Source organism: Corylus avellana, chromosome 9 (assembly GCF_965113065.1).
Source record: "Corylus avellana chromosome 9, dhCorAvel1.hap1.2, whole genome shotgun sequence".
NCBI lineage: Eukaryota > Viridiplantae > Streptophyta > Magnoliopsida > Fagales > Betulaceae > Corylus > Corylus avellana.
The window spans coordinates 18,172,699-18,296,004 of NC_142498.1; the positions used below are offsets into that span (position 1 = coordinate 18,172,699).

Sequence of the window (123,306 nt, forward strand, 5' to 3'; positions counted from 1 at the left end):
ATTCGAGTGTTACATTCCTTGTTATGAAAATTTTGTCATCAAAATTTAAATTATAAATATAGCGGGATGTGTATTTACCTTAATTCTCAAAAGAGTCTTCTCATAGCCATTTTTTGGGCCTAAGTAGTGCTGAGCCCATTGGTACTGAGCTCATCTCACAATGTGATGAGCTTCGCATATGGGCTAAGTTTGGGCCACCCTCACTCAGCATATATCTCTTATTTTCAAAACGACTCTTTGGTGTATAGTATTACGCTCGTTAAAAAGCTCACGTGAAAAAACAATTAAAAAATAAAAACCATGTTCTTAAAGCACAGTGGGTGTATTTTTAAATGTTTAACATGAATAACAAATTATCCCATCATATGCTTAAGAAATTATTCATGTAACACTAATTAATATAAGAATTTGAAAATAAATTACAGTCTCGCTTCTGCATTTCGTTCATTGTATGTCCATGAATTTTATTTTTATGTACATGGTTCATGCAGATGTAGATAAATTATATACAAACGTCATCGATGGACGCCACTTGTGTCTCACACAACCGTTGAACACTGAGAAGTTGAAGGGTCAAACACCGCCGGCAACAAATACTTCCTTCCGCTCGCGCCGTGCGCATTATAGCTCGCGCCACTGACCGAATCCACCAACAGCTCTCCGGCGTAACCCGGATACGCCCCCTTACCGTACACCCCCGGACAAGCCGAAGCGGCCTCGAGAGGCGGCGCGCCAGCCGAGCCCAGGAAATAGCCGTTCCCGAATGGGTTCGTCACGGTTCCGGCTAAAAGACTCGCGATATTTACGATCATGCCATCCAACCCCACGTCCCCGTTGGGTGCGCCCAGGGGTGCGGTCTGTGGTCCGTAGATGGGTTGGTGGAATGGCCACGCGCACTGACCCGGGCACTGAGTCACCGAGTTGCCAACCCAGATGAAAGCCGATTTGAGCTTCGTATCCGACCCGTGAAACCCACAGCTACTCATGCAAAAGCCTTCAACCGCAACGTCTTTGGCTGTCAGAACGAGGGTCAACCCACCGGGTTTCGAGTTGACCCGCCGAGCCAACTCGGAAATCCGGGGTTTCTTTAAAATCTTGCCAATGGAGCAGTTCTCGTCTGAGATTTGTTTCGACAAGACAACGCGGGTTTCTTTCATTCCAGCTTTTTTCATGTAAATTTGGATGGTATTCCACCACTGAGAAACAGAGGGCTTTTGTTCTTTTTGTGGGTTGAGAGAGAGAAGGAAGTCCGAGACGACGGATTTCTGCGCCGGTGAAAATTCTCCGTACCAGAGAAGGGAAACCGGGAGGTCTCCTTCAAGCAAAGCCCCATTATGGTAAGTTAGAGACTGGGGTGGCGGTTGATAAAGAGAATTTAGCTTTCTCGCACATAAACACAAGTCAGTAAAGCTCAAGTGAACAAGAAGAAGAAGAAGAGCGGCTCTTTCTACAAACTGGGAGAACCCCATTTCAGAGATTTCAGACAATTTGAATTTGGCAGTGAAAGAGATTTTGGTGAAGGGAGAAGGGTGAAGAGAGAAGTATATATAGGTGGATGGGTGCATGCACTGAGCTAGTGGAGGTTCATTGCAACTTCGTCTCATAAAACTATAGGGTCACGAGTATTTATCAAAAAGATAAAGGAGGAGACATTTGGCGAGAATCTTTCTTTTAGGATTTACTGTATATATCAAGAAGATTAAGGAGACTTTTAATGGCGGTTGCATTTATATCTCAGCCGGCAGAACATGCATGGAAGTATATATATATATATCTGATCAAGATGAAATATTCGTAGACCACGGGCATATCATATGGGCTGAATCAGCATACTGTCGAACAGATATTAAGTACCATTTAATTATGGCTATCTTCAATCTTAAGCCACTTTAATTGGATAGCTCTAATTGTTTAATTACGTGTGATTTTTGGGCATTAGACGAGCACAATCTCTTACTAATTTGATCCACCTTTCATGAGGAAGTATATTGAGTCCATCAAAGTAAATGGCCCGGTAGCCATGCTTGGTTTCTTGAGCTATTTGCTTGGCTAGGGGTTCTTCCAGTTTTCGAAATTACGGATGCCAATAATTTTGCTTCAACAATGCCTTCTAAACCCATCATGTGACGAATTCATTGTTTCGTATTGCTGCGAGAATTTTGCAGTTTTCTAGGGCCGGGGTTTCTCAAGATATGTGCAGAACTTGAATGTGCATGCCCCTTGCTTTCATCACTTTGTCCACGGCAGAAGTGCACTGAACTGACACACCGTGGGATTCCAAAACTTTAGCTTGCTTTTTTTTTATTTTTTTTATAATATATCGCAGGATCCATTAAAATTTGGTTATTTAAATTTCACAAAAATTAATTAACCACCTTAATATGGAAACTAGTTTATTATAAAACCATTTATGTAGAAATGGCTTTAATTATCAGCATATCGACTTTATATAAGAAGGTATTGTGAGTTACGTTATGGAGATATACACCACTCGTGCAAGTTTAAATTATTGAGATAATCATATATGGGGGAGACCATGTTTGGCGGTATGCGAACAGGGTTTAACTCCATCAACCATGAGACAGGCTGGATGCTCTGCTCGAGCTCATCGGAAGCTGGTGACAGGCATCCAGGGAGTCTTAATGCGCTGCTAATGGAATATTAAATTGCCAGGAAAAATAAAAAATAAAAAACTTGCCATTTTTATATTATTTATAGGTTATCTTCAAATTTGTAAAGATACTTTTGAGATGTGATTCTTCCATATTCGAGTTAATGAGGAAGAGTGGCAGACAGTTGAAACGTTGGAGAGGTTGAAAATGCTTAGACAGTGGCGGAGGGATTGGCCGGGGCCGATGCGACCAAGTTCCCCCCACCGGGGGACACCCTTAATTAGCAAGGAAAATTTATGCTGCCCCCTTCCCCTCAATAAAAATTAAAAAATAAAAAACTTTTTACATTAATTTTTTTTTTTCATTTTTTTGTACCATTATATATCTCTCAAGATGATGCGGAAAAGACTATAGCAGATTCTCTTTTCTAAAATATTATATTCCCATTTTCTCAATTAAAAAGATTTTTTTTTTTTTTTTATTCACTTGTTTTAAGAAAATCTCAATAGTAATTAGTTAGTAACATTGTGTTCATGCTGGGTGCATGTGCCGGGTATTGGATGTACAAGTTTAACTTATTCAATTTAATTTATTGTAAACATGAGCTAAGTTCAAGCTTTGATTCATTTATTTTTTGAATAAACTCTGGCCCGTTCACGAACTGTTTAAAAATTTTATTTATTCCTTATACAAAGTAAGTATAGTGATTCTCTTCTCTCTTTTTTTTTTTTTTCTTTTTTTTTTTTCTGAAAATTCATACTAGTCATTAGTTAATTAATTATTTTTAATTAAGATTTTATCATTTGAGTTAATTAGAAAAATTAACTAAATTTTAAACAATCCAATCTCAATATATATTCATGTTCTGATGTTATATATATTCATTATAGACACCACACACATACATATAGTAACAAGTCTGAACAATAGGTCAGCTTACGTACTCTGGTATTTATATTTTTCTATTCCAATGAACGTGTATTTATAGATATATTCTAGTCTTTCGGCGTAGATGTTGGTATATATTGACTTTGTGTGACACATAATTTTCAAGCTCAAATTAAATAAAGTTGTCTAGCAAGGTTGAATAGAAAAAAATAAAGCTGTCTAGTTGCTTTTTAAAATAAAAGGCAGGTATAGGTGGAACGGCGACATGACATATAGACCAACAATATTCAATGGGTGCACTGTTTGCCTGCACACGGGCTTGTAACTCCATAATTTCATTTGTTTTATAAGGAGAACGTTGTTTAATTCCATTTCTTATTATATGTGAGAGACTTGTTGCGGCTTTAGAAATCTAATTCAACGTACAACTGTAATCTCCATCATGCAGACGAATTGGAGAAACGTTCTCGTGTCTCTCGCGTTTGTATCACCTCGAAGCTTCACGTCCAGACAGGTTTTTGATTCCAAAACCACCAATTACAAATTAGTCATATCAACGCAAGTAGTATTCGATATTGCCCCTTGTCTAACCCCAAAAACAACCTAATTAAAGTCAAAGATATGACCCAACCAAAAACATTATGATGAAAGGCAACGTTCATTCATTAAGAAATGTCATGAAAGAGTGTCAATTTTTTATATGATTTGCGAATATGATACGAAATTATAAATACGATTAAATAGATTGAGGTATAATTGACTTATATTTGTCTAAAATTCATGTTTCGCTACCATCCAAACTTAACAAGTGACAATTATGCTATCAATTATTTATATCCGACTCACGAGCCCAACGTGAATCTAGTATGAAATTAATTGATTATGGCTGAAGTGTCTGACTTGTTTAATTAAATGAGTCGAATTATAATTGATTTATATAATTTTTTACACATGCCTTGATACGATCCGATAAAGTATCTGTGTCTTCTGACCAAAAGATAAAACAAGTCCGCATGCCTAAGAAAAATAAAACTATGCAAAGTGTTTGAAAGAAATTATCTGATTTGATAATAATTCAATTGATTAAGTTTTATATTGCAAATTAATATATTTATAGAAGATAAATACTTGCAAATAAAGTACACATAATCTTAGTAAAGAAAGTAAGTAAAATCCTTGTAAAGAGAGGATTTATAAAATCAAATAATTTTCTTTTCTTTTCTTTTAGCCTTTACGTCCTACATCATACGAACCAGTCACGCAAACATGAATTGTTACTCCTAATGTAACGTGGTGTGAATACTAAATATCAATAGGGACAGGAACAATTACACCACTAATGAAAATGATTTTACGTTTATTGATTTGTTTTTTGCTCTATCAAACATTCAAATGAGAATATACCAATCACAGTCATTAGTCACGGAATTAATATATAAGAGACAGCAATATTCGGGCTACGTGATGAGGTAGTAGAACAATTGCTGAGAAATAATAGACAATTACGCAATAATCCTGCGACCACATTGCAGACAAAAAGAATCAAAGATTGATGTGAAATTTTGTCAAAGCTAGCTCTCATCCATAAACGTGACTCCAATCAAAGATTAAGGTGGGTTGGATTCGTGGGACCTCGTTAACGTAGCTACAAACCACGTCAAAATGTTTACTTCATCATGTCATGTCTGCAAGTATGAAACATTGCAGCTATCTCCAGTGATGAAAAATACCCCCATCAGACACGTTAGTTGTATATATATATCTTTCGCGTATATCGGGAATTCAGGGCATTGTAGGTGGACACACTGCTAAGTATGATGATTTAAATATAAATGTGCGACAATCACAAGTAAGAATCTCGTAATTAAATAAGATAATAGTGCATGCCTCGTGAATGCTTTTGTTTAATTAATTAATGTTTAAGTACTATTCTATTACTCATAAGCTCGTGAATTCAGGTTGAAGATAGGATGACGACAGGTTTTCGATCTAGCTTCTTGTGATCATTTTTTTACTATTACAAAACCTTTGTTGTTTTTTTTTTTTTGCCACCTTCTTTTCTTTTTCTTTTTTTAGTCTAATTAAACAGGGAAAATGGTTATAACTTATAAGGGAGGGTAGATAGAAACGAGAAATATTTGGTGTACTAAATTTTTTATTAAGAGATACATGCTAAGATGATATGAATTAGCTTATTTATTAAAAATTATCAGAACAATTAATAAAAAAATTGGTAAATAAGTTCTATACACCATTTTAGTATTTATTTTTTTTATAAAAAAAATTAGTATCATACATAGTATTTATCTATTCTAAAAGAATAGAAAAATTTGCAGCTGTGTAAAACTTGCCAGTTAAGATTGAATGGACTTGCTTTTCTATGAAACTAAGAAAGTATCCAATGAATAATGACACAAAATTAGGATATTTAATGCCACTAACATTATTCAATCGTGGTATATATCCAGATTAATTTTTTTTACAGCGTTTTCGAGGTAAAAGATTCAGAAACTTGACGACGCCAGACTTGCTATTACCCAATTACTTAAGCCAATGTCTCGTTCATTGCTCCCCACTAAATTATCACATGGTTAAAACTTAAAATATATCTTTTATCTACATATCTTAATCCGCAATAGAAAAAAAATAATAAAAAATAAATCCTCTAATGCTAACATTTAGTTAAACGAAAAATTAGCTTATTGTTATTCATCTAAATAAAAAATATGGGAAACTTCAGTTTAACCCACTAAACTTCTAACCAATTTGACAAAGCTTTCCTCAATTTTTATATCTTTCATTTTTGACTTTTGAACTTTGATTTGCTCTCATTTTGGATCTCTCTATTACTTTTAATGTTAAACTCAAACGGTTTGACTTTTTATGCCTATTATATCTCCACCCAGTCCACTTGAAATTTCGAAAACACCTAAAACTAGAGCACTCACCCCCAGCCCAAAACGATACCGCTTTGGGTATTAAAATTATTATTTTTTCTTAAAAAAAGAAAAAGAAAAAAGTAAATTCAAAATAAAAAATTACAAAAAAAAAACCCCAGCCCAAAACGGTGTCGTTTTGGGCATTAAAATTCTTTATTTTCTTTTTTAAAAAGGCAAAATATTAAAAAAAAAAAAAAAAAAAAACACTAAGAAAAATCGAGGTGGTTCCAGCCACCTCTTGGCCAAAATAGGGTAACCGGAGGGCCAAGGGGTGACTCCGGTCTGGGGGTGGTTCCATGGCCAAGAGGGTGGTCGGACCACCCCCAAAAGGCCAAAAAAAAAAAACACAATGGGTTTTAGGTTGGGTTTGGGCTTTTTGGGGTGGTCCGGCTACCCCCAAAAGCCATTCTCTTTTTGTTTTTGTTTTTGTTTTTTTTTTTTTGCCTTTTTCCGATTTTTCTTAGTTTTTTTTTTTTTTAATAATAATTTAATGCATAAAACGGTGTCGTTTTGAACTAAGTGAGTGTTTGGGGCTCAAAATGGTGTACTTTTAACGTGATAGTATAATAGACATAAAAAATTAAATCGTTTGAGTTTAACGTTATAAACTAACATATGGGTCTACAATGATACAAATTAAAAGTTTGGAAGGCCAAATTAAAGTTTTTCCCTAAAAAAAATATTAGCTTAATCTCTGACCAGCCAGGATGGTTATCATTTGGACTTACAAATGGCCCCAATTTTGTACTCCTGTAAAAACGTACGTACCCCCATTACTTCCAAGTTCCAACTAGGACTGGCTCTGACCCCTTGCTGCACTATACGGGCAGACCCAATAAAGTAAAGTAAAATTTTGTCTTTAGTCCAATGAATTTTCAATAAAAAAAGGTGGGAATTGAATAAATAAATAATAAAAATCTACGTAATTTTATGACTCCTGAGTGTAAAATCAAATTATCTTTCACTTCCTTGATTCAGAGTTGTTGTTTCAGGGCAGTGATAAAGGCTGTCCTTACGTGTTAGCTTTAACGTGTCAGCTTGATCCAGCTGGACTGGTGCTGACTCATCTGATCTCACGGGTTGTGCATGCCTGTCATAGTAGACGGGGCAGGGGCGCGTCATCTCACGGGCTCTCCTCGGATACCCACTGGCTCTGGTGGCCCAAACATGACTGCCAGTTGGATGAGCGCTTCCCAATAAAATACACCCAATTTCATGGTAGCCTCCAGCTGTCCTACTAACGTCTATTTTTCACCCTTTTTCATACAATACCCTTCTCTGCTGTTACCGTACAATAGCAGGAGTTGGGCTACTTTGGGCAATTACCAACTCCTGCCATCTGTTGCCAATCTGTAACGCTTTTTGTATTCTTGCGAGAAAAAGGTTCACTTACTTCCACGTTTGCTTTAGCAAACCACAAAGCCACGGGCTTCTAATGCTTACGCCCCCACGCGCCTTAGGAACTTCTGTACGCCTGGAGCGTGGAATCCAAGTGCGTGGAAGTAGCGTGAGATCTCTTTTCCGAAATAAAGAAAACGCGCTGCGGAGTACCGTTGCCCGTTGCGATCTCTTTTCTTACTCGACAAGTCGCAACCAAACACACACAGTGTATTTACTGTCTATTTCTGAGCAATTTCCTTCGCCTAATTTATTAACAAACCCCTAATTTCTGACCTATAAATAACGACGCCTCTCCCACTATCAAATCCCACTCACAATCGCAAGCTATCTCAGCTTCTATCTCCTCTTCTCTTCACTATTTTTATCCGCTAAAGAAAAAAAAATGGCCTGTTTAGCATCTGAAACTTTCATCAAATTGTTCCTTGTAATCTCTCTGATTCAAGTAGCTTTGGCTACTAGAAAGCTCAATGAGCTCGTGCAAGATCAGCCTCAGCTCTTGCAATACCACAATGGGCCTCTGCTTTCGGGCAAAATTTCCGTAAATCTCATCTGGTACGGCAAGTTCAGGCCATCCCAGAGAGCCATCATCTCCGATTTCATCACCTCTTTGTCACCTTCTTCTACTTCCCAGAACGCCCAACCCTCTGTTGCCACCTGGTGGAAAACCACTGAGAAATACTACCACCTCACCTCCTCCAGGAGACTACACTCGTCTCTTTCGCTCTCCTTGGGAAAGCAAATACTGGACGAGAGCTACTCGTTGGGGAAGTCGCTCACGTCCAAACAAATAGTGGAATTGGCTTCCAAGGGTGACCAGAAGAACGCTATCAACGTCGTTCTTACCGCCTCAGACGTGGCCGTCGAAAAGTTCTGTCTTAGCCGGTGTGGGACTCATGGGTCTGCACCAGGCAAAAACATCGGTCACGTCAAGGGCAAGAACTACAGATTCGCTTACATCTGGGTTGGTAACTCTGAGATCCAGTGCCCGGGGCAATGCGCGTGGCCATTCCACCAGCCAATCTACGGACCCCAGAGCCCACCCCTGGTCGCACCCAACAACGATGTGGGTCTGGACGGAATGACAATCAACCTGGCTAGCCTCTTGGCAGGGACTGCCACGAACCCATTTGGAAACGGCTACTTCCAGGGCCCGGCGGAGGCTCCCCTGGAGGCGGCGTCGGCTTGTCCTGGTGTATATGGCAAAGGGGCTTACCCTGGTTATGCTGGGGACCTTTTGGTGGATCCAACAACTGGTGCTAGCTACAATGCACATGGAAGTAATGGGAGGAAATTCATGCTTCCTGCGTTGTATGATCCTGCAACATCGTCTTGTTCAACTCTGGTCTGATCGGAAAGTGGACAGTGGATTAGTACGGTTAGAGCAATGGCTAGTGGAATGATCAATGTATACTCTATAGAGAGAGAGAGGCAGATAATCTAATTCATTTATTTGTTCATTTGTTTTGGTTTTGCGGATTAATAATGCAAGAGCAAATTACTTCGGTTTGCTTCTTTAAATTTTTGAATCTCTGTGTCTATTTTCAATCGTTGCATGACAACAAAGCTCTATTTCAACAAAGTCAAATTATTTTCTTGTTGCAATTTTTCCATCCCCGGATCTGGTTGCCAAAGTTCCCAACATTCTGGGACCACAAGTATGATGGTCACTTCCACAAATGATTATTATTGCTATACACTGGATTTTCAATAGATATATGGGGTCCCAGAATGTTGGCAATTTTTGGTAAATTCCGTTTGATAAAATGTCGTTTTTTTGTACGCTTATCTCATGCTTTTAAATTCCTTTTATTTTAATTTTTTTCGGTTAGAATGTTGAAAATATTTTTATTTTTAAAAATAAGGTAAAAATCCCAAAAAAAAAAAAAAAAAAAAAAAAAGTGATAAGATTTGTCACCAGCGGCTGTGGGTCAGTTATAGTGTGGCCGTGGGTGAGAGAGTTAAACGCATTTTTTTATTTTTTTTAAAGAAAAAGGGTATTTCAAGTATTTTGGTGAAATTAAAAGAGATTGTGAGATATTGATATTCCAGTGGAAATGAAATTTCTCCATTGAAAATTAATATACAAAGTATTTTTGGGGAATTCCATGAAAAAAGCACGTTAGATCTTGTCTAAATTTAAGTTTTTTTTTTTTTTTTTTTTTTTTTTTTTTGTTGACATGTTCAAATATATTAGGTTTTGTCTAAATCTAATTTTTTTTTTTTTTTTTTTTGACATGTCTGCACAAGAGGGGAGAAGGGAATTCGATCTAGTGACCTCTGTTTCATTAGGCGTGGTCCTAGCCGATTGAACTACATCTTGAGAACACCTAAATCTAAATTGAGCGGTGTTAATTGATTATTGATGACATAAGCACCACCCTTAATTGATTGTATGGTTTTTACTTTGTAGGACATGAAGCGATATGAATAACCTTTTAGTATTATTATTATTATTGTTGTTGTTAATATTATTATTATTATTTAATTAATTTTTATGGTTGCTAATGGATCTATTAATCTTGAATGAGATCTAAAGGCTAAATCAAGTCTCACTTTTTCCTCCGAAGCAGCCGATCTCATCACTCTTTAGCAGCCTCATTCTTTTTTCCAACCACCTCCTTTTCCGAAAGTTGGCTTTTTTTTTCTTTTTTTTTTTCTTCTCTTTTTTTTTTTGAACTTCAAAAGGTTAAAAAAATTCTTGATCAAATGTGTTCGAGGGAGTTTAGGACAAAACAAGATGGTTTTAAGGATGTTATGCTAGTCTTTTTGGTAAAGATTAGGTATAAGACTTTCATCATTTTTATGCAAATGTTTTTTTTATTTGCAAGTATGACTTAGATGAAAAATACATTAAGATATGCATGAACAGGTCGCGCCCACAGTATGCTAGTAGGAGATGGGCGCCCACATTGGGAGCGTTCCTCCACGTGCTTTTGAAAAGCATGTTACAAAGCTAAGCGTTTGTAATACATAACTTGATTATAGAAATTCATAACACCTTTATTTATGTCTTCATTTATGTCTGATAGGCGTTAATGCGTTATGCTTAACAATGAATATGGGTAAGTGGTGGCTCCTCCCCATCAATGGGGGTGAGGCTATAAATAGCCCTCGATTAAATGAGTTAAAGCATCATATCACATTTCAACAATTTGTTTGAGTGTCAAACTCTCTCATAGAGTTTTTTAAGTGGTCTTAGACTGTGGGTTTGTGAGTAATTACTCTAGTAACTCTGGTAGTGTACTCTACTGCCGAGAGGAAAGACAATTTGCTAGAGAATCACATGGAATAACAAAGTTCAGTATAATTGAAGTACTATTTTAATTCCACTGTGCTATCATCCCATTGCAATGGGGGTCTACTATTTTTTTCACCAAAAATACAACTGACTGTCAAGCTTTCTATTGTGATGTTGAGCAACTAGAAACCCAAGCAACTAGAAATAGTTTATCAATATACATGGGAAAAAAAAAATACCTAGCTCATTCAAATGACAAATGGACAGCCTTTTGCAAAGACACTCCAATTTATCATTTGTGGCATTTAAATCCATTAAAGAACCATTTGAAAAAAATAAAAAATAAAAATTGGTTCCTTAGTTAAACGTTTGAATTAAAATGGATGAAAATTGCACTTTGCACATATAACATGCATGTACAAAAGTTTGGGCATCCTTTTTCCCATACGTGGAGTCGTCAATTATGTGAACCCAGTGGCGGAGCCACTTGAGTCTTTGGGGGTGCCACGAGCTTTTAAAAAGATAAATTTTTTTTGTTATTTTCCTACTCAAGTTCCACAAGGCACCCCAAAGAAAAGAAAAAAAAAATATATATCTCCTACTTATGCAAGTTATCACTCAGCACCCTCAAAAAAATTTTAGCTGCACCCCAATATTAATTGTACTCCGCCACTGCATGAATCTAATATCCAAAATCAACATAATTTGGTCATCTTGAGTCCAAAACATGCACGTTTAAATCATGTATGCCATTTATCATCTATTTTAACACCAACAACTAATAGTTTGGAGATTTCGTTAAAAAACTAAAAAAGAGTGAGAGTTTAACAGGGCTTTTCATTTTTTTTTTTGCCCTGTCCAAAAGTGTGTCAGACAAGTTTTGCTCTCTTGTAAAGTATCCCTTGCTAATTAGGATCCGAAACACCAAAAAGAAATGTCATTATTGATTAATATCACCACCAAATTTGCCCAGTACCTAAATATTCACCAAATCTTCTAGTGATCATTATTGATTAACCACTTTATTCCTGAAACTCTCTTTTAGGCTTTGTAACAACTTTATTCCCACCAAATAAAAAAAATAAAAAATAAAAAAACTTTATTCTCAAGTGATCTTAGCTTTAATCATGTCATACACAAATATGATATGAACAAAATCATCCGTCGGAAACGTGTTAAAAAAAAAAAAATTAAAAAAAAAAAAAAAAGGTCAGCCATATATTACTATATTAGGAGGTTCTAACTTCTACGTACCTCGTAGGCTCCTATAAGCCTGGACCACTAGCACACAAGCACTCGATTTCCCCTCAGCTGGCCAACGCCTGTAGTGATACACCATTGACTTATAAAAGTTGGATTCGGCTGAAAGAGAGACTACTCTCCATACATATTCATTAAAAAACCAACGCGTTCTCAAGCTGGCATCTCACTCTCTAATTACTACTTTAATTTAATTTAAACGCCCCTTCCATGCACTTTCTCACCCACTACTTTTGAGCACTACTGCCACTACATATATATATCCACCCTCAATTCTTCTTCTCCACAATCGATCCCAGCTCCTCCTCCAATTCTCATCTTCTCTAGTTGCCATATTACCACTGAGATTTCAATCCTCAAATCTACCATGGCCTCTTTTGTTTCCACACATTTCTTTCTTCAGCTACTCCTCGTCATCTCCTTCTTCCATTTCAGCTCGGCGGCGAGGAGACTGGCGGAATCCGATGACACCCAACAGCCTTTGCTCTTCCAATACCACAGTGGCCCTCTTCTTAATGGCAAAATCGCCATCAATCTTATCTGGTATGGAACATTTAAGCCCTCCCAACGAGCCATCGTCTCTGATTTCATTACCTCCCTCTCTACTCCCACACCCCCAATAGCCCAAGCTTCGGTTGCCACGTGGTGGAAAACCACCGACAAATACTACCACGTCGTCAATTCCAAGAAGCCCTCCGCTCTTGCACTCTCATTGGGTACCCAGATCGTTGATGAGACCTACTCTCTAGGCAAATCACTCTCGAATCAGCAAATAGTTGCGTTGGCATCGAAGGGAGGCCAGAAAAACGCCATTAACGTTGTTCTGACATCCGCTGACGTGGCAGTTGAAGGGTTCTGTATGAGCAAATGCGGGACTCATGGATCTTCAAAGGGTGCATCCGTGGACGGGAAGAGCTACAAGTTCGCTTATATTTGGGTTGGGAATTCGGAGACCCAGTGCCCGGGGCAATGCGCGTGGCCATTCCACCAGCCCATCTACGGGCCTCAGAGCCCACCTTTGATTGCACCCAACAACGACGTGGGTCTGGACGGCATGGTCGTCAACCTGGCTAGCCTTTTGGCTGGGACAGCCACGAACCCATTCGGAAATGGCTACTTCCAGGGTCCAAAGGAGGCGCCACTAGAAGCTGCATCGGCTTGTCCTGGTGTGTACGGGAAGGGGGCTTACCCTGGCTATGCTGGGAACCTCTTGGTGGACCCAACCACTGGCGCCAGCTACAATGCAAATGGTGCACATGGAAGGAAATACTTGCTTCCAGCTCTCTTTGACCCATCTACCCAAACTTGTTCAACTCTGGTCTGAGGGACGACCTTCTAAACGTGCCTACAAGTAACACGTTAATGTATACAATAGATTAGCCACTAGAATTAAGAAATATTAAAATTCTTTGATTTATTTAGTTGTATTACGGTTGAATATTAAGAATACAAAATTCATTCATATCCCATGCTCAGACTTGTGGCTCTTTTTGCATTTATTAGTTATTGCCGTTCATTACTGCAGGGACATGCAGTGGTCTCAAAATTAATAATATTCGAGTCTAAATACGACTAATTTTAGGATGTCTACTTGTATTCTATTTGTGTTTTATTAAGAATGATGTGGCTATTAAAATTACTATTGAGTTTGTGATTGATTATTATTGAGTTTCGATCCAAGAATAATTTTAATAGCCATATTATTCTTAGTAGGATGCAAGTAGAACACAAGTAAGCTATTTAGAATTACTTGTCTAAATACTGATTTACTTCATCAAAACAATTCCGCTGCGCAAAAATGTTGGGAATTTTTTGTAAATTCCGTTTGATAAAAATGTCGCATTTTTGTACGCTTATCTCATGCTTTAAATTCCTTTTATTTTTTTTTGGTTAGAATGTTGAAAATATTTTTATTTAAAAAAATAAGGTAAACATTCCAACCAAAAAAAGGAAAAAAAAAAAAAGTGAAAAGATTTGTCACCAGCGTCCGGCGACTGTGGCCCAGGGCTGTTAAGTGAGCGAAGCGTCTCACGAGCAAGCTCTGGTTCGGCTCGTGCTCGACTTGAATATTAAATGAAGCACTTCATGAACACAAATCCTGGCTCGAATATTAAACGAAGCAAGCTCGGCTCGACTCGGCTAAGCTCGTGAACACCTCGTATAAACTCGAGTGTGTATATATATATATATATAAACTAAGTAATAGATAATTAATTATAAATCTCATAATTATTAAAACCTTAAAATTACATTTATATTTAAGCATTAGAGAATGAAAAATTCTAGACCCTTCGTGATGAAAGAGAGAGAGAGCAATCATTAAAAAGACCTCGATTCAATTAGAGCAGATCCAAATGAAAAGGAAGAAGAATCAAGCAGAAACTATTGAGGGAGATTGCGAAAGGTATAAACTATTGATGAATCAAACAGACCCAAACACTATCACTACATGTCTGGTGAGTGAGAGTGAGAGAGTGGGAAATGGGAGTTCAGGTGGAAAATCCGTTGTGACTGGTGAGGGGGATTGAGAGAGAGACGTTAAAAAAATATTTTTTTATAGGGGGCGTTGTCCCAATGCAGTCTGAATGCAACCTGTTAACTTGTCACACATTGTTAATAAAACATCAATCTCCAAGTTTGCTTATCTATAAAAGGATGCATATCCTCTATCTTTGAAACCAAATGCCTAGCTGTATTGACTCAGGCTCCATACTCGACTAGCCAAGCTAAGCAAATACTCATATGCAAACTAACTTCTTAAGCCATTTAAGAGTACTTGAAGTTAAAAAAAATTTTTAAAACAAAAATATTAAATATAAGAGCCAGCTCGCGAGCTGGCTCGGCTCGACTTATTATTAGCTCGAGCTCGATTTTTTTGGCTCGCCCTTGAGCTCGACTCGAGCTCGAGTAAAATTTAAATGAGCCAAGCTTGAACAAGGGAAGCTCGCTCAAGCTCGGCTCGTTTACACCCCTGCCTGTGGGTTAGTTACCCGTAGTGTGGCCATGGGTGAGAGTTCAACCCTTTTTTTTTTTTTTTTTTTTAAAGAAAAAGGGTATTTCAAGTATTTTGGTGAAATTAAAAGAGATTGAGACATTGACATTCCAGTGGAAATGAAGTTTTCCCATTGAAAATTAATATACAAAGTATTTTTGGTGAATTCCATGAAAAAAAAAAACACGTTAGATTTTGTTTAAAGTTAAGTTTTTTTTTTTTTTTTTTTTTGACATGTTCGAATATGTTAGATTTTGTCTAAATCTAAATTGAGTGGTGTTAATTGATTATTGATGACATAAGCACCACCCTTAATTGATTGTATGGTTTTTACTTTTTAGGACATGAAGCGATATGAATAACCTTTTATTATTATTATTATTGTTGATATTATTATTATTATTATTTAATTAGTTTTTATGGTAGCTAATTGATCTATTAATCTTGAATGAGATCTAAAGGCTAAATCAAATCTCACTTTTTCCTCCAAAGCAGCCGCTCTCATCACATAGCAAGTAAAGTTGGATGATACAAATAGATGTAATCTTATTGGATTCAAGGGCGGAACCTCTCTTCACCTTTAGGTTTATTGGTCCCTCTAAAACTTAATAGATGTCACAAAAATTTGAATATTTTTTTAAAAAACATAATTTTTATCCTCAAAATATTGATTTACTAAGTTTTGTCCCTCCCCTCATAATTTTAATCCTGCTCCCCAATTGGAGCTAAGATGATGTCCATGGTATTGTTTAGTATATCCATAGATAGCCCACAATCCATGCAGCAATTGATTAGCAAGATGCAAGACCTTAATTTGGCGTTTGAGGTAACGAGCAAATGAAGGACTCGGATTGATGCTCGAGTAACGTCCAGACTAAGGTCCATACAATGTTTTGAGTTTAGACATACTCTCGTTTGGAAAGATAACTTCATTGCAGTACATTCTATATGTGTTTATTTGACTGACAATGGAGATGAGTGAATATATCTTGCTGTCTCACTGTGTTAGTCCCATTCGTCATATTTATGACTACTCTATGCCTTCGTTGACCTTTGACTATGTCATGTGATGAAGGTCTTGATATATGCTACTATAGTGTGTTGTGTTGTCTATGACCATGATTGATGCAATGTAAAGGAGCATGCCTGAAAAAGCGATTGGACCAAATTTGAGTTACATGAAGGCGAAGAGAAAACTATTCGATAACACATCATTGAGTGTATTCATTGTCGACGGGTTATGACGATAGCAACATAATCTTGAATACATCATGGTAAAGAAGGGTACGTAGGTTAAGCATTGTTCTAATTTTTTTTTTTTTTTTTTTTTTTAACTTAAAAGGGATATAAAAAAAAAAAAATGCTTGATTAGATGTGTTCAAATGAGTCTAGGGCATACGAGATGGTTTAAAGGATGTTATGCTTGTCTTTCTGGTAAAGATTAGGTATAAGACTCCAGAAACAGAACTGGCAGGGAGTCGATATAGGCCATGGCCCTACCATTTGTTTAGAAAAAAAATTACACAAGGTAAAATCAGTATGCTTTAACTATTTTTCCTAACCATTCACAATTTTGGACCCTTGCCATAGAATCTAAAAAGGCCAATTGGCCCTATAAGTCAAAAGGCTCCTTACCCGTTCAAAAGAAGTTCAATGGCTCCACCTCCCTAGTTGTTGTAATAAGACTTTTGAAAAGCCTTGGCCAACCCACAACCGCATATATACATATATTGCACCCAAGCATTGTGTTACCGTGGAGTAATGGTAGAAAGAAAACTAAAATCTTTTTAAAATCATTGTGGCATTTAAAATTATCAACAAATCAAATTCAATAATGATTATTTTAAATTCAATAGTAATTTTAAATGCTACATTACAATTGAGATGACTCTAAAAAGACTCTAATTCTCTTTATATCATTACTCGCTACCATATACAATAAGGCCTAGATGCAACAATACCCCGTAGGTCACGTGCTTATGTTAGAAATATATCATTGAATTTTGAGCTCAGGCCAAAAAAAAAAAAATTATTTAAGACTGCAAAAGTATCAACTTTGCTTATCTCATGCTTGGTTTATCACAAAAAATTGAAAAAAAAAAAGGAAAAGAAAAAAAGCCGATTATATTTCTGTAGTAAAATGTGTTTATAAAAGAAATTGTTATCATTAAATTGTTATTTGATTACAAATTACAATATTTTTTAATTGCTATAATTGAGAATTATAGTTTAGAGTAATTTTTAGTTCATGAGAAACAACAATATATATATATATATATATATATATATATATATATATATATATATATATATATATAAAGAACAAAAATTGTAGAAAAAAACCCTGAGAACCAATAAATATAAAAAGATTAAGAAAAAAATAGTACACAACTAATTGGTTATTAAAAGTTTAAACAACCAATTTGAGAATTTGACATGTGAAAGCTATTATATTCTATTATTTTTCATGTGATTCTGTTTATTGTTAACCACATATATGTTTTTCTATCCTTTTCAAAGACTCCAATGTGAAATAAATTTATTTGTAGCTGATGAGAAAGCTAAATCTAATACCTGACATGTTCGAAAGAATTTTTTTTTTTTTTTTTTTTTTTTTTAAATGTTGTATAGTATAAAAAGAAATTGCTGTGCGATTTAGTACATATTCAATCATAAATGATTTTCAGAATCTAAAAAACGCGAAGTTCCATTTTGATAAATAATTTTTAGGATCTCAAAAATGCGAAGTTCCATTTTGATAAATGATTTTCATGATCTAAACAACACGAAGTTCCTTTTTGATAAGGGTTTCAGCTTGAAATTGAAATATATTTTATGAAATAATTGTTTTGTCTTTTTTTTTTCTTCTTCTTCTTTTTTACACCGAATTTATGCTAAGTTTATTTTTATATATTAATTTAATCATATTATTTTAATGTATAATCTTAATATATTTCTCATTTATGCTTGGCCTGCTTGACCCTCCCATCAAAGTTTCTGGTTCCGTCCCTATAAGACTCTCATCCTTTTTATGCAAATGTACTTGGTAATTGCTCAGTTTATTTGCAAGTACGAATTAGATGGAAAATACATTAAGATATGAATGAACAGGTAGCGCCCACAATATGCTAGTGGGAGATGGGTGCCCGCATTGGGAGCGTTCCTCCACGTGCCTTTTACCAAGCCAAGCGTTTGTAATACCTAATTTGATTATAGACATCCATAACACCTTCATTTATGTCTGATAGGCGTTATGCTTAACAATGAATATGAGTAAGTGGTGGCTGTTCTCCATCAATGGGGGTGAGGCTATAATTAAACAGCCCTCAATTGAATGAGTCAAGGCATCATATCACATTTCAACAATTTGAGTGAGTGTCAAACTCCCTCATAGAGTTTTTTAAGTGGTCTTAGACTGTGGGTTTGTGAGTATTACTCTAGTAACTCTGGTGGTGTACCCTACTGCCGAGAGGAAAGACAATTTGCTAGAGAATCACATGGAATAACAAAGTTCAGTATAATTGTAGTACTATTTTAATTCCACTGTGCTATCATCCTATTGCAATGGAGGTCTACTACTTTTTGTCACCAAAAATACAACTGATTGTTAAGCTTTCTATTGTGATGTTGAGCAAGCAGAAACCCAAGCAACTAGAAATAGTTTATCAATATACAAGGAAAAAAAAATACCTAGCTCATTCAAATAGACAGCCCTTTTGCAAAGACACTCCAATTTATCATTTGTAACATTTAAATCCCTTAAACAACCATTTGAAAAAAAAAAAATTGGTTCCTCTGTTAAACATTTGAATTAAAATGGGTGAAAATTGTACTTTGTACATATAACATGCATGTGTAAAAGTTTGGACATCTTTTTTCCCATACGTGGAGTTGTCAATTATGTGAATCCAGTGGCAGAGCCACTTGAGGCTTTGGGGGTGCCAAAGCTTTCAAAAGTCTTCTTTTTTTTTTTTTTTTTTTTTTTTTTTTTTTTTTACTGAAGTTCCATACGGCACCCCCAAAAAAGGAAAAAAAAAAAAAAAAATCTCTCCTACTTATTCAAGTTGTCACTCAGCGCCCTCAAAAAAATTTTAGCAGCACCCCTAATATTAATTGTCTAACTGTATGAATCTAACATCCAAAATCAACATAATTTAGGCATCTTGAGTTCAAAACATGCACGTTTAAATCGTTTATGCCATTTCTCATCTATTTTAACACAAACAACTAATAGTTTGGAGATTTCGATAAAAGAATAAAAAAGTGTGAGAGTTTAATAGAGCCTTTTTCGAAAGTGTGTCCGACAAGTTTTTCTCCCTTGTAAAGTATCCCTTGTTAATTAGGATCCGAAAGACCAAAAAGAAATATCATTATTGATTAATATCACTACCAAATTTGCCCAGTGCCTAAATATTCACCAAATCTTGTAGTGATCATTATTGATTAACCACTTTATTCCTGAAACTCTCTTTTAGGTTTTGTAACAACCTTATTCCCACCAATTTTTTTTTTTTTTTTTTTTTTTAAAAAAAAAACTTTATTCTCAAGTGATCTTAGCTTTAATCATGTCATACACTCATATGATATGAACATAAACATCCGTTGGAAACGTGTTTACAAAAATAAATAAATTAAAAAAAAAAGAAAAAAAAAAAGAAGGAAAGATAAAAAGGTCGGCCATATACTAATTAGGAGGTTCTACATACCTCGTAGGCTCGGATCTGGCTTACATGTTGTTATTAAAATAACAGCATGTATGCTGTAGTTGAATCAACGATCAAGATTGAATTTTAAAGTTGACTTATTTTTATAAGCATTTAATAAGAGAGAGAAAATGAAAAAGAGATTTTGAAAAATTTAATCTTGACCATTAATTACACTACAGCATGTAAGCTAAATCCGGCTCCCATATAAGCCTGGACCACAAGCACACAAGCACTCGATTTCCCCTTAGCTGGCCAAAGCCTGTAGGATTCGGCTGAAAGTGAGACTACACGCCACACATATTCATTAAAAAACCAACGCGTTCTCAAGCTGGCATCTCACATTCTCACTCTCTAATTACTGCTTTAATTTAATTTAAATGCCCCTTCCCTGCACTTTCTCACCCACTACTTTTGAGCACTATATATATATATATCCACCCTCAATTCTTCTTCTCCACAATCGATCCCAGCTCCTCCTCCAATTCTCATCTTCTCTAGTTGCGATATTACCACTGAGATTTCAATCCTCAAATCTACTATGGCCTCATTTGTTTCCACACATTTCTTTCTTCAGCTACTCCTCGTCATCTCCTTCTTCCATTTCAGCTCGGCGGCGAGGAGACTGCTGGAATCCGATGACACCCAACAGCCTTTGCTCTTCCAATACCACAGTGGCCCTCTTCTTACCGGCAAAATCGCTATCAATCTTATCTGGTACGGAAAATTTAAGCCCTCCCAACGAGCCATCATCTCAGATTTCATTACCTCCCTCTCTACTTCCACACCCCCGACTGCCCAAACCTCAGTCGCCACGTGGTGGAAAACTACCGACAAATACTACCACCTCATCAATTCTAAAAAGCCCTCCGCCCTTGCACTCTCATTGGCTACTCAGATCGTTGATGAGACCTACTCTTTAGGCAAATCACTCTCGAATCAGCAAATACTTGCCTTGGCATCGAAGGGAGGCCAGAAAAACGCCATTAACGTTGTTCTGACATCCGCTGACGTGGCAGTTGAGGGGTTCTGTATGAGCAAATGCGGGACTCATGGATCTTCAAAGGGTGCATCCGTGGACGGGAAGAGCTACAAGTTCGCTTATATTTGGGTTGGGAATTCGGAGACCCAGTGCCCGGGGCAATGCGCGTGGCCATTCCACCAGCCCATCTACGGACCCCAGAGCCCACCTTTGGTTGCACCCAACAACGACGTGGGTCTGGACGGCATGGTCGTCAACCTGGCAAGCCTTTTGGCTGGGACAGCCACGAACCCATTCGGAAATGGCTACTTCCAGGGTCCAAAGGAGGCGCCACTAGAAGCTGCATCGGCTTGTCCTGGTGTGTACGGGAAGGGGGCTTACCCTGGCTATGCTGGGAACCTCTTGGTGGACCCAACCACTGGCGCCAGCTACAATGCAAATGGTGCACATGGAAGGAAATACTTGCTTCCAGCTCTCTTTGACCCATCAACCCAAACTTGTTCAACTCTGGTCTGAGGGACGACCTTCTAAACGTGCCTACAAGTAACACGTTAATGTATACAATTAATAGATTAGCCACTAGAATTAAGAAATATTAAAATTCTTTGATTTATTTATTTGTATTACGGTTGAATATTAAAAATACAAAATTTATTCATATCCCATGCTCAGACCTGTGGCTCTTTTTTGCATTTATTAGTTATTGCCGTTCATTACTGCAGGGACATGCAGTGGTCTCAAAATTAATAATATTCAAGTTTAAATACGAATGATCGTAAGAGGCTTAGTTGTATTTTATTTGTGTCTTATTAAGAATGATGTGGCTATTAAAATTACCATTGGGCTTGTGATTGATCATTATTGAGTTTTAATCCAAGAGTGATTTTAATAGCTACATTATTCTTAATAGGATATAAGTAGAACACAAATAAGCCATTTAGAAATTAGAATTATTCGTCTAAATACTGATTTACTTTGTCAGAACGAGTTATTCTTTAATTTTAATGGATATCGGGACTTTTTTTTTTTTTTTTTTGCGTTTAGCATTTCTTATTTATTTGTAGGTCTTTTTAATAACTTCAAGACTTCTTTGTTTTTGGGTCTTTTCTAGAAGTTATAGGATTTTTTTTTAAAATTTTTTTTTATCTTTTGTTTTTTTGTTAAAATATATTTAATAGTTGTTCCTTGAGCTGTCCGAACCTAGTAAACATCGATCATTGGCAATAATGTCAAGACATGGGACACGTGTCCAGACGTAAGGCAATCTAGAGACTTTGTGTTTTCTAGGATGTGGGGTGTTGTCCGAACATGGAATTAGACGGTTTGAGCATGAAATCCTAATAATTTCTGGACATGAAATCATCTGGAAGCCGCAATACGGACTCTGCAATTTCTGTCTTTGAAAGGTTAATTGTTTTGCCACTATGAAGTACGAAATTTGAGAGCACTCTAAAGGAGTTAAGAGACCAGTACCAAGATATTGTTGTGTTGATGGCTCTTGGAGTTAAAATCTTACGTAAAATAAGGATATTTTATAGGTGAAAACAACCACAAAACAGTAAGACAACGACTTAGTGAGTATTAAACCCTCGTAAAAATGGTAATAATATGAACCCTCTTTTAATGTAGGTAAAAGTAAAACACTACATGGAGCAATTCATCATATTTGAATCGAGGCTAAAATTATGCTAATACATTACATAATTATAAGTATATATAAAGTGTCATAACTCTGTTCTATATGGCCTATATGTGCACTTAACCATTTCACGATAGGGTTTATGCTTTTCGTAAGACTGATGGCATAATTTTGGTGCTCAGAATTGCACTTAGCAAGTTATTCCCTATTTGTCCAACCAAGTTTAACTTTAAGTGATCCACCCAATTAGTAATGCAAGCGGGGGTGACTCCACTCGTACACGGTTATGCTAATCATGATAGCCACCAAAATCGAGGGTAGAACTCGCACACATGCCCATCAATCTGATCACAAGGTCAAGTCTATGGGGTTGTTTGGCAAACGACACCCCATCCCCAAACACTATTCACTCAATTCCTCAAAAAAAAAAAAATCAACATCAAAGCATTTTCACTTTTATACCACATCATTCACTTTTTATACCATATAATTTACTTTTTATTACTATACAAATAAAAAAATAAATACAAAACAAAACTTTTTTTACTTTACAATACCACTTTTTCACGTTTCTATACCAATTATTTATTTATTTTTTAACAAAAAGATGTGAACTGTATAGTGGTGTTTAACAAACAACCCCATATAACGGGTAGCCACAAGTTCATTTTAACAAAGTTGTTTAACATTTTACTAGTGAGCATGACATACAACTAAAGATTCATATTATCATATACATGTAAACGAGAAGTAACAATCACTCAATCAAAAAGATCTTATCCTTAACTAATCTTAACAGTTATATTGATGAAATTTTTGACAATATCTTAGGAGTTAGTTGGGAAAGCCGAGACACCAGCTTCAATGAATCAATATTGAAGAGGGGATGGGGCAGGTAGAATTCGCGAGTCGAAGAAGGTTAAGTCGGTTTAATTGTAGTGGTTACCTGGGTGATGGGTGTACTGTGAGCAAGCCATGGATTGGTTGACGAGTGGAGAGCATGGACCAATTAATATGCCAGACTTGTTGACCAAGTTATAGCTTGGCCCACGCTCAAATTTATTCAAAAACCCAACGCGTTATCAAGCTGGCATCTCACTTTCTAATTTCTCGTTTTAGACGCCACTTTCTAGCCCCTTCTTTCTAGTTTCTCACCCACAATCCCAATTAAGCGCTCCTCAAGCCAACATGGGTGTGGTTGTTATAGGATTTTGGTATGTTTCTTTTGAAAAAAAATGAAAAAGCAAAAATATTTGGTGTGAGAAATTGAAAAAAATTTGTTTTATAGTAATTTTTTTATTTGAATAATAATAAAAAATATTGAAAAATGTAAAAAGTAAAATAATATTAGAAGAATGAATAGTAACGAATTAAAATCGTTTAACAAACGGGCCATAATCATCCTTTGGAACACATGAATCAATATTTCAACGGAACTAAAAATGAAGAGGGATTCTCAATAGAATAATGCTTGACACACTCATTCCCTTTCTCACTCTAACACATTTTTAGATGGTTTTCACTCCCACTGTTAAATTAAAATCTAATAATAATATATCATAAATCTAATGGTGAAAGTAGGTGCCATGCACCAAAGGGTGTATGAGAGTGAAAATAACAGAGTAAAAGTATGTGTAATATTAAGGAGAACTTTTAAAAAATTTATTATGCCTTCCATAAGAAAACTTTTTTTATAATTTTGCTCCCACATCAAAATTTATGATATTTCTAATCATTTTGTATATTGATATTTAATTTTGACCATCACATGGAGTTATATTACTATATGGGTGTTTATTTATCTATGATTAGTAAATTGAAAAAAAAAAACTTGGGGGCATATAAGTAGATAAACATGCACCATTTAGGACGTTATATCCTTCCTCATATAAGTCTAGACGAGAAGCACTCAATGTTGACCTCTCCCGTCCACAATGGGGCAATGGGCTGTCGAAGTTGTCCTACTCCCCTTAGCTGGCCTAAACCTGGAATTATTATATCCTTTTTAAAGCAGATTTGGCTGAAAGCGAGACTGACTAGCTAGGCCGCGCACAAATTTATTAAAAAAACTAACGCGTTTTAGGGCTCTCATCTCACTCTCTCTATTTACTAATTTAAGGTGCCCCTTTTCATCCCCTTCCACGTAGTTTCTCTCCCACTACTTTTTACCACTATGGGAAAACCTCTTATGCGGTCGGGCTGCAAAAGTTGTCTTTTGCAGCAACCAATACAATGGGTACACATCAGAAAGTTGCACATAATAGAATAGGATCAAAAACATTGAATTTTTTTTCTCTCTCCCACTTTCTCTCCTCTCTTTTCTTTTCTGGTTCATTCATCTTCACCGAAAATATTTTTTCCTCTTCTTCTCTTTCTCTCCCACTTTCTCTTCTTCTCTTCTTCTCTCTTCTTCTTCTTTGGTTCATTCATCTTCACCGAAAATATTTTTTCCTCTTTCTCTCCCACCTTTCACCCACCACATCCACTGAATAGCAAAATCTGTTAGATTTCTTTTAGTAGAACCTCCTGGAATTCGAACAGAGAAATCACAGAAATTCCATCACAGAGAAATCACCCAGAAATTTCAACAAAACCCAGAATCAATTCAAACAGACCAGAATCTTAAGCTTCAAATTCAATCAAAGCAAGAACTTTTCTCTACCCATGGAGTTGGGTTCGGCCGGAGACAGAGATTCTGGTTGCCGGAGATGGTTGAATACTGGTGGCAACCATCTCTCTGTCTCCGGCCGAACCCACGACTGCTCTACTGTGACCCGCATGGGTCACTGTCGTTTCCAACTTTCCACAAAAAAAACCAAAATTTTCTCAAACGGTTTGTTGAACGCCCATCTGATATTTGCAGGAACTGGTTTATTGAATTTATTAGATGTTTGGGTGATTGGGTTCAATGAATTTATTAGATGTACCATGGGAAAGTTTTCTCAAACCAAAAATGGAGAGCAACCCAAAGGTGAAAATGGAGAGAGAGTCGTTTGAAAAGGAGAAGCAAAATGCTGATTGTGTCGAGGATGGTGCCAGCCATGGGTACGGCAAAGTGAAGGTCGTAAATGGCAGGTTGGGTGATGAGTTTTCCAGCTGGGTTCCAGTGGGGGTGGGTTTGGCCCATTGGGTGATGGGTTTTCCGGTCGGGTTCCGGCCGTCCGTGAGGGGAGAGGGAAGAGGAAAGAGAGAAAAAGAGAAAGTGGAAGAGGAAACAGAGAGGAAGAAAGATGAAGAAGACTGAAGAAGAACGCAGAGACTCGAGTGGGATGAAGAAGAAATCCCGTGTTTTCGATCCTATTCCATGAGCTGTGCTTTCCTTACGTGTCACATCTATATTGGGTGCTGCAAAAGGTTGGTTTTACAGACCGACCGCATAGTAGGGGCACTCTTAGCACTATATATATATCCCCCCCACATTTCTTCTTCTCCACAACTCAACTAGCATTCTCATTTCTCAGCTCCTTATTTGCTTTCTCATCTTTTCTATTTGCTCACTCTCGCTCAGATTACAATCCTCAAATCTACCATGGCCTCTTTTGTTTCCACACATTTCTTTCTTCAGCTACTCCTCGTCATCTCCTTCTTCCATTTCAGCTCGGCGGTGAGGAGACTCTTGGAGTCCGATGACACCCAACAGCCTTTGCTCTTCCAATACCACAATGGCCCTCTTCTTTCCGGCAAAATTAATATCAATCTTATCTGGTACGGCAAATTTAAACCCTCCCAACGAGCCATCGTCTCAGATTTCATTACCTCCCTCTCTACTCCCACACCCCCAACAGCCCAAGCTTCGGTTGCCACGTGGTGGAGAACCACCGACAAATACTACCACCTCGCCAATTCCAAAAAGCCCTCCGCTCTTGCACTCTCATTGGGTACCCAGATCGTTGATGAGACCTACTCTCTAGGCAAATCACTCTCGAATCAGCAAATAGTTGCGTTGGCATCGAAGGGAGGCCAGAAAAACGCCATTAACGTTGTTCTGACATCCGCTGACGTGACAGTTGAAGGGTTCTGTATGAGCAAATGCGGGACTCATGGATCTTCAAAGGGTGCATCCGTGGATGGGAAGAGCTACAAGTTCGCTTACATTTGGGTTGGGAATTCGGAGACTCAGTGCCCGGGTCAATGCGCGTGGCCATTCCACCAGCCCATCTACGGGCCCCAGAGCCCACCTTTGGTTGCACCCAACAACGACGTGGGTCTGGACGGTATGGTCATCAACCTGGCTAGCCTTTTGGCTGGGACAGCCACGAACCCATTCGGAAATGGCTACTTCCAGGGTCCAAAGGAGGCGCCACTAGAAGCTGCATCGGCTTGTCCTGGTGTGTACGGGAAGGGAGCATACCCTGGCTATGCTGGGAACCTCTTGGTGGACCCAACCACTGGTGCGAGCTACAACGCAAATGGCGCAAATGGAAGGAAATACTTGCTTCCGGCTCTCTTTGACCCTTCTACCCAAACTTGTTCAACTCTGGTGTAAGAGACGACCTTCTAAACGTGCCTACAAGTAGCACTTCAATGTATACAATAGATTAGATAGTAGAATCAAGCGAGGGATTAATTATTTCATTTATTTGTTTGTATTATGTTTATATAATGAAAATAAAAAAATTTCTTCATAATTTACTATGCTCAAACTTGTGTTTCTGTAAAATTTGTTACTTTTTACCGTCAAAAAAAAAAGCTAAATGAATCCTAAATCTCAAACGTACACTCATAACTAAGAAAAAGCAAAGAAAATATTATTGTTAAAGTTGTATTTATAGTTTTAGAGCAAATTTTGACGTGAGAAATAGTTAATTAATCATACATTACACAATCAAATATGCTGGCCTTTAAGTGTTAAGAATTGAGTCAGTATTTTTCCTTTTAAGAAAAATGAAATTTTGCATAATGGAACTGCTTAAATAAAGAAACCTTCAGAGTGTTGAAGTTTTGAGGTAGGTATATAATTTCATTTCGGAGTGGGTCTGTTCCATTGTTGCTTGGCAGTTGGCCGGCGTAGGTTTGAATTTGAGATAACTTGTGGAAGTCTACCTTCATTTAGGTTTGTTTGAATGTGCGTTTGAGCGCATTTAAAACTCAAAAAATTTATTTGAAGGAAAAAGTATCCGTTTGGTAAAAAAAATTAAAAGCGGTTTTAAGAGTCCAAAAAACCTAAAAATATCAAAAACATACTTTTGGCAAACGCTAAAAAAAAAAACGAAACTTTTTCCCAAAAAAATTTTTTTGACTAAAAAAATCTATTTATCGAACACAATCCAAAACATACTCTTATAATTTAAACTTTTCGAATTAGCCAGTTAGAAAGACCATGGAGTTAGGGCATGCCTCAATAATTGCACCTTCTTTTAGTTCAATGTATTTCCATCATGCAGGGGTGGATCTACAGCCATGGTTGGGACGAATGTCCCCTCAAAATTTTTATAAATTTGCTTAAAATATACCAATTTTATAAATTTGTCCTCTCAAAATAATATTTTTCTCCCCCCCCCCCACCCCACCCCCTGCGAAATAATATTTGTGTCCCCTTTTAATTTTTTTTTTTTTTTTTTTAATACCCCCGCTTTCAACATAAAAAACCTAAAATACCCCATTCATTTGGTTTCCCTTTATATTCTAGTTCGCTTTTAACCAGAAGCTCAATTTGGTTTGGGACTCTGATTGAATATATAAAAAGAAAAGTTAAAATGGTTTGGATTCTTTAAGTGGCTTTTAACTAACAATCAATTACCATTGTTTGGCTCGACTATTAGCATTGTTGTTATTTGGAGCTTCAGGGAATTGTTAGAAAAAAAGAGTATACACTCAAATGTACCATTTTCTTGAACCCTATAAATTGTGTTTAGTTTATTTTGCTAGTTATTTATACTATTGTGTGTTTGTGATACTATGAGATTAAATATAATACTTCTATGATTTTAGTTTATATAAACATGCACAAACACACATGTAAAGAGATTATATGTATCTATGTGCTTTTGTATTTATATGAGTCTATCCATCCCAAAAAAAAAAAAAAATTAATTAATTCGTCTCCTCACACCATAAATCCTAGTTACGCCCCTGTTTCCATGATTCCCCCTTCCCTTTCCCTTTCCTGTTGTAATCTCAGAATTTTATTTTATTTTTTTGCAATTGCAGAGCCAAAAAAATGTTTAAGACCCTTTTGATGTTATTATTTAGAGGCTTTATCTATTGGAAGACCTAACACAATTACCTTAATTGTGCATGCTAACCGGCCTTGGGACCCGTACTCATGCACACCCCACCGACTAACCCGTCATCCGTGCACCATACTCTAGCCACTTGAGCATTAGGCCCCCCATCCCCTTTACCAAAAGTCTCAAACCATGAGCCATAACTTGCACAACAAGGCCGCCCATATTGGTCCATGTGCTAGTGCTCCACGCTTGAACCAATTAATACATGACATGCTCAGAATGTCACCAAACTAAGCACTAAGAACCGACAAACCTTCGCTGGCCTCCCGAGTTGCACCTGCCCCCACCTTTCCGACACTTTCGTGTTGGTGTGTTTTGGCTTTCCGACCTATTCATCTCATCAAAGGCTTCTACCATATGTCCACATCCTGGCTTCAATATTAAGACATATTTGGTTCAAGTGTTGTACAAAGATTTACATTATTTTTTTAGGGTTAAGATTTGATTTAATTTATTATTATTTTTTATATATAAATACATTATTTTTCGCACTAGTATTTGACAATATCGTAGAAGCTGGGATTGTGGGACACCAACACCAATATCTGATGGTTTCTCAATGGTGGGGGCGGTTGCAACTCGCGACTCGATGAAGTTTGGCCGGTGCTTCGTGCTTATTTTGATGACATCCACATTTCATGCATTGGTTCATGTGTGGAGCGGGTGGGCCGACATTAATGGATTTGTTATATGTTGCAATTTTTTAAAAAAAATATATATATTGTAACCCTTCCTTCGTCAATCTTGTGAAGGTTTCTTTTAAAAATTTCAATTTTTTAAATAATTAAGTAGTTCCATTTTTTATTTATTTTTAACGCGTTATCACTTCATTGATATAAGAATAAAATCGGACAAATGTTCTCTGCAATGCCAAAGATACAATTTGAAATATTCACAATCCAAATACTATATATCACACACACAATAGTCACTTGGGCTATTACAAAACAATGTCTATGAAAAGTCACCATCTCAATCAGTTTTTAAATTTACAGCAAATTCTGACGAATCACGTCTTTATTCACTGTCATGCCATTGATTTCCTGTCTTTTTCGTATATGCTACTAGTGCTTTACCAAACGGAATCTCATTCGCCACCTCTACCATGGTGACCATTTTTTTGTATGCATGATAACTCATTTGTCAATGGTCTATGGTTTACTCTCAAAAAGGAAACAGCATAAAACAAAAGACCAACTGGAAACCAACTCCGTTATTCTAAAGGATTCCTGAAAATAAAACCTAAAACTTCACCCCAATTCAAATTTTTAAATAAAAATTACTTTTGACATTAATTATTAACACCTAGAGGCCGTGGTATGTGAAGGTGTAATGTATGATTAGCCAATTGGCATGTAGAAAATTGCTCTGGAACAAATATGACACAAGTTTGCCCAATATTATGGGCAACATTTCGTATTGTCTATGCTCTATGCTTAAATGGTCCTTGTCCATAATTAAGTCATTCAATTTGAAAGCAAGTGTAATTAACCTTGAGAGAGAGAGAGAGATGGAGATGGAGATGCCTAAGTTTACCCCATCCCATGGCAATATGGGTCTGCTCTTTTATGTTGACAAGAATAAAATGATTATCAAGATCTACATATCTTGATGTTGCGCAAGAAGCAACTAGAAATAGTTTTATCAATACATTGTTAGGATTAGTCCCATAAAACTCAATTTATTTCTATGACATTTTGATTATTTTTTAAGATGAACAAGAACATTCGGCATTGTACATTCATTTAATTTGATGAATGTAGAGTCCTATTGTATGTGGTTTAGGTGTGTTAACAATATTAATATACAAAATATCTAAATCACAATTCCACTAATTTATCAAGCCCTTTCGGTTATCTCCTCCCATTAAGATTTTCTATTAAATTTTAATGGATGAAACCGAAATGACAAAAACACCTAAAAAAAAAAAAAAAAAAACCATAAAAAAACCATGGCTAGACCATAGGTTAGTTCAAGGAACTTTCTTTAAGTAAGGGCATAGTTTTTTCTTTTTAATAAATTTTATGAGGGACATAATAGGTATTTTACATGACGTGATGTGTTTGTCATCTAAATTAACAGAAAAACAAAATTTAACAGTAAGGTCTAAATGAATGAGCTTGATTGATTGTGGGGTGTGTTACAACTTTAAAAAATTTGAAAAAACAAATTGCAAAAATATGTGATAATTTGAGAAAATAAATATATTTTTTATATTTGTAATAATGTAACGATATGTAGTAGATTGTTAAGTAGATTGTTAAATCAGTACTTGTAAAAAAAATAAAATCAATGACCAATATTCTAATCTAGCGGAAGCAAAAAGGGAATGAATTTTGTTCTCAATGCACAAAGTAACACACACGTTGATAATAATAAACCAAAATATTATTGATGGAAACGGGACATACAAGTTGTACCTTCGCGAATATATGTCACGTCCCCACATAATATAGCCCATTAGCCCTACTCATACGCAAGTGAAAAAATAAATAAAAAGGGTAGGTCATTTACTAGGGAGGTTGTACATTCCTCGGATCCTCGTATAAGAATAGAGCACAAGTAATCAATTTTGTTATCTAAATTGTCCGCATCCTCGTTGCGCTGTCTAAAAAAAAGTGTTGTATTTATTCCCCATAGCTGGCCAGAACCTGTAGTCAAACACTATTGACTTATAAAAGCAGCTTCTGCTGAACAGATTATTGATTAAAATACAACGCGTTATCAAGCTGGCATCTAACTCTCTACAGACTACACAGCCCCTTCTTCCCTGCACTTTCTCACCCACTGCTTTTGAGCAGTATATAAATATATCCACCCTCAATTCTTCTTCTCCACAATCGATCCAAGCTCCTCATACAATTCTCATCTTCTGTAGTTGCGATATTACCACTGAGATTTCAATCCTCAAATCTACCATGGCCTCTTTTGTTTCCACACATTTCTTTCTTCAGCTACTCCTCGTCATCTCCTTCTTCCATTTCAGCTCGGCGGCGAGGAGACTCTTGGAGTCCGATGAGACCCAACAGCCTTTGCTATTCCAATACCACAATGGCCATCTTCTTACTGGCAAAATCGCCATCAATCTTATCTGGTACGGCAAATTTAAACCCTCCCAACGGGCCATCATCTCAGATTTCATTACCTCCCTCTCTACTTCCACACCCCTCACAGCCCAAACCTCAGTCGCCACGTGGTGGAAAACTACCGACAAATACTACCACCTAATCAATTCCAAGAAGCCCTCCGCTCTTGCACTCTCATTGGGTACCCAGATCGTTGATGAGACCTACTCTCTAGGCACATCACTCTCGAATCAGCAAATAGTTGCGTTGGCATCGAAGGGAGGCCAGAAAAACGCCATTAACGTTGTTCTGACATCCGCTGACGTGGCGGTTGAAGGGTTCTGTATGAGCAAATGCGGGACTCATGGGTCTTCAAAGGGTGCATCAGTGGATGGGAAGAGCTACAAGTTCGCTTACATTTGGGTTGGGAATTCGGAGACCCAGTGCCCGGGGCAATGCGCGTGGCCATTCCACCAGCCCATCTACGGGCCCCAGAGCCCACCATTGGTTGCACCCAACAACGACGTGGGTCTGGACGGCATGGTCGTCAACCTGGCAAGCCTTTTGGCTGGGACAGCCACGAACCCATTCGGAAATGGCTACTTCCAGGGTCCAAAGGAGGCGCCACTAGAAGCTGCATCGGCTTGTCCTGGTGTGTACGGGAAGGGGGCTTACCCTGGCTATGCTGGGAACCTCTTGGTGGACCCAACCACTGGTGCCAGCTACAATGCAAATGGTGCACATGGAAGGAAATACTTGCTTCCAGCTCTCTTTGACCCATCAACCCAAACTTGTTCAACTCTGGTCTGAGGGACGACCTTCTAAACGTGCCTACAAGTAACACGTTAATGTATACAATAGATAGCCAGTAGAATTAGGAAATATTAAAATTCTTTGATTTATTTAGTTGTATTATGGTTATAAAATAAAAATGCAAAGTTATTCATATCTCATGCTCAAACTTGTGGCTCTTTTTTCATTTATTAGTTTTTGCTGTTAGACAGTCCGTGGTCTCAAAATTAATGACATAGATAAATAGTGAGTCAAAAGTCTTAAGTTTAAACTTTAACTTTGTCATTTATCTTTCATTTAATTAAAATATTATACATGTTGAACTTTACTTATTAAAAGAAATTTTAAGCCTAAGTGAAGGAAAATAATATATTTATTTCAAATGAAATGAAGAGTATCCATTTAGTATAAAAAAAAAAATAATAATGTCTTAACATTAAAGTTGAAAGATAATATTTACAATATTATTCGTAAATGAATTGGCGAGCCAATTCCAGTGTCAAACTCGTACAGTTGTGTGCCAAAGGATTGACAGTTTTATATACTTTTGCGTGTGTAATTAATAACTAGTGTAGTAGTGCCATATGAAATATGCAAGCGTATTTCACACTTATTGGCTTATATATTTAAGTTGAGACACTACCGTTGAGCCACCTCCTCTATTATGAGGCGGCCACTTTCATCTTATTTGCCCATCAACTCTGCTCCTAAGACCGTATATATCTTACCATTTTCCATTTGTTAAGCCATTATTATGCCAAACATGGTGAAGTCCTTCCTAGAATAATAAGCTGCATGAATAGAAATCCATTAGGAAATCTGCTTCTTTTTTTTTTTTTTTTTCTTAAAGACATGTCCTTCTATTTTTGAGTTGCCACATAAGATAGTAGTCTCATCCCCATTGAGCACCCTGTTTCCGCCAAAAAAAAAAGCACCCTGTTTTCCACGAGCTTATTAAAACAAAATTATCAAGTCAAAGTATCAAACATCACATACAATACAACCCTTTCTAGGATAGTGGACACACCTGCCGTTCTAAAACCACCTTTTTTTTTTTTCCACGAGCTTATTAAAACAAAATTATCAAGTCAAAGTATCAAACATCACATACAATACAACCCTTTCTAGGATAGTGGACACACCTGCCGTTCTAAAACCACCTTTTTTTTTTTTTAATGGGTTTATTAAAATAACAACAGAAAATTAAGAGGATCTTTCCTACTAACAAGTTGGATATGGACAAGAATCTCATTCTCTCCCTCCATCGCTCCTGTCTCTGTCACTCTGGCGAAATATTTCCGACGACTCGAGAGGAAAGTGGTTGGTTAGGCGTCGGCACCCCCGGGAAGTCTCTCTCTCTCCCTCTTGCTCTCTCTCTCTCTCTCTCTCTCTCTCTCTCCAGTGCTTTGAGCACCATTATCTGATGGCAGTGACAACAAAGACGCACGCCGGCGGGGTTGCCTCCCTCCGGAAACGAAGGTGGTGGTCTCCAATGGGGGTTTTCTTGCTCAATAAACGCCAGTGATTTGACTCCGGCTCCATCTCTCTCAACAGATCCGGTGGTTGGGCTTAAACAACGGCGATATTAATTAAGAAAAAAGTAATGGATACCAATGAAATGAATGAGTTACATATTAGTATGATAAGACCCTCTTCGTTAAAGATTTAGTTAGCCAAAATAACTAGTTGAATATAATTTTTTATAATATTTTTTTTCTACAAAATTAACTAAAATAACATTTTGCTTAAAATAATGCCAGTGCCCTAATCATTTGTCGCCCAGATGAGAATTGTCTGAATGCAACAACCACGATTCAAAAGCCTCTGCGAGGTTGATGGACAGATTAATGGAGCTGAATTATTCGGACAAACCAAAAAAACTATAATTGAATAAATATGATTTTTTTAAAAAAAAAAAATGTTAAGGGTACCAAATCTTTTACCAAGAGAGTTTTACCAAACTATTGTGTAAATAAAGAAAATAGAGAAAGAAAAAATATTTTAAATGAAATAGTAAAACTGTATAAAAAATGATGATTAAAATAGATAAAAAAATTGATGGTATATATATATAAAATGTTATAGTGCAATAAAAAGATTATTTTTTTTCCTATAAAAGTTCTAGGTGACAAGAGACCACAGATCTCAACCATAGTTACTGACATGCTGTGGCCCCACCCACTGATGGAACATGCAGCATCTTACTTTTTTTTTTTTTGAATAAAAGACCAACATGTCTCATGGAGCATGTGACATCTTACTAATTAAGACTTATATGAGCCAAAAATGGCATTTTTATTGTACTATAGCATATATATATTTATTTTTTTTCTCTCTCTCTCTCTTTATGTATATATAAGTCTTAGGTGACAAGAGGCCATAAGTCCCATCTATAGTTGTTGTGGCCCTACCCACTGATGGGACATGTGGCATCTTAACTTATATGGGCCAAAAATCGTATTTTTATTGTACTATATCATATCTCTCTCTATATGCTTAGTTTGTGTGAGACCTTATAGAACTAAATGTAAGCAATTCAACAAATATTTAGTTAAATTTTAAGTAATATATAAATATTTGTATATTTAAAATTTAACTAAATATTTGTTGGATTGCTTACATTTAGTTCTATAAGGTCTTACACAAACTAAGCATCTTGTGTATTCCAATAAGAGGTTGACACATCGGTTTATTTCACCAAATGATTTTTTTTTTTTTTTTTCCAATTCCCCTAATCCACATCTTGAGTGAGGTCTTGCCATTGTCTTGTGCGGCTTTTCTAGTGAAGGAAAGGAGGGTTCTCCCTCTCGGATTTTTTATTTATTTTTGGTTGCTTTTCTCCTTTTTCAATTTCCTACCATACATGGCAGCTCCAACCCCTTCATTCCTGTTGCCAGCCGCCTTCTCTACGTTGCCGTTCAACACCTTCACCGCCCTTATTTGAAAAAAAAAAAAAAAAAAACTTATTTACCAATTTGAAGTGTTTTAAATAGTTTTTGTACTTTTATTTTATTTGAGATAAATACAAAATTAGTCCCAATGATTTGCCTGATTTTCAAATCACTTCCTGTGATTTAAAAAATAATTTATAGGTCCTTAGGGTAGGTTAAAATAACATTTTACTTTATGAACTCAATTTCCGTTAAATGAGTTAACAGAAACCGTTTCATTGTCACCTCACACCCAATAAAAATAAGACACGTGTTCTTTTTTATTTATGCTTTAAAAAATGACAAATAAGTTTTTCCACGTCATTTTGAGGCTCTAGCATACATTCTACGTCAAATTGAATAAACATAATCCCTCTATATCCCCATGTGTCGCCGTCGTCTTCATCTTCCCCACCGATTCACTGTCCATGTCATCGTCTTCATGTCTGATTATGAGAGTTGAAAATCAACAAAAAAAACAAAAACAAAAATTTGATTACCAGCCATCACTCAATTTTTTCCTCCTTTATTTTTTTATTTTTTTCTTTCCTAATACACTCTTTTGTGGTATTCACCATTCGTACTTTGCGTCCGATGTTACTTCAAAATGAAGATATTACTTCAAAATGATACTTGATGTTCATCATCATTGTGCCTACCAATAAACAGCACAATTGTGCTTGCCATAGAACCTAAACAAAAAAAAACAAAAAAACAAAAACAAACAAACAAACAAACAAAAAATGACAGAGAGAGAGGGGGATAGATTGTTTCTGATGTCCAGAAACAATTTTTGAAGATGATTCAATGCCCAAAAACAAATCCAAATTTCCATTGAAAGATTGCCCAAAAATGCACTACTTCAAAAATGCAGATGCCCAAAAATCTCAGAGTGGCTCACATATTGAAGATGCCCAAAATCTTAAAAGTGGAAGTAAAAAAGCTCCAAAGCAAGGTGGCTTAATTATCGTCGTGACATTTCCGGTGATTCTCTGGTGGTGATTTCAGTCATGCTACGAAACCCAACAACTCACCTGGAGATGGATGCAAAAATCGGTGGGGAAGATGAAGACGGCGGCAAGGACAGCAAATTAGTGGGGAAGATGAAGATGACATCGACACAAAAGGATTGTGTTTATTTAATTTGACATGAAGTGTGTGCTGGAGCCTCAAAATGACGTGAAAAGCTTATTTGTCATTTTTTAAAAACATAAATAAAAAAAGAACACGTGCTTTACTTTTATTAAGTGTGGGGTGGCATGAAACAGTTTCTGTTAAGTCATTTAACGGAAAATGAGTTCATAGAGTAAAATGTTATTTTGGCCTACTCTATGGACTTAAAAATTATTTTTTAAATCATAGGAAGTGATTTGTAAATTAGGCCAACCACAATGACAAATTTTACATTTATCCCATTTTATTTAAAAGTAATTAACATTAAAAGTTAATGGTATTAATTAATGGAGTAATTATAGAAGTAAGACTTTAATTCTCTTTTTTATATGTAATTCGATTATAGTTTTAAAAGTAATCCCACTTTTGAAGGATAAGAGAGATAAAAATCCCTATTCTAGCGTTACTCTAATTGGTTTCAATAGTAGCGTATATAACTCAACAATAAGTAAAGCTTCCAATACGCAACTCCCTTTCGTTTTCGCATCGCCCTCTCTCCATGGAACACCACGATCACGAAGACTGCTCCAAATCCCCCCAAACCCCATCCCCGCCCCCCAGCACCAGCACCAGCACTGGAGCTTGCTGCAAATGTGGCGGTCCCACCAGCTTCGCGCCCCCGCCCCAGTGGTCTGAAATCAGCCCGCCCCCAATCTACCGACCCATCCGCTCCCCAGCCTTGAATTTGCCCCCCAACACCCACTCCCAGCAAGCCATAATTCTCGCCCCGGTCCCCCACTCCCAGAAGGTCCCACTCGTCTCCCATCCCTGCCAATTCCAAACCCCAACCAAAATAATCCAATCCCCCGATGACATCCGTCACTTCCACGACTCCGACTCCGGCAAAAACTTTATCGGCTTCGTTGTCGCCCTCTCCGAGTCCATTCGCGGCCACAAGATCTCCGACCCCTGCCACGTGTCCCGGACGATCAACTCCATCGTCTCCATCCTCGAAACCCTAATCCGTTGGATTGACGAAATACCTCCGCTCCAGCAACCCTCTCGCTACGGTAACCTCTCTTACCGAACCTGGCACGAGCGCCTCACCGAGACCAGCGAGTCCTTGATGCTCGAGTTCCTCCCCGCCGATCTCCAATCCGCCACGGTCGAGATCGTCCCGTACTTCGCTGACAGCTTCGGGAACTCGAGCCGTATCGACTACGGTACAGGCCACGAGACCAACTTCGCCGCGTGGTTGTACTGCTTGGCTAGGTTGGGGCTCATCAAAGAGGAGGATTACCAAGCCGCGGTGGCTAGGGTTTTCGTGAAGTATCTAGAACTGATGAGGAAATTGCAATTGGTTTATTGCCTGGAGCCAGCGGGGTCGCACGGGGTTTGGGGCCTCGACGACTATCATTTCCTGCCGTTTATCTTCGGGTCGTCCCAGCTGATCGATCACAAGTATATGAAGCCCAAGTCGATTCATAATCAGGATATACTGGATAATTTTTCGAACGAGTATCTGTACATTGCGTGCATCGCGTTTGTGAAGAAGGTGAAGAAAGGTATGTTCGCGGAGCACTCGCCGTTGTTGGATGATATAAGCGGAGTGGCTAATTGGAACAAAGTGAATAGTGGGTTGCTGAAGATGTATAAGGTGGAGGTCTTGGAGAAGGTCCCTATCATGCAGCATTTTCTGTTTGGCTGGCTTATTAAATGGTATGGCCTTTGCTCCTCTCTATGAAGTACCAGGATAGTGTTTATATGGATAGGTAATTGTGGGCTTTAGCTTCTTTGCTTGGTTGACATATTACAAACTTGATTTTAGTTATTTCAATTCTCTTCTTGTCCTGTTTGTGGTGACTTGTGCTGGACTTTAGTTTGTTTTCAAATTAATATTATTTTGTGGGCATAAATTGATAGAGACATCAATATCAACATATTTGTTTAATTGAGTTCTGTAGATGGTTGTGATGCAATGCATCTAGGTATTAGGAGCAAAAGAAATTATGACAAAGTGACCAGTGGGCTTGAAGGTTCGATATAGAGTTTGGAGATTTTTGAGCTTGAAAGATGGTTCTTATGTTCAACGACTTGGGGTTCCCGTGAGTTGCTTGATGTTGTCGCCTTTTTATCGTAGTTTATTTTCTCCAGAGAGCATTCTTGAACCATATGAGCTATATAGTAGCTAAACATTTCAGGGTCAGACAGTAGCAAGATTGGCTTGGAAAAGAAATCTAAGCAAAAGCTTATGGACTTGGCTAGACTTGTGGCATTACATTTTTAAATAGCTGATTTCTGGAAGCTTATGTGCTGTTGGAGTGTTTGGGGACAAAAGAATAATTAACACTTTTTTTTCTCGTTAAAAGTTTTTTTCATCAAAATGACATTGTATATCTTGGACTCGGGGCTTCATCCCATGATCCTCCAACAGGGCTGTTCCCCATCTTACCCTATCATTAAATCCAATTGTCTTGCATTTAAACTCTTGCATCGCTTCTATCTTCCCCTATAATATTTTGACATTTTCCTCTCATTTACAAGGTCTTCTCCATTTCCTTGTGTTCCCGTCATGTTCTTACTTGCTGCAGTGGCTCTTTTTTTTAGATATATTAGTGTGTTTCAATGACATCATTGAAAAGCAATTAGGGGCAAATTTTTGCTGATCCATTGTGGCTTCTATGATCCTTTTCTAATTATTATTAGGGTGAGTACTTGCCTCCTCAATATTTCTTTTTATAAGTATTTTTTTTGGTCCCTTCCCTAGGGGAATGAGAGATTCAAACTAGTGACCTTCACTTGATGAGACGTAGTCCTTAGCCAATTGAGCTACCCCTTGGGGACAATTTGCCTCTTCAACATTTCCACAAGAAGTGGTATCATGAATATGACAGTCTCTTTACTTGCTATGATGGCCAAGTCAAACATTCTATGAACAACAAGGGTGATCCGAAGATCTGTTGTTAGTTTACTTGTTTTTCACATGGTTGCTTCTTTCTGGTGCATTTTTGAGGGATCTCTAATATTAATGTGAAGTGGACTTACTAAGGATTTGGCATAAGCTAATTCACCCTAACTCCTTATCAAGCTTTTGGTGTTTGTAAGTTAATATAGTCTATCAAATGTTGCGTTCTTTTAGCTATTTGGTGATTGCAAAACCCCACCTCGTATATGAAATTAAGAACTAGTTGATGTCAAAACATTCACAATTTAGAATGTGCTAACTATATCTGCATGATACCCTAAAGGATTAATGACAACTAGAGCTCTTTTTATTTATTTATATGTAGTTTGGATCAACCGGTCTGATGTGATCTTACACATGACAACGCCCTCTCAATCTAAATCCTTAGTGTGGTTAACGCAAATTCCCTTACTCAACCTGCGACATTCATCAGAAAAACCTGTATTCATGACTCACATGGACTTATTGGGTTGGCTCTGATGGCATTTGCAACATGAACCAGGGATGTGATAGCCATATCTGCATGGTACCCAAAATGACTAGGCACAATTGAAACTCATTATTGATTATAAAACCTAGATAGACTTAGTACATGCAAGGCGTACAAGCTTGTCCGTTGCTCTCACAACCAAGATGTCATTGTTTAGGGTATATAACCAAGATCAACATGGTACATGTCTAATGTGAATCTAGTAAACATCTATGCAATGCCCTCACACCATACACTCTGAGGTACTACAATCTCTCCCATTTAAATTCTTACCTCCTTGGCAGAGGGAACTCGTGTTGTGGTACAGTGCCACTGAGCCACGTTGCATCTAAAGATTAGTCATAATTAAGGCTTCTTTAATCACTTATATAGCTTAGACTGACCTTGTACACATTAGATTTTGAACTTAGGCACTCGGCATACGCTCACGTGTGCACGATGCCCTCATATATACAATGTGGGCTACTACAAAATTACTGTGGAAGAACTTAGTACTTTTCTAATATTCATTGGTTTTCGCATGCTGAAGGCCGTCAAATATTTGTTGGCTTTTTATCCAACTATTTTTAACACCTATTTAAAGTTTTATAGATATATGAAACCTATCCTGCACTGAATGATGTCAGTATTTACTGTTGAGAGCAGTATCTGGTTTAATATTCAAATTTGCCTAGAATTTCAGACCTTGTTAAGTGGTATTTATATTTTTGTTGACAACTTAAAGTAATGTGGCCCTCATTAGAAGGGAGCTTTACCGTATGCTTCACAGCATAGTCAGCTTTCCTTTCCAAGACACATTAGAACAAGTTCGTGGAAGGCTTTTTGTTAGCACGTGGGAAACATAAAGCTCTATTTCCATCTCCTTCACATAAGTGCTTGTTCAGCTAATATGAATGCTGATAGACATGCTAAAGATGCCATCCTTGCCAGATGCGTGGCAACCTGTTCTTGGTTGTGTCAAACAAAATTGTTCCTTCATGAGATTTTGCTCTTTTCAGTATTGCATATTGATATTTTTTTGGTCAATGTGCTATATCCTGATTCCCAAACATGTGTATTTATTATATGTTTGTAGTTGATAAATTTCTGCTTATATTTTAGTCACGTCCAAAACTAGTGGAATATCGTTGAAATTCATTTAAGTCATTTGCACTGAGCTCATGTTCTGAGCCAATTCCAGTCAGTTTCTGTTTGCATTGCATTTTTCTTTTTCAACATTTGATGCCAATATTATATGTTTTGGGAGAAAGGGACTAACTTCTGGGGTTTGTCTTCCTGGAAGGCAAAGATGGCGAGGACTTGTTTATGCATGGTTAGTACAAGTACCAAAGGAATTTCACTACACATGAAAAGTTATGACATATGTTTCATTTATTGTTAATGATTAAAGCTCCAGATATGGGATTACCTCATCCTTGGATGCTGGTTGGATGATTTACTAAACTACATTGAACAACTTATACTTGAGCTTTCTGGAACGAAGTGCTAATTAGAAGACTACTGTAAGAGTAAATATGATGGTTGACCTGTTAAAGTAATATTTTTAGCTTTAGTTCTCTTTGTGCATAGTTGCTGGTGTTATTGATATGTTAATTGTTTTTTTAACTATTTACTCATCAAAAAAAAAATTGTTTTTTTAACTATTGTCATTTGTAAGTTTCTTGGTTTTTTTGTCAACAAAAAAAATTTAATCTTTGATGGGAAATGCCTAGATTATGACATGGAAATATTGTGAAGTGTTAATTTTAGCTTTAGATTCATGGTACTCAAGTTCGTTTCTGATTGGTAATTGAAGCTTGTTTTATTTTCAAAGTGAAGGTTACTGCAATTGTTGTTTTCTTTTAAATGATTAATATCTTACTAGTTTTTTTTTTCCATTTTACCTCTCAGGGAGTAGTGTGCTTTATCAGCTTACTGGGACATTTGCTGTGGAACCAAGAAAGTTGTTTCTCACCAGGTTTCATCCAATTTTTAGAGTAGAAAGTTGGCAAATTGGAAATATACCTTTGGTAGCATGAATCAGTTGAGTTTTTTTGCCTTTTTGTTTTCCTCGATGGTTTATTTGTTGCTATATTTCACAGTTAATGGAAGTTTGGTTCCATTTCATTTAATATTTAATATGATAGATATCCTTCTTTCCGTAGATTTCTGTAAGTTAACCTATGGGTGCCTATATATATATAAGTAGGGGGGACGAATGTATATATATAGCCCATCATTCTTAATTTCTCAAAAACATTTTTTTCTTTTAAATTATTTTTAAAAATTTTATAATTGGTCAAAAGGCGATGAGAGCCGTGTTCAACTCCTTATGAATAGTCATGTATAATTTACCTCAAGTTTTGGATTTTTTTCAAGGTAGTTTTTTAGCTCAGTTGCAATCACTCTGATGGGTGTTAAAAACCCGGGAATTGGATTAGGTGTTGTGAAAAAACTATAGCATATCATATGTGGTCCAGATTTAATTCCATTTTTTTTTATGAGAGAGAGAGAAGTTAAATTTGGACCATTAAAAACTACAATTAGTTTTTTTTACAACCAAATTAAAAAAGCCGTATGATATGCATGGCTACCAAATTTCGATATATATATATATATATTGTCGATAATTGATTGAACCTTGCACTAGACAGTAAAATTTTATAGGGTTATGTTATAAGAGTGTATTTCACTCAAAAAGTAGTAAGGTTATTGAAACTATTGCTGCATATTTGTAGATTTGCTCCTTCTCTTTTGGGATTACAAATATTTATGAGAATAGTTAGAGAGCCAAACAAATGAATCAAGAAAATTTTTCAAACTGACGTGGTAAATGTTTTTTAATAAAAAAAAAAATGCAATTCTTTCTTCCTTGTTTACTATTCACGGTCTGTCACATCAGTTTGAAAATTTTTTTGAGTTCATTTGTTTGGTTTTCGAGCACTTCTCAATATTTATACATCTTCGGTGCTCATTGTGATTGATTAAATATTAAAAATTCGGGATTGATACTTGATGCTTTAAAATTTAAGGTAATCTCGTCTTTAGTTCAGTTGTTAGCAGTGAACAATGACGGGTTGCTTTGGTTTTTTTCGTAGATTGCGGGGGCCTTTCAACTTGGGCTTATTCGGTTCGAAATTACATCTACTTTTAGCCCATCTACATGTTCTCTCATGCGTGCGAAATTTGGTTAACTGACTAAGTACTTTTTAGGCCATGCTCTCTCACTCTTTTGGGCTTTTAATATCTAGAATAGGATCCTGCCCAGCCCCAGCAATGCCTTTAATAATTAATTCTTAAGCTAAAAAGAAGAAATCACTTTTTTGGAACTAATTGCGTGGAAAATTTTAAATTATTATTTCTCATCTCATGGGCTGGTGTGACTGTGCTCATCAATCTTTGAATTTTCTTTTTTTTTTTCTCCTATTAATATAAGTTGATCTAAGGGGCTGATAGGCATAGAGTGATATATGATATGAGACTAGAATGAGAGATAAGTATGTAGTATTACTCAGCTTAAGACAAAATATTATCTGATGACTCTCCATTGCAATTAGTCTCTCCTCTTTTGGTGCCAACGTCTTACAAAGCGGGTTATACTTCTTATAATTCAGTCTCTAAAAAAATGATATATTCTTTTAAGTATATGAAGTACATTTTTCTCACTAAGATTATTAAAAAAAAACATGTAAGAAACACATGTTATTATATATATATATATATATATATCGAGAATAATGGGTAGAAAGAAGAGGCGAAGGAGAAGATAAGATGTTTAGGGACGGAAAGATGTATGCATAATGTGGACGAATGAGTTAGATGCCCTGAACGTGTGGCTGGTTTTACAATAATAGATCAAATTTGGGGTAAGATTCGGATAACATTTTGTAACTTGTGTTCATGACATTTATGCTAATAAGAATATTTGAACCCAAAAACCCAAAAAGAAAACGATTATTATTTTATATATTTAAAAGGGAGGTCCAAATGGGAAGAAATTGTGACAGTGGAACTCACAATGACAGCTCTGAGACTATCTGGACCCACATGCTTGGATGCGAGTCTCCATAACCCAAAAAAGGAGGTTGAAACTTTGACTGGGAAGGGATTGCCAACGCATTTACATTGCAAAACAAATCATGCCTCGCTTCCCCTGTGAGGAATGTGGCGTGATTCAACCACCCCTACCTGGTTTATCACCTACAAAATAAGTAAAAAATAATAATAATAAACTACCCCTTGTTTATCCAAAAAGCTGATGGTAAAAGCATAATTACCATGGAGTGAAACTCCTAGGTTCAACTCCTTTACATTACAAAAAAAATAAAAATAAAAAATAAAAAATAAATAAAGGGGTAATTAGTGGTAGGTTGAATATGATTTGTTAACTTATTTAAAAAGTTTTATATGTCGAGGTAATTAGTGACCTCCATATTTCATGAAATGTGGTCCTATATGTCAAAAAAAAAAAAAAAAATTGAACGGAGAATTATTTGTAAGTTATACTTATTATATGAAGTTTTGAGTCATTTTTTAAATTATATGGAGCTTATTGCAAATTAGTGCAATTAAGGAGGATAATTTTTTACATGACGTGCTAACTCGACATAAACTAAACATAAAATTAACCGATTATAATTGATGAGTTTAATTCATTTAATTAAATTAATCGTATTCTTATACTTAAACTTCGATTTTGCAAAAACCTACTGAAACCTAACATAAACAAAAGTGTCACATCTAATCTAATGACATCCACTTTAATTAAATTTCAAGTGCAATTTAATTCAAACCTAACATTAGTGCAATTTAATGTCAAGTGAGAGAGTGGAATTGTTGAAATCCGATCATCACATTTACTTTGAACAAAGTTGACTGTGGTTGGCAAATGGCAACCAACCAAGTACCAAAGTGAATCAACTGTTTAAAGTCGGTCAAGCAATTGGAAGGTGAAGATTGAAGCTGTGGCTATGGCTATGGCTATGGTCAACAGTCTCAACACTTCCCAACTGAACACCACTGTTGAAAAGAGAAACCCAGTGGCCAATCTCAGATGCCTATATTTACAGTCAATCGAGACACCCTTTGCCTTCTTTTACCTCCTCTAAGCCACTTACCCGTGTCGGTGTCTCCCCTGTTTCTCTCTCTCTGTCCAAGGCACACAAAAAAAACAGACATGAAGATATTTACTGCCTCATCAGTCACCCCTACAGCCTCTCTTTCATAAAAGTAAAAAAAAAAAAAAAAAAAAAAAAAAAAATAGTGGATGATACCGACGCTATTAAAAGGTGTCATTAACACAAATTTTGACAGTCTTTGAGTGTCACAATAAAACTCCCCATTATTGTCTTTCTCTGTTCATCTCTCTCTCTCTGAACAAACACTTTTTTTTATAGTTTTAATCTCATACGCATTCGGTTGCTTTTACTCTTTGTTTTTACTCCTGTTTTTTCTCTTGGTGGTGGTGGTTGCGTTGAAGCTTGTGGGTAGGTGGGGTGATGGGTCTATTCGCTTTGTAGCTTTAGTTCCCCCTCCCCCTCCGCCTCTGCTTCACTCTCTTTCCTCTCTTTTCCCCTGCGTTTCAGGCGGATAAACCGGTGAGTCTTTGCATCATCCATATCCTTAAAGGCACAGATTTTTTAGCTGAAAATCTCACTTCTCTTGGGTGTTTGTGTACTTTACATTTTTTTTTTTCCTTCTTCTCCGCCTTTTGTTACCGAGATAGCTGAGCAAAAGAACATGAATTTGAATCTGTGTTTTGCATGCTTGATGTTGCCTGTCTTTCCACCAAAATCTCAAAGTTCGGTACTTTGGAGTGAAGTAGTCGTTACCAGCCTCCGTTCACTGCGGGGTTCTGTTTCTTGGTTCTAAAAAAAAAATAATAATGGAAAATCTAGGATTTAAGTTGATTTTCCCTTATTTTCCCTGGTTTTCTCAGTAACCCGGCAGAGTTTTAGTTCTCCTCTCTCCCTGTGGAGAGGTGTTGACTTTGTCATTTCCATGCAATGACTTGAATTATCTTCATTTTCTGTCTTCCTGCTCCAGGTAGCTCTCTATTTATTACTTTTTATTTGCTATTTTCCCCAATTTGTTCTGATTTTCTGGCCGACTAACTCACCTGGGTGTTGATGGATCTGTAAACTTGCACTATTTCCCAAGAATTTTGATTTTGCTTTTATTGAAAAGAAGTTCTATTTTCCCTTTGAACCGTTTCTCTGGCTGCTATACTGCTATTAATCTTTTAGATTTGTCTTTCTCTCTATTTTTCGAACTGTTCTTCTTGTTGCTTTACTGGTATTAATGTTTTATATTTGTTCCTCTGGTTACTCTTATATAGATTTTACCGCTCTGGGTGTTAATCTGTACGCTTTTTTTTTGTTTGCCCTTTTTGTGAGCGAAACTTGTATATTTACTTTCCTGGGCTTTCATCGATTCTCTTTTTCTTGTTTATTGTTTAGGAAAAAAAAAATTTTGTATCACAAGTTGAAAGGAATCTGATTGCTGGATATGATATGTAAATATTTTACTTCTGCTCATAACTTGTATGCGAGAATCTTGTTTGTTCGATATTCTCCACATGGTTTCATAGAAAATGTCAGAAATAGGGCCTATTTTTGCATCAGAGATTCCCACAAGCCAGACCCAAAATGCCTTTTTTCCATCCGTAATGAAAGGGACTAATTGTTTTGTTTTTTCTATTTGATCTCTTTCTGTTTTTTTGAAGGTGGAGAATAGATGGAAGAGGGAAGAGATTATCGGCCTTGGGACGAATTAATACCTGACACACTCGGGCTAATCTTCAGCAATCTTTCTCTCCAGGAGATACTGACAGTGATTCCCAGGGTTTGCAAATCATGGGGCAAAGTAGTGACCGGACCTTATTGCTGGCAAGAGATAGATATCGAGGAATGGAGCAACCGCCGGCCTGAGCACCTTGATCGGATGCTTCCGATGTTAATCACTAGAAGCCGTGGATCAGTTCGCAAGCTTTGTGTTTCTGGTCTCCACAGCAAAATGATTTTTACCTTTATTGCTGAAAAGTAAGCAAAACTGCACAGTTGATTTTAGAATCACTATACCTTGCAGTTAATTTTTTCCAAAAATCTTTTTTTATAGAGCCATAGTTTGATGTGAGGGTTTTAAGTTTTAACTTGTTCCTTGGTAGAATCAGGACTGCAATTATAATGGTGTTTAGGAATTTTTTTCTAATTGACATTATAATCGTTCTCTTGGTTTTGCAAGTGCTGGATCCCTTCAGACATTAAGGCTGCCTAGAAGTGAGATGAGTGATTCAATGGTGGAACAGATTGCTGGCAGGCTCTCTATGATCACATTCTTGGATGTGAGCTACTGTGGTAAAATTGGTGCTCGAGCATTGGAGGCCATTGGAAAGAATTGCAAATTCCTTGCAGGACTGTGCCGCAACTTGCACCCGTTAGACACGGCTGGCAAGCCCTTACAAGATGATGAGGCATACGCCATTGCCTCCACAATGCCGAAGCTTGAGCATCTTGAGATGGCTTACCATCTTATCAGCACCCCAAGTGTTGTTGAGATACTATCAAGCTGTCCTGAGCTCAAATTTTTGGATTTGAGAGGCTGTTGGGATGTTAAACTTGATGAGAGGATCCTCAAGGAGAGGTTCCCAAAATTAAAGGTTTTGGGGCCACTAGTAGTTGATCACTACGAGCGGAATGACTGGGATGATTGCTCGGATTCGTCGGACGCTTTCGAGTACTTGGCCTGGGAATTTATGGCTGGTGAAATGGGAGATTTTGATGAGGATGATGATGATAGTAGTTACTATGGCATGTGGGATGATGAGGGAAGGCTTGAGGAGCTTGAGCTGAGATTCTATGAAGGAATTGATGAAGATGCAGGACTGTATGATTGGCCTCCTTCTCCATAAGTTATGTTTTCTTTCTTGTGAAATTCTCTGCTTCCTTTTTTCTTTTTTCTATATATATATCTAGAAACTTGCTTTATGCTTCTATTTTGGAACTTGGAGCTTGTATATGTTTCAATGGGAATGAAGAAGTTTGCTTTGTTTTTCTACTCCCATGAGTAGAGAAGTTTTTCTTCACGTGCAAAATTTTATACGATATTTGCATCTTTTACATGTTATTGACTTGTTTCTACTGAAAAATATAACATATAGTTTGTTGCCGAAAGTTGGGCATATGGATTTTTGAAATAGGAAAGATGGCCCGGCATTTGATATTTTTAGTGGATGGGTCCGGTTGGGTCAGGTCATGAGTGCCACCCCACTTTTACGAGCATCTTATTTCCTACTTTCTACAATCCCCATTGATTTTCTAAGAGCAAGCTTGGCATTTCTTGGATAAATGGATAAGGCCCCTTTGATGCTTTAGGGGAAGAAAATTCTCTGTTTTCTTAAAGATAATTGGCTCTGGAGGAGCAGTAAAATGGAATCTTTATAGCTCTGTCTGTGGGCCTTAAGCCGTCTTCTCTCCTCGCATCATGTGGGGGCATAACAAGTTGTATAATAAGTCTTTATGACAATGAAATTTTCAGGGTTTCTGTATCAGCTGCCATGGCTAAAAGACTTGTGTGCTCTGATTTCTTCCATTGAACAATCTCTCCTTTATAAGGCATCGTGTAATAGGCAAATACAAGTGGACTGTGTGTTTTAGAATCGTATTGGCAACAAAGTTTTTCGAGTGACGAAATCTGCTTACTCTTCCAAGCAGTGTTCAGAAAAAAATAATGTTAGCCATAGGTTCGGATGCCTCTTATTTTCTCCCAAAGAGAAAGGGTTAAGGATAAATAAAGAGGATTATGAGAAGGGTTATCTTATTTGAACCCCTGCCCACATAAAAGGCCTTGTAGGTGGGTCATTGGTAAGGCAAAAGAGTCTCTCTTACATACTTTTGTCCAAAAAAAGGGGACGGAAAGTAAAGGTGGGTCTTTGCTCAGACAAGAGAGCTCCTCTCACATACTTCTGTTGAAAGAGAATATGCAAAGATAATAATAGAGGATTGTGAGAGATTTTATTATTTGAGATTATGAGCCCTTACCCGTATAAAAGGCCTCACAAGTGGGTACTTATTGAGGCAAAAGAGCCTCTCTCACATATTTCTATTAAAAAAAAAGGAGTCGAGGTAAATGTGGGTTTTTGCTCAGACAAGAGAGCACATCTCACATACTTCTGTCGAAAGAGAATGGGCAAGGGATAATTACAGAAGATTGTGAGAGATATTTTCTTATCTGAGATTATAAGCCCCTACCCATACAGAAGACGTTACAGGTGGGTACTTATATTCAGGCAAAAGAGCCTCTCTCGCATAATAGAAAAAAATGAGGACAAAAAGTAAATGTGGGTTTCTGCTTTAGACAAGAGAGTACATCTCACATACTTCTATCGAAAGAGATGGAGCACGGTTAATAACAGAAGATTGTGAGAGAGATTTTCTTATTTGAGATTCTGAGCTCTTGCCCGTATAGAATACCTTATAGGTGGGTATTTGCTCAGGCAAAAGAATCACTCTCACATACTTCTATTAAAAAAAATGACAAAAAGCAAAAGTGAGTCTCTATTCAGACAAGAAAGCTCTTCTCACATATTTCTGTCCGAAGAGAAGGGGCAGAGAGTAAGAGAAGACACCCACCCCTATAACAATTGAAAAGCACTCTTTAGTAAATAAGGATTTCCAACTAGCAAATGACAATTGAAAATTTGAAAGGCACTCTTTGGTGAATAAAGATTTCCGTCTAGCAATTTGAATATAGTATATAAGATCAGAATGATAGTTTATATGAGACTCGTTTATTCAAGCGCAAAATTTATTTAAATAAATGAATTTCATATAAGCTTGCTCACGTAATATCGTTCAAATTACTAGCAATGTATACAACAAATTCTAGAAACCCCAATCCCCTTTCAGCAATATGCATACATCTAACTTAAGAGTGGTGCTAGCATCAAGTCCTTTGGTTGTATTTGGACTTTGGAGTGAGAGACAACTCTGATCACAGGATTCAAATAAGAAAACCTACAACCTGTTACACCCAAGAATCACCTGTGCCAAGTTGTACAGGGAATAAGTGGGTCCTACACACATGCTTCTCAGGTTATCTTTTTGAAAAAAATTGAGATGTACGAGTGAGCTGTCATTTTGGTTGCCATGTTAGCACGGCCCCTTTCAACAAGATGATAGATGTAAGTACATATATTGATACATGCTTCACGTCATCAAATACAATCAAAAGTGTGTGCACCCTTTTTCTTTTTAACTTTTCTTTTTTTCGTTTTTTTCTTTTTTTTTTCCTTTTATATATATATATATATATATAACGAAATTTGGACGACAAGATCCTTAACATTAACTTTTGTAAGCATTAAGCTGAAGTTGGGACAAACTTGTGAAAGCTAATGACAAAGGAGATCTTGTGTAATAGCTTTCGGCACTTTCCTCATCCAGAAAATGGGGACTTATCAGGAAAAGGAAAAGATGCTCTGTGAAGTACAATTATGTTCATGAACCCATAGAGTTAATAATTGGATATTTGTACTTAAAAAATCAAAACCAAAAGTAAATTAATATAAGTGTCCAGAATTCGTACTAATCAAAGTCAGCCTGGTCTTGGTTGTGTCGATTATATGGCAGAAATTTGGGTAGTGCTGCTCACTGCACTCGGCTCGAGTAAACAGTATTTATGTTGGGTGAACAGTATGTACGAATTTTTTTTTAAAAAAAAGTTGAAAACAATAAATATTTTTAAATTCATACGCAATGTTTATCTGGTGTAAATATTGTTCTCTCACGCCGAGTGTGTTGAATAGCACTACTTTAGAAATTTAATAATGTTAATGCCAAAAATTAATTAGGAACTACGCACGCTTAATTATCTATATGGGATCTCTGCAAGACAGCCAACTTTTAAAGTGGTACACCGCAAAAGGGGGAGGACGCGGTGGCACCACCTCCGATGCTTAAATCAGTAAAGGTATGAATGTGAAAATGAAAGAGATAGATAGATATTAGAGTAAGGGTAGCAATTTGTATTTGAGTGTCTTGTTTGGATCGTATCAAGACATAGGTATAAGACTATATAAGTCGTTTATAACTTGACCTATTTAATTAAACCAGTTAATCCCCTCAACCCTAACCCTATAATTTTATATCAGGTTCATGTCGGATTCACGGGTTATGTAAAAAAATTGTTAACCATTATATCGCATGTTGAATACGGGTCATGTTAATGCATAGTATAAGACTATATAGTTCACTCATAACTATACCAATTTAATTAAACGGGTTAGACTCCTCAATCTTAACCATTTAATTTCGTGTTGGGTTTATGTTGGATTCGCAGATCGTGCCAAAAATTGTCAACTCCTAAATTAAAGCATGAGAGCATACATGAATTTAGCCTCATACTAACCTTATATATGCTAAGTACCATTTAGGTCGTATCATCATAAGAGAATTGTCGACAAACAGCCATTAATTTGGCCTTTGATCGTGCAAGATTATTTATGTTCCACCTTCCTTTAGTTAAATATAATATATATAAACAAATTTTTAAAATATACTTATATATAAAAGGTATGCAGATGCGATTATTTCTAAAACTGCTATATGCTATACGCATCCGTATATGCAGATAATAATTTTTGCTGTAAATAATAAATAGTTGTGAATAGTGAACGTAAAAGGAGTACTCCTAATATCTATATATGAGATTGTGAGATGTTTTTTTCATTGGTATTATTATTATTATAATATAGTTTTGTTCTCTTATAATTTGCCACCTCACTAAAATATATAAAAGGGAAAAATGCAGTTTACCCTTTGTAATTTTAGTGGTTTTTCAATTTTAACTCCAAAGTTCAAAAATTGACAATCTACCCCCCTGAAATTTCAAAAATTAGCAATTTAAACCTTCCGTTACTAATTTCCGTTAAATTGGATGAAATTTTTTTAAAAAAAACCTGAGGATAATGATGTAATTTCATAGATTTCCGTCAATTTAGAAGGAAAAATTAAATGCAGGGTTTAAATTGCCAATTTTTTAAACTTCAAGGGATAGATTGTCAATTTTTAAACTTCGGGGTTAAAATTAAAAAATTTCTGCAACTTCAAAAAATAAACTGTATTTTTCTCTATATAAAAAACACAAATTTAAATTTAACAATGTGATAATAATTAACACGTCAAGACATGATGATGTGACAAAAAATGAATTAGTGTAGACACATCAATAAATTTTATTTTGTTTTGTAGTGACTCCTTTTGAGTAGGCTTCGTAGTTGTACAATAGTAGAGGCTTTGTGGTCACATGATTGCATGTGATTCATTTATTTGGATCTTGTGACTCACGACTTCAATGGACCATTTTAGATGTGAGTTTGACCCGTGTCTTCATGCCTTGGACGGCTCACCCAATTTGTCCCTTCAAATAAGTGCTACACCTAATCCATCCACAAAATTGAAAATAAATAAATTGTATATGATGAGCAAGAATTTGGAAACTAAACAAAATTCCTTTTAATCCCTTAATGGAGAACCAAGATATTTTTTTTTTTTTTGGATTAATCTAATGAAATATTTATATTAAAACTAAAATTCTAACATTATATAAAAGAAAAAAAAATCAAACAAGATTATTTATACATAAATATTACCTTAATTACTTGTTTCCTTTTGTAATTACTTTGTACTCTATCCTCAATGAGTAGCTCAATCGGCAGTGGACTACGCTTCATGAAACGAAAGTTACTAGTTCGAATTTTCATCCTCCTTCCTTTGTGTGGACATGTCAAAAAAAAAAAAAAAAAAAAAATTACTTTATACTCTACCAATAGAGCTAGATGGGCGCCAACGACTAATGTACGATTTTGGGAGAAAAGTAATAACAAAACATAAAAGAGAATGTCAATTTCTGACCATTTTTGTTTAAGTATTTGAATTGAAGAATCAAGATTTGAACTTTTTAATTTGTAATCTCATAACTAATTTTAGTACCCTCACAATATGTCAGAGAATAAAGAGTGATAGATACGAGTTTTTTTATTTATCCCTTTTTTACATTAAAGTTGTAACAGATGAAAATCGCATGTTTATTTATAGATAGGCCAAAGCCAAGATCCTTATACAATTTATCTAACAATGTTTCTTTTTTATCAAGAGAGACAACTTTTAATGAAATAAAACAAATGTTTACCTTTAATAGTTATTAGTATATTAATTACCTAAAAGTTTTGGAAAAAAAAAAAAAAAAAAACCAGTGTAGTATATGTATATTTCCTTTTCAGTTGGAGGTTTTATATATAATTTGTATAAATATAATTTTGTTTTTCCGTAGTGGGGGACAATCGAAGCCATGGTGGTAGGCTGCGCACTCACGGTGAATTATTAAGACAATTATTACCGTTTGGACCAGCATAGCCTCATATCTTTTTCGTAGTATTTTCAAACTTAACATGTTGATCCATTAATTAACACTAAAATTCAGTGTTAGGAAAACTCTACTAACTGGATCAAGGGAAATTCCTTCGACACAGTTTGAAGGAAAACTCTATATAGATCAATTACTAACATCACTATATATTCCAAAATAGTAATTTTAAGTTCTAGACTCTCATTTTGAATAAAGTTTAAAAATTTTGAGTTGAGTTAAGTGTTAGCTGTATCAAATCAACTTAAAAATAAGAAAAAAGAAGCTGAGAAAAATTGGAAAGATTCCCTTCCCAAACAAGCCCATCATCATTGATTTTTATTTTTATTTTTAGTTTAATATAAGTTTATTTAAATATGAATGAACACTACCACATTAGCCCAATAAAATAAAAGTGATATGAAAATTAAGCATATAGCAATACTTATTCAAAAATTAATTAACTATTCTTTTGTTTCTTATTATATATATATATAAAGCAGAATACATACAATTATAAATAAAAAGAGCAAAGAGAAAAATTAAGAGATTCGAAATCTTCTCATAAATAAATGCTAATTCATGACCAACCAATATTGAAAACCTGTCTATTCCCTTTTTTTTTTTTTTTTTAAGAAACCTGTCTATTCTTGAATTATATGTTGATTTTGCAGCACCGATTGAGGCTATAATCAACAGCCAACTAGATCCTGTCGGTTCTTGATTTTCCAACATGCAAGTAACAAGCTCAAATGGGCTCTCTTATCTTATAAAGCAACTGTCTTATCAAAAGAATATTATATAGTGAGTTGGGGTAAAAGATAAAATTCCTATAAATTTTTTCAGGGTTAATTGCTCTTTATATATATATATATATATATATATAAATTTCCACTTTTTATTTTTTATGAATAAAGACCAGTTTAATATCTCTGTTATATTTCGTCAACCCAAACTAACAGACTGTTATGTGTCATAATATAAACATGCCACGTGTTTTAAAAATAATAATTTAAAAAAAAACTAAACCCTAAAAAAAAAAAAAAAATTTAGATGGCCGACCACCCCCATTTTGGGACAAAATTTTCATCAAATCTGGGTTTTAGGAATTTCCTCAAACTCAATCTATAAAAATGACATGTGTTCTTTTAACATGTGAGATGTACATATTTTTTTAATGATATGGACAAAGTTGAAATAAATTTTACTAAAAACTCATGTGCATCTCAGATGCTAATAAAAAAAAATTGACATACGTCATTTTTATAGATTGAGTAGGACGAAATTCTTCTAACTCAGTTTAGAGAAAAACTTTGTTCTTTTGGCCATTGGAGGTGGCTGAGCCATCCCAACGGCTAGAATGGGTGGCCAAACCACCCTAATGGCCTTTGAAAATACTACCCAAACTTTTTTTTCTTTTTTTTCATACCCATTTTCCTCAACCTGCCAGGCAAAAGAGAGAAGGCGCAACATAAAATGGCTTGCAAAGCCAACTGGGAAGCGACTTTTGACCCCAAAAAAAAAAGGGCGAGTGGATGTTGGAGTTGTGGTTAGGGACTCAAAGGGACTAGTGATAGCGGCTAGGAGTCTTACCTAGTTTGGTAATGTGGAACAAGTTGCTGGAGAGGTTATGGCAGCTTGTTGCACAGCCAGGCTGTGCCAAGACATAGGAGGGCAGACCATCCGCTTAGAGGGAGATGCACTCCCACTAGTGAATGTGATGAATTCGGCTGAGCAAAATTAGAGTCATTTTGGCACCTTGTAGGCTTGTAGCCAACATGCGGATGATCCTACAATCTTTTCCCCGGTGGGCGGTGGCGGTGCTGCCATGTGAATCGAGCTGTAAATAATGCAGCTCACAAATTGGCAAAGGTGGCCATCCATCAAGTCACTAATCATACGGAGGGAAGAAATTATTGACTGTATCCGTGATGTAATTTTGACGGAGCAAATTACTCTATCTCTTGATTGATTAAGGACCTGTTTGTGAGTGCGATTTCAATAAGTGCGATTTTAAAAATTGCGTTTTTGAAATCACAACTTTTTAAAATTATATAGGTATTTGGTAAAACATGTTAAGAACTTTTTTTTATCAATTGAGTGTTTGGATAACATTAGCATATAATTGCAGTTTCATGGCCGAATGGGTAAATATTGCGCCAAATATTATTTTAAGCGAAATCATGATTTTGGTTTAAATTCGCACATTTTCAAATAAACACCCCCTTGTCAGCTAATAGAAATGGCGAATTTTTCCCCGATTTTAAAATTTGCGTTTTTAAAATTGAAATTTCAAACACTCCAAAATTACGATTTGATTTAAAAACCCAGATTATTTTTTTTAAAATGCACTCTCAAACAAACCGTAATACAACTTACACCTTTATCTTTTTTAAAAAAAAATCATTATTGGATTATTTCAATAATAACTTTAAAAATTATGTATTTAAATTTAATGGTAATTTTAAAAATTATGGAAGCGAAAATGGATAATGCATTACTCATAAAATAATGAAATGATTTATGAAAGATCTCACTTTTAGTGAAGAATTAGTACTTCCTAATAAATAATGCTATTATTTACCAAGTTATTATAGTCATAGACGGATCCCTTATCAAACAATTATCTAATGGAGTTTATCCTATTTCTAAAATCTTTCTTCAATTTGAACCACAAAACTCAGAAATCATCCAAAATGAGCGAGCGATCTTGCGGACCCCACCCGGCGGCTCCGATTGGCTATTATCATCAACTGCCACGTGGAAGAAATCCCATGAAGATGAAGGCTAGAAGAAAAGATTCCCCTGAAGCACTGTTCTAGTGTCCTCTCTAGAATTTTGTCCCTATTGCCTGTCTTAGGATTTTAGGAATATATACGCATGTGAGATGTTTCGCGACAGATCAGACATCGATGGTCCTCCATTTTAATTTGCCCAGGCCCCATGGGGAAATAACCGGACCTACCCACTCATACATTAATACATACATCTATTAATCATACATCATCCCCTTTTGCCTTAGGCTCTTAGCCAAGTTTAGGAACAAACAAGGACATGCACATGCATGCCTACAACCAAAAAAAAAGACATGCACATGCATATAAAAAGAACTATTTATACTCCCAGCCCTACCCATCAACTGATTAAAGTGGTTGTTTTTAGTAGAGTTGTCAATTTTTGATAGGTCCTTTATTTTCATTTTTGGTTTTAGTCTCTTTTTTTTTTTAAAAAAAAGATTTTTTATTTTATTTTATTTAAGTAATTTGGTCAGTGAAAAAGATTTGTCATAATTAAAAGTTTAAGATGATATTATTAATTGGATAGTAATTTAAAGAAATTACGTTAACTTATTTCAAATATTTTAAAAGAAATTAATCCACTCGTCAAAGAACAACACGAAATGGTATATGTAGTGCCCGACAAGATTGAGGAGGGGTCCAATAAGATGATTTGAGATGAATAAAGGACATGCTCTAATCATCAATAATCTTTGATAATATGGCAACTAAACTTCCTCTACCAATTAGATTTATGGTGTTAAGAATGTTTTCCTAAACCTAAGCATTTTTGGCATGTTTTGAGAGACTAATAAGTGTCGTGTTTGTTTATATCTTTATTTTTTCTAAAAATAAATACATTAACAAACGACCCAAAATATAAAATGCCCTTCCAAACACAAAATACATTGACAAGCATACACGTTTTAAAAATAAAAAATAAAAAAGTTGCTTTTCTGAAAATGAAATCCCACCTAACCTGGTTCATTGGTCATGGAAACCAGAGGCAAATCAGGGCCAAGGGTGAATGATAAACCTGCACGTGGCATGAATGATATAGAAGGCCTACGGGCTACCGCCTTTCACTAATAATGAATTTCAAGGGCCCGTTTGGGGAATCGTCCTATGCCATGATTGCTTATATTTCCTGTCAAAAACTACCAACCGAAAATGACACAGCGGTAAGGGACCCGGACACCCCCACCACTTTCAAATTGTATACCCAATAATTTACGCCTGTTATATGATTTTCGAACAACTTTATGATGAAATAAAGTTGCCTATGATTATCCTCAGGAAAGAAAAACAAGACACATATGATTGTCATAATTTAACATAATATGCCTTGTGTTATTCGCTTTAACAGTTCTGAATCTGGATTAGGGCATTTTATCTGGAAAGTTGCTTGGAATATTCTGCTTCTGAAGATTTTCCCCATTTCTCACTGGATAAACGTACGTAGATGCTTTTGGACCTACTGAAATTCTTGGCTATCTCCAGAGAAGAACATCCGAAGCTTTCAAAATTTCACAGAGCCACGCACTAGAAAGAATTGGTGGCTCTATGCTGGTTTGGACCAGATGGGCCCAAAAAGGCCTGCCTTTTAGTTGCCAATGTCCAACCTATAAAGGATCAAAGAAAATTCAATTGACAAAAAAATTAAAATTGTGTGGATGTATGTTAAAAAATAAATCCTAACTGCAACGGATGATTGTTGTGATAATATGGGGACGTTTCGAATCACTAGAGAGAATCCCTTTTTCCTGATTTAAGAGTAATTTTAGATGTTTTTTTTTTTGGTCATTTTAAAAATGAGATAGCTTTTAAAATCATAATTTGATCAAAATTTAATAGTGATCAATCACAAGTTTAATGGTAATTTTAAAGGCCACATCATTTTTGAAGGGACAAAAAAAAAAAACACGTAAGAGAGACTTCTAACATTATTCATGATTTAAAGATGTCTTTTATTTTTTTTTCTATTCAATGTGGGATAGGGGCCTGATTTAAGGATATCAGATATCTACTTCTTCCTAATAAAGGAAACCTAATTAGTTCTCAAGAGGTAGCTCAATTAGTTGGGACCATACCTAATAAAGCGGAAGTCATTAGTTTGAATCCTCATTCTCGTCTTTTGCATACATGAAAAAAAAAAAAAAAAAAAAAAAAAAAAACCTATTTCGTCATTGTGAGGCCAGGCTGGGTTGGGACATCCTCGGTCTTCAATTTCAGGAGGTGAAGCACACCCAAAAGTTAAATAGGGCCCCAGTCCGGCCCAGGTAATGGCCAAGCGACAAGTTTTAGGCCCAGGCAGGTCACAATACTGGGGCCGGTATTGCCAATTTTCCAACTCAATTGTTGCATTGTGACTTATAAATTTTTATTTTTAAAAAAAAAAACTCTTGCATTGTAATTGTCCATTAAATACAAATAAAGGGTGGGTAATTCACATGAAAACAACTAGAAATCAGCGTGAACAAATCTAAAACTATTGAGAATTAGTCAAATAAATGACTTGGCCAATTTGATAAACTAAAGCAGCCACAACGGCCGGTTTGCAATGGTAATGTTATAGAAACGGAACTACCTACACAATAACGACAGTAGCAAGCGAAAGGATACTCCACAACCAGGAAAATAGCACTGAAAAAGTAGTACTGAAAAAGGTTGGATTAGAGCCGCCAAAGAGAAACTTAGTCACGATGTCTGGTAAGAGTGATATTTGGCAAGAAAAGCTTGGCGAACACAGAACACCAAAACGGAAAGTACAACCAAATATGGAGTTCTCCAAAAATATATATAGGGTGTGTTTGGCAATGGCCAAACCAAAGCCATTTACCATTCAACATATAATTAATTAAACTCTCAACATTCTTACTTTTTATATCATATCAATCACTTTTTACTATTATTCAAATAAAAAAAATCACTATAACACAAAAAAATTTAACTTTTTTATACCAAATATTATTACTTTTTCTCACATCTATCACTTTTGATTACAGAAACAGGCCATTGCTACAGTAACATGCGAATGCCAAACATAGCTCTAAGGTATGAATAAAATAAAAAAAAAAACAATAAAAGTGGCTGCACGTGTATAACACGCACTAGAGCGGTTGGTGCGGAGCTGTGGACGCCTGTGGTTTTGGAGGAGAGTTTGTATGTGACGGACACTTCTTCATTGCCTGTTTGTACACGAGTTATTGGTGCTTAGGTGTGGTGACCACAAAGTTAAAGAAAAGATAAAAAAGAAAAATACAATTATGCCCCGAGAGTTTTGACCTCTTTCCAAACTTTGTTTTCAAATTTATGAAAACGGAATAAGCTAAAAATAATTGCATAAGAAAGGAGCAATAAATATTGCCTAATAAATAGTGTAAGTGAGCAATACGACGTCAAGACAAAAGGAAACTGTCCTTAGAAGTCATTCCAACTTCCCTTTGAATTTTTAGTAACTTAGACCAATGAAATACTTACAGCTTGACCCGTTTAATATTGGTTTTTGTTTATGAATGCATTTTAAGAGTGTTTATTGTGTTGAATTTAAAAGATATTATGGTGGGACGTAAAAATAAAAAAATTGTTTTTATATTTTCTAAGTGTGTTTTGTGTTTAAATGATTTGTTATAATAGTGTTATGTACTAAACCTTTATCTTATTCTTATCTCACAGCGACAATATGTCAATCAGCATTTAAATTTATTTTTTAATAATGGCAAATAGAACTGTGAAATGAGATTAAAATAATGTTATAATTACGTTCTCATTCTCTTGATTGATGTGACAATACTCATTGTCTACTAATTTATTTTTTCAAAAAAGCTAGTCATTAAATTGTTTACCAAGAGATATGTACCAAGATGCGTGGAGTTTATTAATTAAAATGATCAAAACTTTAATAAAGATAAATGTTACGGATACTGAGTTGATGAATTAATATCATATTAGCTTAATAACATGAATAATGTTATTTAGTAGATTCTTATTATTATAATATTATGATAATGTTGGGGTGAAAATAATGGTAAAATATATAATAATTTTTGACAAATAATCATTGATGTCAGCCGAAGAAAAAGAATATGCCGAATCTGATGCCAGTGTCATTTTGTGAAGGACACGTGGCGTAAAGGATGAGATGTTTCGATAGGTGGGGGTAGGAGAGAGGGAAGGTGGTGCATGAAATGAAAGTGGGTAGGTGGGAGAGTGGCCGACTTGGACCCTCCCGATTTTTCTCAAGTCTCATAAGGAGTGCTGCTTTTGTCAACTACAAGAAATTGATCTTTTCTGGACATTGTCTACTTTTTTGTCCTAAAAGGCTTAAACCACCTCGGACACTCGCCATGTAATGGACCTTTTTCGCTCGGATTCATGGTACCCAACACCAAATACCCAATTAAAGTATATATATATATATATATATATATATATATATATATTTGAGTAAGAAATAATAACTAGTTAAAATCTTACAAGTTGGTAGAGTTTATTGTAGCAAATGTTACGAAATTTTATTCATTCTCACTCTCTCTCTCTCTCACCGCATTTCTACCTCCTTCGCTTCTTCAAGGTCCATCTTGCCGCACCCACCACCCTTCACTCACCTACTACAAACTTCCACGTCTTTAGATTTTCAACCAATGGCGTTGTAGAGTTGGGGAGCCAGGAGGGTGGATGAGGCTGCGGTTGCATTTGAAACTATGAGAGGAAAATGATCGATGGTGTATGATGAAATAATATTTTGATTCATGGGTTTGTGAAATGCGGGCAGCATGAGAATGCATTGCAGGTGTATGATGAAATAATCAAGGGTAGGGTTAAGTCGGAGAATTGCAATAATAGAATAAAAAATAATATTTAAATCAAGTAAATAGAGAATAGAGGGTGTGTTGAAGTTAAGTTTGTATAAAAATGGGCAGTCGAAGTAGATAATTAAACTTTTTTTTTTGGTTATATGTATTTTAACTAAACTTGTTGAAGATGCTCTAGATCTTTAGGAAGTCATGGTGATAATTTTTTTTTTTTATTTTTATTTTTTTTAAGTTATATATAAGGTTTTATTGAGCTAAATATTGAATGTTCAAGTTCTCAAACTTATTATCAAGCTAGATATTTTGTTCAAACTTCTTTCATTTATTTTTCCAACAAATTTTCGAGATTATTCACGATTTATTCAATTAACTTGTTCACTTATTATATAGAGTAAATATCATAACTTTTTTTTTTTATTAAATTCATGCTAATCATTAATTATTTAATTAATATTAAAATTTATAATTTAAATTAATTAAATAAAATAACTTAAGTCTTAACTAATTTAATCTCAAACTTATATGCATGTTTTATAATATGTATATGCAAATGCACAAAAACTACAGCAAAAGCACTTGAACAGGGATTCAGATCTCTTGAAATTTTTAAGGAAATTATAATTTTTGAAATTTTAGATCTAAGCCATTCATTTTTATTAAAGAACTATTATCCTGCCACGTATCCCACTACTGATAAAATAATAAAATAATAATGATTATTAATATCATTAAAAATTTATTATTATTTTATTAATAGTGAGACATGACAGAATAATGATTATTGAATAAAATAAATAAATTTAAAATTTCAGAAACTAATTCCTTAAGAATTTTAGTATCCGGATCCTCTGAACCGGCTGGACCAAATCAATCTTATACAGAGTAATTAAGAAGATTTTTCTATTTTTCTTTTTCAATCCTCTTGCTAATAACATTTATTACTATTAATTTATCGCACGTCAAGGGGTGAAAAGAACCTAACACACGAACATGGTCTAACTCCCGAGAATACCCTTCACGTCTCTCCAAATTTTAGAAAACACCCCCACCCTCAACTACCCCCGCCACGTCTCTGTTCCACCAGACAAACAGCCCAAGTGCCCAACCCACAAAGCTAATCCTCTATAAAATCCCCTACATTTCTCTTACCCTCTCCAGATACCCCTGAACATCTGCGTATCTCACATTCCACAAATAAAGAGACAGGGAGAGACAAAATAATGGCGCTCACAAGCAGCTCTGTGATTCCCACCAAATCCTTCGTTCAAACCCAGTCTTCTCTCCTACCCTCCACCAAACCCCAACAACCCTCCATCCCTTCCAGGCGCAGATCACTCCCTTCGATCTCCGCCGTCCACGCTGCCGAGCCCGCCAAGAACCCGGTCGTCTCCGACAAGCCACCGAAGCAGCAAGCGACGCCAACGCCAACGCCAACGAAGACGACGGCGAAGACGACCCACAATGCGGTTCCGGTGACGTGGAGCGTGGAGAGCTGGAGGACCAAGAAGGCGCTCCAGCTGCCGGAGTACCCGAATCAGGAGGAGCTCGAGTCGGTGCTCAAGACCCTCGATACGTTCCCTCCGATTGTGTTCGCCGGCGAGGCGAGGAACCTTGAGGAGCGGCTGGCCGAGGCTGCCATGGGCAACGCGTTCCTTCTGCAAGGTGGAGATTGCGCCGAGAGCTTCAAGGAATTCAATGCCAACAACATCCGTGATACCTTCAGAATCATCCTCCAAATGGGTGCCGTCTTAATGTTCGGAGGTCAAATGCCCGTTATCAAGGTTTAAGCTTTTGTGTTTGGTTCTTTCTAAATTGTTAGAATTTTTGGGGCATTGGATAGGATTATTGAATTTGTGTGATTTGGTTTGTTTTATAGATGGGGAGAATGGCTGGCCAGTTTGCGAAGCCAAGATCGGATCCGTTCGAGGAGAAGAACGGTGTGAAGCTGCCGAGTTACAGAGGGGACAATGTGAACGGAGATGCTTTCGACGCAAAGTCGAGGATTCCGGACCCCCAGAGGATGATTAGGGCCTACTGTCAATCTGCAGCCACTCTCAACCTTCTGAGGTCCTTCGCTACCGGAGGGTATGCTGCTATGCAGAGGGTCACCCAGTGGAATCTGGATTTCGCGGAGCACAGCGAGCAGGGAGATAGGTATGTGTCATCTCAGACGAGAGATTCATAATTGGGAATTGTATTACTTTTCTTGGAACTATGTGGCGCATAGAACTGAAAGGTTTTTACAGCATAGATTTACTTTCGTCATTTTCACATATGTTTTTTTTATCACTTTTCCTGTCTATTTGGTTTGATGACATGGTCTATAACTATATGGCAGATGAATTCATATCATATATAGTATATCCATCCTTATCACTTGCTACTTTCTTTGGTTGTTTCTTTTAGGTTGTCCAGTACTGCCTTCCTTTACGTTTTTACTTGCTCTTCTATGATTGTTCCTTGAAGAATCTGCCTATTTACTCATTCATCCAAAAATAAAAAATCTGCCTATTTAGAATGATGGACTGCTTTCACGTGTTTTTTTTTTTTTTTTTTTTGTTTCACGTCTTTCACGTGTTTTTTGATATCCTGTCTTTTCATTTGGCTGGCGTGTGGGAGAATTGTGCAGCTTAAATGGTATCAACGTGTCCTATGGTATCCTGTCTTTTCATATGGCTGGCGTGTGGAAGAATTATGCAGCTTAAATTATGCAGCTTAAATCCATTATACCATCTCACCAATAACATATGTGGATAGATTGTTCGGAATGTCAATTTTTAATAGGAATATTCTTTTTTGAGTATTCGAAGGCTTTTTTTTTTTGTTGATAAGGACATTAATTTCCTTTAACCCACTCTAATAAATCTTAAAATGTCCTCTAACATATGAGATGCACGTGTTTTCTTTAACATTCTTAACAGTAATTTATTACCCTTCTACTAACTTAGGAACCCAAACATTGATTTTTAGGAACTCAAACATGTTAGAAGACATTTGGCATTTATTAGAGTGGGTTAAAGGAAATTTCCTCTAAACTGGTTTAGAAGAATTTTTTGTCCTTTTAATTATGGCTAATTCTCTCATAATATGATCGACTAATTCTTAAAGCGTGATGAGTTTAATTGGGCTCTAGGATTCAAAATTCAAACACGTTAAGCTTGGTTTCCCTTCTTTTGACGGATAATTGTATGTCATCATTATGTTAATTATCGTCTCGGCATGGCAGGTACCGTGAACTAGCTAATCGGGTTGATGAGGCCCTTGGATTCATGACTGCAGCTGGACTCACTGTTGACCATCCCATTATGACGACAACTGATTTCTGGACATCCCATGAATGTTTGCTCTTGCCATATGAGCAGTCACTTACTAGGTTGGATTCAACTTCAGGCCTTTACTATGACTGCTCTGCCCATTTTCTATGGGCAGGGGAGCGTACCAGGCAGCTGGATGGTGCTCATGTTGAGTTTCTAAGAGGGATTGCTAATCCCCTGGGCATTAAGGTTACTATGCTTTCTATTCTTCTAATTCAATCATAAACATTGATTATCTGATAATTTGATACGAACAACATTAACTTGAACAAGTGAAGTATTTTGAAAACCACTGGATGAATGAAACACCCAAGGGAAGCTGATTTAGATGTTGGCCCAAGCTGGTTTTATTGGCACCACTAATCCTATTTCTAATTTTTTACATGGTTCTATTCCAATATGAAACCAGTAATAGACTGGAAGTTGTGAGCATTGCTCTAGTCCCAACTCTAAGTCAAATAGTATTTGTTTTCGATACTTGTATGTGAATATATGCAAGTTTTTTCTGTTATTCTGATGATGAGTTTATGAGATGAATAACAAAGAGTGGTGCTTGTGCTTCAGGTCAGTGATAAGATGGATCCAAGTGAGCTTGTCAAGCTCATCGAGATTTTGAATCCTCAGAACAAAGCTGGGAGGATAACAATAATCACAAGAATGGGAGCTGAAAACATGAGAGTAAAACTTCCTCATCTAATTAGGGCAGTCCGCAGATCAGGGCAGATTGTCACATGGGTCAGTGATCCTATGCATGGAAACACAATAAAGGCTCCATGCGGTCTCAAAACTCGCCCCTTCGACTCCATCAGGGTATTTTACTCATCAATTTCTTCTCTTATGTTACTCGTCGTTTATTTTTTTCACTGATAGGGGGTGGAAATAATTATTAAGAGTTGCATGCATGCTGCAAAATGGTATCATACACTGCATAGAAATGAAAACATCTATTTATTTTCCATAACGTTCAGAGAAACAAACATCCTTTAGAATGAAGTTCTTATAAAAAGTGGAAAAAAGAACAATTAAGTATCACACAACTAGAATGGATTAAGAATTCATTTACCAAATATTAAAATTCATTAATAAACTAGGTATTTGCTTTGGTGGTAACCCCAAAACTCTCTCCCAAATTGCTTTCGGGATCCTTAATACCTATAGACGGATCAATCACCAATCAGTGCTTGCACTTAATATAACAACCTAATCTATGGTGCATCCTGACTGCTTTTGAAAAGTTAGGTGATTTAGCTAGTGGATCATTCATTAGGTGGGGCAACTAGTCAATTGTCCCGAACAGCGATTAGTCAGTAGCTTGAAGGAAAGATCATTTCATTTTCTAGCAATTGACTTGTATGAAATAATATAATCAGGCGTAGTAGGTGTGGAAAGAGACAAATTGTATGATGTGTTCGGGTGAAACAGTCAAGCTGGGTGTCTTAATAATTTTTCATAAGATATGCTGCCTTTGGTAGGTAGGTGGCCACATTTCCCCATCTTTTTATTTTTTTATTTTTTATTTCCTGAGTGGTCATATTTCCCCATCTGTAAGTTAGGCTCGGACCTTGAAATTCATTTTGCAGTATAAAATTCTCAATTTTGCGGTATAGAAACTCATTTGATCTAAAACAGTCGAGTTCACTTTCCCTTCCTATGTTCTACTCTCCATGATACTCTACCCAATTGTGATTAGACCCAAGTGATCCATATGACGTGTTTGGTTTGGTGCAAGGATTGTAAAACCTATTCTTTTTTTTTTGTTGGAACTTTGTTGACGATTGAAACTGTGAATAGTTCGTGGTTCAATAGTAAAATTATTCTCGACGATATAATTGGTAATTTGTTTGGACAGACAGGCTTTTATTTATGATAATGTATTTAGGGAAGTAAAATGCAATTAATCGTTTACTTTTATTATTTGGACAGAATGAGGTGAGAGCCTTCTTTGACGTGCATGAGCAAGAAGGAAGCCACCCAGGAGGAGTTCATCTAGAGATGACAGGGCAGAACGTGACAGAGTGCATTGGTGGGTCACGAACCGTGACATTTGATGACCTAAGCTCACGTTACCACACCCACTGTGACCCCAGGCTGAATGCTTCACAAGCTCTTGAGCTTGCCTTCATCATTGCCGAGCGTCTTAGAAAGAGGAGGATGAGATCTCAGCAACCTCTTCCCTCCTTAGGGTTCTAGAGCAGGGCTTCAAAATGCCCACCAATATGTTTGTTCTTCGTCCCTAAGTTATAAGTGGTTGTATTAGCATGATCACTTTCGAGTTTTCATTTTTTTTTTTTTCTAGTTATTTATGTTTTGTATTGTATGTGTATACTTATAAGGAAGTTGATGATGTGAGACTATGAAAGGAAAGTGGAATAAATGGAAAAGATGCTGCATTTTATTCGTCAGAAAATGTTTGGGGTATTACTATACATATATATTAACAAGAACTAATATAAATGGTTGGTTAGAATTATCATGTCTGCATTGTGAAATAATTGTGAGATAAAAAACGTACTTTCTAACATTACTACTAAACCTGTCAACAACATTCTTATTCTTTCACCTTTCCGATCGCCGTGACCCTCTCGGCAGCTCATGTAACCCATGTGCTGCGCATAGTTTGCATGTGTTACTCGCTTATTTTGGTTCACGTGAGTCATATGATAGCTGGAATCCGCTTTTGTAATGGAGACATTCAAATCCAGTTGCAAGTCCAAATGTGGTGTCCTCTGCGCCTTCATTGTCAAGTACTTCCCTTGTCAGACATCACAATGGTGTTTCGCTTTAGTGGCTCTGGTGCGCCTTCATTGTCAAGTACTTCCCTTGTCAGACATCACAATGGTGTTTCGCTTTAGTGGCTCTGGTGCAGGAAGAAGGATCCTCTTCATTTCATTATCATTTTCATTTTAAATGAAATGGAGGGGATCCATTTAGTTAAAACAAGAGGGTATTTTTGTTCAAAACTTGTCCAAAATATTTGGTTTTGACAAAAACATTATCTTGTTTTAACTAAATGAATCCCCTCTATTTCAATGGATCCAGGTCCTGGTGCTGCATCTTCAAGTGCACCCTTTTTTGTTGTCGTTGTCAAGTTGGCTTAGTGTTGCAATAAATATTGTCTAAGACAGATTTCTTACTACCTGGGCCGAACCATTCTTTTCGCATATTTCTTGTTTTTGTTTTCGGCTATGGGTTGTTGTATTGCAAAACCCATTTACTTGAGAAAACTGGGCAACTTAATAGAATGGGGTTGCAGAGCCCAGTTTTCTCAAATAAGTGGGTTTTGCAATCTCAGCTATTTGGAACCAGTGATTCTTTCAACTCTTTCCTCTAGGCTCTCTAAATTTTTATGATATTGGGGTAGCCTAAATGAACTCACTTGATATTGAACCATCCGGAATAGGTGGTGGAATATATAAAGAAAAGTGTTTGGGAAATAAATTTCGTAGAGCATAAGATTATATAGATATAAAAAAAGAAAAATCTTATGAAGTGGTTTCGTATTGCTGGCCAAAGTTTCAAATTCTCAAATTTACAGAGAGACTCTTATGATTGGTCGTGTGTAAAATGTCTTCGCTTTCATAAAGAAAATTAAAAGAGAAAAAGAGCCAGCCATCTCACGATTCTCACCGCACTCCGTAGCGCGCAGGCGTGAAATTTCTGCGCACACGCCACACGGTAGACCCGCGCACAAGAAACACGGTCGCACGCGCACGCAGTTGCAATTGCAAACTATCTAAAGCCCGCCTATCTGCCAACTTGCCGCGTTCTTTCCAAGCGATAAGCACACCTTCGAAAAAGACCGAACCACAATACTCAGAGAGAGAGAGAGAGAGAGAGAGAGAGAAACACCTTGTGATTCAACCGCATCTCATTTCTTCATCTCGCAAAAGGACAGCAATGGATAATTCTCAGGCCCAGGCGTTGAGGCCCAGAGATCGCAGAACTGACGCCCTCGGAGACCTTCAGGTCCTTCCCGATGAAACCCTCTGCGCTCTCTTGGAATACCTCACTCCTCGGGATCTCGCTCGCCTCGCTTGTGTCAGCAGGTTCAAACCTGTTCTCTAATCCGCATTTCTAGGTTTTTGTATTATAAATTATACACAGCTATTCCAATACTGAAAGATTCGGGCTTTACACATTTCTATCATTTCTTAATTCCTCATTGATAGCTATACTCGTGCTTTGAATTTGATTTTTGCCGCTAAGAACAATAAATCGATTTTGGAATGGAGCGAGAGCCAGTGACACCAATTTTCTCGCGATGTTTTTATGAATATGCCTCAGATTAGGTAGTAGTGCAATTCCGTCATGAATTTAGTTCCATAGCTTATGAAATTTGTATCCATATATAGTCTGTAAAGAAGTGTTGAACAGATTCTTAACCACATAAAAGCAAAATTTCTCTCCTGAGTCCTATTGAACCAATTTATGCCGGCAATGCCCCAATGTATGTGTGCTAAAACATATTAACTTCAGAGTCCTTTAATTCATTTGTTGACTCATGACTCCCAGTTTAGGTTCATGCGTTTTAAAATAACAACAGAGATCCTATCAACGTCATAAGTTTCATTTTAAATAGTGAATTTTGCTGGAAGAAATTGTTCATCTAGTTGTATGTATTATTAATTTATTATCTTAAAAGAAAGGCGAAGGAAGTTTAGGAGGCAGATTTCCATTCTTCCTACTATAATTCTGTATCTTTTGTTTCTTTCTGATATGCAGTGTGATGTACATACTATGCAATGAAGAACCATTGTGGATGAGTCTATGCTTTAAAAGACTAAATGGCCCGCTTCAGTACAAAGGGTCATGGAAGAAAACAGCTCGTCATTTGTATGTTTCACAATTCATGCTATAATTTTGCTGAGTATCAGGGGTATTTGCTGGGATTTGAAACTAGGTTTATTCTTTTTGTGGTGTAACTAATTCCTTTTATTCTTGGGATTTTCATGAGCTATAAAATTTATAATTGGAATTTTTTGTTATATGTATTATGAATGGTTGTTGTCCTTTTGGATGCAGGGAGCAGCCTCTCAATGAATATGAAGAACCCTGCAGAAAACCACTGCATTTTGATGGTAACTTGTTTCTTGCCATAGTATCTTTGGTATTCCTTCTTTCCTATGTTGTTGATCCTGTTTAGAAATCCAACTTTTTAAGCAGACATCATTTGATGCATTATCTCTCAAATAAAATGTTATAGGTTAGGAAATTTATCAAACTTGTATCCATTGACTTTTCAAAGTGGACCATATTTTGGAACATCCCAAAATGGAATAAAAGATCGACTATATGGGGTGGAGTATTATTTAACAACTATTCCAGGGGTTCATTTTTTCGTCATGATATTGATATTTTATGTTGAGAAACTTTTTCTGAAGTCACCATAACAATATTTTTCACTTTACAAAAAAAAAAAACAAAAATCTCTGAAGGTCATGTTTATAACCTTCCTGCAGGGTTCAGCTCTATGTTCTTGTACAGAAGATTATACAGGAGCCATACCACATTGAACGGATTTTCTTTTGATAATGGTACTGTGGAAAGAAAGAAGGACCTTACTTTAGAAGAGTTTTATCAGCAGTATGATGGGAAGAAACCGGTAAAGTGATAATGGTTCATATCCATTTAATTAGATTTTCTTTTGAGACCGTTGTCTTTCAAATCATTATGTATGAACATATTCCTCATTTAGATCTATCATGTCATCCTTTGGCCCACTTTTCTCTTTATTCCTTTTACCCCTTTTTTGTAATCATTTCACAGTAAACTCATTTGCGACTTTTATTATTTATATGGATCTATATTTGTGCACTTGATTTATAGTTTTTATGTTGCTGAAGGGACAAGTTTTTCTCTGAAAGAATTGGCCACCATTGCCACCAGACTTTTACCATCTTTCCTACCAATACCACACTGGCCACCAAGACTAACTGTCCCTGCCGCTGGAGCCATTGCCCACCTCTGCACAACCACTAGCACTGCAAATTCCGTCAGTTAGATGCTATCTCTGCCTTTATTGTGCCAACACTATCATCACCACTATATTGCTGCCACCTCCTACTTGGCACACTCTGTCGCCACCTTGCCAACTACATTTGCAGTATAGCCACCACCCAAAAACCTCTGCTAGTTGAATGACTATTACTCTTTTGTCTACTTCCACCACACGACTTCTCTTATAACCACAGATACAGACATCACAAATTCCACTCTGTGTGTTCTGGCTACATCTGATTTTAAACATGTTTATGTACTCACCTATCATGCCAGTCTTATTTAGAATTTCCAGACCTACTGACCATTCTTTCTTCTTTTTCATGATTAAAAAGAAAAAGGAAACACTAGAGGAAATCATGATTTTACCAACATATTCTGGCCTGTTGTCTGCACTAGACATTTCTTCATTAATTCAGTTGGCAAGTTGTGAATCATATCTAGTATATTGTTTATTTTATTCACATGGATTGTTGTTGACACGTGTACCAGCTTTTGCTTACTGGACTGACGGACACTTGGCCGGCAAGGCATACATGGATGCTTGACCAGTTGTTGCTGAACTATGGAGACACAGCTTTCAGAATTTCTCAAAGGAGTTCGCAAAAAATCTTGATGAAATTTAAAGATTATGTCTCATACATGAAACTTCAGCATGATGAGGATCCACTATATATATTTGATGACAAGGTGCTCTATTTTTGCAAAATTATCACTACTCTTTTATGCTGTTTTCCGTTAATTGTTTCTTTTGAAATTTTAAAATTATTCTTACTTTTTTTGCAGTTTGGGGAAGTTGCACCTGGTTTGTTGAAGGATTACAATGTCCCTCATCTATTTCAAGAAGACTTTTTTGATGTCTTAGAACGAGATCAGCGACCACCATTTAGATGGCTTATAATTGGGCCAGAGAGGTCTGGTGCCTCTTGGCATGTTGATCCTGCTCTTACCAGTGCCTGGAATACCCTTCTATGTGGTCGTAAAAGGTAAATCCCTTAATAACAGTGTGTATCTGTGCATTCATTCTACCCAAATTAATTCATGGTTTTTAAATGCAACCTATTGTCTTTTGCAGCCTATGCCTGTATATACTTGGTAATTGATGAAACTGTGTGCTGTTTGTTTTTGGAAGTCCAGATTACTACACTAATAATTACTCAACAGCTCTAGATTAGATTTTTTTTATTTTTTTCATGAATCAATGTAGGGGAAAAGGAAAATTCATGGGAATTTTAAGCATGTTGATGTGCTCCCACATTCAGGAAATAAAAGCCCATTGAATCTGATGCATGCTTGAGGTTCTCTTCAATGTGGGAGTTGATGGATTTTAAGTCATCTCATTCCTAGATTATAAGTATAATACAACCTAAGCAAGAGGTGGCTACTTTTTATTTGCTTAATTTTGGGAATATCATCAAACCCGTTCAATCATTAATTGGGGGTCTGCCTTTATGATTTTTCTGCCATGGATCATTTGTATCTCATACTATTGGCTGCATAAGATCTATCACGCTTTGTATTGCTTTACTGTGATTGAAATAACTTGCTAGGAGCAATGTCAATCATGTAGGTGGGCATTTTATCCACCAGGAAGAGTGCCCCTGGGAGCCACAGTACATGTAAATGAAGAAGATGGTGATGTCAATGTTGAGACTCCATCATCGCTGCAGGTATTTAATGCAGAAATTGTGGTACTTCATAATCATTCTTATATTCTGTAGCATCTGGTTAATTTACCTTTATCAGATATTTTTGCTTTTCTTGTTGTGTATAGTGGTGGCTAGATTTTTATCCACTACTTGCTGATGAAGACAAGCCAGTAGAGTGTACCCAACTACCTGGGGAGACAATTTTCGTTCCGAGTGGATGGTGGCATTGTGTCTTGAATCTGGAAACAACTATTGCTGTGACACAAAATTTTGTGAATTCCAAAAACTTTGAATTTGCATGTTTGGATATGGCCCCTGGTTATCGCCATAAGGGAGTTTGCCGTGCTGGATTGCTTGCTCTTGAACAAGGCAGTTTTGAGGATGCAGATGATAGTTTCAATTACCCAGACCTGGCTAGGAAAGATAAGAGGGCCAGAATTCAGAAACCTGGAGATGGTCCAAATCATGAAAAAACTACCAACGGTGCCTCTAGAAGATATAATATGTGGAAACAAGGTTTTTCATATGATATAAATTTCTTATCCATGTTTTTAGATAAAGAGAAAGACCACTACATTCATCCATGGAGCGCAGGCAACTGCATGGGACAACGAGAAATGAGAGACTGGTTATCCAAGCTTTGGGTTGGAAAACCAGGATTGAGAGAACTAATATGGAAGGTAATACTTTTCCTTGTTAGCTTATTCTTTATGTCCATCAAGTTGAAGTGAAAATTATTAAATACGGAAGCTAGTAGCAGTATTCAATAAAGATATTCCCATACTTTATGCCATAGGTTATCAACCTCTTTACAAGACAAATAATTGATATTTTTTGCTTAGGGTAATTATGACCAATGAGGCAGTTTGTTTCCGAGGAGATCCTCTTTGAGGCGTAACCTCTTTACACATCTTTCATGCCTCTTATATATTCGAGTTCATTAACACAGTTTGCTATGCGCCTTTGTGATTTTACAAGTTTTTTCTGCTAGATTACTTTTTAGGAATTTGCCTTGTTGCTGAAATGAAGTGCCTGTTATTGTTTCTTCTCATCTCTATTGCTTCATATTTTGCTATGATATGTCTTAGGGAGCATGTCTCGCACTAAATGCGGACAAATGGTTAGAATGCCTGGCAGAAATTTGTGCCTTCCACAATTTGCCTTCTCCTACAGATGATGAGAGGCTTCCTGTTGGCACGGGTAGCAATCCTGTAAGTTGGTTTATCTATTTTTTAATTAATCATGGTTCTCAAAAGATACACATATTAATTTGTTACATTTTAACTTGCTGCTTCTATTTTGAGGTGTATTATTTCATGATGTTGTAAAAAATATGGGAAATCAATTCAACGACATCCTGGACCAATTCTTTTTAGTAAGAGATAAATCCATGAAGTTCATTGGATGCTGTGACAAATTAATTTTTTGGATAGCACAGAAGCAAGAAAGAACATAATAAAATAAGCCAGTCACACAGGACATTGTAGTTGATCAAAGTCAGCTAAAAAAGAAATTTAAGCTGTGGGACAAAACAATGTGCCAAGTCCCATTAGGAGAGAATCACGACGTCAGTTAACACCCCAAATCCAAAGAGAAAAAGAAAACTGGAGGCCCCACTGACTTGACTTCACTTTGAATGTGTTTTTGGGACCAACTAGCACAATTGGGGCTCATGACAGTCAGTGCTTTGAATCAGGTTGAGAATCTGATATCTGTTTGGCATGTGCCACCAGATGATTGATAAATTTGATACTTAGCAATAAACAAAGGAATGATCAGCTAGCAATAAACAATTCTTGGCATTTGATTGTTTCTATCAACAAAGTAGAGGAGGTCATGACACATCAACATTGAATGAAGATGATGCTTCTGTGGCAAGTAGTTTGGTTGTTGGTTATGTGTAAGCCACAATGAACTAGGTGTGTTAACGTTAAGAATAAATGAGACCTAAATTACTTGGGTGCATTTTTTGAAGCTTCTTCATTATATGTCCTTGTTGAATTTAGGTGGCTATACACTGGTATAACATGACAAAATTGTATTATACAACACTAAATCAACTTATAATTCAGTTTTGGGGCCAAAGAAGTTATGTTCTGACTCTGGTAATATGCTGTTAATTTTCTCAACAGGTTTATCTCATGGAAAACACTGTAATCAAAATTTTTGTTGAAGGAGGGCTGGAAGCTTCAATTTATGGTTTAGGCACCGAGGTATGATCTTACTTATACTTTTGAATGATAACATCTTTTACACAAACCTAATATTTTACTGCATGTTAACAGCTTGAGTTTTACAATCTATTATGTAAAGTCAACTCCCCTCTGAAGAATCACATTCCTGATGTTTTGGCAAGTGGGATTCTTTACCTTGAAAATGGGTCTTATAAAGTTGTTTCTTGGGATGGAAAAGGAGTTCCTGATGTGATTGCTGAGAGCAATCTGAGTCCAGAAAATTGCAAAGTAGATGAATATCCTTTTGGTGTATGGAGCAAGAAACAATTAGAATACAGAAAAGCTGCGATTTCAATACATGAATCAATTGGTCCGGCAGGATGCACTAGTATATGGCCATACATCATAATAAAACGATGCAAAGGGAAGATTTTTGCTCAATTGTAAGTTACTAAGTGAAAATAGTTTCTCTTTCTAATTGAAATGCCACAAACTTTTGGATTTTAGGATATGCTAAAAGTAGCACTATTCAATAACGGGCCTTGACTTCATTATATTCTCTTTGCAGGAGAGATAGTCTGTCATGGGAAGATACACTAAGCTTAGCTTCTTTTTTGGGAGAGCAGCTCCGTAACCTTCATCTCTTGCCCCTTCCACCTTTTAATCATTCAATTTTTTCAGATATTGAGCTGAAATTGCAATTGCCCTTTACTAATGGTTGTATGGAGGCTGTTCCCATTAACTCAAAAATTTCAGCCGAATGGGAAATTTTCATCAGAACTTTAATGAGGAAGAAGAAGGATGTATCAAGTCGCTTGTCTAAATGGTATGCCTATGTCTTTCATATAAGAACATCTACCTGCAATTGTTAGCAAAAAATAAAGAAGATATACCAAAAGTGTGAGGCATAGATGGTTGTAGCTTTTATCTTGTGTCCGACACCCAGTGCCTGTGTTGGAGACTGAGACTGCTGAGTGTGTTCAGTTTTTGGAGATTGTCATGTTGGGCAGTAGACACACTTCCACTGTAATTTTTATTATGATACTCATTAGTACCCATCTGTATATCTTCTTTAAAATGTATATGCTGAGATCATAGACACAAAACTCCCCCAAATATATTAATGAGGTACACCTTTGCCTGTGGAGCTTTTGTGCAAAGAAAAAAAAAATCGATTTCAATTATGCTTCCAAATGTTTGTGTTTCTGAAAACTGATTTTAAAATTTCTTGACAAAAACCCTTTGTGTGTGTGCATAGGCTAATTTACTCTTTTTTGGGGGGCTTATATATTTATGTTTTGTGCATGCTTGTAGAAAAATCATAGAAAGTACATTGAGCAATAAATATTGTTCACTAATAATCTAACAAAAAGGCATCTTTGCTTTTCGACATTTATTGCAGAAAATAAAGATGGGCACATCTTGTTGAAAAGTGTCTGACATACCAATTGTCCTTAAGAAGTGTCCTATATATTATAGCTTTTAATTGAGCAAGTTTGCTCAGTTCTGGTCATTATATCCGTATGTTCTTGATGGTAATTAGTCTAACTTAGTGGATTCTCTACGAAAAGGTTCGATAACTGGATACCTTCTTGCTGTAGGAGTCTTCAGTTATATCTTGAGATTTTGCTAGTCAAGGCATTGGCTTTTTGTGCTTGATAGTAACAGCCTGAATGTTGTTACATGTCTGAATATCCTAATTAGTGCTTTATCAGGTTGTGGCTGTGAAAATTGCATGGGTTTGTAAAATTTTGAGTGCTTAATTAAAGGGATACTGTGTTTCAACCAAATTCATAGGTAAAGTAGTGCTTTGATAGGTGACCTTATATTTGGCATACCTACTTTTTATTTCTTTCAATCAAATATATCTAGGGCAAAAACCTGAGATTTTTCTAGTATCTTTTCTTGTTAGTCTATGGTTGTGCATATAACAATGCATCATATTGTTCCCTGATCTGCAAGAGACTTATTCTGTACTGCTGAAGATCTAGTTTTACTTGCAACTTGATATCTGTTTCTTGAATCCTTGTGAAATTTCTTAGATGGTGATGATAATGATGGTTTATATATTGGCATGAAAATTGAGCTGCATTTGTGCATTTTATAAATGAAATCATAGAGTTTAATGTGAGACCTCTGATATACTTTTGTTGCACATTGTAGGGGCAATCCGATTCCTAACACACTGATAGAGAAAGTTGATGAATACATCCCAGATGATTTTGCGAAGTTGCTTAATGTATTTGAGGTCTCTTGCCCATCCTACCAATTTGATTCATTATTACAGAACATTTTTTATCAACATGTCCTTTGATAGATTAGTCTCTATTTGTGACTAACACAGTCTTCTATTTGACTTCAGGGTGAAAATGGCCTAAATAAAGTTTGTAAACCTTGCTCTTGGATACACTCAGATATTATGGATGATAATATTCACATGGAATCAAGGTTGGTTAGTTTGTTCTTGAGTGAAAATGCCAAAGATGATGACTCTATGAATGGCTGTGATGAAGGTGGAAAGGGAAAATCATGGTGCCCTAGCCACATTCTTGATTTCAGTGATCTTTCGTTAGGTTAGTGCTTTCATTTACTCAATTAGACTTCCATGTATTGGATATGCACTTGTTCTAGTGATTGTTTAGGCTTCTTTAATCATGATTAGCATAGAGCTGAGTATGGACCTGATGACATGACAGATTTTGATTCAATTCGATAAAAATGTTTATGGGAAATCTTAGAAATATATGATAATTGGGTCAAATAAAGATTCTATTTTTGCATGACAATGTCGGGCAGGGTACATACTGGGGGAAAAGGGAATATAAACTTTTAAATATTGTAGCCTACTGCTCAAATCTTAACCGCAGTCTGCTGGCTGCTTTTACTTCAGACAGTTTCTGACCTATTTCTGGGACATTCTTCAGTTATCTCGATGTATATTCCATAGAAGTATTGTGTAATGTACATATACCCTGTGCATGTCTGTATATTTGTGTAAATATTTTTGCTCGTTTCGCTGACACTCAGCTCTCTATATCTGGTTCTTTTATGTGATTCAATTAATTTTGATTATGAGACCTTAATTAGGTTTAATGCTAATCTTTAATAGTGTTCTTGGACTGTTAATTGTTTTTTGTATTGTTTTTCATTAGTATTCAGACTATGTACACTTTTTTCATCCTTTTCTATTCACTAAAACTTATGGTTTTTTTAAATGTTTTCATGGATTTTTTTTTATTTTAAAAATAGTGTTTGTGCAAATTTCCAATATATAAATATGATTTAATTTCTTGCTAAACAGTACGGTGGGGTGGTATGACATGAATTACTTCAATTTCATGTTTACTGTATATACTTGGATTTATTTTTCATTATTTCCTAGTTCTTCGTTATGATTACTTTTTGTATGAGTTTCAATATGTGGGTTGTATGTGGTTCTTAACTGTTACTTTATTTCTTTTTTCTGAAACTGTATGCTTCTTCATGAAAATTGAGGCTTCATATTTTAAGTTCTTTTAGGTCTCTTAGATTCTTTTTTTACGAACCAATCTTTTACCATACAGATTTGTTTTACATAGATGATAGTATTCAATTCTCATGCATTTTTGAGTCGTAATATGTGAAAATGTTAACCCTGCTAGTCTTCCCCCTCTTTCACCCTTTCGTTCTCCCCCTAGATCTGCTTGTGCTAAATGATCCTAGCATTTCATTATTCATGGTAGACAAAGTCATCTGATTAAAAGAAACAATACAGAGATTTTGTATTGGTTTAGACACCAATGGCCTAAACTGGTTTTCCAATTATTGTCGGCTAAGCTGTTGGCCACATGAGCAACTTCTGCGGTAGGATATGTATAGTATGCTACTACCTTATGACACAAATAGAACATAGCTACAGTACAAGACTACAGGCTGCTTTATAGCATGACTTACAAATTTAGTTTGTCTTGTATGCTTTGATATATTTGTGTTCATAGGATAATGTGAGTGCAAAATATTGTCAAAAGTATGAACCATAAATAGGGAACAAAGTAAGATATTTCTAGAGTCATGGGGTTATGAAGCATGACTTACGTATTGGTGTCAAACTGATTCATTATTCTTTGTGCAGGAGATCCTATTTTTGATTTGATCCCCATATATTTAGACATATTTAGAGGCGACCAGAGGCTCCTTAAGCAATTTTTAGAAAGCTATAAACTTCCTTTCATAAAAATGCCACAGCATGAATCAGAGGAGGGTGGTGAGAAAGTTGGACGACTTTCATACCTTGCCATGTAAGTAAATGGTCTCTCTATGTATTTGAACAACGCCATATTTTCAGTGGTGGGATTCATTTGGATGTTTTCTTGGGCATAGGTGCTATTGTATTTTGCATGACGAGAATATTTTGGGAGCCATCTTCGACATATGGAATGAACTCAGAACGGCAAAGTCGTGGGAAGAAGTTGAGCTGGCAGTATGGGGAGAGTTAAATAATTACAAAGGCTTTCCCTGATCGTTGTCTGCAACTCTAAACTTTGGATGCCATGTCTCTGCTAAATTTATGTCATTTCTAATACGCATAGAAAATTCGGGCACAGCAATATGCTAGAGTTTATAATGTAATGGGTCTCATTCAATCCTCATTTTCAACAAAGAAAGTAATTAGAAAGAAAAAGAAAAAAAAAAAAAAAGACTTGTATTTCATAATAATGTATTTATTCATTGAGTCGCTTATAGAGTTGTTAAAGACACAAGAAAGAAAGGAAGAAAAAAAGACGTATATTTCATAATAATGTATTTATTCCTTCAGTCGCTTATAGAGTTGTAAAATTGTCTTTATTGCAACCATAACTGGTTTGATTGAAATTTTAATCGACAGAAAGGGTGTGTCCTAATTCCTTCTTGATAAAGCGTGTCATTGAAGTGAAAAAAATTATATTTCAGTGTTTCAATCCTCGTGATTTACCTCATTTCGACTATAAACTTCAGTTTTAAAATTTTTTATTTTAATTCCTGAGCTTTATGTTAGTTTCAATTTAATACTTTCATTCACTTTTTTGCCAGACAAATAACAAAAAAAAAATTATACCCCTAAGAAGTTTTCTTTTTGGGTCTGGGTAGGGCCAGTTAAAAAAAAAAAAAAAAAAAAAAAAGAAGCAATTTTTAATGCAAATTTTTTCTGAAACTTTTCTTTTTTCCTTTCGTGCTTGTGTTTCTATTTATTTATTTGCCTTTTTGTTAAGTTAGGAGGTGATGGCCTTGCCGAAACACTGCATAAGGCATTTATTTATTTTAAATTTCTTTTATCTTAGTAGCAAAACTGTATTAAAACGTCATTTCTATTATTACGTCTGTCTTGTATTAGAATTGATCTAAAGCTCGAGTCTTAAAAGAAGAAGATATATACACGCACAACTTTTTAAAATTATTCCTTGTGGTTTTAAATTTATTTGAGAGAAATCTGGTATGTTTGGTGAGATTATTGAGGTCTTGTGTGTTCTTTTGGTTGGTATTTGCGATGCTTTGTGATTGGAGTGGTCCCGATAAATTTTGCTCAGTTTTCATTAATTAAAATTTTATTTCGTTAACTATTGGAGTGGTGCCCGATATTTCCTACCATAATCAGCGTAATTCTAAGCATGATAATCGCCTAATTAACGTATTGTTATTTTAGATAAATGTTAGTACCTCCCTTTAATTTTTAAGGTCTAAATGCCATGATACGGATACCTAGTAATTTTGCCTACTCTTAACTTCAATCTGTCCCCGATACCTAGTAATAATAGCTGCTTCATTGAAGTGACACCGTTCTGCAAGATTGCTTTCTGATCTCTATTTCGGAGGTCCATGAGACCTTTTATGAAACTCAATATCTGAGTTGACGCTCAGCTGTTGACTAGATAATAGCATTATTCCTATACACAAAAGTAAATATCATTGAACGTAATCATCGAGTTAAGGCTCACAACAATTTCAAGCCCAGTGAAGATCATGCCGGACAATAGGGCGGTTAACAGCCCGAGAGAACTTCTTGCCGGGTTAAGGTTCACTCTCAACAATGTAAATTCAAGTGAAGATGGGAAAAACAGGAGATGGACATAACTATAACCTAGTGTTTAAAATAGAAAAATAAGATTAAAGAACTAAATCACGATGCAACAATTAAAAAACAATCCAATATAAGAAACCATAAATATGTCAGCGACATCAATTGAAAAGCAAAGCATTAAAGATGCTTCTAACAAAGCAATCATAAAAGTATTTCAGAATACTAGAAAATTTCAATGATATCCATCTTATAACCAAAATTTAATGTCTTTGCGAGAGCGTGGACCTATGCTGCAATAGATGGCTTAGATGCAGCAGAGAGCCTGGACCTTTTCTTGGCTAAGCTCTCACTACGACGATCTCTTTGCTCCTTCAGCCTTGAGGCAAGGAGCTTCTGGTACTCAGCAGCCTCCGACTTGGCCTTAGCAATTCTCTTCTTCTTGTCTGCAATTCTTGCACGCTTCCTCTGCAAGGTCAATGGAGTGACCAACCTCTGAATCTTGGGAGCTTTACTTACTTTCTTCCCTGCCAATCGCAGAAGCAGAGCATTGAGTTTAACAATTATAGAAAACATACAGCTGATAATTATAGCAACTGTATTACAAATTGAACCTTCTCAATCCATTTTAAAAGCCTTAACAAGCAGGGAAAAATATTCACAAGCTCTTCTGCCCAATGAATTCAATACTGAAATTAGGAAGCTTACCAGCTTTGTTGGTAAAAGATCTACGGTAAGTGTTCACATACTTGCGAACATCATCCTCCTTTGAGAGATTGAAAAGTTTACGGATCTTTGACGCCCTCTTCGGACCTCTCATTCTTGGTTTCTCAGTGTCAGTCAGACCAGGAAGATCATGATCACCCTTCTTCACAATAACCAAGTTCAGAACAGAAAGATCTGGGCTGACGATGCATCCACGCACAGACTTCCTCCTACGCTCTCCATTGCGCCTACCATACCCACGGAAGCAAGGAGTTCCTGGCCAGAAAAATTTAAATAGTCCTTATCACTGTTCTCTGAGACAATCTAACATGTGTCCTAGCAAAATGCGTTTAATGACTATTTAAATTTTAGTAAAAATAGTAAGCACTGAAAACAGAAATTTTGGCCAACCTCTCCGAAGCAAGAGACGGACACGGCCTGGAGTTAACACTCCCTGCTTCATGGGGAATCCTTGCTTGTCACAGCCTCCCATGATTTTGAAAACATAGCCCTTAAATTCCTGTCAAACAAACGTTTTGAGAAATTTAGAAGACTCAATAGGATTTGGGAAATGCAGAACATTGTCAGTGCATACCTCTCCAAGAGAATCTCCATTGACTTCCTGTGAAATCCTCTTGTCAAAAAATGCCCGTCTAAAAGGTCAAAGAAAGAGAACAGAATATCCTCAGGTATCATAAAGAGAAACATTAGTTAAAAGGAATTTGCTATTTTAATTGACTGTAATCTAGTGATATTCCACTCGTTACAAAATTTGACATTTGGCCACAAGGCTAACTTAAGAAGTTGTCAATCCAAGCAAATCATTGCCTACAAGTTTAGAAAACGCCATATCAATCAAACATAAAGCATGGTAAATAAAAGTTGGGCTGCTTACAACAGATGCTTCAAACCAAAGATTTCTCTACTAGTTAGTAAAATTTGTGAACAACTCTTAATGAATGACACTAAACTCATTAGTCTCTTTCTATAATCAAACAAATTAAATATTAAAGAAAAAATACCACAGGAACCACTCAAGCACATTGGGGGAGTGTAGAGTGCTCATCTTATAAAGGTACATAAATAATCAAGTCATTAAATGTTTTCAGCACCTTTTTTTTTTCAAAGTAATATAAGATCTACTAATAATTCAAATTTTTCATCAAAATATTTGCAAAGGAAAATACTATATATTTGCCTGCAAAATCTTCATAGTTATGCTTACTGTTAACATTAATTAAGCTCATACTTCAATCCCAAGAATTAATAGTGATATGCAATTATATACACAAGACCCCAAATTTCAATAGACGCAGGCTTGCATATTCCTGTGTTTATACCCATACAAGAATGTCTGTCATATTATGCGAGAACAATCAAATGTGCCCAAGCCTATGAACTTTATGAGACAGCCAAACTTCTCCATACTATTGTACTGTCTGGTTTATTTATATCATGATAACGTAAGGTTAGATCCAACTGGGCCAAAATTGTCTGATTCATAGGATTCAACAATTGAAAGAAACAGATTCATCTTTAGCGTGAAAACTATGATCAAATAGAAACCCAAGTTAACATGTAAACAAAAGATTTAATTTTTTGTAAATGTGTGTTTGTGTGTGCGTGAGCGAGAGCGAGAGAGGAACTAACAGCTTCTGGTCATCGTCGATTTCCAGCTTCTTTTGGCATCCCGTAGTCGGGTTTGCGATGTTGAACTGCAAAACCACAAAGAACGCCAGATTCAGTGAGAGAGAGAAAGAGAGAGAAGAGAGAGAGATTTAGGCGTTGAGATAGAAACCTTCATGATGAGAGCTTGAGTCGCTGAGGCCGGGTCGAGCAGAGGCGCCGCTTCTCTTTGCTGCAAATGAAGATACAAAGAGGTGTACTCCTTTTAGGGTTTTGTAGGATGTCGATTTATTGATTTTTTTATTTTTTATTTTTTCCTTGGACCAATGTGGCCAATGCCCACGGAGTCCGGCTGCAGCTTAGATGGGCCCAGCCCATCGAACGGATTAAGTTCAGCACTATGAAGCCCAGTGGGAATTTTGGTTTCAGAATTACCATATGAGAATAACTAGTCAGGTCTTGTATAAAGTATGTATTTTCTACCCTCCAATAAAAACCGACACCTAAATTTTTTTCACAAATAACCAAAAGCATGTCCACACACGATCAAACCAGTCCAATTCAAAAGAAACCCTTCTGTTTTTCGATTGAATGCATCAACTCATTGGACAGCAGTGAAGACATTAAGTAGTAATAACTTTAAAAGCATACCAGCTTGTTAAATAGACCGCTTCTAACCGTATTTTTGGAATAATTCTTATATCTTGTTCTTTTTTTTCTTTGGTTAAAGATCAATAGTGGGAAAGACCCACATTTGTTCCATTTTTCCCACTCTCCCGCTTTGATTTTTTTCTTCTTTTTTTTTTTTTTAAATGCATAATCTCATTCAAGAAAAACAACGGCCACCCTCAACTTTCGTTTGAAGCGATTGGGTCTTTGCTATCCATTTAAAATTGCAATCTTTTTGTTTTTTTTTTCTTTTGTCTACTGAAACAAGTTCTGTGAGCGTCCACTATATTTAGGCTAGAGACTAAAATTCTATGCTAAAACCAATTATTATCAATTTTTTTCCAAACCTTGTATAAATAAACTCACCGAATCTGGAACTAAGTCTGGAACAGAGATAGAGATGATCATCTTTAAGGCTATTAGATGCATATAGAATTAAGCATTGAAGGTGACCTTCGTTTCTCTTGGCTGTTGCAAGAGAGGGTTTCTCTTGAATCATGAGTGGGAGAGCGTTGATTGTGTGTGGACTTGCTCTATATTATTCGTGAGAAAAGTTGAGGTGTCATTTTTCTATTGAATGGTATAAAAAAAGGGTTTTACACCATATGATGGTAGGGGCTTTTTATATATATATATATACTTTAATTTTCAACTCAAGCACCTATCAAAATGAAACCTGACATTTTGTCATAGCCGTATCGTGCCGCTTCAGCTCTATGTTGTATTAAAAACTCTTTTACATTGCTCCCACATGCTATTTCTGATTCCTACTTCTTTAGGGTTTAGGGTATAAAATAATTTATATATAAAATAGAGCCAATGGACAAGCCTTTTTTCTAGACATGAGTAAACTTAATTATTTTTGCCCAAATATGCAAATTTAGCTATTTATATACTACAACACACAAAATATTCAAAAGATGGAGAGGGCCGGGACAAATACTGGGAGCTTCGGAGTGTAGACTCCAAAAGTACAGCCCTCCCTTAGATAGACTCTAGAACTCTCATAAAAAATAAAAAAATAATAAAAATAAAAACATCATATGCTTAAGAACACAACAATTTTTTGTGCGTGGGAGACTATATATCTCCCATGCACAAAAAAATAAAACTAAAAATTAAAAAAATATATTATTATTTGAACAATCCCTTATTCCCTTCCCACCAAGTTACCAAAAACATTAAGGGTAGGCAAATTAACCGTTTACTGCCTACTGACCGTCACCGACTGGCAACCAACTTTTGACGGCGAAATAAAAATATTATTTCGACGTCGATTCGGTTTGATAGGCGATAGAAATATTTTTTTTGTCAATTAAACTGAATTTTCAAGTGAAATTTGAATTTTATCCAGTAAGTTTCCTTACTCTTGTGTCCATTTCTAGGCTATTCTATGAGGGGTTTCAAGTTTTCTCTACACGGATCTTCCGTTTTCATTTGAGGTCGATGTCTACAATCTACCGTTGTATTCATTTTAGGCCGAATTCGTTTCAACATGAGGATATTGAAGGATTTCATAAATATTACTGACTAGCAAAACAGGTACCTAGCAGGTACTCGTTTATCATATGCATGTTTTTTTATAATAAAGTTTTAGATAATTCATGCATCTAATCTAAAACCTTATTATAAAAAAAAAAATATGCATAGAATAAACAGGTACCTGCCAAGCACCTGTTTTGCCAGCCTAGGCCGAATTTGAGGCTGATGTTTATAATCGGTATGCAAATTGGAGAACCAATTACGATGTTTTAAGTTATATCATGAATTGATAGTGCTCAAATTTAAGACATTTGCCTCAAATTGAGCCTAATATTTATGAAATCCTTCTAGATCCTCATGTTGAAACGAATACGGCAATAGATTGTAGACATCGGCCTTTAATGGAAACTGAAGATCCGCCTAAAATCCTGCTAGATCTTTTGCTAAAAGCAACCACAAACAGAAACAATAAAAATTAACCACCAATCAATACAAAAAATTTATATTGAAGAGTTAAAGAAGAGAATCGCATTAGAGTTGACGATTGGAATTCCCTGTTGAAATTCGGCCTCAAATAAAAATGGAAGATCCGCCTGAAATCATGCCAGATCCTCATTCTGAAAGCCAACACAAACAGGAACAATAGAAATTAACTACCAATAAATACAAAAAATATATATTGAAGAGTTAAAGAAGATAAAATAGAACCGCATTAGTGTTGACGACTGGAATTACCTGCTGAAATTCAGTCGGCGGCATATTGTCCAGCTGAATTCCAGCCATATCGGCATCGACTTCATATGGAAACAGAAGATTCACATCCGTGTCATTTTGAAATACCTGAAATCTCAACACATCCTAAAACATCAGATAATGACGGGAGGTTGATTTACACTATAGCTTGTTTCAACATCAAAGCTATCAATGTCAAAAAGTAAGTGGTCTTCAGGAAGCAAGTAGTCAACAAGAAACACATTTTCAAGAGGAAGCAGATTTTCACCAGCATGCTGGTTTGCCCGGGGAAGCTCGTTTTTCCCTCGCTTTCTTCTAAGTTGTGCATTTCTAGAAAAAATTGGAGAGTTCGAGTTTAGTGGTGGTTTTACAAACAAGTTATATAGCATGCATTTATCAATCGTTGAAGTAGGTTGAACTTCATGATGGATGAGAGCTTGAGTCGTTGAAGCCGGGTCTGAGCAGAGGCGCCACTTTGCAACAAATGAAGATGACAAAGAGGAAGTGTGTGCACTGCGTTTTAGTGTTTTGTAGGATACGCGAGTTTTTTTTTTTTATTTTTTTATTTTTTTATTTTTTTTTCTGGGACCAATGTGGCCAATGCCCAAGGCCCCAAACCATTACAAATGGAGTCCAACTGAAGCTTATTAGATGGGCCAAGCCCATCGAACGGATTATCCCTCAGTTGAGCACTATCAAGCCCAGTGGGAATTTTGGTTTCAGTAGTAATACATATTATATTTTCTCTCTTCTAATTTTTTGGATAATGCTAATATCATAATGACTTTCTTATCTAAAAAGGTAATACAAATACAGAAAATCTGAATTGTGGATGTGAATTCTTTTCTAAAAAGGTAGGATTCCACATTTCCTGTTGGCTTTTAGGTCGAAGAATGTTTTATTTCTATTAAATGGCAAGAATGCCCACATATATGTTTTTATTAATAAGGCGCTATATTTTTTCATGCTTGTTTTTATTTGAGTAAAGTTCATATACTCCTTAAACTATCACTTAATTGACAATGTTCACCCAAACTTTCAATTGTGACAATGTTCTCTCCAAACTACCGAAACATTGTTAGTGTTCCCCAGTGACGAAACTACCTTTAGTAAAATGAAAACAAAAAATACTAAAACTTTTAAGAAAAAAAAAAATCATTTTTTATAAGAACAAAATTAAAAAATTTCAATTTTTTTTTTTTATAATAAAAATTGAAAATTTTGTTTTTGTTTTTATTTTTATTTTTATTTTATAATTTTTTAAAATAAAAATTTCCTTTAAAAAAATGAAAATTTTTTGTTTTAAAAAATAAAATTTAAAATCATTTTTTAAAAATTAAAATTTCCATTTAAAAAAAATTAAAATTTTTTGTTTAAAAGTTTTTTTTTTAAATATTAATTAACTAATTAATTATTTTTTTCTCTCGAATTTATAGGTGTATTTTTGTTGTATTGGAAATATATAGGAACATTTTTTATCTTTTTGCTATTCTTGGGGTGGACATTGACAATGTTTTGGTAGTTTGGGGGGGAACGGAGCCATAGCTTGGGATAGGTAGGGGCCAAAGGCCAAAAATTTTAGTGGGTATGGGCCAATAGGGAAAAAAAAAATTACCTTATAATTTTTTTTTTTACCATATAAATATTTTTTTTCCTTTGATTGGGGGGCCATGCCCTACACCAGCCACCCCCAGTTCCGTCCATGTTTGAGGGGAACATTGTCATGATTAAAAAATTAGAAGAACATTGTCAATTGGGTGGTAGTTTGAAGGGTATGTGGACTTTACACTTTTTGTTTTAGTTGGATATTCTAACGGTGATATAAGAAAAGTTGGACTCTGAGATTTTTGTTATGATTATTTTTTAATACTACTTTTTGGGCTTGATTATGACCATTTGTAAAATTAGTGTACAAAAGTGATGAATTATTTTATTAAAAAAAAATGAAAATGAACATAAAATCTGTATATAAAAGTGATAAACTATTATCGCACAAAAAATTGAAAAATGAATAGATTTTATTTGGTTATAAATAAAAAAAAATAAAGAAACTAGATTAAATCGTATAGACAATTTATGTACTAAGAAATGAAAGAAAATCACCGTTTACATATAGTTTTCTTCCATGTCATTTTTAGTTTAATTTCCAAATAATTTTGTATCAAATAGCCTTATGCATTTTAAGAGAAAAAAAAAAAAAAAAGCTTAGGAGCAAACCAAATATATGAGACTCATATTCCTTAGAATTCTATCATATTCCTAATAATTTCAAATCGTAAAAATAGTCATATTCTTAAGGCAATTGTCAAGGTCAATTGAGATGCTACAGTAGACATACATAATAAGAATATGAGTATAGGAGTGATTGTACGTGATTCTATGGGAGAGGTGTTGGCTATCTTGCAATTTCCAAAAGGTAATATTATTGACCCAGTTGTAGCTAAATATGTTGTTGCTTTACAGGCAATTATTTTTGCTAAAGAGATGGGGTGGAATAAGGTGGAGCTAGAAGGAGATACGTTACAAGTAGTGCAGGCTTTACTGAAAGAGGGGCAAAATTGGTGTCGCTATGGTCAAGTAATTGACGATGCTTGAATTATGTTGCAATCTCTTATACAAAGTAGAGTCTCTCATGTTCGACGAGAAGTGAACGAAGCAGCTCATAAGCTTGCAAAGAGTGCACTCACAATTATGAAATAAGTTATTCATATAGAAGAAGCCCCTTAATATGCTTTTGATATTGTAATGGCTGAACGTATTGTTCAAAGTATTCATCAAATGATTGAACGGTTTTTTTTTTTTAAAAAAAAAAATCAGATATTTATAAGAATATAGATACCCAAAAAAAATGTTAGATTCTACCAACCAAACACCTTCAAAGACAGACCCGTGTATAGATCAAAGATTTTTTTTTTCTACGCAATAATGTTGTGGATGTCTACTATGATCATTTCGATGGATGGGTTTGGTTTTAAATGTGGTGAATGATAGTGACAAAATCGCCTTCAAAAATGATATTTAATTGTCCTTTTATGCTTGCTTCTGAGGCCAAATGGGGCACTTCTAAGGGTCTAGGCATTGCTGTATCTTTCAAAAATGGTCCCAAAAATTATAATGAGGGTGTCATCATCTTCTCTTCTCTGATCATTGGATCAAATTTTTTTTTTTTTTTGAGGAAATTGTTAGGGACAGGAGATCACGTGTCATGATATGAGTGTGTGCTAACAATCGCGGTGTTTTCTATATATTTTGTTAATTCAATTTACTAGTTTGAAATTGAAAAATATTATTTTATATTTTATAATTTTTCTTTCAATATATTCAGCGGACATGACATGTCGATAAATAATATCAATAGCATTTAGAGCCGAATATGTGTTTGGTTAATGATGTGCTTTTAAGTTATGGTGATGGGAGGCCATGGTTAAGATATTATAAACAACTTGAGAGTAGTGACAGCTCATGAAAAGGTGTTTAGATTTTTGTCTTTTGAGTTGCATATAAGAGATATGACATGTCTTTCTCCACCCCCAGCCACCAACCATGGAAGCTAACAAACAGCCGTTTATGGCCCCTCCACGTGGAATCCCAAAATTGAGTTTTGAAAAAGGCTAAAAAACTTTGCGCAAATTATTTTGGGGACCTTGGATTTACTCGCGATAGATTATTCTAGCAAAAGTCAAGAATTTTAAGTGAAACAAAGAAGATCTATTTTACTGTTAAGATTTTGATTTTATTGCATCTAATGGTATATATGGTAACCAATTATTTAAAAATTTGTGAGAAGCTTTTGCTCGAATTTGGAGCCAGGATAAGGAACGGAAAAAAAAAATGGCGAGAGCAGAACATAAATGTTAATATATCAACTCATTGATTCAAACCGAGTCTAACAAGAAACATGATCCTCTCAATTTTAAATGAACTAAAAAATATTTAATTAGATATATTTGAAAGATATTAGTCTTTTCACTTTTTAAAGATCCTAATTCGTCTAACGAGTGCTTGTTTTTCAATAATAAGCGCAAAACAGTTCAACAAACCTGACTTTAAGCCCTCAAATTCAATCATATTTTCAACCATGAAGTTGGATTAGGTAGATGACGCTGAAAGCTCCACCCTGTTCTAAAAACAGCACCAACCGGCAAAAAGTGTTCTAGTTTCCACTGGTGCAGCTACAACAACAATTAAACTTCGTATCAACAAAAAAGTTAAGCATGTCTTGATTCTAGAACTTTCTCTTTAGGAATTCTCAATTAGAAAACTAATTATATTAATAATAAAAAATGCAAGCTGGTATAAAAGCATATCTGGAGTGTCTGAATCATGCTCATACATCTCAACACGTATGGGATGAGGCCACCATTATAAAATTTCTCAAATCATTCAATGATATATCATTCCCCATAAAACAAAAGGATCTTTCAACGTCATTGCAACAAAGAAACAAAACTTAACAGAACATATTTTTATGAGAAAACTATGATGAAAAGCAAGTAATACAAGAGGTACATGAAGGGAATTTATCTGCCCAAATGGCAAAACAGAGGATACAACAGGGAACAGTGGAAACAATACCTCTGAAAGGCATCAATTATATTTACACTTCCACTCATAGTGGGCACACAAAATCACCACTCGTTTCTATATCTTCAAGATCTGCATCATCCAAGTCATCAAGATCCATGCTGCCTCCAAGGATAAGCCCACCACCTTTGGGGACCTCAAGAGTTTTCCTTGCCTCTTGGATAATCGATAATACTTCCTCAATGTTCTGGGATGGGTTATTTACATCATTGCTCTGCCAGCTTCCTCCTTCCATCAGTTCTACAGGCAAGTTCTTTAAGAACCATGGGTGATTTTTAATTTCTGGGATCGTTATTCTCTGCAAAGGGACAAGTATAGACCATGAAGAAAATGTTAAATCATCATTCATCACAAAAGCTTAAGTTAATAGAAAATGACAAATTTAATTATTTAATTACTACTTTAACGCTTCCCCTCATGTGTGGGACCAAACAACATGCGGAATTTTAATTGAAAATGGGGAATAAACCATAAAATCAAGATTCGAACTCAAGACCCCAGCTCCAATACTATGTAAAATTAGCATTCATCCCAAAAGCTTAATCTGATAAGAAATGGTAAATTTAATCCTTTAATTAAAAAATCCAAAATAAATACATAAATTAGCAAAGAGATGAGGTCGGGCTTACCATCCATCAAGAATAAATAACTGATCTGGGTATGAATTGACAGTCTCACCACAAAATTATTAGGTAGAAATATACAAAACTTCAACATTCATAAAAGACCATAAGGGGAGTAGTAGCCATTGAAACTTGAACATTCACAGACACTATAGATAAGAAAATCCCTGAACTTAGAAAGAATGTGCCATGTCTGCTTAGTGCTTTCATGAACAGGGTAACAACAATATTTGGGTATGAGGAATGTAGTCAGACCGTGATAAATCGATTCCGAGAGTTCAGATATTATGATCAAATTTAGTCAAATAAAATAAAGATAGGCTATCTGGTGGGTAAACCAAACCCTCTTGTAGCATTTGAGGAACAACATTTCAACACCAAATTGAAACCTCATTTACCTTTTCAGGGTTAGCCACAAATATCCGAGATAGAAGATGTCTACATTCCATGGAAATTCGGACGTAATCAGGAACTGCGTAGTGGACACTAAGTATCCGCTGCCAGAAGCCATAACATTCAAAATTAGGACTCCAAAACAGAAAAGAGAACCTCCACATTTGCACTATCTTTATCATAGTTGGGGTAGAAAAATAAGACGGGTGAAGGGTGGGAGATCAAAAAGTTTATACTACACTACTTACCCCAATTGTTTTTCTGAAGTTTCTTGGATCATCAGGATCTTCAAAGGGATAAGCCCCAACTAGCATCACAAATAAGGTGACACCACAGGACCAAACATCTGCAATCTATAGTTTATAAGGATTAGCTTTAGATAATAGGTGTCAAGCAAATAAAAAAGAAAGATGAAATTCCAAGAATAAGGAAAAATTATCACCTTTCCATCATATTCTTTCTTAGACAGGACCTCAGGTGCAATGTACGCTGGTGTCCCTACTGTAGACTTTGGTTGTGAATGCAACACAGATGACTACAATATGAGGTAAAATGTATTAGTAATCAAAGTCTAATGGACATAAGCACCTGATGTGGTTGGTGAACGTGTTTACCTTTGAATACCCAAAATCACATATTTTAACCCGGGGTGCTGTGCTGCCATCTAAGAGCGTATTTTCAAGTTTAAGATCTCTATGACAGATTTGCTGCAACACATGAATTTCTTTATGATACCCACTGTCAAATATCATAGATAAAGAAATAACAATTTGCATTGAAAGGTTACAATAACTCACAAAGAAGGGTTAACGATTTACCATAGAATGACAGTAACTGACCCCTGATATCAGTTGCTGAAAGAAAAACCTTGCCTGATACAAACAAACAAATAAAAAAGAAAGAAAGATACATTAGGAGTAATATTCAAACAAATTCTATTATGATTATTATGTACAATAGCTTCTAAAAATAAGATGGGACTTATTTCAAGCGTAAATTCATATTATATTGGAATGATTGGATCCTCATGGAACACCCAAAAAACCACCTATTTTTTTCATAGAATACCTCATCCTCACTAAATCTACCAGCATTGCATATCCTCTCAAAGAGTTCTCCTCCAGCAGCATATTCCATTACTATTGCTAAATGTGTTGGTGTTAGCAGGACCTGCAACAATCAGCACTGTAAGCTCTTCAAATATCACCATTATCCAGAAATGACCAAAATAAAGACTCCCCCTCCCCCCAAGAAAAATTTTCTGGTCCTGTTAATCTACTGTGCTTGTTGGCAATTTTTTTTTTTTTTTTTTTGGGTGGTAAGAAACAACTAAAATAATTCTTACTAATTAAAGCATAAAATGCTCCAAACAGGATAATTTGCACCTTCCCCCTACACCCAACAAACATTCTGATGAAACTTCGTCTAGGTTCCAGGCGCATTATCCACAAACATAATTCTCAAGTCCTAACCCCACATGTCAGTCCGGACAGGGAGACAAAAGCAGCAGCTTGTTTGATTATTGCTATTTATCATCTCATATTTCCTTTTAAATATTATCTTCAAGTATGTTGCAAGCTTCATTTATCACATAAGCACTCCAAATTTCTAGCTTAATTCAATATGCTTATACAATTTTCACACAGAGACTTATCCTATAAAGAAATTGTTATAGAATATTGATTGATGGCTAGAAACAGAGAGCACGGAGAATAGTCTTGGAAGCAAGAACAAGTAATCAGATATTGAGAAACGCCAAGTTTTGTTCTTCAAGTAAAAAATGAACACCCAAAACTACAAAGACTATTCCCTATTACTACGTTCAGAGAATACTAACATAATAGATTAGATACCTCTTTGAATCTAACAATATTGGGATGCTTCAATGATCTATGGTTCATGATTTCCCTTTGCACGTGTTCATCAATCTGGAACATTGAGAAAGCCACTCAATCAACCAGAAACAAAAAACCCACACTAAAAAAAATAACTAAATCAATAAAAATATCAAAAACAAAGGAATGAAAAGGTCAAGGAGAAAGAAGCACACCTTCTGGCCTCTCTCAATAAACTTAACAGCAAAGAGTTCTCTGGTCAACTTATCCTTAACCAGCTTGGCTACCCCAAAATTCCCAGACCCTATAGCCTTCAAAATCTCATACCGCTCCATAGTTTCAAAAAAACTCCAAAAGAAGACCACCCAAAGCAATCTCTCTATCTTCACCCTACGCCTCCCCGTTTACTCGACGAACAGGAAACCCAGAGCACCGATACGTTAACTTATCACAAGCTTCTTCGGGTGTTGCTCGTGGGTTCTCATCATTTAAGTCATTTAACACAAAACAAATCCCACAGATTGACTGCAGTGAACGATGAAGAGACAGTGAGAGAAAAAGATGGAGAGAGACAGAGACAGAGACAGAGATTTGACACGTGGAAAGTATGGTGAAGATCAGAAGGGAGAGGTCAGGCGGTGTGGGAGGGTAAAGAAAATTCTTTGCCCGAGACAGATAATAGATTGGCCACAGCCATGTTGACGACTGAGCATCATTGCTACACGCCAAAGTTGGCTGGCATGGATTTTGTGGAAGCCCCATTTATCTCCTGTAAAAAGGAAGCCATACCTCTTTTGTTTTCTTTTGAACTTTTTCCAAATTCGATGGTAAAAAGTTTTGACTCGATCTATTCTTCGCAAAATTTTAGCCGTTAATCTATCGTACATCCAATGGATCTATGAGGATCCTTAATGGTGAAGTTTTCCTTTCTGTGGGTCGGGCCCAAGTACTTGACTGAGTCGCATGCCGCACCTGCTCCTCTTACCAGATTTCAATATTATATAATTTGCTAAATTTGGTATGAAATTTGATTAGCTGGGTTTTGTGTAAAATCCTATTCCTTCAAAGTCCACTGTATAAGTATATGCGATTTATCTAAAAAATTTAAGTAGATAAAAAATAAAAAATATAATTATTTAATTAATATTTTAATACCATTATTTAGTGTGAGTTCAAACTCTTTAAGCGAAACTCAACATTACAATATATAATTAAAATGAAAAATAAATTGATGAAGACAATATTCGTTCTGCTGAGCAAATGTGTTGTGTTATTTACGATTTAAAGGGGTTAGCCCATTAACATCATTTGGGACCAAAATGCTTGGAATAAAGTATATAATATGTATAACGTATCCCACGGTCCATCCAAATCATAGTCAAATTGCCACTTCCCTTATGGCAATGGTAGCTACAAGACCCGTCCATATTCCACAAAAAACCAACATTCATTGCTTCTCACCAAAATCTTTGGGGAAACCTACATAAAATTAATTTGCTCCCTCATTTACAGACCAACGTGATTCCTGCATGACTATATATATATATATATATATATATAGTAGACTTGGGTGGCCACCCTGTATTTACATTCACATATATGTATACTGATTAATTTTATATAGTAGACTTCTGTACAATTGAAGTGACAGTAAAAATTATAAGTTTTTTTCTTTTACGAGCTTTGATTCAATGGCTTTTACTGTCACGTCATTCAGTTGTATAATAGTCATAAAAGAGTCTACTAAATAAAATTTCTAATATACCCTACACATATAATGGGCCTATTGCATACTACGTCATGCCGGCCCAACTCAAGAAAGGTCATCTTGGGTGACAATTCGAGGCCCAAGGTAAGGTGCTCCAATAACAACGAGATCATCTGGGAGAACCCTTTCCTCGAGAATAGCATAGCCTGGACCACAACGGACGGATGTGATTTAAAGGAAGCAATTAAACCCCACCCTTCAAAAGAAAATATTTTTACAAAAAGGAATTAAAGTGGATGGGTGATTACCAGGAAGAGAAGGGATAGGGAAGTCTGAGAAATAAGTGGAAGGCCTTCCAAGTTCTTCAGAGTAGGGTGGAGACAACACATCCAAGATAGCACAAGGAGTCAACGCAGCGAAAGAATGAATGTTGCCACCACTTCCTGGAAAGAGCACAGAAGCTTCACATGGCGCCTTCAAAATCCCATCTACCACACTGCCCGCCAATCCATCTGCACCCACCATTTTAGCAGGACATAACAATCATCATCAGCAGCAAACATGTGCCAAAATCATTGATCAACACACATAAAAGTACGGCAAATTTGTATTCACATATCAGGTTCGGATCATATTAAAATATGAGTATAAGACTATATAAGTTAATCGTAATTTGATTAATTTAATTAAATGAGTCAACTCCTTAACCCTAACCCATTAATTTTATATTGGGTTTATCGTACGTATCAGGTTTGTAGGTGGTGTCGAAAATTGCCAGCCTTATGTGTCAGGTTCGGATTATGTAGATGCATGAGTATATATAAGTCAATTCTAATTAAATTGGTCAAACCTATTAACTATAACCTGCTAATTTTGTGTCATACTCGTAGTTCGTATAAAAAATTGTCAGCTCTACGTACAAAAAAAAAAAAAAAAACAAACAAAACAAAACAAAACAAAAAACCAAAAAACCTAATTATGTTTCACATGGAAACTCATTGTTACCATCACGTATTTGTGGAACTTCTATGTGTTAGTTGCTATTATTTCTCGTTTACTCTATAAATTAGAGCATAAGAGTTCCACTAAAGTGTTCTAAAAGGGTAATTTCTTAAAATTAACTTGGAAGGCGGTGCCATGCATTTAGGTAGACATGAAAAAACAGAAAATCTTCATGGTTTCTTACATGTTTGGCAGCCAGAATTCACAACTTTCACCCAATCGTAAGCTTTGACATAAACAGAACCGTAGAGGAGTTTGCTCAAGACCGTCATCCGAGGGTGATCATGAAGAGGAAAGATCGCGCCTGCTGGGAAGCAAAACACGCCTATCTGCGACCATAAAACTAAATCACCTTACTACCTCGTACTGCTAACTGGCTGGCTTTGTTAAATTCAACAATATATATTGTGCTACTTTCATAATCTACGTACATAGCATATTGAAAGAAAGGAAAATTTAATAATAATTAAACATGTTTCCACTTACTGAGAAATTGTCGCATTCATGAATATGAATGTAAGTGATGTTACAGACGCCTTGCCCACGAATCAATCCCTCGACACTTGTTGGGCTTGATGGCGGAGATTCACAGAACCCAAATTCATCAATCCCAAGATCTATGGCTTTTGTTTTGTCTGCATACAGGCAGTCACGATTAAAAAAAAAACAAGGAAGATTTTTCTATTATAGTATATATGAGGATTTTATAATCGATGAAGGCGAATATATACCTAGGAGATTTCTCAGCCATTGAATTTGTTGGAAAGTTGGAAGCTCTTTCTGAGAAAATACAGCGTTACAGGCATCATATATCATTTGGATTTTGCTCCTCTCCATTGTGCAGACCATTTCCATGGCTTTTGTTTTTCTGGGTAGGAAAATTAACTGGTTTTGTATGATTTTTATCCCCTTATCAGTGATGATGATGATGATGACTATATATAGCGAAAAAAGCGAGAAAACGGCTCAGAAAAAAGAAGTCAACGAAACCTGGGGCTTGCGTTGAGTTCCACATTACAGTGGGCTTCTTTTATCAAATAGGAATTTTTGTTACGGGGAGCCATAAATCAATCAATTTGTGCACACAATATTATTATCTGCCCTATGTTTAAAGGTAAAAGTAGGCTGTAGGCTGTAGGTAGAGAGAGAGTTGAAAGGTGAGTGCCATTTCCAGCCGGAGTTTGTCTCAGCTTTAAACACTTGGCATGTAATAATGATGATAAAAAAACACGTAATCAAATTGATAGCGTAACCAACGGATAGATTGACTCACTCGAGCTCCCCTTCTCTCTCTGTCCCGGTCCTTTTGATTTGATTCCAGCTAGAGCTAGTTGAATGCTGCCATCTCTTTTAGTACTTTTACCATGGATGGCATAGCTTGTTTCTTTTCTATTTGACTTCAGTTTTTTTTTTTTTTTTAATCACTAGACTTCAACAAGCAATAATGATCGTTGAGCGTATTTCGTGAATAAATTGAAATAAATAAAGTTATGACAATTATTAAAGTGCATGTCACCATAAAGAAATTTATGTGGCACGAGAAGGATGGATGGTGTTCGGAATTTATTTCATCTAAGAAATTATTTGTGAAATTATAATTAGAAATGATTCTTTTATTAATTATTTCTTGATGAGAGGAATGACTAAGAAAAAATTTTAATTGATGGCCCGTAACTTAGCTTGTAAATACGAAGTCTATATATTTCATCAATTTGAGCATAGGTTAGAAAACACTTCTTGCCAAAGTTCTTTGATTTACTTAAACAAATATGGTTGAAAGTAATTCTAAATTTTTTTACAATGTATTACAGCACACTATTATTTTGTGTGCTAACAACGATGTAATGTACCCTTTACCAGATAACCATGGCTTTCTGCTATTAAATCGGATTTGACTTTTTTAAGAACTTGAATTAGCATAGGTAGTTTGGAAAACCAATTATGAAATCCCAAAATGAAGCTTCACCCATCGGACTATGTTTGGCAAGTTGTTTTTCTTCTCTCTCAAAAATGTTAAATTCATTTTTTTTCACATTATCAAACAACTTTATTCACTTTTCTCTTACAAGAAATTCAAAATTTCTTTCACCTTTATATTACATCAATTAATTCATTTCTCATTTCTTTTCAAAACTCTTTACCAAACATATTGTGAGCATAGATCAACCATGGAAGAAAATATGGTGTGTCATCACATATCTGCCATGCAACGTGTTGTAAAGAGAGTGTTTTAAAAAGATAGAGAAAGGTCAGGCCATGAAGAAGAAAATGAAAGGTCTCACCCTTTCTTTATCTAAAACTTTCTCTCTACAACTCAAAGGCAGTGAGACCCCATATATAGATCTTCCATGGAATTGTATCACCAAAACAATGTCTTCCCACTCCACTCATTCCTCACAAAGATGCATTGACGGGAATTGAGAGCGGGTAAACATGGAAGAGGAAGAAGAAGGATGCAGCCTTTTATGCCATTAAGGAAAAGGGTGTTGGGTTGATGAAGTAAATTTTAAGATTCTGGCCGTTAGATTTAATTTTCAATGGGAGGCGAGTCAATCCCATGATATAAGGCATGATTACATTATTAATAAGTAAACTTAATTAGCTTCAAAGCTTTAGACTTATATCTAATTGATAATTTGGTACCAAAAATATCTTAAAACTCTTTGTAGTAAGCTGTTATCAAATTGATCATTCTGCCCAATTCCATACAAATTCTATTCTTCCTTTTTTTTTTATGAAGCCTTGATAAAATTTCAATTTTATCCCTAATAAAAATTATAGAAATATCACATCATAAACGCGAAAAAGAAAGTCCAAGAAGAATATGTTGGCCACTCCTCTTTTAACTTATGACCCCACTCTAAAGGGAGTAGCTCAAGCCATCTCCTCACCCCCTTCCCGCCTAAATAGTGGGTGGCCATGGGTTGGGCCTTACAAAATTGGCCAGAAGGATCAAGTTGATAACGAAGCTTACCATAGGGAGTTTAAGATAATTTTTATGCTCTAGGGATCAATTTGATATAAACCTAAATCTCAATGACTAGTTGCATAACTTTTCCTATTAATAATTATGAGATTGTACAATTAATTGCATGTCAAAGGGTTGAACAATAGGCCACAAATCAAAATCAGTCGGCCCAAGAATAATTTATTCTTTTTTTTTTTTTTTTTTTTTTTTAGGTTTTATTTGTTTCCCACTAAACCATTCAGACGATCACATAATGATAATACTTGGGTATGTTTGGAAACGGTTTCAAAAGTACTTTTTTTTCTTTTTTTTCAAAACCAAAATCACATTTTTCTCAAAACATTTTAACAAACATTTCACTTTTTAAAACACAACATAATTTTCAGAAAAACAAAACACAAAACACATTTTAGAAAACTCTTCTCATAAGTCATAAGAATAGTTTGTGAAAGCAAGTGCTTAATTTGTCTGACATGGGGCCCAACTTATTATTCATTAAAAGATTGAAAAAAGAGAGAGATGGCCACCCGACTATCCCCAACGCAATCACCTCAACCAAAAAACAGGTGGCCACACCGCCCACTATCTCCATTTTTTTAAATTTTTTTTAATTCTAATTTTTATAAATAAGAAATCAAACTATTAAAGGAGTTGAAAATTATTTTTTTAATTTTCTTAAAATAAGCATATTTAGTATTTATTTCTTTAAAACACAATACTTTTCAAACAATTTTTAGTAAACCCTGTAAAAAAAAAAAATTTTAAAAAAAAAAAACTATAGTCCCCATCAAAAGCACTTTTCAATTTTATATCACATAAAAAAAAAATTAATCAAAAAACAAAATACTTTCTAAAAACTTTCTTAAATAAAAAAACAAATACTTTCTAAAGCCATTAAACTTACCTCCCGAGTTCTTTCTTTTTCTCTTCCTTCTTACAAAGTAACAAAACAGACTAGACTTCTTTCTCTTTCTCTTCCCTCTCCATCCCCTAGGCCTTATCGATCATCATAGAAATACGGATACATTGAATGCAAGAGACTATTGACGTTCAAAAGGTCTCTAACAATTATGAGCTGCATCAATCAGTTAATGACAATTACCAGATCACATGTCAAACTGTGTGGACCACCTAGGCAAACACAGATGCCAACTGTCGACACTAAGAAAGTCATACAAACCATGTTCTGACTGCGTGCATCTTTTTAGAAAAAGTGATTTTAAAATATCACCAAACCACGAGTCCTTGATGGGTTATGCCTCTTCTTTACAGGCAGAGTAATGGCTCACAAGCTTCAGCCTCCGACACTAATCTAAAGTTCATTGGATGCCCATCACGATTCAAACAAGGTAGTTGGTTCCAACCAAAGTAATTATACAAGCCTAGAAGAATCTTTTGACAAATTGTAAGTGATAAACAAAATCTAACATCCAAAGCAAGAGTCACCAATGCTACGGACCCAAGGAGAGTGGACTGTACTAGTACTAGAGTGGGGATAACCATCAAGGACAAGCAGTAATGGACGAAATTGCAAGCAAAACCAATTAACTATGGCTCATGGGGGTAGACTGGAAGCAATCATCAAACATCCAACAAACATTTCAATGCACCTTCTGATCAGACTAACGCAAGACGTACCCATTTGGATGCATCAATCAACTTCCCTCAAGTAGAAAACTAAAAACATGAGGAAGCTAATGACAGAAAATATATCTTTTCAAATGCCCAATACAGAAAAAGCATCAATATCTTCAAGAAAATAAGGTGCATCCAGAAACACATGCAATTTGATGGACAAGCTAAAAGGACTCAGAATGGCCACCATTTGGTAACAATAAACAAGAATTCCTAAAAACTCAGAATAGCAGTGGAATTAGTAACAAGCACCTTCTCCCATCAAAAACACATAGAGGAGAGGTTCAACTCTAATCCATAGCCCAATGCGCTTAGTGCTGTTCGTCATCACGCTTGGGTGCTTCTTTGATCTCATCCGCACCATCATCCTACATCAAAGCCAGAAATAAATCAGAATCAAAATATAAGTAGATAAAAACAAGACTGAGGCAGTGGGGAAAAAAAAAAAGGTATAACCAAAAAGGATCAAGTTCCAAACCTGCATGTCGGAGCTCCAAAGAGTAAGGTTATCACGGAGAAGTTGCATGATCAAAGTGCTATCCTTGTATGACTCCTCGCCCAGGGTATCCAACTCAGCAATTGCTTCATCAAATGCCTGATTGGCACAGGAAATAGCAGTGATGGGTAACACATAGATTGATAGAGCATTCAAATTAATATATTGGTCAAAACAACACAAATCATAAGATCCGACAAAAGAGATCTTATCATAGATTTGATTCACTCGGAAACTAAACATAACGTTAGATAAGAGAATAATTCAATTCAATCAACAATAGAATTTTACATTTTCTAACTCACACATACACATACACATACAGTTCAGGTTCCCAACCTGTTTAGCAAGATTGCAAGCACGATCAGGGGAATTCAGAATCTCATAGTGAAACACAGAGAAGTTCAGAGCAAGTCCAAGCCGGATAGGATGGGTAGGAGCCAGCTCAGTGTTTGCGATATCCTGCAGACACAAAACGGATTTTAGGAGCTACATAACACAGAAAAATCAGTAGGAATGCGATAAGAACTGTAATCATGAAGGAACATAAAAATCAAGCACATAATCAAATTACAAATATAATAATATATCATCAATAAAACCAAAAAAAGAAAACAATTCGCAAAATTCTGTGAACGAAACAAAATTTGTTACCAAATTAATTTAAAATAGTAAGTAAAATTTTCCATAACAACCGAGATAAAGAAAACGCATTCGCATAATCCACGCTCAGACATTCATTTGAAAAAGGGGAAAAAAATTGATATATCAAAATTTATCATAAACATAGTCAAATATCCAAACTAAGTGCCAAAGTAGATCGAAACACAGACAAAGATACCAGATCTGCACTTCAAGATCACGAACTATGTAATGAGAGACGCACAATATATTGGAAGACGAAAGAGAGAAACGGAAAAGCCTAACAAAAAAGCAACGACGAGGAAAAAGAGTGACCTGAGCGGCTTTGTAGGCAGTGAGGGTGCTCTCGGCGGCCTCCTTGCGGTCGGCTCCGGTCTTGAACTCGGCGAGGTACCTGTGGTAATCGCCCTTCATCTTGAGGTAGAAGACCTTGGAGTCGCCGGAGGAGGCGGAGGGGATGAGGCGCGTGTCGAGGAGCTTGAGTATACCGTCGCAGATGTTGGAGAGCTCCGACTCGATCTTGGACCGGTAGTCGCGGATCGTGGCCACGTGGTCCTCGTTGCCGCGGCTCTCCTCCTTCTGCTCGATTGAGGAGATGATGCGCCAGGAGGCTCTACGCGCTCCGATCACGTTCTTATAGGCCACCGAGAGCAGGTTCCGCTCCTCCACGCTCAGCTCCTCGCTCTCCACCGCGGCTGTAACCTTCTCCATGAACTCCACCATCTCCTCGTAGCGCTCGGCCTGCTCGGCCAGCTTCGCCATGTAGACGTTCTCCTCGCGAGCTGAGGGTGTCACCGCCATTTCTTGGTTCAATCACAGAAACAGAGAGATCAAAAGAGAGTGAGAGATGAGGAATTAGATGGTTAGATCTGAGTTGCGAGAGTTTTTATGCTAAATTGGGGGAGGGGACGGGTGGGTTTTCTTGGGGGTAGTGGGAACGATAATTGCGTTGGGAGGGGATGGATGTGGGCCGTTGGATCCACAGGACCAGGGAGGTAGGGGTTGATTGAGGGAAGAGGGGTGTCAGGGTGGTGTGGTTTCGTTTCGTTTTGTTTTTGTTATTTGGCAGCATCTTTGAATAAATCAAATCCATATGTAATACTGTTTAGAATATATATTATTAGAGGGAAAATTACAGATACTTCTCAAATTAATATTTATTAATTTGCAATTTGCAATCTCCTTTTGAATTAAAGAAAGCATCAATATCTCTTCTAAATTATCAAAAATTTACCATTTACTTTTTTTGTCAGGCAAAAAGATAAAAATGCTTTCAATTTTTTTTTTTTTAATAAAACAAAAATACTCCTAAAAATTCAAAAGAAAAAAAAAATTGGAAACTTTTTATTATTATTTATTTAGGGTATTTTGTTATTTGTGAGACATTGTAATTTTTTATAATTTTAAAAGAAGTTGCAAATTAAATTTTTTATTATTATTATTATTTTTTCAGATGAAAGCGGGAGAAGGGGAAAAGGGGAAAAATTGAATGTTAATTTGAGATAAATATGAATACATTTTCCATTATTATTTTAACAAAGATTGATAGGTTGGATTGATATGAATTATTAATGGTGTTAACTGGTGTACATCAGCCTATAAATATTTTTAAAAAATCAATAAAAAAAAAACTCTTTTGACCATCTATTTCACGTAAAACCATTTTCTTTCTTTTTCTTTCTCCAATCTATCTATCAAGTTAATTTTCCCTCTTATTCTGATTTGTTTAATAAGCATCCGCCTTTAGATTTTATATATTTTTTATATCTCTATTTTGAATTTTATTTGTTCGTTGACTCATGGGAAATCTCGCAATGCTTTTTTCTTTTTTTATCTCGGAAAAAAATAAAAGAAAAGATGATGAGAAATGTGGGATTTTTAATGCAAGGCTACTTTTTTCCTTTTTTTTAATATTGGGGTCTCGACAGGGCTAAAAGTAGATAGGCATAGACCAATGGTAATGGGATTCAGGCCTTGTTGACCTTCAGATCAACCACCAAGGGAGGCCGATGGATCATTGAGCCGCCTTTGCAACAACACCTCGTGTAACCCCTGGGCCGCAGGAGAAGATGGTTGGTCTAGAGAAGGCCCAAACTGCTTCAAAAGTAAATGATAGTGTTCTATACCAGAGCATATTATTACCAACAAAAAGGAAATCAAATGGTAGGCTCACCAAACTCTATTATTATTATTATTATTATTATTTGCTATTTTTGTGAGTTAAATCATTAAAAATCACAACAACAACAAAATACTCTCCAGCAGCCTCATCAAAATAGTATCTAGAGTATATTAAGATCTCGTTGGAATTAGCCCATATCCAATGTTCACTCAATTGGGCCCTGAGATTAGCCCAATGAGGGTAAAGCAGAAAGAACGGGTGTAGAGAATAATGGCCTTGCCATATCATCCCAACCACCCTAATATTCTCGGCGGAGGGCTAGGCAGCAGTTGCTACCATCAGAGGGCGAGAACCTAATTCTAGTATTCCCTTGTGCCCACGCGTTACCGGTAAACAAGCCTAAGCAACCATGAGGAGAGAATAAAAACTTCGAATAAATTGAAAGAAATCAACCAATTTGGGTATTCTCCTACACGTTATCACAATCACTTTAGCTAGACAGATATTCTACTTTTCATTCTTCAAAAGTTTTCTATCATGACTTAAGCTTCAAAAACTCTCCCCGCCGACATCTTCGTGCTTACTTCCTTCTTCCCTTGCAAGCATTATTGACCCAAGTTTCGGGTACATGCGTTTATGCATCTATTGATATGTGAATTTTTACTGTCAAGGCGCGTGGAGCCTACCACCTTCGGGTAAACGTAGGCAATTGGGACTTGTCCTACACTTCAAATAAACTGATAGAAATCAACCAATTTAGGTATTCTCCTACACTTTATCACAATCACTTTAGCTAGATAGATATTCTACTTATCATTCTTCAAAAGTTTTTTATACTGACTTAAGCTTCAAAAACTCTCCCCGTCGACATCTTCATGCTTACTTCCTTCTTCCCTTGCAAGCATTATTGACCTAAGTTTCGGGTACATGCGTTTATGCGTCTATTGACACATGAATTTTTGCTGTCAATGCGCATGGGGCCTACCGCCTTCGGGAACACATAGGCAGTTGGGACTTGAATTTTCTATCGATGTTTTTTTGTTTTCGTTTTACTAAAATTATCATATTTACAAGCTGGGTTTGAAGAAAGGTTTTCCATTTTTCCTTGAATTCCCACCGCTAGAAATTTCATACCATAAAAACTATGAAGGCAGGTTTCCCTTGTCCCCACATTTGAGAACATAATCAACAGCCACGAGAGACCCTCACTGCTAAATCCTTGTTAGAGATTACAGGTATATTCCTAAACAGCAAGAGCAATATCGAATCAAAGAAATGAGAGCTTTACTTTTCTGTAACTGCTGAAAATTCTTTCAAACTGTTGGAGCAAAATGGTTATCGCCAGAGGATGTTCATAAGTAATATACAACATGATCCTTATGTCCTGTCATCAATATTATTATAGACTAACAAGCATAAAATACATAAAGGGTATATCTTCAGTGTACAGTATACTTCACCAAGTGAATTGAAAATCAGTTTAAGAAAAAATAACACCCAAAAAAAAAACAAAAAAAGTAGAAGTAATTAAGATATTAGTCCATAAAATAGATATGATTATCACAAATTATGAGAGTTTGGATCCATGAAGACAAGTAATAGAGAAAAGAGATATGATAGAATCAAACCCCGACAGAATAGAGTTTCTCCAGAGAATTATGCATTAAATCTAGCTGGATAGAGTTTCACCACAAAATTAGAATCATGAATTAAACCCCGGCTCAATAGAGTTTCACCACAACATTGTCAGAGTTATATCCATAGGACCAGATCATGACATCAATCATGTGACGTAATTGAATATCTTACCTCAAAGGTAGAGAGAACTCTGGAAATCATGAACCATTAAATCAAGAACAAGAAAATGTCAAGTGATCCACAGGTGGAGTAATGCTATATACTCAACTCCACCTAACAACATTTTTTTCAAATGTAGACCCTACCAAAAACACTTCTCACTTTTATCTCCCATCAAAAACACTTTTTGAATCCAAACACCAAAAACACTTTTCAAAACTCTTAACAAACATACCCATAACCTTCACAAAAGGCTCCTTTCTCCTGAATTTCAAGTATAAAATAGATACCCAAATGGTGCACTTCAGAACTTCAAAACAACATAAGAACGGACCTTAAACAATCAATAACACAAGGATAATTAATTATAACTCTTTCTCTTACCTAACCACAGGTCTTAACCAAACCTGATCATTTGTCACAAGACTCACATCGTTAAGCCATCCATTCCATTGCTTCACCGAGCATTGAAAGCCTAAACAGTCAAATCTTTGGAGCAGGTGAAAAGTTTATAGAGCATAAAACATATATCCACAAACATGTTATTACTATAAAATAGTCTTCCAAGTGGACCACATAGAGCTTGAAAACAAAATGTAGTTCTCTGTTCTCCCCTAAAAAATTGACAACATAACTGATAATTAGATTGATCACTTTCTCTCACCCAACTATAAGTACTAACCAAACCTAATCATCAGTTACAATCAACCTTATTATTAAGCAAAAACCTTAGCTCAGCTCCACCCAACCTTACAAGCCTCGTAGCATAAACATGAGAAGTGGGACGTACTTGGTAATAGCAGCCAATGGGTTACACTGTCTAGTCCCTCTTCATTCCTCTGCTACACACGTCCAAGCAGAGGGGTAATAGTTCACCATGTACTTTTAAAAGCAGTCGTCCTCTGGAGGGACAACTTCATCTTCTACCACTACTCGTGGCATGTGACTTCCACGGAGAGTGACATGTGATACGTGGCAGAGCAAGATTGACAATAGCAACTACAGACCAGTAATCTTTATGTTAGGCAGATAATTAATTGACATTAAAAGTAGCCCTTCACTTGACAGACAGCTAAGTCTTAGGCATGCTACTCTTATCCTCTAATCCCAGTCCTATTAGGAACAACACTACTCAATCTTAGCCTCTGAAATTATTATTACTCCCATATCTTTCCAAATCTTCACAATGATTAGAAATTTCCATATAACAAAAAGTTCATCGAAGTCTAGACATAGCTAGCATTAGATCGTATTGTAAGAAACCTAAAAGAAAAACATATAAAACCATCAACATAAGTAAATCTCTTGTTCTGCAAGAAGATCTAATAGGTGTTGATCTTATATCTAGCATTGATAAAGTTGAGCATCACTCCAGTCATATCATGTACTGCTAGCACTACAAAAATTGTTGGTAACTTCAACACCATGTATTTATAACTTCCCAAGTCCTATAAGCATCCAAGTCAAAAGGCAGAATCATCATACAAGAGCAAGAGCCCACCAAGCACGGCAAACTCTAAAGCCCTGTGTCGTATTGCCAAATGGATATCCCTCAAATAATCAACAACAAAGCTTGTCTACCACAACTCAACCACAAAGAGCTAAGCTCTCTTCTATGTACCTACTTCCAAATGCCATCCCTCCAAACTCGGGCTTGGCAAAGCTAGTTGACAACTTTACATCAATTAAGACCATTCCACTTACCCTATAAAGTGCAACCAATCAATAAACCGCCCCCTCTATAAACTGCTACAGGTGTATCATAGGAGGTAGCCAGTACAATCAACACGACACCATTAAGAAGAGAAGTCTGACCATATGTGGTAATCAAAGAAGCTAAAATTTTCTTTTTATAAATTTTAGCTTGGCACCCAATTCCTAAGATGTCATACTTAAGTCCAAATATAGTGCAGGTGATATGGCTAACGGTTATCCAAATTGCCAAACAAATTTAATCCACACATGCGAAAAAACTCAATCAGCAAAGACAAATAGAAAATTGAGTGCATAGTGATTTTCACAAGTAAATAGCCAACTCATAACAGAAGCATCCAACACTAATAATTCTATAACTTCTCTTAACTTTTCTTTCCCACCCAAATATCCAACAAAACGTAAAAAACAAATCTAGGGTTTCTCCTTTTTCACATGTCGTTCTTATGAAATTTACACAAGAAGCTCTAAAATTCACCAGCGGTGGACAATGTTTCTTATCCAACTACCACCGGTTGAATAACGCCTAAGCCCCCCCAATCATTTACAAAACCATAGAAACAAAAACCTCAAATCTAAAACGACATCGTTGTCGCAGAGATGGATTACCTGAAGACGGAAGCAACTCAGAGAGCTCTCCATCTAGGGCTCGGCACCGGCACAGTGGGCGAAAGCGGGAGCTGCGGAAACCCTAGTTGACCGGACGAAGGCGAAAACAGCAGGCCTGGGGAGAGCAAAGGGTACGGTGACCGCGGTGAATTCAAACAACCGAATGGAAGCGGTGAGGTCGGCATCGGGAACTGCGGATATGACGGTATCGATGCCGATGTCGGCGGGGGAAGCATCCCCTGCTGCGGCGGTGGAAACTGCTGATGCTGATGCGACATCGGCGGAGCCGAATTGTGCCAGCGCGGCGAGACCAGAGGGGCCAACGGTGAGAATCCGGAGAACTGCTTAGGATTGGAATCGAAGGTGCAGACTGTATTCTGTAGGTACCGCATGTAGGCCGAGACGGGCGATTCGGCCGCCGCGTGAACGCTCGGGAACGGCGGCAGAGGCGACAGAGGCGTTACGGGCCGTCCGAGCTGACCGAAGCTGGAATTCGCGGCGGTTATGGGGATGGAAGTGTTCATAGCTTGCGGCTGTGGAGGGGGACCGCCGCCGTTTAGCAGGGGAGGGGGGCGATTGCTAACGTGCGCCAGGGGCGGAGGTCGGATACGCTGGAGGCGAGAGCTGGGAGGCTTAGGCGCGTGGATAGGCGGCGGCGTCGAGAAGCGCTCGTGGGCCGGGGAGCCCGTGAGCTTCTGGACGACGTCCCTGAAGTCGTTCTTGTTGATGTTATACACCGGCGGCTGATGCTGCTGGACCGGCGGCTGCGCCTGTGACGGCGGTTGTGATTGTTGGTGATTGTCATGATTATCAACAAGATTTTGAGTTTGGTTGTGGGGATCAAAAGGGGGTTTTTTGATGATGGGTTTGGAGATCTTGTGGGAGAGCTTGTTGAGGTGTCTGAGGTACTGCTCTCTGCTGGTATTATTATTACTAGTAGTGGTAGTGCTGCTACTAGTAGTGGTTGTGGTAGAGTCTGCAGAGGATTGACAGCTTTTATCCATCATCTCTCTTTCTCTCTCTATAGATCTCTCTATATGTATCTATCTATCGCAGTGGCGCCTCTGTGTTTGTGTATATCTTGGTCTTGTGGGGATAAATCTTCTTCTTATGGCAGTCGGCGAGTAGGGACAGAAGGGGGGGGAGGGGGGACTATGTAGAAAATTATCAATATTTGGAGATAAAGAGAGATATGGTCCGAGGACTTTATCAGCATTTCTACAGCGAAAGAGAGCGGTAAAATATGAATACCAAATCAAAAGATGTAAAAAGATGTAATATGTCTGTCTCTGTCTCTTCCATCTCTTCTCGTGCCGACGCTTAAAAGAAGAGAAGAAGAAACATTACCCGTAAAAGAAGGCACGCTATAGTTTCTCTCTCTCTTTCACCATATCATCTCATAAATTATTGGAATGTTATTCACTAGAATGATGTACAATTCTCGTATAATTGTGACGAGTGTGGGTGAAAAATTAATCATTTTTTTTTTTTTTTATGTAAGAATTAATTTTACTTTTTATGTCATTATTTCTTTTTTTTCTTAATAATCCCGATGGTAAAATAGCGTGAGTTTTTTTTTTTTTTTTTAACATGTTCACGTAAAAAAAAATGAGAAGAATTCGAATTAATCACTTTTACATCATGAGACGTGAACTACTACCTATTAAACTATCGAATAGGATGAAAAAACGTGAGAGTTAAGTTGGTAGCTTCAACAAGGTTTTTACTTTGAGGTTCACGGACCACCGAAGTTTCAAAAATCTGGTCAAAGCTCGGAACCCATTTCTTTCTTTAAGCAGGGGTATCTCTCTTTAACACACATGGGCCCAGGATTATACTTTAATCATTTGAACCTTTGTATTTCTGACTTCTGTGCACCCTTTTGACCCATCCTGCGGCCACAATTCGATCAACCGCACAGATTTTTTAACATTGATGTATGTATTACGTCCAACGTTTTGTGGTCTAATTAAGCTCTCGCCAGTCGCCTCCAAGATGCTTAATTGCTTGACTGCGATGCAACAATAATATCCACCCACCCAGGCAGAGCCAGGTCCCATATAATATATCGATTGGAGGATTGATTAATTAAGGAGTTTTAAGTTAAAAATGTAATTAGCGTTGTTAATTTGTTAACTACTTCCAAATGCTTTGATCTGGTCAAATGTGAGACGAAACGTTACCCAAAAATTCAACTGATCAGTTGCAACTTGGCACCATCCTATCTTCTCGTTGGTTGTCGTCTTTTAAAAGCCAAAAATAGAGAAAAAGCTGCATAAAGTCAAAAAGGATTGTACATCTACTGTCTTCATCCTCAGCCTCAAATGCTTTTTTTTCTTTTTTGTTTTTCCTTCGAATAATCGTGTCGGAATAATTGTGTCCCGTACTCTTCAAAGATTTTAGGTGGTGTTTAATTTACGTAATCGTTTGTTTGGAGAGTTTTGTCGGGCGTTTTCTTAAAAAAAAATTAAATAGTAATAAAAAATAATTGATATGAGATACAAATAAGGTAAAAATTATTTATTTTTTTATTTTTAGAGAAAAATGAAAGACTAATGTTTAGAAGCAATGGCACATTTGTAATTTACAACAACACTATTTGGGGATGAATTTTGAAAATATTACTGCTCGGTAGCACCGCTCAAAGTAAAAATATATATATATAGATTTGATAATAGTCGGGGACGGATGGCCACCCCCCACCTCATAAGGAAAAAAAAAATTGCATATTGACTCTTAACAACACAATTTATTGGCTCTTGATTCTTGTCCATACTAAACTCTGCCTTTGTCCTTAATAGTAATTTTAAAAACATATAAACTTTAAAAAAAAAAAAGAAAAAAGAAAAAAAGAAGAAGTGAAAATATGAAGATAATCATATTAGGCATCACATTCTTAAAAACAATGAGAATAATGTTACGTTCAACAACAATAGTAATTGCATGTCTAGCATTAGTAGTAGATGCACGACTTAATAATAGATGCACATGTTAATAACAATAGTTGCACATCCAGTAGTAATAATTTATGTGTGTTGTACGCCTGTCAGTAACAATAGTTGCGCATCCAATAATAATAGTAGTTGTGCATTCAATAGTAATAATGAATGTGTGTTGCATACTCGTCCGTAAAAATAGTTGTGTGTCCAACCGTAATAGTAGTATCACGTTTAGTAGTAATAGTAGATATGCATTGTGCTTCCATCAATAGCAACAATGACAAGTCCAATAATATTGATAGTAATAATTTTGTGAGTGAAGATCATGGCAACTTCACTAATTGTAATAATTATAACTTTTTCTCTTCCAGTATTAAGTGGGAAAGTACGCTTAACAAACCTATAAATAAACTATCAAGTGAAGTAGAGAATATGTTTTTTGTATTCTGAATGTGTATTGTATTATGACTATGTTTGATTTAAATGTTATTTCACATTATTATTTGCTTGCAAGTGAATTGAAAATGTATACTATGACATGGTGTTGAAAAGTAAAATGCTAGGGATTTTCAGTTTTGGTATTTACTATGAAAGAAAAGCCTCTCTCATTTTTACATGAAGAAAATAGCCGCAAAAGCGCATTGTATATGGTGTTTAGGTTATAAGTGAATGAGTTACGTTTATATTATAGGTTTGGTGTTCTATTTAAAGTTTATAAAATGAGTTAATGGTTTAAAAATAAATAATAAAATACATGACAAATTTTGCTTCATATTTTGGCAATAGTAGTAGCACCACATGGATTATACAAAATTAACGCATTTACATTTGGAAGGGCATTACGACCATTGTCTCCGGTATGCCTCTGCTGCCACTAACCACCCACAAAAAGATAGTCATCTACCTATAGAAAGTTAACGCATTTATATTTAGAAGGGCGTTACAACCATTGTCTCCAGGAGGCTTATGCCGCCACCGACCACCCTCAAAAGGATAGTAGTCTACCTATGAGAGAGATGACAAATATGAATAATTTTTCTTTTGGTGCTAAAAAAGATTTTTTTTTTTTTTTTTTGGGGAGGGGGGGGGGGGGGGGGGGGAATGTTATTTTTATAAGTTTAGATATTTTAAAAAAACTAATTAAAATCCGATTCCTATCAATTTTTATAAATTTAGTCATTTTCATTTGGTGATATATTCATTTCAATTCCTATTCCTTTAAAAAAGCATTGAATTCATATGGCTTGAAGTCTTCCCCTCGTCTAAAAGGGATTTTCTTTTTTTTTTTTTGAGATATGGGATTTTCTTTTTTTAAAGCTTGAGAGTCTTGGAAAAAGACTACGGATTCTTAAGCCATGGAGACTTCCGACTCAGATTGGTGCATTTGACCACCATAAGACTCATAAAATAAAATAACGATACAATTAAATCTTCACACTTCTAACGTAAACAATCAATTGCATAATTTCACTTATTTGAAACCAGTGTAACGAATTATAACATTAATGAGATGATAAACTGTCAACATCAAGTAGTCATAGGTAGCCTACTTGTATCATATTAAGAATGATGTGGCTATTAAAATCACCATTTGATCAAAATTCAATAATGATCAATTAAAAGCTAAAATAATAATAATAATAATAATAATAATAATAGTCACAAGTAGACTACTTAGAATTACTTGTCAAAACCGGATAATGATTTATTTATTTATATTTTTTAACTAATTTGGAAATATAAAATATTCCTTTCAAAGAGTCACACACATAAATATGGACAAAAATTTTATACAAACTGATTTGTAATTAATTCATATAAACTCATATAATAAAGTGACAGTGCCCTATAACTATTAAAAATATATATGAGAAGCACATATAACTATTAAAAAAAGGGAAAATGTATAATAAATCCTTGAGTCAACCATCCAAAATTTTAATATCCTTAAGTTTTTTTTTTTCTTCAAAAATTTAGTCCCTGACTCAATTGAAATGACAATAAAATTCCTACCGTTAAAATTTTTTAACAGATGTTAGGGTAACTCAAAACACACCGTTTTACTCTTTTAAAATATTAATTTTTTTATTAATTTAATTTAAAAAATTAAATCTAAAAGTAAAAATAAAAAATAAAAAATAAAATTAAAGGGTGACCAGGGGTGGCCTACGAGCCACCCCAAACCACCCCTGGGGTGGTTCGAGCCACCCCATGGGTGGCCAAACCTCCTGGGGGTGGCCGCAAGCCACCCCAGGGGTGGTCAACTCACCCCTAGGGTGGCTTGCGGCCCCCATAGGGATTGGGTGGTGGCTAGGGGTGGTGCTGGCCACCCTTCAATTTTTTATTTTATTTTTAAAATTTTTAGATTTAATTTTTTAAATTAAATTAATAAAGAATTAATATTTTAATAGAGTAAAACGATGCATTTTGAGTTATCCTAATGTCTGTTAAAAATTTTTAACAGCAAGAATTTTATTGTAATTTCAATTGATTCAGGAACTAAATTTTCGAAAAAAAAAAAAAAAAACTTAGAGATATTAAAATTTGGAGGGTTGACTCAAAGATTTATTATACATTTTTCCTTAAAAAAAACATGTATTTCTCACATATTAAGTAACACACATCACTTTATTATATGAATTTATATGAATTAGCTACAAATCAGTATGTGTCTCGTAAATATAATCAACGAGACCATCACCCCATCGCCAATTTGGGGAATCCTTAATTTTAATTAATAGCAGGAAAAAAACAAAAATTAATTCAGGACTTCAACTACAATTGGTCATGAAAATCCATATGCGGCCTAACAAAGCAGCCCACAATTTAGTATATTGGGCCACGACTTGTAATTGTGTTGGGCTCCTTCCCATTTCACTTTCATTCTTCTGTTCTTGATGCAGATTCGGAGAACTGGGCTTCTTCTTTTTTTTCGTCTGCCTTTTGGGCTTTAAAAAACAACTGTGTTGCACTGTTGCCCATGATGTCCATTTTATTTCCCGGATGTATACTGGCTTCGAAAAAAATAATTATAAATTATAATCTTTTCTGGTATTTTTACTCATCATTCTACTTTTTTAAATTACTATTAGGTCTGTGGAATCATGTGTGAGACTCATATGATTTTACAGATTTAATGGTAATTTTATAAAGTAGAAATATCAGAGAAAAATAAGGGAAGAAATTAAGCATTTTCCTAATAATATTGGCATGTGATAAAGAATAGATATATATCTTCATGACTCCTGAGAAAGGGCATGATGTAGAGCGAAAGGAAATTAGAAGGTTAACAAAGGAATTTTTTTTTTTTTTAAGGAATTGTGTTATACAATCCAAAGAGAAGGAAAATTTCGTTGAGTCCGGTCAGTCAAGGCCAGCTCATTGCCTAGGCAAATTGGGTGATTGCCTAATGGCCGTAATAAAATAAGGTCCCAAATAATAATAGAATAATTTTTTTTTTTTTTTTTTTTTTTGACATGTTCATACAAGGGAAGGAGGAGGCGGATTCGACTTAGTGATCACCACTTCATTAGGCGTGATTCACAGCCGATTTAACTACCCCTTGAAGACATAATAATAGTATTTTCCTTTTATAAAAGAAACCTTTAAGGGTCCAATTATGAAACAGAATAGTCGATAGTCTATAATTATGGCCCCGGCCCCCAATTATGGTAAACCATAATTACAAAGAATTAAATCCTAATATATTGAAATTTTAGAGGAAATAAAAGTGAAAAATTAAAAGTGACAATATTAATGACACTTCTTAACTTAAAACCAATATTCATCCGTTAATATAATTTTTAGAATAAAGTAAATTTTATTTTGTGTGAATAAACTTTACATAAAAAGAATTGAGAGTTGCTTCTATGGGGTTGTTACACAAACCCACCATTTTGTGCTACCTAATGAGAGATTGACACATTAGCTTAGTACAATTTAAGAAAAGAAAATAAACATACCATATCACATCCATATATGTGATGTGCAGAGTTTTTAATTTTTAGTGGATTTGGACATGATCCATTATTTTTGTTTTTTTTTTTTTGCTTTAATTGTACGAAGCTGATGTGTCAATTTCTCATTGAATAGCACAAATTATGGGTTTGTGCCACAATCTTGTAGAAGTTATTCTCAAAAGGATTATATGTAATTCAACAAAAAATATGTCATCTGTTGAAATTAAATGTCTCACAACATAAATAAATTCTACATGCCATTTGGAAAAATTAAAAAAAAAAAAGAGAGTAAAAAGTGAGAAAATTAATTTTAAATAAAATAAAAAGTATTTAATTATTTAATATTCAAATATAAAAAGGCTCCACCTAAATTTGTGACTTGGGCCTCCAAATTTATTGAGCGGGCCTTGAGTTTAACGAGGGCAAATTCATTGCCTGGGTAAATTACGCAAATGCCTATGGTCCCCAGTAAAATAAGGCCCCAAATATCTACAGTATAATTAAGTTTCATTTAAAAAAAAAAAAAAAAAAAAAAAAAACCCTTAAGGCTCCAATTATGACAAAGAAGTTAATCAATGTTGTTTAATTATGGCTCCAATTATAGTAAAAACTAATTACAAAGAATTTTGTTTTGAACAAATTTTAATCCTTTATTGGTAAACAAATATTAAACTGGGTTTCCAGATTATAATACCATAAAAACAAGTTGAAATTTCTTCAACCCAAACTCTATTTATAACACACTCACCAAAACATGAGCAACTGAGTTTACATCACTCTTTACATGATTAATCCTCAAATACCAAAAAATGATGTAATCCCCTTTGATACCATCCACTATAGGGCCATGATACACGGCACGCCAGCTAATTTTTTTTTAAAAAAATTAAAAATATTTTAAAAAAAAAAATTTGCGTAAGCCAGCGTGCCGTTTAGCTTCACCCTCCACTATATGACCGAATTTGCTCCAATTTTTACTCTTTGCTTTTACTCTCTTTCCAAAATAATATATATAAAGCTCATCTCCCTACCAAACTCTGCGACGTATAGAGCTGCCAAGCCTTTAACCAGAGCAAGTTCTACTAATATATTTTTTTGTAAAACTTCGTGCGGCCGACACTTTACTCTCTTAATCCCGAGCCATAAGGTCATTCCCAGAACGCCCATGAGAATTGTCCACAACTGCATTCCAGTTAAAGCTTGAATGATTTTAAATAAAATATATTTAATTATTTCATATTTAAATATATAATGGTTGAATCGTAAACATCTCATCGAAAGACACGCCTTGACCGAAGAAGATAATCAGATTTAAGGTTGTAAAGACTAGATCTAGATCTACAAACTAAATCTAAAGCAACCCGCCAGAAATGAAAACCAAAGCCGGAAGAACTTATAGAGAAGACACTGAACACTACCACTAAAGAAAAAGATGAGGAAAAATTTAGATTTCATTTTAAAGTTTTTCTTGATAATGCCTAGAAATAAAAGAGAGGAATTTATAGAGAGAAGGGAGAGCTTGCAACATCAGTCTTCAGTCGTACATAAATGTGCTGTTCTGGAAACAACACAGCCACCAAACAGGCCTTACATTTATTATCCAATAATTTTGCTTAGACTTGTGTTTTTGTGTACAACATTATACAAAAAGATCAAGCAAAGAGCTCTGTCTTCTTTAAGCTTTGGTCAAGGTCGGAGAAGAACTCAACAGAATCCAATTTAGTCCATCCATGGTTATGGAGATCAGCAGAAGCACACCAGAAACTGCAGGAAATGTTATAAGATGCAAAGGTTCTTGTATTTATTTCAACATTCCATTTCTGCTTTCTAGGATCGTCTTTTGCAGGCTATCCGGATCCCATATTAACCAATTTAGCTTCTTTGTTTGCAATCCAAACAGCCGCAATTTGCAGAAATCCGGGAGAGCCATTAACGATCGAGGAAATTGAAGTAGACCCACCTAAAGCTTGGGAGGTTCGGATCAAAATTATCTGCACATCCCTCTGCCATACTGACGTCACCTTTTGGAAACTGAATGCAGTAAGCTTCCCGTTCCCGGCCAGTGAATCCCTACCATAAAAATAAACCTTTAAAAGTATTAATTAAATCGAATAAACTCCAATATTATCTTTCTAGGGACCTGGTGCAGTTTTCCCAAGAATTTTTGGGCATGAAGCCGTCGGGTATAAATATAATTCTTCCTTTTTCAATTCCCAATTCAATTATCGTTAATGTCATAAGCAGTTTGTTAATTTGTTTATATAATTTTGGGTTTTCATTCGTTAGTGTTGTTGAAAGCGTGGGAGAGCATGTGGAGGAATTCGTAGAGGGGGATATGGTGGTGCCGGTGTTCCTCCCGAATTGCGGGGAATGCAGAGATTGCGAGTCTGAAAAGAGCAACGCCTGCTCGGTGTTTGGGCAGAAGCGTTCGCCTGACATGCCCAGGGACGAAACCAGCAGATTTAAGGATATGAATGGGGAAGTGTTGCACCATTTCTTGTGGGTTTCCAGCTTCACCGAGTATACCGTCGTTGATGTAACCCATGCCGTCAAAATTAACCCCGACTTTCCGGTCGATAAGGCTTGCCTGCTTAGTTGTGGAGTATCCACAGGTTAGTCTTTCCAAAGCTGTTCGTTGATTTGACAGACCATCAAATTATTAAAAAACAGAAAAACCTTTAACGTCTCTTTTGCAATTAATTTTTTAAAAATAGTTATTGCAGTTTACCTGATTTACGATGAGCTCACTGCGGTATCAAAATGAACTCAAAAGTTATTGAGGTATATCAAAAAAATAATTTAATCCCTACAGTCAAATTTTGTCAACTAATTTAACAAATTCTGTTAATGTAAACAAGTATCATAATTTTATTGGATCTAACGTTTTAAGCTATTATAAACTGTTAAGTCAGTGAACGAAATTTGGTTGTAAGGACTAAATTGTTTTTTTTTTTTTTTTGGCATTTTTCAAAGACTTTTAAGTTCATTTTGATGCCTGTAAATCAAATAAACCACAAGAACTGATTTTACATTTTTTTTTGAATTTGTAATGTCCCTTTTATTAAGATTTAAGGTTAAATAAGACAACAAATTGGTTAAATGACATTTATACTACTGAAAAACTTATAAAATTACAAATTATGTTAATTAAATATATGTTAGGATTTAACGTGATATTTTATCAGAGTTGTGAGTCTTGTGACATTGCAATTTTTTTTTTTAAGTTCAATGAGAATTTTTAGTAAAAATGATGAAAGTTAGAAAATAAATAAAGTTGTTAAAAAATAAAAAATAAAAAGACTCGAGACATACAGCAATCGTTACCAAAACCCAACAACTAGTCAATTTCTTAACTTGGTTTGGTAAGAACAGTGGAGCCACCCCCAACCGTTGGGGGTATCTTCGGCCATCAGGCTGAATTGGGTTGGCAGGATCATCTCATATTTTTAATAATTATTTTTATTTTTTATTATTTAATTTTATATTTATTTTTGAAAAATTAATAATATTTTATTATTTTATATTAAGTGAAACACGTAGCGAAATAGTGACTGTTAAATAAAAATAGATGATCAAGATTTAAAAAAAAAATTGGTAGATAATTTTCCCAATATTACTAAGAATCTTAATCCGTTAAACGAAGTGTCAACGTTTCAATAAATTAATGACAAGAAAAGAATAACTTTTTTGTTGTTGCATCGTCATTATAAATATTTCAGAGTTTGGTGTGGGTTAACATCATAAATATATTTTTTTTTATTCTTTTTTCAAAACCCTTTAAATATCTTTCATTATAAAATATTAAAATATGTTTAGTTTCAATATTTTTCTCATTTCATCTTATAAATCAATCATTAGATTTGTGAATTTATGTGGATCTCACACAAATTAATGATGAACCTTACAGATTTAATAATTGATCAATTGAATTTATAAGAAAATATGAAAAAATATAAACCAAGCATTTTTTAAAATATTCCCTAACAAAAACATAACTATATTAATTTTGAAAACTTTTAAAATCGCACTATATATCCACTTCTGATTATGATTCCACGATACCTAACATCTCATGATGGTGAGTCGGTGACCCTACAGTCCACCCACTGCCTGGTTGTGAAATTACTCAAGCATACATAATCCAAAGTTATCTTGTAATAATATTAATTCCTTTACTCTTTATATATATATAATGCTTACTAATTTAGAAATTCTAATTCTAGAAGGCTTCCCATGTGGTTGGTTGCAGGGGTAGGAGCGGCGTGGAAGGTAGCTGCGGTCGAAGAGGGGTCCACTGTTGCTATCTTTGGGCTCGGAGCAGTTGGACTTGCGGTACGTGCGTAATAGTAATTGACAAAAATAACTCAACCCCAGGGGTGGATTAACTGCCCTTACTTGGTGGTATTTTTATCTGCTCTAAAATTTTGTGCAAATAAGTTTTTGGGTCCGGCCGGGAAAGCGGCAAAATATTTCTTTCGAATTAAGTTAAAAGAAATTTTTTCATCCGTCTATAAAAATTCTATGTATCTCTTTGTAGGTGAGAAACACATATTTTTTTATAGAACATGATAAAAGCACAATTTTGATCCAATTTTTCTCTTATTTTTTATTTTTTTTGAAGCAATATCATCAAATGTGGTCCTTTTTTTATTTGGTATATATATATATATATATATATATATATATATATTTTAAAAAAAGGTATTTTTCTTCATAAAAATAATCAGTTTTTTTTTAATGGTCATTATTATGAAGAAAAAAGACCATTTTTTTTTTTAAAAAAAAAATGCCAAATAAAAAAAGGACCACATAAGATGCTATTGCTTAAGATTTTTTTTTTTTTTTTTTAATTTTTTTTTTTTTAAAAAAATGACCACATAAGAGAAAAATTGGTCAAAAGTTATGCCAAAAAATTGTACCTTTATCATTTCTCGTTTTTAATTGCAAGAATAATTTTGGAGGATATTTTACTAAAGAGACGTGAAATGCACATATTATTTAAAAAATATGTGTTTCTTACATGCAAAGAGTTCCATTAGGTGGCCCAATTAACCTTATAAGAGTTTTAGTTAAAAAAAAAAAAAAAAAAAAAAAGCTCAAGCCTTAAAAGAATTCGTTTTAGCTACCAAAATAGGGTTTGGATCGTTCTCAATTGGCTAGGAATTACACTTCATGAAGGCGAAAGTCACTAATTTGAATCTTGCTTTTCATTTTCATCTTCTCATATATGCGAACATGTAAAAAAAAGAAAAAATGGTCCAGATTCCCTTTATTATATAAGGAATGTTAGATGCACAAATTGACACCAGGTTGCGGAGGGAGCAAGACTTCGTGGTGCTTTGAAGATTATAGGTATAGATTTGAACTCCGAAAAGTTCGAGATAGGTGAGCTGTCTATTAATTAACCTGACGATTTATTTCCTTTTAAGAGTTAAGGAATTTTTGTTTTAACCATTAATACGGTTGTTATTTTGTTTAACGTAATATGCAGGAAAGCAATTTGGAGTCACCGATTTTGTTAACCCTGCAACCTGTGGAGAAAAGCAAGTCAACGAGGTTGGAGTTTTTACCTTATGAAATTATAATTATTAATGTACGTTCAATTTTCAAAACCTTCAAAAAATGGAGAGAAATCTTACACATCCATCTTTAATTTGTTCATATATATATATATTTTATGCAAATTGAATATATATGAACAGTTATTATTATTATTATTTTTTTTTTGTGATTTGATAATCAGGTAATTAAGGAATTAACAAATGGCGGTGCAGACTATTGCTTCGAGTGTATCGGGATGGCATCGGTAATGCAAGAAGCTATTAGAAGTAGCCGAGAGGTTCCCTCTCTCTCTCTCTCTCCCTCTCTCATTCATGCACACGCATGCAACTGCATATCTACATATCGATGGCATCTTTCCCATGGGGTGCATCATGCATGCATGGCTGTTCAATATTGCATAACATGCATATATATGTATATTGATTGTTTTCATGATGCATGCAAATTAAAGATAATTAAATAATCTCTAAGTTATGGTTTGGTGAATTCAGGGATGGGGAAAGACAGTGATACTTGGAGTGGAGAGGTTTGGCTCCCAATTGACTGTGAGTCCCCATGAGCTTCTGAGAGGTAAAACCGTCGCTGGCTCATTCTTTGGAGGTCTCAAGCCCAAATCTGACATCCCTCTCCTTGCCCAGAAATACCTAGACAAGGTAATTAATTAAGTTGCCATAATTATTTATTTATTTTGGCTTATTTCTATGCTAGTGATCATGCCTTCTTAAAGTTAAAAATGTTACACGAACTTCCTCTTTTACATTTCTAAGCGTTTAGTTCCTAACATGACATTTGCAAAGAGTTTATGTAGTATTTCTCATTTTGTTATATCAATGGTATACTAATACCAACGAAATTAAGCCTATTAATTAGCCTATTGAAGATTCGAAAAAAGAAAATCAATTTTTGAAACAAGAAAGAAAATTTTCGAGTAAATATATGTTTGATTTGTTTTATATATAGTTTATAGAAATCATTAATCATTAATCATGCATGTTGCTGGTCATGAATTAGAATATAATGTGCTAAAATTTGGTGTGTGCTTGTGTTGCATGCAGGAGCTTAGTTTGGACGAGTTCATAACAAATGAGCTGAGCTTCCAAGAAATTAACAAAGCCTTCGAACTACTTGAAGAAGGGAAGAGCCTCCGTTGCATTATATGGATGGATCGCTAGGCTGGGTGCCTCTCTATATTGTTTGATTGGAAGAACAGTCGGGTTGAAATATTAATTAAATAATTAAATTTACAATATCTTGTATGTTTTAAACTTTTTGAACAATTTAATAAAATCCGATGTCACTCTTCATTTCTTTTCAACTATATTTTCTGTTGAAGCTCTTTCTTATAATGATCCCAGTCTTTTGTAATTGTTATGGGGAAAAAAATTGCTAACACATTGGCTCTAATTGTTTTGACGTAAATTGTTTGTAGTCGGAAAATATTTTCATCGAAATTGATTTCTTTTAAAATATTTTTTAGGAAAAATTACAGTTTACCCTTAAAGTTGACAGCGTTTTTCAATTTAAACACAAAAGTTTCAATTTTTGCAATACACCCCCACAAAGTTCCAATTTTTTTTCAATTCGACCAATACTATCCCAAAATTTTCATATTGCCCGTAACTTTTATTTTTTATAAAAAATAAAAAAATAAAAAAATTGGGGTTACAAAATGGCCAGATGGAGAAAGGGGTGGCCGAATATTTTTTAAAATTTTTTTATAAAAAATAAAAAATAAAAAATTATGGGCAATATGGGAAGTTTTAGATACAATTGATCAAATTGCAAAAATTTGAAACTTTGAGGAGGTAGATTGCAAAAATTGAAACTTTGGTGTTCAAATTGAAAAACGTTGTCAACTTTGGGGGGGTAAATTGTAATTTTCACTATTTTTCGTTAATGTTTGGAGCATATGGAAAATGAGCAAGGACAAAAACAAGCAGTTAACTTTCGGCAGTAATCTGATCGAGGTTCAGCGATTTGAGAAGGTGAAGTTGAAACTTGATAAATAGATTAAGATTATAAAAAATAAAAAATAAAATGTTGGATCTACAAAATTAGTGTTAATAACAAAAGTATACAATATATGCCAAACCTTAAGCTACTTTGAAAATAAATATGAAAAATGTAGTGAATAAACAAATATTTAAAAAGAAAATGGAGCTAATCATGATTTCTTTAAGAAAGGTAAAACAGAAAGTGACATTAATTTCATGATTTATGAGAGAAATGAAAAGTATTAAGAAAAAGGGTGAGAGTGACCATGATTACCTAGTTTATAAGCAAATATTCAAGTTTAAATTTTTCTCAAGACAACATCTTACCTAATTAATTTTGTGAGATTTAAATGAATCGAATTTTTTTGTTTATTTTTATTTTTTACATGGTTGGTAGACAACTACCAACTATATAGGTGCTCTCCTAATGTTCTTCCGGTGTCCTCTTGATCGTAGGTGAATATTATTTTTCTAAAAAAACAAAAAAGAAAATTACTCTTATTTATCTCACTTGATTTTTAAAAAATAATATATACATAAGACTAGGAGAATGCTTAACATTTCCAATCACAAACAAGGAAACAATATCTAAGAAAATGTTGACATGGTAATCCCACAAAGGAGGGTTTGTTTGAAACTCTTTAAATGTTTTATTTTATTTTTTATTTTTTTATTACTATTTAAAAAAAAAAAAAAATTGGAAAGGGGAGGGTTTGTTTGAAATACTAATTTTGCATGAGTTTAACTTTGGTCATGAGCCTCCTTAAAACATCACTTTTACAGCTCTCAGTCCTTAACTGACACCTAAGTAAAAACTCCAAAAATGCACCAAAATAACCTGGGTCCTAATACACTAGATTTTCTTTGAGGAAGAGAAAAAAAAAAATGAAAGAACTGGTGAAGGGGTCTGGCCAGACCCCTTTCGTGAAACTGCCCAGACCCACGTGGGTATGGCGCCATGGGTCTCCATGGGTTTCACCGTGGGTGACCTCTCTCTGGCGTCGGTTTCGGCCTTTAGTGTGATAAAATTCCTAAAGGATTAACCCTCCACCTCTAGGTTTTAGACTTGACTCCAAAAGTGAGTTTTGAAACATTAAAAACGAGTTTTGAGCATTAGAAACGGGTTTTAAAGCATT

At 35.6% G+C, this 123,306-nt stretch overlaps 16 protein-coding genes across 20 annotated transcripts; 10 read left to right on the top strand and 6 right to left on the bottom strand.

The window, feature by feature from the left end:
* Window positions 1-539: 539 nt before the first annotated feature.
* LOC132190498 (protein PHOSPHATE-INDUCED 1-like) lies at window positions 540-1,508 on the bottom strand. The gene has a single exon (XM_059605508.2). It carries the CDS (start codon window positions 1,467-1,469, stop codon window positions 540-542), a length of 930 nt encoding a protein of 309 aa, XP_059461491.2. The 5' UTR covers window positions 1,470-1,508.
* A 6,628-nt stretch (window positions 1,509-8,136) lies between these two features.
* LOC132189658 (protein PHOSPHATE-INDUCED 1) lies at window positions 8,137-9,358 on the top strand. Its single transcript, XM_059604418.2, has one exon. The coding sequence runs from the start codon at window positions 8,223-8,225 to the stop codon at window positions 9,186-9,188; it is 966 nt and encodes a 321-aa protein (XP_059460401.2). The 5' UTR covers window positions 8,137-8,222; the 3' UTR covers window positions 9,189-9,358.
* A 3,276-nt stretch (window positions 9,359-12,634) lies between these two features.
* Window positions 12,635-13,684, top strand: LOC132189989 (protein PHOSPHATE-INDUCED 1-like). Its single transcript, XM_059604852.2, has one exon. The coding sequence runs from the start codon at window positions 12,706-12,708 to the stop codon at window positions 13,660-13,662; it is 957 nt and encodes a 318-aa protein (XP_059460835.2). The 5' UTR covers window positions 12,635-12,705; the 3' UTR covers window positions 13,663-13,684.
* A 6,760-nt stretch (window positions 13,685-20,444) lies between these two features.
* LOC132189910 (protein PHOSPHATE-INDUCED 1-like) lies at window positions 20,445-21,674 on the top strand. The gene has a single exon (XM_059604747.2). It carries the CDS (start codon window positions 20,575-20,577, stop codon window positions 21,529-21,531), a length of 957 nt encoding a protein of 318 aa, XP_059460730.2. The 5' UTR covers window positions 20,445-20,574; the 3' UTR covers window positions 21,532-21,674.
* A 4,429-nt stretch (window positions 21,675-26,103) lies between these two features.
* Window positions 26,104-27,271, top strand: LOC132189847 (protein PHOSPHATE-INDUCED 1-like). The gene has a single exon (XM_059604661.2). The coding sequence runs from the start codon at window positions 26,184-26,186 to the stop codon at window positions 27,138-27,140; it is 957 nt and encodes a 318-aa protein (XP_059460644.2). The 5' UTR covers window positions 26,104-26,183; the 3' UTR covers window positions 27,141-27,271.
* Window positions 27,272-31,671: 4,400 nt separating this feature from the next.
* LOC132189983 (protein PHOSPHATE-INDUCED 1-like) lies at window positions 31,672-32,879 on the top strand. Its single transcript, XM_059604847.2, has one exon. It carries the CDS (start codon window positions 31,803-31,805, stop codon window positions 32,757-32,759), a length of 957 nt encoding a protein of 318 aa, XP_059460830.2. The 5' UTR covers window positions 31,672-31,802; the 3' UTR covers window positions 32,760-32,879.
* A 4,409-nt stretch (window positions 32,880-37,288) lies between these two features.
* On the top strand, window positions 37,289-42,382 carry LOC132190398 (phosphotyrosyl phosphatase activator (PTPA) family protein). 2 transcript variants are annotated; one of them, XM_088510857.1, is made up of 2 exons: window positions 37,289-38,556; window positions 42,130-42,382. In XM_088510857.1, exon 1 carries the CDS (start codon window positions 37,344-37,346, stop codon window positions 38,526-38,528), a length of 1,185 nt encoding a protein of 394 aa, XP_088366983.1. In that variant the 5' UTR covers window positions 37,289-37,343; the 3' UTR covers window positions 38,529-38,556; window positions 42,130-42,382. The 2 variants fall into 2 exon arrangements, with proteins under 2 accessions (XP_088366983.1, XP_059461357.2); XM_059605374.2 differs by having other exon boundaries at window positions 37,291-38,503.
* Window positions 42,383-45,567: 3,185 nt separating this feature from the next.
* FBW2 (F-BOX WITH WD-40 2) lies at window positions 45,568-48,295 on the top strand. Its single transcript, XM_059604802.2, has 3 exons — window positions 45,568-45,815; window positions 46,943-47,258; window positions 47,461-48,295. The coding sequence occupies exons 2-3, from the start codon at window positions 46,954-46,956 to the stop codon at window positions 48,125-48,127; spliced, it is 972 nt and encodes a 323-aa protein (XP_059460785.2). The 5' UTR covers window positions 45,568-45,815; window positions 46,943-46,953; the 3' UTR covers window positions 48,128-48,295.
* Window positions 48,296-62,318: 14,023 nt separating this feature from the next.
* On the top strand, window positions 62,319-66,921 carry LOC132189286 (phospho-2-dehydro-3-deoxyheptonate aldolase 1, chloroplastic). Its single transcript, XM_059603953.2, has 5 exons — window positions 62,319-62,991; window positions 63,087-63,364; window positions 64,437-64,713; window positions 65,089-65,334; window positions 66,448-66,921. The coding sequence occupies exons 1-5, from the start codon at window positions 62,431-62,433 to the stop codon at window positions 66,712-66,714; spliced, it is 1,629 nt and encodes a 542-aa protein (XP_059459936.2). The 5' UTR covers window positions 62,319-62,430; the 3' UTR covers window positions 66,715-66,921.
* Window positions 66,922-68,039: 1,118 nt separating this feature from the next.
* On the top strand, window positions 68,040-79,281 carry LOC132189855 (putative glycosyltransferase). Of its 2 annotated transcripts, XM_059604670.2 has the most exons (16): window positions 68,040-68,570; window positions 69,247-69,357; window positions 69,547-69,602; window positions 69,984-70,126; window positions 71,014-71,211; window positions 71,308-71,507; window positions 72,092-72,191; window positions 72,296-72,850; window positions 73,259-73,381; window positions 74,303-74,383; window positions 74,456-74,787; window positions 74,913-75,170; window positions 76,508-76,592; window positions 76,707-76,917; window positions 78,456-78,621; window positions 78,704-79,281. In XM_059604670.2, exons 1-16 carry the CDS (start codon window positions 68,422-68,424, stop codon window positions 78,840-78,842), a joined length of 2,907 nt encoding a protein of 968 aa, XP_059460653.2. In that variant the 5' UTR covers window positions 68,040-68,421; the 3' UTR covers window positions 78,843-79,281. The 2 variants fall into 2 exon arrangements, with proteins under 2 accessions (XP_059460653.2, XP_059460654.2); XM_059604671.2 differs by lacking the exon at window positions 69,984-70,126 and having other exon boundaries at window positions 68,481-68,570; window positions 78,704-79,279.
* A 1,210-nt stretch (window positions 79,282-80,491) lies between these two features.
* Window positions 80,492-82,976, bottom strand: LOC132190315 (small ribosomal subunit protein eS6). Its single transcript, XM_059605267.2, has 6 exons — window positions 82,879-82,976; window positions 82,731-82,795; window positions 81,676-81,733; window positions 81,492-81,600; window positions 81,084-81,356; window positions 80,492-80,902 (listed from the first exon to the last, which is right to left on the bottom strand). Exons 1-6 carry the CDS (start codon window positions 82,882-82,884, stop codon window positions 80,664-80,666), a joined length of 750 nt encoding a protein of 249 aa, XP_059461250.1. The 5' UTR covers window positions 82,885-82,976; the 3' UTR covers window positions 80,492-80,663.
* Window positions 82,977-89,568: 6,592 nt separating this feature from the next.
* On the bottom strand, window positions 89,569-93,794 carry LOC148583896 (serine/threonine-protein kinase SAPK2-like). Of its 3 annotated transcripts, XM_088519350.1 has the most exons (9): window positions 93,240-93,794; window positions 93,043-93,117; window positions 92,258-92,359; window positions 92,008-92,061; window positions 91,804-91,896; window positions 91,632-91,724; window positions 91,438-91,542; window positions 91,195-91,293; window positions 89,898-90,471 (listed from the first exon to the last, which is right to left on the bottom strand). In XM_088519350.1, the coding sequence occupies exons 1-9, from the start codon at window positions 93,357-93,359 to the stop codon at window positions 90,199-90,201; spliced, it is 1,014 nt and encodes a 337-aa protein (XP_088375476.1). In that variant the 5' UTR covers window positions 93,360-93,794; the 3' UTR covers window positions 89,898-90,198. The 3 variants fall into 3 exon arrangements, with proteins under 3 accessions (XP_088375475.1, XP_088375476.1, XP_088375477.1); XM_088519351.1 differs by lacking the exon at window positions 93,240-93,794 and having other exon boundaries at window positions 91,804-91,913; window positions 92,238-92,359; XM_088519349.1 differs by lacking the exons at window positions 92,008-92,061; window positions 92,258-92,359; window positions 93,043-93,117; window positions 93,240-93,794 and adding an exon at window positions 89,569-89,761 and having other exon boundaries at window positions 90,165-90,471; window positions 91,804-91,986.
* Window positions 93,795-94,734: 940 nt separating this feature from the next.
* On the bottom strand, window positions 94,735-96,617 carry LOC148583897 (plant cysteine oxidase 1-like). The gene is made up of 5 exons (XM_088510675.1): window positions 96,466-96,617; window positions 96,221-96,369; window positions 95,919-96,063; window positions 95,041-95,244; window positions 94,735-94,938 (listed from the first exon to the last, which is right to left on the bottom strand). Exons 1-5 carry the CDS (start codon window positions 96,587-96,589, stop codon window positions 94,838-94,840), a joined length of 723 nt encoding a protein of 240 aa, XP_088366801.1. The 5' UTR covers window positions 96,590-96,617; the 3' UTR covers window positions 94,735-94,837.
* Window positions 96,618-100,400: 3,783 nt separating this feature from the next.
* Window positions 100,401-102,498, bottom strand: GRF1 (general regulatory factor 1). The gene is made up of 4 exons (XM_059604080.2): window positions 101,791-102,498; window positions 101,173-101,295; window positions 100,816-100,932; window positions 100,401-100,705 (listed from the first exon to the last, which is right to left on the bottom strand). The coding sequence occupies exons 1-4, from the start codon at window positions 102,274-102,276 to the stop codon at window positions 100,649-100,651; spliced, it is 783 nt and encodes a 260-aa protein (XP_059460063.1). The 5' UTR covers window positions 102,277-102,498; the 3' UTR covers window positions 100,401-100,648.
* A 4,935-nt stretch (window positions 102,499-107,433) lies between these two features.
* Window positions 107,434-109,012, bottom strand: LOC132190358 (VQ motif-containing protein 9). The gene has a single exon (XM_059605328.2). The coding sequence runs from the start codon at window positions 108,721-108,723 to the stop codon at window positions 107,734-107,736; it is 990 nt and encodes a 329-aa protein (XP_059461311.1). The 5' UTR covers window positions 108,724-109,012; the 3' UTR covers window positions 107,434-107,733.
* Window positions 109,013-116,128: 7,116 nt separating this feature from the next.
* Window positions 116,129-121,487, top strand: LOC132189734 (alcohol dehydrogenase-like 2). The gene is made up of 10 exons (XM_059604513.2): window positions 116,129-116,405; window positions 116,515-116,654; window positions 116,751-116,797; window positions 116,901-117,226; window positions 118,864-118,946; window positions 119,924-119,999; window positions 120,106-120,170; window positions 120,358-120,453; window positions 120,668-120,829; window positions 121,232-121,487. Exons 1-10 carry the CDS (start codon window positions 116,345-116,347, stop codon window positions 121,346-121,348), a joined length of 1,173 nt encoding a protein of 390 aa, XP_059460496.1. The 5' UTR covers window positions 116,129-116,344; the 3' UTR covers window positions 121,349-121,487.
* Window positions 121,488-123,306: the final 1,819 nt, after the last annotated feature.

Coding starts and splice junctions, on each gene's coding strand:
- LOC132190498 (XM_059605508.2), bottom strand. CDS start 1,469: ATGGGGTTCTCCCAGTTTGTAGAAAGAGCCGCTCTTCTTCTTCTTCTT.
- LOC132189658 (XM_059604418.2), top strand. CDS start 8,223: ATGGCCTGTTTAGCATCTGAAACTTTCATCAAATTGTTCCTTGTAATC.
- LOC132189989 (XM_059604852.2), top strand. CDS start 12,706: ATGGCCTCTTTTGTTTCCACACATTTCTTTCTTCAGCTACTCCTCGTC.
- LOC132189910 (XM_059604747.2), top strand. CDS start 20,575: ATGGCCTCATTTGTTTCCACACATTTCTTTCTTCAGCTACTCCTCGTC.
- LOC132189847 (XM_059604661.2), top strand. CDS start 26,184: ATGGCCTCTTTTGTTTCCACACATTTCTTTCTTCAGCTACTCCTCGTC.
- LOC132189983 (XM_059604847.2), top strand. CDS start 31,803: ATGGCCTCTTTTGTTTCCACACATTTCTTTCTTCAGCTACTCCTCGTC.
- LOC132190398 (XM_088510857.1), top strand. CDS start 37,344: ATGGAACACCACGATCACGAAGACTGCTCCAAATCCCCCCAAACCCCA.
- FBW2 (XM_059604802.2), top strand. CDS start 46,954: ATGGAAGAGGGAAGAGATTATCGGCCTTGGGACGAATTAATACCTGAC. Junction 47,259..47,460: donor TTTACCTTTATTGCTGAAAA/GTAAGCAAAACT, acceptor TGGTTTTGCAAG/TGCTGGATCCCTTCAGACAT.
- LOC132189286 (XM_059603953.2), top strand. CDS start 62,431: ATGGCGCTCACAAGCAGCTCTGTGATTCCCACCAAATCCTTCGTTCAA. Junction 63,365..64,436: donor CACAGCGAGCAGGGAGATAG/GTATGTGTCATC, acceptor TCGGCATGGCAG/GTACCGTGAACTAGCTAATC. Junction 65,335..66,447: donor GCCCCTTCGACTCCATCAGG/GTATTTTACTCA, acceptor TTATTTGGACAG/AATGAGGTGAGAGCCTTCTT.
- LOC132189855 (XM_059604670.2), top strand. CDS start 68,422: ATGGATAATTCTCAGGCCCAGGCGTTGAGGCCCAGAGATCGCAGAACT. Junction 68,571..69,246: donor CGCCTCGCTTGTGTCAGCAG/GTTCAAACCTGT, acceptor TCTGATATGCAG/TGTGATGTACATACTATGCA. Junction 73,382..74,302: donor TTGGCACGGGTAGCAATCCT/GTAAGTTGGTTT, acceptor TTTTCTCAACAG/GTTTATCTCATGGAAAACAC.
- LOC132190315 (XM_059605267.2), bottom strand. Junction 81,357..81,491: donor CCGTCTCTTGCTTCGGAGAG/GTTGGCCAAAAT, acceptor TTTTCTGGCCAG/GAACTCCTTGCTTCCGTGGG. Junction 80,903..81,083: donor ATCTTTTACCAACAAAGCTG/GTAAGCTTCCTA, acceptor TGCGATTGGCAG/GGAAGAAAGTAAGTAAAGCT.
- LOC148583896 (XM_088519350.1), bottom strand. CDS start 93,359: ATGGAGCGGTATGAGATTTTGAAGGCTATAGGGTCTGGGAATTTTGGG. Junction 92,360..93,042: donor ATATTGTTAGATTCAAAGAG/GTATCTAATCTA, acceptor TGATTGTTGCAG/GTCCTGCTAACACCAACACA. Junction 91,294..91,437: donor ACTTCAGAAAAACAATTGGG/GTAAGTAGTGTA, acceptor GGCTTCTGGCAG/CGGATACTTAGTGTCCACTA.
- LOC148583897 (XM_088510675.1), bottom strand. CDS start 96,589: ATGGAAATGGTCTGCACAATGGAGAGGAGCAAAATCCAAATGATATAT. Junction 96,370..96,465: donor ATGGCTGAGAAATCTCCTAG/GTATATATTCGC, acceptor GCCTGTATGCAG/ACAAAACAAAAGCCATAGAT. Junction 94,939..95,040: donor CCCTATCCCTTCTCTTCCTG/GTAATCACCCAT, acceptor GTTGTGGTCCAG/GCTATGCTATTCTCGAGGAA.
- GRF1 (XM_059604080.2), bottom strand. CDS start 102,276: ATGGCGGTGACACCCTCAGCTCGCGAGGAGAACGTCTACATGGCGAAG. Junction 101,296..101,790: donor CTGCCTACAAAGCCGCTCAG/GTCACTCTTTTT, acceptor TTGTGTCTGCAG/GATATCGCAAACACTGAGCT. Junction 100,933..101,172: donor CTTGCAATCTTGCTAAACAG/GTTGGGAACCTG, acceptor TGTGCCAATCAG/GCATTTGATGAAGCAATTGC.
- LOC132190358 (XM_059605328.2), bottom strand. CDS start 108,723: ATGATGGATAAAAGCTGTCAATCCTCTGCAGACTCTACCACAACCACT.
- LOC132189734 (XM_059604513.2), top strand. CDS start 116,345: ATGGTTATGGAGATCAGCAGAAGCACACCAGAAACTGCAGGAAATGTT. Junction 116,798..116,900: donor TTTGGGCATGAAGCCGTCGG/GTATAAATATAA, acceptor TTCATTCGTTAG/TGTTGTTGAAAGCGTGGGAG. Junction 120,454..120,667: donor CTATTAGAAGTAGCCGAGAG/GTTCCCTCTCTC, acceptor TGGTGAATTCAG/GGATGGGGAAAGACAGTGAT.